General features: G+C 39.5%; 1 protein-coding gene, 1 long non-coding RNA gene and 1 other non-coding gene across 3 annotated transcripts; 1 reads left to right on the forward strand and 2 right to left on the reverse strand.

Moving 5' to 3' along the window:
• Positions 1-3115: 3115 nt before the first annotated feature.
• On the reverse strand, positions 3116-117375 carry Mib1 (MIB E3 ubiquitin protein ligase 1). Its single transcript, XM_041659691.1, has 21 exons — positions 117147-117375; positions 97054-97225; positions 95103-95232; positions 81130-81234; positions 78124-78190; positions 75913-76117; positions 73806-73989; positions 66802-66946; positions 64968-65101; positions 61564-61671; positions 54173-54370; positions 51147-51298; positions 33429-33561; positions 31852-31938; positions 30342-30503; positions 27527-27708; positions 25225-25417; positions 23398-23476; positions 19318-19431; positions 12155-12255; positions 3116-8945 (listed from the first exon to the last, which is right to left on the reverse strand). The coding sequence occupies exons 1-21, from the start codon at positions 117373-117375 to the stop codon at positions 8805-8807; spliced, it is 3021 nt and encodes a 1006-aa protein (XP_041515625.1). The 3' UTR covers positions 3116-8804.
• Positions 41738-54202, forward strand: LOC121453168. The gene is made up of 3 exons (XR_005974980.1): positions 41738-41863; positions 43479-43663; positions 54130-54202. It is a non-coding gene; the product is annotated as an uncharacterized LOC121453168 (long non-coding RNA).
• On the reverse strand, positions 70033-70162 carry LOC121453741. The gene has a single exon (XR_005975059.1). It is a non-coding gene; the product is annotated as a small nucleolar RNA SNORA70 (small nucleolar RNA).
• Positions 117376-144179: the final 26804 nt, after the last annotated feature.

Below are 144179 nucleotides of genomic sequence, written 5' to 3' on the forward strand. Positions count from 1 at the left end.
ATTCTGTGAGTTCACAGCCAGCCTGGTCTACAGAGTTCATTCCAGGACAACCAGGCTACACAGAGAAACCCTGTCTCAAAAAAAAGCAAAACAAAACAAAACAAAACAAAAATCACTTTGCCAATATTCCTAAAAAAAAAAAAAAGCTGGGAGTATTTTTATTGATAGAATTCATAGATCAAGTTGGAGGAAAAAACCTTAAGGAATACTCCTTACTTATAAACTTGGGATGGCTAAGGAAGCCTTCTTTCTGCTTCTATCTTTTGGAGAGCCAGTACATAACTGGCATAATTCCTTTATTCAGGATGAAAGGGGTTGCTCTTACTTTTGTTTTTAAAGAGTGCTTTGAGGCAATTTCCTTGATAGCTCTCCAGATCCCCAGTTCTCCCTGATGGAAGTACCTTTCAAGTAATGAAATAAAATTTAAGTGGTAATAATAAATTATATATATATATTATTATTATTCAGGGATAGTTCATACTATTTTCATTTTAAATTGGGTCTCATGTAGCTCAAGTGGGCTTGAACTCACTGCAGTTGAGGATGACTGAAGATTACCAATTCTTCTGCCTCTACTGTGAAACGCCAGGATGTACATACCATCACTGACTTTCATATTATTTATAATGTCCACTGCTTTTACTTCTGGTGCCAGCAATCCCTGCCTTTTAATTGCTTATTAGCATGGCTAATCTCTTTACTTGATCAAGGTTTGACTCTTAATTAGTTTTCCTCCAGTAAGTTCCTATTTACAGTTTTGTTTTCGTTTCCCTTCCATTCTCTGCTCACATTTGTATTTCTTTTTATTCTTTTTGATTGATTTTGTTCCTCTTCTAATTTTCTAAAGAGGGCTTGATGAGTTTAGATCTTTTCTACTATACACTCCATGCCATAACTTTCTTCCCAAGGGCTGCTTTCACGGCATCTGTGCACGTTCCTGTGTGTGGACCGATCACCCAGCCAGCCTCTAACTTAAGATCTTTGTGATTCTTCCTCCTAAGTTGTGTTAAGTCACCACACCAAGTGTCCAAAATAGCCTCTACTTCTTGAGATTTCTTTGACCTCTGGGTGTAGCTTTGTCACCAACTTAATAACTGAGCTTTTTAAAGCCAATGCTCTAGATGTCTAGCTTAATTCCATTGTGGTCTGGGAGAATATGGTAATCATTTTTTTAAGAGTAAGCGTATTTGAAGGTGCCAAATGTCATCTCCCTAACTGTCCTATGTAAACGTGAGAATTATGTATATTCTGCTGTTGGTAGTGAATTATTCTGTAGACATCAATTACATCCAGTTGACTAGTGGTATGTTTTCTGTTTTTCTTCTTCCAGTGTTGGGGACTGAACTGGTTTCATATGGACAGCAGTCAAGTGCTCTACCACTGAGGCCAGAACTGATGGCCTTCAGCTCAACCACATGGTACACCCTCCCTTAAATTTCCACCTTTTAGATGTGTCCAGATTAAGCCTGCAGTACTTCACCCACCAATGGCTCCCAGGAGTCTACTTCTGGGTGTCTCCGCAGGCTTTCCACAATGGTTTAAAAAAAAAAAAGATTTATTTATTATGTACACACGGTTCAGTTGTTCAGCCTCTTTGTATGCCTGCAGGCCAGAAGAGGGCACCAGATCTCATTACAGATGGTTGTGAGCCACCATGTGGTTGCTGGGAATTGAACTCAGGACCTCCAGAAGATCAGCCAGTGCTCTTAATCACTGAGCCATCTCCTGCCCCAATAGTTTTCTTGTGATATAGTCAGAAACTAAAGGCTCACCTTGACTGGTTGTCTTTGTTAAGCAAGGGTCAACTTCACCTTAAGAGCACTTTCTAAATTTAAACAATTCTGCTCAATATAAATACTAATTGGTGAGAGGTGAAAATAACATTTATATTGTTTTTAAATTTTTGTCTTTTAGAATGTTGTTCTGTGAACGCAGGGGTCTATCCAGAGCACACCAAAAGCATCTCCTCAGTGTGCAATACAGCAGCAGTACCATCAACCAGTCTCCTTGGCACGCCATCCACTTACTAACGGTTCTTGTTATGGATGTGGTCTTACACTTACTTCCTACATCTATCTTTAATATTATTATTGTTGGTTCTCAAGAAAATGAAAGTGTGCACATCAGTTATTAGTTTGGTTATAAACAGGGAAACTCCTAGCCAAATGCTTGCTCCACAGGAACCTCACGCTTCACTGCATCTCTTCAACTACTGCTCCTCTATGAAGCATCATCCAAAGTCAGAGAAGTGTTGTGCTATAAAATAGTGATGAATAAACTGTCAGTGATAAAAATATAAAGTAGATTTTCTAAAATGTCTTTATTCTTAAATCTATAGTTTCAATTTAATAAAAATATTACCATGCGATAGCTACTTATACAGTAATAGAAATAAACACAAAATACAATTAGAGCTTATCTAAAATAAATTCAGTTCTAAAGTTGGAACACGTGTTTTTACCAATTAAACAAAAGATTCTGTTTCTGATGAATTTTTCTTAGACATCTGGGATACATATCTTTTAAACTGGAATCGGAAAACTTCTCAACAATGTCACAAACAATTGCACCTAGCAACTTTAAAAATAACATACCCCGAAACTATTCAATGACTGGTTACTCACAAAACACTGGAAAGGGGAGACACTTCATTGCTGTAAAATACTTACCTTCTAAAAATTAATGTGTATACAAACAGACACACCTGACTTTTGAAGAGGAATGAGCTTTTAAAATATATAGAGAGACAAGCTAAGTCTTCCTGGCTGGTTTTCTTTGATCAAGCCTATTCTATTCAGGCTACTTTCCAAATACATTTAAATCCCGAAGACAGAGGTATTAAAATATTAATGCTTCTTTGATCCTTGAATAGAGGCTCCTGCCATGTGAGCCTCATAATGGGAACCTTTTAGATGTGGGTGCTTACTTCCTATACTGACTTGGAGAGAGACGTCCTTGTTTCTCACAGATATGGTAATTTTCTTTCCAAAACTAGGATTTTCTGATGTACTGAAATTTGCTTTCAAATGCCTTAAAAATAAAAATTCATTTCTATTACTATTAAAAATAGCTTCCAACAAAAGTCAGAGAAAAACATATGACACCACAGGTTTTATTAATGGTAAATGTTTGAGTTTATTTTAAAAAGCTTAGTTACTACTAAGCACTTTTTAAACAAAACTAATAAGCAAGAATAATTTTCCATACAGAAATTTTATCCATAAACAAGATTTAAATTTATTCCAACATTGAAAGCTAAGAAGAATTGAAGAAAATACAAAGCAAAACACTTCTGAGTCAACCTGCTTTCTCCTTTTTGAATATACTGTACTTGGAATGGCAGACATATACTGAAGAAGACAGAAAAACGTGCATTTAGTCTACATATCAGCATTAAGAATGACATGCAATTCATGATTTCCTTTTCACTAATGTTTTTACTTGAACCACTAAACAAAGGGTTTGGCCTGGTCCTGGTTTCCACTTGAGAGGAAGATGATCTGCTTTCCAGACTGACCCTCTTTTTGTACCAGACACCAAGTGTGTTCTTCCCTTTCCCCAACAGTTATTAAGGTGACTTTGCATACTCATAGCAAACACTATTCTTTTTTAACAGTGCCACGGCCTTGAATAATCAGTTTTTAAAAAAACAGAAGCAAAAACCAGGTATCAAGTGCAAATGTAGAACACTTCCCTTGAAGAGTCACGCACACCCAGCACACAAGCAGGGCCACTTGCCGCACACTTGGCCGTATGACAGGAACGTGCATATCGTGTGCGCATGCAGAGCGGCTGTCACGCGTGTTTAGCTCTGTGATTAGGAACATCCACATCATGACCCAGTGCATGCAGAGCGGCTGTCAGGCGTGTTTAGCTCTGTGATTAGGAACATCCACATCATGACCCAATGCATGCAGAGCCGCTGTCAGGCATGTTTAGCTCTGTGATTAGGAACATCCACATCACGACCCAGTGCACTAGAAGTTGCCTACTACAAGGTTTTGAGTGTTGCCAAGTTAGTAATTCTTTCAAGGCACTGAAGAATTATGCAGATGGAGTTTCCAAAATATATTAATAATTGCTTAAACTGTTAAAAAGCCCTGAGTCAGAACTTTCAGTAGCTTCCTGAAACTGTATACTCAAGACAAAATGGCATATTTGCTTATTTCATAAAAAAATTAGAAGACCACTTTGCTTTTGAGGAAAGAAGCCATGTTCAAGAGATAAAAGCCAAAAACTATACAGGTCAATTCAAACCCTCAGCACTATTAGCCTTCTTAGACAATTTGCACACAGCAATTCAGACTTTTTGATTCAGGCACCAAATTAATGCGACAGGTCCCTTTTCCTGTACCTATTGCTTAAGTTCTCAAAAACAGAAAATCTAACTTTAACCTCAGGTTACTTCCATTTTACCCACAAACAAGATGAGATGCCAGGGTTGGGGGGCAATATTCTGATAGAAAAGGAGGTAGAAAATGTCAAAATAGCAACTTAACTTTATTAACTATCCACTCATATTTTTATGCTGTGATTTGACCCCACTACTCGCTACTAAATCAGCCACTGAAGCTCAGTGCAAAGGAGTTCTCCTTCATTGCAGTAAAGCAACATATGCATGAAACAACATTAAACAGCTTCCTCACATTTAATGTTTAAAAACATGCAACCGTAATTATCAATACTGCGATTGTGTGTGTGTTAAAGTCAAAAGGTATTACACGATTATCAAGTAATGTAAGTAAGCATTCCTATGTGACAGTCAAACAAGTTAAATTAGGCGACATTTTGAAAGAAAAATGTATTCTGAAACATTGACAGGTAAGACTCAATGACGAGTGAGACTTAACAAGGCACAAATTACTTATGAAAATCTATTTCCTTCCCAATTAGTACAAAACCAAAGCTAACTTATTTCTCATATTTAAATGTACTTTGCCCCCTCTGACTCACAATGAAGTTATAAACACTTTCAATTAACATACATGTAGAAGTAACAATTATGGAGGGAGAGCCGCCCTTCCCTCAAATGTCAGAAACCTGGTATCTACCTAAGTTTAGATCTTGCAAACACACGTGAACGCTAGCTCTCTCTGTTCTCAGAACCCACTGCACAAAGGAAAGGGAGAAGGGAGTAGAAGGTGGGTGTGGCATTCCAGCTGTGCAGGATCAAGTTCCACATCTGTTTCCCAACTGAGTGAGCGGAAGTGACACCCTGAACTGCACATTTAGAAGCAGGCAGGATAACAAACCTATGATATGTGGTTCTTACTGCAATTTAAAAAAATTCCAAAACATGTGTCATGTGAGTCTGTTTTTATAAAAATTACTATAAACATTCCAGACACTTTAAAAGGATGTTTTTAGACATTAAAAAAGTAAGCTGTATTAAAATCTGTAATTTACAAAACAACTGTCAAGACGCATGAAATCTGACCTAATAGATGCCTTTTATGTTTTAGTTAAACACGCCCTCTCCACCACGGCTGCAGTAAGTCGCACAGGATACTCCTTTTCTTTGGGGTTACTGAATGTTTCCTATTTGCAGTACGGCACCAGCTTTGCTCCAGCCAGCTCTGTCCTATTCACAAGTTTAACTATGCCTAGTTCAAAAGTGTCCAGAATTCAAAATAAACAAAGAACATCCACCAGGCAACGTATGACTAGCCAAGATGTTCCCATGTTTAAAAATGACCCAGCAAGGTTTGAGTTTTGAATTAGACAAATCTTAAGCAGCATGCATTTCAGCATTCTAAAATAAAATGCTATTGCAGACTAAAATCAGCAAAAATATAAATTTATGAAGTTATTTCCAGTTAATTTTATGTTTCAGTAGACTTCCGCTTAATTTGCCATTATTAAATTACAAATACCTTAAGCATAATTCAGGCAACTAAACACTTGCCTAGTTTAATACTCTTATACTAATATAAAACTATCTCTCTTGAAAACCTTGCTCCCAATAAAATTATGTATGTATACAGCACAGATAAGATGTTAAACTATGTGAACAAGTGCAACTGTGCTAGCACCATCTGGAAAGCTGTATGTATTCAGAGTGAAGAAGTCAGAGCTGAAGAAAGGAGAAAATGTGGTGGGGCGAGAGGTATAGAAAAGGATTCCCAATACTGCTTCCCTTGAAACACCAGCAGGAACACTAATGGTGCCTCAGGACCCTGGTTTTGTCCACAAATGACACAAACAACTGCAGTGTGAACTCTAAGTGTGCTAAGACACTGACCTTTTATTTTTCCTATCAAGGCCCTAAAGACCAATGCTTTAAAAAAAAAAAAATGAATGCATGTCATTGTAAAAGGGAAGTCAGAGTTGCTCTGAGGCACAGGGAGAGAGGGCTGAGTAACAAGGAGAAGAGATACCAAATGGGCCAAGAACTACAAAGAGACTAAGTAAGAGGTAGCAGTTTCAGAGAATGAGGAGGAAAGTCACTGGCATGATTTAGTCCTTGTTCTTGCAAATCCAAACAAATTTACAATAATCTTAGGTGCCTGAAGACATGAATAGAAGAACATCTTCTATTCGTAAAATAAACAGCCAAGTGACAAAGAGAAATCCAAAGGTCCCAACACTAGAGACTTTATGGCTTCTCTCATAGAAGTTAGTGTGTTGTGCTCTACCATGGAGACGACAGCTAGGAGCTAGCAGGAAGGCCTACCCCCTACAAACACAGGCTTTAGCACTGCAGCTCAAGGGACAGAAGAAAAAGACTTAAATGAGATGCAGCTGTGGCCCTAGGTCCTTGGACAGGCAGGCTGTGTGCAGCAGCCACCCTTCATTATCTAATGGGCAGCCCAGGGCAAGGAAGGAAAGATCCTCACTTCTGCTATTTCCAAGTCTGCATGAAGACAATCTGTCTCTGTATGTAAACACTGTATCATCAGATGTATCTTTTTTTTTAACTTCAAATTATACTTAGAAAATGACCTCACTGGTTCCCAACTATGTAGCTAAATAGAGTCACAACAAGACATTCCTAATTTGAAACTAACAAAGTGTACTGTCCAAAATGATTAACAGTTGTTGGGCATGGTGAGGTCCCCATCCTATAATCCCACAATTGGAAGGCAGAGGCAGGAAGATCATGAGATTGAGGCCAGCCTGAGCTATACAGTAAGTTCCAGGCCAACTTGGAATACATAGTGAGAAACTATCTCAAAAACAAAAGAGAAAAACATAGCAGTTCCTCAGCTAAACACAGATATGGGACTGTTGAGTCTGCAACACAGCCAGGACACCATAAGGCCTGGCAAAGGCAGTGGCAGGTAAACCACCAGCAACAAAGTGCAACCAGGCTGGACACTCTGCTTGCCCACATTTAGTTGCTAAAGCAGAAAAACAGAAATAAGCTAGCCAGATTCAATGTAGGAAAAATCTATCCCCAAAGAACACTAAAAGAATATATATTTATACACAGTCTATAGTAGACACTACTGTAAACAGTTGGTATTTTTTTTATAATCTAGCAGTAAGGAATCTTGAAACATATATTTAAGCTAGATACAAAAATTACCTATTAAAGGGGATAAAATGCTTAATCCCCCCACCAAATCTACATGTAATCACATGCTTTTCCATAAATGCCCCTGCACCCTTTTCTAAGCATCTGATATTAAGCTATTTATTGTATCTTAGTTATTGTTGTCAGTTTAAAGAATATTCATCTACAGGTATAAAGAAAAATTGTTCTTTATAGCAAAAATTACTATCTGAGAGAGTAGAAGTAAGGCTTTTGATGACGATAGAATCCATAACTCTGTCAGAGTAACAGGCACAGAAGAAAAGATTGCTGTCTCTAACAATTCACCAGCCTGCTGAGCAGATCTCAGAGGCACAAATAGGACGGTGTGTGTGCCTTGATTAGATCAAGCCCAGGTCAGTTGTCAGGGAAAATGAAAATTACTTTTTTCATAGGCTTTTTTTCTGCAAATGGCTGGTCCAAACAATGACAAGCTAATACAAGGAGTGCAGTGGTCACGGTCAGGCAGGATGTGTGCTTGCATCGTTCTGTACAAGCCTTCACTTCTTGCTAGAATGTTGTTTTTCCTTTTCATGTATACTGCTAATTTTGAAACTGGTCATTTATTTAATCTAGTAAATTTTCCTTTTTTATTCTGTAAAATAAGGTAGTCATCATTCTCTTAGCACATACTTCCAGTTACTTACTTCTAAAGCTATCATCTGGGTAATTTCTAATTATTTTGAAATCCTTCAGTACTGCCTCAGCCACGCGGCATCTCTGCTATACTTTTATCATTTAACACGTATGACATAGTTTTACTTGCCCACTCACCTTACATAGGACTTTTGGAATAGCTGTGTCATTTCACCATGTGAAATCATGACAAACAAAATCCTGAAGGAATATTGAAACCTTCTCTCTTTTAAGGTGTAATATATGTATAAATTTAAAAAGAAATTTTATTGTTCTTCACAATAAAAACAAATGTGAAAGGAGGTCCTTCAAGGATTTTCCCTTTGAAGCCAAAAATAAAATTTTTATGAATTACCATGTATTTGATGTTCCAAATTTAAGAGGAAAACACAGATAGACAGACAGACAGACAGACACACACACACACACACACACACACACACACACAAAAATCAGCAATTTCAAACACTGTATGTTTTCGTTGTGATGGTGGTACATATACAGTCTAATTACATTCTAATACAAAATCATGAAATTTCAAATTAGCCCATTATATTAAACTTCCCATTAGCTTTAGAACCTACTAAGATCTCATGATCACATACTTCAACTAACAACACACTGTGTCTCTTAGTCAATACAAAAGAATCCTCCGTTCAATTGCCTTGCGACAAATTGGGCATTCGCTCATTCGGTCTCCACAGAGCTGGCATGTTCCGTGGCCACAGAGGAAAATCATGTTCTTCAGACGATCCAAACACACAGGGCACATTGTCTGAAATGAAATGAGACAATGGGTAAACACGGGCCATTTTCTATCTTAAGTGCAATATGACACCTCTTTTATATCATTCATTTTCTCTTCTGGTTTTAGTCAAATATAGAGTAAGTGTGTAAGTGTGTGTGTGTGTGTGTGTGTGTGTGTGTGTGTGTGTGTGTGTGAGGGGGGGGGAAACATATGCATGTTTGAGGGGGATTTGAGACTAGGTCTTGGTTGGTGAACTCACTATGTAGGCCATGCTGGTTTCAAACTCATAAGAGACCTACCTGCCTCTGCCTCCCAAATACTAGAATTAAAAGTGTACACCACCACGCCAAACTCAAAAATAGTTTATTTAAAAATCAGATGTTAAAAAATAGTTATTATAGCCAGGCAGTTTGATATAGGTGCCTATAATACCAGTACTAGGGAGGCAGAGGCAGGAGGATCTCTGTGAATTTTAGGCCAATCTGGTCAACAAAGTGAGTTCCAGGACAGGCTCAAAAGCTATAGAGAAACCCTGTCTCAAAACAAACAAAAAGTTATTTTAATGTCATCCATACAAAATAGATACTAGCTATTCTTCCAAAACTATAAAGGTAGTATATAAAACAAATAGTACAGGCTAGGAATGGCTGGATTACTAAATGAGGCTTCCAGTCTATGAGAATGTAGCTTTGATGATACTACAGACCACTAGGGGTAAAAAGTGCTGTAAATTGCTAAACATAATCCTTTCCAAACAAACTGCTACAATCATCTATCTTGCAGTTTCAAAAAAGCAAAATGGGGGGGGGGGATCACATCTTTGGATTTTTAGAAAGTAAGCCCACCCATTTAGTGGCATTAAAATAGCTTCATTCCATTCCATTTTCAAGAACTGAGTGTACCACAGATACTTGCAAGACCCACGCTCATTGCTGTACTATTCACAACAAATGAAACCAGCCTAGATGTACATCAACAGGTAGAAAACATAGTACATATACAAAATGGAATTCAGTCATAAAGAAGAATGAAATCATGATGTTGGTAGAAAAATGGAAGGAGCTGGAAATCATGTTACATGAAATAAGTCAGCCTCAGAAGCCAAATATCACCATATTTCTCATATGCAGAATCTAGATTTAAATTTCTACAAATGCATATGTATATCCATATTTATTGGAAGCAGAAAGAAATATGAGAGGGGAATGATATATATGAAGGCAGAAGCAGGGGGTAAGAGTGCAATGAACAAAGGAACACGAAAGCTTAGCCTAATGGGGAGTGGTGGTGGGGATACCCAACAAAAGGAAGGTTGACTAGTGAGGCTGTGTGTGACAGCTAAGAACAAAGAACAACATGTATTTATATAAATGTCATAATGAAACCCATTACTCTGTATGCTAACTAATTAAAGACAAACAAGGGCCAAGTAGCTGGTTCAACAAGTAAGGAAGGCACTTGCCAGGTAAGTGAGGACCAGAGTTCAGATCCCCAGAACCCATGTCAAATCCAGGTAAGGACATGGGCTCACATGTAATCCCAGCATACAGGAGGAGGAGTCAGGGACTCCTTGGAGCACGCTGGCTAGCCACCCTGACCAAACCAGTGAGGTAGGTCCACATTCAGGAAAGCACCTGCCTCAACATGGAAGGCAGAGATATCAGGGAAAACATTTGTCAACCTGGGTCCTCCATATAAATGTATATATACATGCTCATGAACTTGAACACATATGTGTACCCACATACATACAAACATGGACAGACATTATACAAACAAACATATGTAAAAGGAAGGGGGAAAAAGACAAATGAGAGGAAAAAAACCTTTAAATTCTTATTTATCTTTACTTAGTCACTATATAACAATTATAAAAACAGCTCAATGAAAAGGCTTTTCTCTCTTCAGACATGTACACAAAGGCCTAGTAAATACACGCATTCCGTTTTAAACTAGTTATCATGTGATGATGGGCCACCCTCTATTGCAGTGATTCTCAACCTGTGGTTGCAACACCTTTGGGGGTGGAACAACCTTTTCACAGGGGTTACACATTAGTTATCCTGCATAACGGATATTTACATTACAATTCATAACAGTAGTAAAATTATAGTCATGAATTGGCAATGAAGTAATTTTAATGGTTGGGGGGTCACCATCACATAAGAAACTGTAATAAAAGGGTTGTAGCATTAGGAAGGTTGAGAATCACTACTCTATTGATTAAATCTGGTAAATTCAGAAAGTAAACTTGCTATTAAAGACTGCTATTGGCTGGCAATAGGGGTGTGATTGCCAACCTCAGACCGCACTCCTGCTGTTCAAGTCTTTGAAGCAATTAAATCCCTGTGTCAAAGCAAAGGATATGATTTACTATTCTTTCTGCTGTGTTATCTGTGCAACAAGGTTTCTCTGGTTTTCAACTCGACCTCCTGAGTTTAAGTGTTAGGAGTGTACTACTACACCTGGCTCAAGACTTGCGATGTCACCTAGTATACACCTGCTCTTATCTTCTTGCTTTGATAAATATCAAGGATATAAAAGAGTACTTCGTTGATATTGTATAAAATGGAGATAACAATGTAACAATACCCAGTTTGATGTATGAAATGCTACTCTTCACTTCTCAAGTCCCTTTTATCCCTCTCCCCTCTATCCAACTCTCAATGATGAACACCAATCTGAATTTTGCACTTATTTTTCCCTTGTTTTTCGACATAAACACATACATATACACATTTTAATTTTCTACTGAAATAAACATATGGAAATGTATACAAGCCACAGAAATTCACAACTTGTAACCCTGCAAGACTCCAGAAACTTCTCCTTTTCTTCTTCCCAGCAGAGAAAAACCACACTACCCAGGTTTTAACACTTTGATTTCCACCAGATCTGCTAGGTTCATTAGACGACCGTGCTCTCCTCTATGGGGTTAGGAGCATCTCTGCCCAGCAGCAGCACAGGAGTCTGCTGGTGCACTGCCTTCTACATGACACAAGACAATCTCTCCACACTCCTCAAACTAGTTCATTATGGTTTTCAGGCTTTTCCCAGCATGTTTATTGGCACCTGTGTGTGTTTCCTGTTCTGGAAAATGTCTGACTAAACCTCATTGTTTTGTGACATCGACCTGCTATCACAAACCATGACTATTACAGAAAAGGCCAGTCACCTAGTAGACATGTGTTAAGTGGCATAGTAAGAAGCACTGGGTGGCAGGACGCAATCATTACCTGCTCCTTGATGTCCTGCAGCTGCTGCTGCAGCTTCTGTACATCTGCATTGACATTGGTGTTGTCTTTGTCCTTCTGCAGCACTGGAATAGTCCCACTTGCTAGAATTTAAGAAACACCTTCTTAGTTATTACTGTTTGACATAATGACATATTTCTATAATTTTAGTTACTAAAAAAAAAAAACTAAATTGGGCAGTGACGTTTTTATTAATCCCAGAACTTGGGAGGCAGAGGCAGGTAGATCTCTGAGTACAAGGATAGCCTGGTCTACAGAGTGAGTTTCAGGGCTACACAGAGAAACCCTATCTTGAAAACCAAAATAAAACAAAATAAAAACAAACAAACAAACAAACACACACACACACACACACACACACACAAACCCCCTCCAAAAAAAAAAAAACCCAACAGAACAAAACCCTTCAAACCCATGGAGCTAAAGACAGCTGGTGGTAGAATGCTTGCACACCATGTGCAAGGCCCTGAGTTCTGTAAATTCTATAACAGAAGGGGTGGAGGGAGCTAACATTACATATGGAGAGACAAAGACACAGTAGTGAAATTCAGATAACACTCATTTATAATCATAAGAGGAAATAGGCTTGGGTGGGTGTGGTAGTGTGAATGTAACTGGCCCTCATAATCTCATAGGGAGTGGCACTATTAGGACATGTGGCTTTTTTGGAGGAAATGGGTCACTGTGAGGGCAGGCTTTTGAGGTTTCCTATGCTCAAGCTACTGCCCAGTGTCTTGGTTAACTTCCTGTTGCCTTCTGATCAAGAATGTAACCAGCATCATGTGTACCTGAATGCTGCCATAACCCACCTAAACCTCTGAAATGTAAGCAAGCTTCCACAGTGAAATGTTTGCCTTTATACGAGTTGCCATGGTCATGGCGTCTCCTCACAGCAATAGAAATCCTAGCAGAAATAGAGGCTAGAGAGAGTACTCAGTGGCCAAGATATCACAATGACATTGCGGAGAACTACAGTTTAGTTCTCAGCACCCATATCAGATGACTCACAACCACCTGCAAATCCAACTCCAAGGAAATCAATGCCTTGGGCCTTTGTGCTTGGGTACCTGCACACACACATACTTATACATGATATGGGAGTCCCCTCTGTATACTGTGATTACCATTAATGAATAAAGAAACTGTTTTGGACCTATAGCAGGACAGAACTTAGCTAGGCAAGGAAAACTAAGCTGAATGCTGGGGAAAAAGGAAGGCGGAGTCAGAGGGCCACCATGGAGCCGCCAGAGTCAGACATGCTGAAACTTTGCCAGTAAGCCACTGCCATGTGGCAATACACAGATTAATAGAAATGGGTTAAATTAAGATGTAAGAGTTAGCCAGTAAGAAGCTAGAGCTAAGAGACCAAGCAGTGTTTTAATCAATACAATTTCTGTGTAATTATTTCGGGTCTAAGATAACTGGGCGTCCAGGGCCAAACAAGAGGCCTCCTTACTACAAACTGGCATGTCAACATTCTGGACTAAATCCATGTAAAACCTGAGAGGGCTTGGAAAGGAAATCTAGACACAAAAAATACAAAGCTTAGCCACATTTTTTTTCAGCTGGCAGCTTGCCACAGCTCCTTTAAGAGAGGTCTTACTGATTCAGTGGTAGCAGCCAAGCGGTATAAAAACACCACTGTGAGCTGAGCTGCTAGCACAAACTCTGACTCTTTTGCAAAACCGAAGATTTGGATGGGGTTTGTGAGCAGTGTGCTGTGGGCTGCTTGGTGGAACTTGGACTGGCTATGTGCCTAGAAATGGGGTTGTGGGCATGAATCTCAGAGGCAGCAAACAGCTTCACCATGCTGGACTGTGTAAAGCAAGAAGGAAGTACCATATCATAGAAAGGGCACAACTTAAGTTTTAAACTGGAAAGACAATACTGTATATACCATAGTAATGATGCAGCTTAAGTTTTAAGAAGCGCTTAGCATTTTAACAAGTGCTCCTGAACAGAAAGGAGTTGCAATATGCAGGTATGCAATAAAGGCAAATCCAGATGAGTCAAGAGTGTTGGATAAATGTACATAGGCTTGTGAGAGAGAAGAAAAAGAATACAGAGAGTTATAAAAAAAAGTAAATGGTTTTTAAAAAAATAAAACAAAGTCTTTAAAAAGTAGTCATAGATTAAAAGAAATAAAGAAAACAAACCACGTAAATATGGAAAATTCACAGACAGTCTGGATTATGTACATTATTATTATATTATTATATGATTTCTTTGAATTTTTTGACTGTGAATGAGCTAAGTACAGAGAGACATTTCATTGTATGGACTGCTAAGCTAAACCAGCATTTTTTCTGCCTGGACAGTCACCCAAAGTTCTTCTTTACCATTGGGGCATCCATCTTCAATCCACAGGCCCATAGTTTCCAGCAGACTTTTCCACAAAGCAGGAAATTTCAAAGACAGTTCCACCTATACTGGCAGTTTGTCTATCACATTTTTCTGTGTCCTGCAGAATGTTTAGCAGACTCTTTCAGGAAGCAGGATCCCTGAAGACTGTCTCAGCTTTAGGCAAATTTAGCAGTCATTTCTCTGTGGGTCCTGCATGTCCAGTTACGCAGTCCAGGCAAGAGCAGTTTCTTGCCCAAATGACTAGCAAACTCCATAAGGAGCCTCTTCAGTGCCCAGCATGTATATTATAAAGATATCTTAACTTTAGAATTTAGTTCTAAGAATAGGTTGCTTTGGAAAAGAGGTTCTTTTTTGTTTGTTTGTTTCCACAGAGGATGAGAACCTGTGGATTCATTCCAGGCTAATATGGTTTGATAGACCACAACCCCCTGAAAGGTTGCCATGAATATCCCCCAAAATTACTTCGCTCAACTGCTGACAGATGAGCCTAGCACACAAGATAAATCATGAAAGATCCGATTAACAGAACCCCCAATCAGCAGAAATAAGTATGGAGAAATCTATGCCCATATTCCCAAATATTGTCTATAAATGTTTGTTTACATTTAAAGGGGGATGTGGTATATATATATAATTTGCATTGGTATGGATCTTGGTTTATTGATACAATTTCAGGTCAATTTTGTTACACGTATATATTTCTGCTCTTGATTAAGGTATTGTAACTGTACAGTTCATTTAAAATATAATGTATAATTAAGAAATATAGATTAATAATCATCAAGCTTCTAGTCATGTTAGTTAATTTTCTAGTTGGACAGATATGTATTTCATTTGGATAGGTATTCTTCAAATCTTTCAGAGACCTTCAGAATATGGCATTTCCATGTTTAAGAACTTAAGACTTTTCATGACACATCTGCTCTTGGTAACTCCATTCTACTTCAAGAGAAAGATGGGCACTGAAGAGGCTCCTTATGGAGTTTGCTAGTCATTTGGGCAAGAAACTGCTCTTGCCTGGACTGCGTAACTGGACATGCAGGACCCACAGAGAAATGACTGCTAAATTTGCCTAAAGCTGAGACAGTCTTCAGGGATCCTGCTTCCTGAAAGAGTCTGCTAAACATTCTGCAGGACACAGAAAAATGTGATAGACAAACTGCCAGTATAGGTGGAACTGTCTTTGAAATTTCCTGCTTTGTGGAAAAGTCTGCTGGAAACTATGGGCCTGTGGATTGAAGATGGATGCCCCAATGGTAAAGAAGAACTTTGGGTGACTGTCCAGGCAGAAAAAATGTCTCTGTCAATTCTAGAGTTTTAGAAGTTGCTTACAATGTACTTCCTGTTTACTTAGGTAATATCATATCCTTCTGGAGTCTTTGATGGAGTTGAAGAATTTATACTTATAGTTATCCCTACTTATGATAAATGATAAAGTAGATATAAATATTGTAGCTATAATTCTTATTTGATACCTGTTTTGTTATATGTAATTTTACTATGTTAAAGTTAAAACCTTCATTTTTATTTAAACAGAAAAGGCGTGGTGATATGGGAGTCCCCTCTGTATACTGTGATTATCATTAATGAATAAAGAAACTGTTTTGGACCTACAGCAGGGCAGAACTTAGCTAGGCAAAGAAAACTAAGCTGAATGCTGGCAAAAAGGAAGGCAGAGTCAGAGGGCCTCCATGGAGCCGCCAGAGTCAGATATGCTGAAACTTTGCCAGTAAGCCACTGCCACGTGGCAATACACAGATTAATAGAAATGGGTTAAATTAAGATGTAAGCGTTAGCCAATAAGAAGCTAGGGCTAATAATACAGTTTCTGTGTGATTATTTCAGGTCTAAGCTAGCTGGGCATCCAGGAACCAAACAAGCAGCCCCCTTACTACATATACATAATTAAAAAAAAAAAGAAATAGAGAAAGTCTGAGATAGTAGCACATGATTGCTACTGCAACGTTGAGGAGATTCAAGGCAGGAACACTGCCATCATGTCAGTCTGGACTACATAGCAAGACCTGGTCCAAAAAGAAAAAGAAAAAAATAGGCAAGGTAGGGAGAAAGAGGTTTGCAGTGACAAGAATTTCTGCATTTTAATTCCCCTGGCAAACATGCACACTCCTTTTCTCTGCTCACGGGCCACTGGAACCATAGCAAAGTAGCTACTACGGAAGTATTAACTAATCTCTTAGATGATTTAAAAAAAAAAAAAGGATCTACTTTTCTTCCTTTTGCTCTTTTTTCTAGACAGGGCTCACTAGACAGGTTGCTCAAACTAGCCTTGAACTCACTATATAGGCAAAGCTGGTCATGAGCTCCTAATCCTCCCACCTCTACCTCCCAAGTATTTAGATAACAGGCAGCATCCACCATGCTGGATAATGATGATATTGATGACAATGATGATGAAAATGACAATGATTATTTGAATAAGGTCTTACTATGTAGTTCTGGCCTGGCCTGGAATTCACAATATAGAGTATACAGGCTTCAAATTCGGAGATCTGCCTGCCTCTGACTCCCAGGTGCCAGGATTAAAAACACGTGTCACAGCAGATGCAGAGACCTACAGCCAAATATTAGGAGGAGAAGCTCAGGGGACTCCACCAAAGAGGTGAAGGAAGAACTGTAGGATCCAGACAACAGAGGACACCAAAAGAACATGACTCACAGAATCAATGAAGCAGGGCTCAAAGGCTGAAGCAAGAATCACGGGGCCTGAATGGGTCTGAACTAGGTCCTTAGCATACATGGTATGAATGCTTAGCTTGATTTTTGTTGAACTAACAGTGGGAGTGGGGATGATGTGAATCTTTTGCCTGCTCTTGGGACCCTTTTCCTCCTGCTGGGTTATCTTGTCCAGCCTTGATATGAGGGTGTGTGCCTAGTCTTGCTGTAACTTGCTATGCCCATGCTCAGTTGTTATCCCAGGGAGAGCTGTTCTTTTCTGAAGGGAAACAGAAGAGATCTGGGAGAGAAGGGGAGGGGATTTGGAGGAGTGGAAGGAGGAAAAACTGCAGTTGAAATGCAATGTATGAGTGACTAAAATAAAAATAAACAAATAATTTTAAAAAGCATGTGCCACCACACACCCAGCTTAATTTTTGTTTATTTGTTTGTTTATTTTGAAGCACTCTTACTCTGCTGCTCAGGCTGGTCTCAAATTCATGTTAATCCGCAGGTACTTGAAGAATGGAATTACAGGCATGATCCACCCAAGTCTGACCAACCCTCCTTTCTTTATACCAAGATTCTATTGTTAACAATAAAATTCAGAAGGCTGTGATAAAAGGTCTTTGATTTTACATGCCCTTCTCTGTACATTCTTGGCCTTTTATTTCAGGTACTACTTATACCTGGGAATTTTATTCTCTATTTGTGAAAAAGGTAAGAGCTTTGGTCAGAGGTGTGTGCAGCAATGTTCATGTTCATCTGTTTACAAAACATGTTTACAAACCAAGAATCAAAGAAACCATTATCCATCACCTTTACATAAACTGCAAGGACTGTGAGTGAATCAGGTCCGCATAGGAGCCTATGTTTGAATGCTTGGTCATCAGGGAGTGGCACTACTTGAGAGGGATTAGGAGGTGTGGCCTTGTTGGAGAAAGTGTGTCACTGTGGGGGTGGACTCTGAGGTTTCAAAAACCCAAGCCAATCCCAATCTCTCTCTCTCTCTCTCTCTCTTCCTGCTGCCTGTGAATCTGGATATAGAATTCTGAATCACTTCTCCATTATCATGTATGCCTGCATGCCACCATGCTCCCCACCATGACGATAATAAACTGTTCTCTCAAACTGTAAGTCAACCCCAATTAAATGCTTTCCTTTTAAGAGTTATAATGGTTGTGGGTGTGGTGGCACATGTCTTTAATCCCGGCATTTGGGAGACAGAGGAAGGAGGATTTGTGTGAGTTTGAGGCCAGCCTGGTCTACAGAATGAGTTCCAGGACAGCCAGATCTACAAAGAAAAATCCTATCGTGAGAAAAAAAAAAGTTGTTGTGGTCATGGTGTCCCTTCATAGCAAAAGAACACTGACCTAAAGAAAAAATAAATAAATAAAACTTTAAACAGTTGTATTATGAAGCATTTGGAATAAAGTCCAGCAGGTGAGTGCCTGCTAAACATGAGCAATGACTTGAATTTATCAGCACCATGATATAAAAGGGATAAATGGAAAGTTACCTTTCACCTTTCTACTTACTATTCCATACAATACATCCCACTTAATTGATCCTGTAAGCCTGCTATGTATAGGAACCAAATGAATACATTTGTAAACTGAAAAGAAAAAATAACTTGGAATTTGGTGCCCCAATTGGTAGAGTATATGCTTAATTAAGCTGACTCCAAAAATGGGCACACAAACACGGCCACTATATTTCAGCTTTAAAACAGAAAGCAAGTATTCTTTAAGAACATAAATGTTCTTCATATTACAAAGCCTCCAAAGTTTGGTGTTGGGCTGCCCTATAAGCGTAGCAACTTGAGTATGAGCCCTAGCACCCATGGAAAGGTTAAAGGAGAGAACCAACTCCATATAATTATCCTCTGATTTCCGCACGCATATGAAGGCTTTCATGTTCCCACATGCACACACACCTTTTGAAAGTCTATATAAGCATACCACAAACTAAATAAAATGTAATTTTACATTCTTATAACAAACAAAAGCATCAAAAAGCTATACTTGCTCCTCTGTCAATCCAGCTCTTGTTTAACAGAGCAGTAACACAGTATAATTCTGTGTAAAGATGGAAGAGAAGACACTCACAGACATCATCAGAGGGGTCCTCCGAACTCTTCCCACCACAGCACATGATGAAAGGCACCCTTCGTTCAACCACTGCCCGGCACTGCACACATTTTTTCATCAGGTTGGCACAGTCTGAAATGAGTAACACATATGCTTCTTTAGCTATAACAGAAATAACACTGCCTTTTTCTGCTAATTTCTCTGTGAACCATATACTAAAGCAAATACTAAAGCAGTTATCTAAAATTCTAACTATAACAAGTTATAAACAAAAATCCTACCTCACTGTCATGTTATTAACCTAACCTGAAAAATGTTTGCTGGAAAAAAGAACCTATTATAAAAACATTTTGTAATATAACCAAATAGTGATTTTTTTTTTAAATAAATTTTTTTGTTTTGTTTTGTTGTTGTTTTTTTCAAGACAGAGTTTCTCTGTAGCTTTGGGGCTTGTCCTGGAACTAGTTCTTGTAGAGCAGGTTGGCTTCGAAATCACAGAGTGCTGGGATTAAAGGTGTGAGCCAGCATCACCCGGCAATATTTCTAAATCTTAAGGTTTAGCCAGGAATGGTGGTATACAACTATAATCCTATTTCAAAAATCCAAAACAAAACCAATAAACAAACAAAAAATATCTTAAGATTTAGAAAATGGAGAGAAATACATTCAGTTAAAATTAGAACAATGACTGCCGTATCCAGGCTGTAAATATCTGAAGGGAGACAGTTATGGTGAACACTGTCTGCACACACCGTAAACACTGCACTCAGTCCCCTAAGGAGGGCTTTGCTATTTTTCCATTGGACTGAGATTCTGGGTCCTTGATATGGTAGTTCTAGGACAGCCAGAGCTGCTACACAGAGAAATCCTGTCTCAAAAACTAAAAATAAAATAAAAGATAAAAAGACTCTGCAAGTGAAAAAGAAAGAAGGATAAAAAGAAAGAAAGAGCTAGGGAGAGGGAGAGAGAGAAGAAACCCTCTAGGCACAATGATAAACTAAACTTTATCAAAACATGCAACCATGGGCATGGACAGTCTGGGGTACATCCTCCTAATGGAAGCACACTGGGTATGGAATCATTATCAAGCCTGATAACAAGGCTTGAACATAAATGGTCTCACTCTTGATAATGCAACATGCAGTAGGCAGGGACTAATAAATCTAGTTTGGGATTTGTCTTCAGTATGAGACAGACTTTTTTTTTTAAAGGATTAATGTATCAAATACTAATCAAATAATTTATCACAATTACACAAACTTTCTGTAACTGTTTAGTAATATTTTTGTACAAAAATATCATCAGCCTCTTCAAAAAGGATATAAACCTTCCTTTGGCTGGTCAAAGTACTTTATACTCCTCAAGAGTTCTCCTTGGCATCCTGAGGTGTGGGCACTGCACTAATACTCTAGCACATACTCTTTAGGAAAGGGCTGTTCACCTCAGCCACATCCTCTTCAGGAGGTGGCTACGCACATGGTTAGAAGCTGGGCAGTGTGGTGCTCATACTCAGTTCCTGTACTTGGGAGGCAAAAGCAGGAGAACCAAAAGCTCAAGGTTAGCCTGGGCTACAAGTAATAACTGTCTCTAAACAAGATACTGTCTCCAAAACTAAGTTTAGGGCCAGGGATGTGACTGAGGCAGAGAGCTTGCTAAAGAGCCAAGAGGCCATATGTCTGATCCCTAGAATCATAAAAAACAAACAAACAAAAAAACATAGTAAACTCATATAAACTATGATTGTGCTGAAAGTTAAGTATTGGTGTATTTAAGAAGAGATTAAAATGTCTAGTACAGAGTTAAAAGTTCAATAAAAACTAGTACATTATAAAGCAAAAATGTTAATGTTTTTGGAAATACTTGGGGGAAAATAAAATATAAAGGCTCAAAAAACTGTGTAATCAATGCTAGTGGCTATAATTATCAGCCAAGGCTTACACAGTCAGTAATCTGGACTACAGTAGGTTAAGATCAACAAATCAATGCCCCCAAAGTCTGTTCTTTTAAATGAGCTTTTGATTTGTTTTTGTTGGTTTTTTGACACAGGGTTTCTCTATGTAGACAGAACTGGCTGTCCTGGAACTCACTCTGTAGACCAGATTGGTCTCCAACTTAAGAGACCTGCCTGTCCCTGCCTCCCAAATGCTCGAATTAAAGGTGTGCACCACCACTGCCCAGCTTTTAAATGAGCTTTTATTGGATCATAGTTCAGTGGTTGTTTCTGGACTATGATAACAGCATTGGACAGCTGGAAAATGAGGGGTTACTACAAAAGCCATGTGGTCTATAAAGCCAAAAACAAAAAAAGTTTGTCAACCTCTGGTCTACAAAAGTCTACTTAAGACCGAGAGACTGTCTTTCTGTGTTCTTCTGACAGGTGACGATAGCCGTTACAACAGGCCTTGGTAAATAGAAACATTTATTTGAGGTAGACTGCTAATTGAACAAACCCATGACCCTTTATTTAGTTGTCTAGTTGCCTATCAGAATGAAACAAAAATTAAAACAAAAACACCAGTATTCAAGGGTCCTATAAGATGGCAAAGGGATAACGTTACCTGTAGGTCAAGCTTGACCATCTGAGTTTGAGCTCCAAAGCCCACAGGGTGAAAGGAGAGAACTGCCTCTCTCAAGAGTCCTCTGACTTCCACACATGCACCATGTTGGACACACACACACACACATGCATACACACACAACTTACAGACATATACACAAATAAATAAATATAAAATGTAATTTAACCCAACATTTAAAAAAGGGAAGCACAGGGAATGGCACTAAGTTTAGGAGGTGTGACTTTGTTGGAGTAGGTGTGGACTTGTTAGAGGAAGTGTGTCACTGTGAAAGTGGGCTTTGTAGTCTCATACATGCTCAAGCCATGTCCATGTCCCAGTCTACTTCCTGTTGCCTGCTGATCGAGATGTAGGGCTCTCAGCTCCAGGACCATGTCTGCATGCATGCTACCATGTCCCACTATGATGATAATGGACTGAACTTCTGAAACTGTAAGCCACCCCATTAAATGTTTTCCCTTATAAAAGCTGTGGTAACAGTGTCTTTTCACAACAATAAAAATCCTAAGATAGGCATCTAAACCAATGAGATTACCATATAATCTGCATGATATTCTAGTCAGCAAAATAAAATCAAGTATTTGTTAACTAACCTACTTTATAATATACAGTAGTATTTAAACAAGGTGTTAAACTTGAGATCTTTCACTAATAAGTAAATAGACCCCCCCATAAAAAAAAAGCAAAGGAAAGAGAATTTCAAATCCTGTAACATTCAAGAAGAATATAAAAAGCCAAGGCCTTCAAAACAATGGGCCAAAGAGACTTAAAAGCAGTGTTTCTCAACCTGTGGGTCAAGACTCCTTTGGGGCCCAAATAACCATTTCACAGTGGTTGCATATCAAATACTTATATTGCAACTAGTAACAGTAGAAAAATTACAGTTATAAGTAACAATGAAATAATTTAGTGGTTGGAGTCACCACAACATAAGGAACTGTGTTAAAGGGTCTCAGCATAAGGTTGAGAACAACTGCTCTAAAGCATTAGACAAGCTTCAAAGATGTCTGTCCAAAGAACAGACGTCTTAAACTTCTTCTGACATAACAGTTCACAGAACAAAATTATAGCCCCCAACAACAGAAGCTGTAAGAGCCTGAGGAGTCCAGCAGGCACACAGGATAGGTAATGTTAAGATGAAGACAAACGAAGATGTGCCAAAGTTATATGCAAAAAATTGATGGACTAGATGTTCTAGGAGTTTTATAAATAGGTTTCCGCTGTGTGTGAAAGAGAGATCCTTTTGTGGTAATATAACTGAAATTAAAAAAAAATTCAGCCTGATAGAACACAGTTTTCAGTATTCAAATTACTCAGTATACTCTATTACTCTAAAGTATAGACCAAAATGGTACTAAATCCTTGTCCAGATTTTCTATAGGGGGTTATCCAATAAATAAACAAGCACGCGTGCACACACACACACACACACACACACACACACACACAATCAAAGACGTAATTTTTCAGTTCGCTCTTATTTTTATGACACTGGGGAGGTTCCCAATAAGCTACTACTTACTCTCACAAGCACACATGTGTCCACAAGGTTGAAAGAGAACAGCTGCTTTCTTGTCAGAGCACACCACACATTCTTCAATCTACAGCAAAAGAAAACAAAACCAGCAGAGTGAGTCCAGCAGGCACACAGGATAGGTAATGTTAAGAGAGAAAGCATGTCCGCCTAGCAGCTGACCACCCCAGTGTACTCTGGGGTGTACTCAGTGTACCCCAATGTGCTCTGCCCTCCTGGCTGCTCATTCTCACATCCTTAGGTGCCCTAGCTTAACATGCACTCTTTCTGCTGTTCCCTCCCTCCTAACACATATAAAGACTCCATTTAATCTGAGGCCAGGGATAATGAGCTAAATGTTAATTTTCCTTTTTTGTTCCAAAAACTTTAAGGAAATCTTAATAAACAAGTATTAAAACAAATGGTTATGAGAAGACTAATAACAACAAAACCTTACCCAGAGTAGTAAATTGCTAAAAGCGCAAGAGAGGTGCCTATGTTACCTCAATCTAAGGAATTCTCCATAAAAGATCCCCTTTTGGGACCTGGTCAATTCCCATGCTGCTTGAAGTCCAAAGCTTTTAGGTTATTCCTCACCCTTGTCCTAAAGTCTTCTACAACCTACTCATAATTTCCATTTGACCTCATCTACAAAATACATTTTGTCAGGTACTGCAGCAACCGTGACTGACTCCCCTTTCCCTGCAGCTCACACCACTGCCCTTAGTTTCCCATTTGTTTTCCAGCATAGCTTTTTGTTTATTTAGTATTATTGTCCAGAAATGGCCACTTCGCACCCATCACTAACCACTGTCTTCTTGCTTGCTTTAGGAAAGGTTTACTCTTCAGCCCAAGCCTCAGGGATGTACACGGAGTGCGTATACTTGGCACTAGTCTAGTGCAGTAAAATCTGGTTGGTCTCTGATATTCCTGAACTCAAAAGCTACCTCCAATACTAATAACTTACTTAATATTTGTACAAGTTTAAAATATTAGAGCAAATTATCTAACAATCTCCTACTTGAAAGACAAGTCTAAGCACAAAATTTCCCCTATGCTTACTTCCTCAGGTTCTACTCTCATGAATGGAACAACTGAATAAAGCATTTTGCTCTGAGCAGAGGACGGCCTCCAAGCCTCTAGTAGTATTAACAAAGTCACACTTTCAACATTGATTATTAGCACTTAAAATAAAAACTTTTATTTCCTAATTCAACAAAAAGTTTGTACTAATTTGAAATGTATTTATATTTCCCAAATTACTGAACAATCCAAATAATTCGTCTAAAAATATCCTTTCCTCTAAATACTGGTTTTAGAATTTTTCTTCAATGAAGCTGTTGATTCCTCTTTAACCAGTTGGGGTCACTATTTTCCTATGGTCAAAGGCTCTGCTAATAACCCAGGAAATGTACTGAGTTCGTTAGAAGTCTCGTTTTGTTAAATTTTCTACAAATTTGAAAACTACATAGTATAAAATACAAAACAGAACTCAATGTATCTAAGTTTTAGAGGGCTTTGAAAGAAAAATAGTAACTATTTTTTAAGTACTATACTTTAGATGTAAAGAAGGAAATATAAGCTAAAAAAAATCTAGAGTTAAAATCCATGGATGGTTTTGTGATAATAATGAACATGGCAAAGTATTATCAGTAAAGTTAAACTAGAAATCAACTCGGAAAATCTGAACTGGTCACTTTAACTGTATAAATCACATATTACGGTATTTAACTCATTTGTAAGAACAAAGTGAGATAACTACCACATAGTCTAATATATGTTATGGTAATCACAGAACTCAACAGCAGAGAGAGCAACACATCACAGACTCATTACCTTTGTCCTGGACTGAACCTGCTCTTTACAGATGAGGCATTTCTTGACACGTGGGGAACACAAAGAACAAGTCGCAATGTGTCCACAGGGACCAAAAAGAGTATCTCTCTTCATGTCTGAGCACACCATACATTCCTCCAAGGTTTCAGAATCATTGCTAATCATAGAAGGACTCCGAGAACCCACTTGGCCACTAATAAAACAAAGTATGTCAAATCAAGCCCATCCAAATACTCTAAAAAGTTTATTTTTTTAACAACCTAAGTGTCATTGTACACATAAAAAAAGATTGTATTAAATATCAAATGTCAACAGCATTATATAAAAACCTTTCTTCTATTTCCTTTTCTATTCATATTTGCTCATTTTCACATCTCTACTGCTCAAAATAATAGATCAAAAAGGTACTAAATGCTTGAGCTTTCTTAAACTTATAAACCTCTCTGCACATTCTTCTAGTACCAGTCGATCTTCAAATTAAATGAAGACTCAATAAGGTTGAACTTCTAATAAACAGCTAAAAACACCAGCAAAAACTAATTTAATGAGCCAGGCTGGCCTACATGGTAGGTTTAGTCAGACAGTCAGAGGACCAGACTAAGCTTCTGTCTCAAAATAAACAAAACAAAAAGCTAATATAAGTAAAATTTAATTTAGAACATTTTCTATCCCAGGAATAAAACAGAAGCCTCGATTAGCATCGTATTGTGGTGTCAACTAGGACAGCACCACCAGAATTCACAAAGGAAAACACAGACAGTGAGACACTCCGGCTGCTGTCCTGACAGTCCACTGAGTGTGTTGTTCAGAAGGATAAAATTACACTACAGAAAGGTAGACTACATAGCATAAATATGCAAAAACAGGCAGGAAAATGCATGTATGCATAACTAATACAGCTATGGAAAGTAAACATGGGTTCCAAGAACTTAGGAATGCACATAACGGTTCCACTGTCCAAAATCATGACTGCAATAATTAAAGTACCTATTTCTAAATGCATTTATACTCTGGTAATAAAATTTTAAGTTCCTTAAAGATATACTTTAAAATATATACATACATACATACATACATATATACATTAAAGTATTTATATTGGGCTCAATAGTTAGCATGGGCTCCCAGTTCAATCATTTATATTAAAAAAAAAAAGAGCTGGAAAGATGCCCCAGTAATTAAGAGAATATACCATTCTTTCAGAGAACCCAAGTTCAGTTTCCAGCATCCACATTTGGATGGTTTATAATCTCCCACAACTCCAGCTGCAGGTGGATCTGAAACCTCCTGCCTCCATAGAGACATAATTGAAAGGAATCTTTAAAATATATTCTTCAATATCCTCTCTCTCTATGTATATGTAACAGCCAGTAGTGTGCCACCAACACCTCGCCAACCACTACTTGGCTATTCTATGTACAATTTAACAGAGGCGAGAAAACACCAAAGAAGAGAGAGAGCTACCAATATAGTCAGTAATAAGAAGTATAAAGGTCAAAAATATTTTCATACCATTGTTTGTATTAAAAAACAGATGTGGCTGGGTGGTGGTGGCACACAACTTTAATCCCAGCACGTGGAAGGCAGAGATAGGTAGATCTGTGTGAGTTCCAGGACAGCCAGGGTTGTTACACAGAAAAAACCTTGTCTCGAAAAAGAAACAAACAAACAACAAAAATAAACAAAAACAGAGATATATAATTTTTGCATGACTATCTCGGTAAAGAAAATATTTACACCAGACATTTTCATTAAAACAACTGGCATACTTAACTGTCAGAAAAATAGGAATATGTGAAAGGATCATCTTCAGGAAAAATGCCACAACCCATAGGCTGGCTAGCTCACTTGTACATTCTTTTAACCCTTCATTGCTGATAACTGTTTCCAAGCTCTTGTTGCAAAGTGCTAGAATTCTTACGAACTTTCAATGAGAGTAAACTGCCCTGTGGTAAAATGTCTAAAGCATTATCATAGAAAAATACTGTAACAATCACAGCATTTAGTGAGGCTTTTCCTAGTAAGGTTTTTCCTTATAAATTCCCAGAGCACATAGGATTCCTAGGAGATTAAGCTAGTTTAGAAAAGCTTTTTAAGTTTATCATGCACAAAGTGATATACATAACGTGGGGAACGTAACATGGAATGAGACATAGGTCACAGAGGAAATGCTTTCAAGTGCAGCCCAAAGACCTAAGAACTGCAGAGATCTGGATACCTGCAAGTCCCAGGACCTCCCTTATGAGTTACACGGCACCTTATGAGTAGAACATTCGGTTACATGATGATAAAGACTACAAACCTGACTTTTTCCTTATGACATTTTGCCAGCGCTTTGCAGAGACTTGGGTCAGGACAGAGATCCAGTGGTGATTGACCCTTCTTATTTCGAATGCTGAGGTCGGCACCATTGGCTGCCAAGAAACAGGCAATAGATGCTGCACTCTTCTTTTCTGCCCCCTGGGTACCAAGTCCCATTATTAACTGAAATCAAATAAAGAGTCATGACTTTCCCTTAGGGAAATCTGCCATCAATTATCACTAACAATATGTGTGTGTTTCAGTCCTAATGTGAACTCATCTCTCCCCACCCCCATGTTCCTTGATTTTCCACATTTGAGAACTGGCTCTGCAGTGTACAAGTGGACCAAAGTGGTTAAACCCAGTTGGATACCTGCCTCCTACATGACTGATTCAGAGACAGACACAGACCCAAAGTTAGGTCGATTAAGGCTGAGAAACTCAAGTGCAGGTTCTGGTTCTGGCTGAGAAGAAACTACTTTTGTTCCTATTCAGTGTTACTCTGGAGCTGCTACCAACTAACTCTCAATGTTTCTGAATCAAGGCAAAACTTAATGAGATGAATCAGCATCTGATTGTGTTATCTGAAATTGTTAAAAATCACTATCAAGATCCACTAAGCATCCATAATGAGCCATGCACTGTTTGAAGTACTTTTTATGATCTTCTACAACAGCCTATGGAAAGAAGGCTTTTCTCCATCTTAAATGATGATCAAGAAAGAAGGCACAAAGGAGTTAGGAACATACACCCAAGCCATGCAAGACAAAAATTCACAAACATTTTGCCATCAGATTCATTTATACTTTTCAAGATGGTAATAAAATTCATTTGGAAGTATAAAGGCTTAAAATAGCCAAACAATAAAAAAAAAATTGAGGACATCCATTCACTAATTTCAGCATGAGCAAACGCTGAATCCCAAAGCTACAAGACATTTGAGCAGGCATCCCAAGGCTAAGAACATGGACCAAAAGAAGAAGACGATTTATGTAAAGGGAGGCGTCCACAGAGAGCTAGCTGATCTTGGATAAAGGCAGCAGACATTCAATTAGAAAAAGACACTGCTCAACAAATGGCACAGGGACAGCTGGACATCAACCAGTAAGTGACAAATGAACTCTGATCTCTCTAAATAAACTCTAAATAAAGGTTCACTTGAACAGTGAACTTAAAGCAAGAGCTCAAACTTAAAAGCTTCTATATAACATAAAACAACAAAAAAAATGTAAGTAACCTTCATTTGGCCAAAATTTTCTTAGGATAAATAAACCATACATAATAATATTTAAGAAAGACATTCTGCTCTGGGCTGGAGAGATGGTTCAGTGGTTAAGAGCACTGGCTGCTCTTTCAGAGGACTTGGTTCAATTCCCAGCACTCACATGGCAGCTCACACATGTTGTCTGTAACTCTAGTTCTAGGGCTTCTGATACTCTCCATACAGACATACAGGCAAGCAACTCACCCCGATGCACTTAAAACAAAAATAAATAAGTCATTAAAAAGGACATTCCATTCTTCTAAGAACATTGTCAAAAATCAGTCATGGTGCTCATATACATAATCCCAGCCACTCAAAAGTCAGGCAGGAGGATCAAGAGTTTGAGGACAACTGAGCAAGACAGTGAAACCTCATCACAAAACACCACTGCCAAAAGAAGGACAGAAACATGCTTGTGAGCACAACTCCCTTCTTGACATCCTTGGCACTGCTGACAAGGAAGACATCACCAGACATTAGACTTCCAAGCCCCTCTTGATTTAGAGAAGCATCTTGGGAAACACTAGATCAAATGGAGCCCCACCTCTTACAACTTTCTAAGAATGAAAAACAGTTTTTGGAGAACATAAAAAGGATCAAATATCCATTCTGGACCTCCTTAACTGAGGAAGACCGAGGATGCAGACATACCAGTCATTATACACAGAACTGCTGTATCTGCACTTAAAACTTTCTCTGTACTTAGAGGATATAGTGTTTCTCCAGTGCCCAGAAACATACGGTACGTAATTATACAGGGAAACTTTTGTTTGAGCTAGGGTCTCACTCACCCCTAGACTGACAGGGAACTCACTATATAGTATATGCTGGTCACAAATCCTGCCTTAGCCTCCTAAGTGGGGGATTACAATCATGGTCTAGTTCTTGACTATGCTATCATTTCTATACAAAAACAATGAATACTAAATTATGTTCATTGCTATACCAAAGCATTGTATTGCAATTATTATCTTCCACTGTCACCACCACACCCAAAGACAAAGAGGAGGCAGCAGTAGGGGCAGTGGCAACACAAATCATAGATCAGAAGAAAATATGTACGTATCACATACTGATATCTCCTTTTCATATTATAGAAATAATTTTTGAAATAATTAGAAAAAAACAAAAGACATTGGAAGTGGGAGAGGGCTTCCCTAGCATGCATGAGGCCTTGGGATCAATCCTAACACCTCAAAAAATAAAAACCAAAAGAAAAGAAAGAATTCAAAAATTATAATGAGAAAGATTTGAGCAGATAGCTCTTCAAATACATGCGGTGTTGATCAAATGAAATGCTGGTCAAAATGAACAAGCATTAAGGGACTTCAAATTCAAACCATAACAAACACCCACTCTACCCTATTTGTAAAGCTGAAGTTAGAAAGAACCAAACTTTTGATAAGATGTAGAACAAATGCACTTCGTAGTGATCAGTAGTGTTGAAGTTCTGTAAACCCAAGTACAACTCTGATAAAATGTTTTATCCAACGCAGATCAGATAAGGATTAAATGCTTTCAAAGGTAGTGAGGGAGCATTATCTTTACTCACTGTGTTTTTTGATGGCTCCCAGGCAGCATCTACTTTCCCCACATCTTGCATGTCTTGTAGCTGGCGTAGTTGAGACAAAGTATGATGCCTTAAAGCCTCATGCAAAGGGGTATCTCCATCCTTATCCTGAATGTCTAGCTTAGCACCTGCACGGACCAAAAGCTGAGAGAGGGAAAGATGCCTCATTTGGATAATGTCTACACCTATAAGAAACTATAGTAAATCTACAGTAACAGCTCGAAATTTCAAGAAACAATTAATGTAAACATTGTTTGCTAAAATCTAACCACTTAGCAAAATGAGTTACTGCCTATCTCATTATGTGACTTGTGCAGCAACCTGTAAGCTCACTTTAGACTTTCGTTATGGTGTTTCAACAATCTTCCTAATCCTTTCTACAAATACCATCAAAGAGCCCTAAACAATAGCATCCAAAGAAACTAACCTTACTCTATAGTCTTACTTGTCTTGGCAAATCATACTTTGTCTCTTTTTTTGTTCTAAAAAGTATGTAAAATATCATTCTAGAACATATTTTTCAAACTTGATAAGTATCAGGACAACCTGGAAGTCTTGCATAACCAGGAATTTACACACCATTGTTGGTTAGTTTTCTGTCAACTGGACTGAATTTGGAATCACCCAGGAGCATACCCGAGAAAGTTTCTAGAGAGATTTAACTGAGAAGGACAGACCCACAATGAATGTGGGTGATACCTTGCAATGGTCTGGAGAGAGATTTAACTGAGAAGGACAGACCCACAATGAATGTGGGTGATACCTTGCAATGGTCTGGAGTTCCACACTAAATAGAAAGGGGAGAGGGAGACACTGAACTGAGCATCAGCATTCAACTCTTCTTGCTGACTGGGGACACACCGTGACCAGCTGCTGCTTCGTTCCTATTCCTGCCATGACAGCCTGCACCATTTCAGACTGTGAGCCAAAAGAAACCCTTCCTTAAGTTGCTTTTGCCCCTATTTTGTCAAAGCAAAGAGAAAAGCTGGTAATAAAGGACCCCTCCCAGGGTCCAGTCCCGCTGGCCTGGGGCAGAGTACAAGAAAAAACTTCCCTGCACATTTCCAGGAGGCACTGTGGTAGCTACTTCAGTCTCCAAACTTTTAAGAGTCACTGCTCCATAAGACCATGTAAACAAATACTTTATTCGGGTATTTTGTTTGAAATCACCAGATTAGTAAACTAAAAATATATAGCTCAATTTCCCATTTGCAGCAGCAAGTTCCCAGACAAAGCTTTTAATTTTACTGTTAACTACACACATTAAGAGGGATGTCAATTATTCAAATTGTTACTTTAAATTTTTCTCACTAACGTTATGAGAATTCAGAAGTCTAAGAACAATATGATGAAGACTCTGAACTAGATACTAATCCCTTACCCTAAAGTCTTAAGTTCTTGAATATGTCACTTTAAGAAGTGGAACACTGTATCATTTCAGTTTTTACAAGGATCTAAACATGAGTATGGTTAACAAGAAAAAATACTTTACCCTAACAATCTGGGTGTGCTGCCGTTCTACAGCAAGGTGTAGGGCTGTTTGCTGGTTCACATTCTGGATATCCAGGTTTGCATTTCCCTAACAATGAACACATTTAAAATGGTTACTGCTAGGCAACATTAAAGAACAAGAAAACTGTTAGCTACTCCCAAGGAACAGACAGCACTGCTGACTAGTTTCCTCCTTGGAAGCTGTCCTCACACTCTTTTCACATGGACACTGACAACCGACAGACAGCTGGGGTAAAATAAGGATTTCCTTTACAGTAACTATCTCAAGCCAGCTCACGGACGAAGCACACTGTGGAGCTGAGCAGGATTCTCTTTCAATATCCACGGAGAGAGCAAGTCCTACAAACTGTAAACACCTCTGAAAAGCAATGGTGTCTCCATATAGAATTCAGAGTTATTTTAGTGACTGGTCAGTTCACTTTCTCATTCAGTGAGAAGGTGCAAAGGGAAGCAGGAAGTCCTCCAGGCTCAGAAGAGCCCACCAGCCAACTAGCTCTGAAAGCCACCAATACCCACACAAGGGAAAGGACCTAAGGACAATTAACTGATTTTGAATCCAAGGCACTTTTGGCTTAACCTCTGCCACTTTTAAACCACTTTTGTAAGCATTTCACCATTTAGCCCTTTTCTTCGGTTCCTTAATGGTGTGAAAGTATAACCTATGTCACAGGGCTTATGTTAAGATTAAGAAATACAGCACAAAAATTTGCTTAGCATAATGCCTGGCACAACAAATCAAAATTAAGAACAGAATCAAAGCTTCAAAAGATACACCTGAACTACTAGGTTTCCAATAAATAAGTAATTTGTTTGTTTTCTGTGTGACGGTGTCCCTGAAACTGGAGTCACAGACAGTTGTGAGCTGCCATGTGAGTGCTGGGAATGAACTCAGGTCCTCTAGAAGAAAAGCCAGTGCTCTAAGTGTGGAGCCATCTGCAGCCCCCTAAACTGTTAGGTCTTAAAACCAGTCTAATCACAACCCTGAAACTCTAATGTGTTATGCCATATTCTGGAAGACACACATTTCTGGTTTGTTTTTATTATATGTATTTGTGTCTGACTGGTCGTGAGGTATCACTGTTAGCTCATCCTGTTATGCCTATTTAAATGTGAAAACTGGGGAGAGTATAAGCCAGTGTTGGAGAGAGGCTGGCAAGATGCAGCCAAGTCTGTAGTCCTGAGTTTGATCTCCAAGACCTCCATAATGGAAGGACGGAATCATTTCCTGAGGACTGTCTTTTGACCTCTACACTTGCGCTACACCGCTACACCGCAAAGGGTTGGGGGTAGAAAGCCAGTGTTAGGCAGAGACGCATACCTGCAATTCCAGCACTCAGAGGCTGAGGCAGGATACTGAGTTTTAGCTAAGCCAGGGCTACACAGCAAGACTGTTATATGCAAACAAACAAAAATAATCAACGTTAAAAGGCAGAGAATACATTGCTTCGGTTTTCATCATCATGTGGGTTTTATTGCAGCCTATTAAAGTCCACTTGATAAAATGAACGAAAGAATTAGAATGCTCTATGTCTGTTAAAACATAGCTGCCTCTCCTACCTGATGCACCAACAATTCAGCCACTTCCACATGATTATTCAGAGCAGCCAGGTGCAAGGCAGTATAACCATCATCTTTCTTCTCATCCACAATCCATGGTCTTGGTAATTTTGAGAGTAAAACACGCATTGCACTGCAAAGCAAATTTACATTATCTTTACATTTACATAGTATGAATTTCATTTTCTTCAGAAAAATATTCAAAAGAAATCCTGTTATCAAATGAGGCTCTTTTTTTCTTAAAACAAAAAAAAAAATCATGTCCCTACAGACAGAAATTGTTGTTATCATTCCCAATGTTTATTTAGCTTTTTGATATCTGAGAGCTAAACAAAGAATCCTCATTTGCCAAATAGAGCACAGAACATAAATGATACAGAGGCAAATTTCCTCACAAAAATATACGAAAAACTCATGAAGGTGTCACCCTCTAAAGTGGCCCTGGAACCTCATGGGGTTCAGAACGCAAAGGTCTCTGATGGCAGTTTATGAATCCCATGGAGCAAGTTCAAAGAGTCTAAGAATAGACTTTGAAGGAGCAGGTGAGATGGTTCCTGATACAGAAGAGCTCGTGCTGAACTTAACTGCCTGAGTTCATTCCTGGGACTCATATGGAGGATGGAGAGAACCTGCTCCTATAAGCTCTGCTCTGATCTCCACATGTGCACTGTGGAGTATCCATGCGCATGTCTGAACGCATGCGTGCATGTGCACGTGCACATCCACAAAAATAGACAAAAATAACTGCTTTTATAAATTAAGCTTTGGAGGATCTATGAACCTCTGAATTAGAACTAATACTGCCAAATTTTTAAGTTTTATCAGATTTTTGTTTTAAGTTCTACTACTTTTGTAGGCAAGGCTGTTCTTGAATTTTAGTCTCCCTGCCCCAGTCTCCCAAGTGCTGGGATTACAAACATGAACCCCCCATGCCCAGCTCCACTCAGATCAATGGAAAGTTATTGGTGGCACACTACATTACAAAATATTTGGATATCATGATATCGTGCACTGTCTACCACTCTTCCTATCAGACCACATGAGAAAAAAAAAAACTTTTAAGAGGTTTATAGTTTTTCTACAAAATTTAGAAGATATAGTAGCCATGAAAAACTGTATTAAAAAGAAAATGTCATGGGGGTGTAGAAATGGCTCGGCAGTGAGGAGCACGTGTTGCTCATGCAGAGGACCCTGGTTTAGTCCCGGCACCGTATGGTGCTTCAGAGCTGTCAGGCACTCCAATTCTCCAGCCTTCTTCTGACTTCCTCAGGCACCAAGCACAAATGTGGCACATAAACATTCATGCAGGGAAACACTAATATGCACAAATAAATCTAAAACAATTTTTAAGAAGAAATAAAATGTTATTATTTGAAAGAAATGTAAGGAAGGGGCTGGAGAGAGTTCAGTTGTTAAAGACCTCGCAAAAGACCCAGCACCCATATGGCAGCTAACAAAATTCTCTCCACATCCAGAGAATCTGATGCCCTCTTTTGGCCTCCTCAGGCACTGCATGCACATGTTTCATAGACATATACCAAACCCATCTACATAAAATAACAATAAATGTATCCCCAAAAGGCAGTATAAACCAGCCATGATGCAACAGGACCATGGTTCAAGATGACTGTCAGTTACATAGTTCAGACGATACAAGACATCATCTCAAACAAACCAACCAGTTGATAAAGAAGTGGTTCAATATTACAGTGCTCTCCACACAGCACCCAATTCTGGGGTAGAGGCACATACCTGTACTACTAGCACTTAGGAAGACAACCAGAAGTTCAAGCGCATTCTGACCTACACAGCAAGTTCAAAGCCAGCCTGAGAAAAGCTAAATTTCAGTGTTAACATTACTTATTAAACCAAAGCTATGCTACACTGATAAGAATGATAGTAATGGCCGGGCAGTGGTGGCGCACGCCTTTAATCCCAGCACTTGGAAGGCAGAGGCAGGTGGATCTCTGTGAGTTTGAGGACAGCCTGGTCTACAAGAGCTAGTTACAGGACAGGTTCCAAAGTTACAGAGAGAAACCTTGTCTCGAAAAAACAAAAAAAAAAAAAAAAAAAAAAAGATAGTAATGGAGTGTTTAAGTTTTAAATCTTTACTTTCCCTAACCAAAAATGTTCTGATAATGACTTTGCCTGATAAATTAAAAACTCCCAAGGCAAGTTACAAAATATGGGGAGAATAACTAAGGCAAAATAAAAATGTCATGGAAGACAGTCATCTTCATGCAGTATAATCTATGTAGTACCGTTAGTCTGCGTATATAGTTCAATTAACAACTTTTAAAAAATGCAAATGCTAAGACAGTATTTAGAATTCACCGGGCTGCAGAGATGGCGCAGCGGTTAAGAGCACTACCTGCTCTTCCAAAGGTCCTGAGTTCAATTCCCAGCAACCACATGCTGGCTCACAGCCATCTGTAGTGAGATCTGGAGCCCTCTTCTGGTCTGCGATCTACATGCAGGTAGAACACTGTATATATAATAGATAAATCTTTAAATAAAATAGAATTCACCATCTTTGTTCCCGTCACACATTGACAAAATAAGAAACTATCTGTGCAATTAAAATTAAAAAGAAATATGGCATTATTTAAGGCAAATGCCTCATCTTAAATAGCTAGAAATTATAATACTAGGAAAATATTTTTATTTTAAAATTTATTTATTGTATGTGTATGAGTATTTGCCTGAATATATCCATGTGTACTGCATGCCTGCCTGGTGTCCACAAGGGTCAGACAGAGGGCCTCAGATTCCCTGGAACCAGAGACAGCTGTGAGCCTCCATGTTGGTGCTGTGCATCAAACCCGAGTCCTACGCAAAAGCAGTCATTACTCCTAACCATTGAGTCATCTCTCTAGTACCCTCAACAAGGTACTTTAAATGGAAATGGTAATGTTTGACTTCCTATAGAAACTGTTAAAACATAAGATCAATAAATCAATCAACAGTTAAGTTATGCATGCAGGCAATAATACAGAAAGATTTTTGGAAGATATCCATACATCTAATTGGACCTTAATGATTAAGCTATGAGAATGAAATTACAATAAAAAAAAGATGAAAATTATGTCTCTATCTAGAAAATTATAGTCTGTATGAAGAGAGGTTTAAGAACACGTTGACTGTTGCTCCTGGAGCAGTGTCTGTATGAGATCTCTGCCCTTTGAAAGGAAAAAGATCATATTTACAAAGAGGAATAAATGGCTTGTGAGTCAGGAATGGGTCACACTTCTGATGTGATACTTGGGAACCTGAAGCAAGAGGTGGTCCCATGCTTAGTCAGTGATGATCCTTTGGACGTGGTCTCACCATGTACAGAGTGGCCTCTACAGGATTCTCCTGCTTCATCCTCCTCAGAACTGGGACTACAGGCTGGGCCACCATGCCCAACACAAATCTCTCGTTTCCCCTTCTTCCCTACAGTACACTCCTTCTAGACTCTTAATTTACACTATTCTTTTTGCCATTTAGCCTGCCATAATAGTCCAAAACCTGGGAACTATTCTATATGGAAGACAAGAAAATCATTCTGATGATTTTCCTGTTTAAATCTATAACAGTTGTCCCCAGTGGCCCAACATTCTTTAGATCAGTGGTTCTCAACCTGGGAGTCAAATAAATCTTTCACAAGGGTCCCTGAGACCATCAGAACAGATATTAACGTTATGATTCATAACAGTAGCAAAATTACAGTTATGAAGTAGCAACAAGAATAATTTTGTGGTTGGGGTCCCCACAGCATGATGAACTGTACTCAAGGGTCATCCTATCTTTCCTCTGAACACTTCCACAACATGGTCACCTCAACCCTTTATAATACACAAACATGACCATTTCATAACTTTCACAAATTTAAAATTAACACTGATTTAAAGTAAGACTTCCTAGCCAGGCGGTGGTGGCACACGCCTTTTATCCCAGCACTTGGGAGGCAGAGGCAAGCAGATCTCTGTGAGTTCGAGGTCAGCCTGGTCTATAAGCGCTAGTTCCAGGACAGGCTCCAAAGCCACAGAGAAACCCTGCCTTGAAAAAACAAAATAAATAAATACTTCCTAAAAATTAAATCTTCTTAAAATAAGTCTTAAGCTCAGTATGGTGTAGTGTGCCTTTAATCCCAGCCCTTGGGAGGCAGAGGCAAAAGGAGTTCAAGGACAGCCTCAACTACAAAGTGAGTACCAGGCCAGGCCAGCCTGCGCTATATAAGACCCTGACTCTAAGACAATATATGCGCGCGCACACACACACATAGCCTATCTTAGTATGCTTTTAAAAGAATATGAAACAACACTTAATGTTTGGTAAAACCAATCATTGCAAAATCAGCACTTGGTTTACTGGTGTTAACTTGTAAAGAAATGTTTATGCTCAGGACTGTTTCAAAGGAGGAGGAAGACAAATTTGTAAAACCCAGAGGAATGGGGTGTGTGCTGTGAAACTGTGTCTCCTAGAAATGTCAGAAGCTACACTCATGAAGTCTTACCAACATGGCTACTAAACACGACCTAAACAAGGACAACAGCAACAGACATGCTAATGTAGATTTGGGAAAGCTCACCTAAGAACTATAGGGATGTTGACAGCAGGAGAAAGAACACAACAAATGGTTATCCACTATCATATGGTCAGCCCTAAATACATATACATACAAGTAACTAAGCAGGCTATATCTATGTATTTAGGAATACACATACACACACGTGCATACACACATGCACACACAAATATAACAAGGAAAGAAACGAGGTCATGATTTGGAAAGAGAACAGTGGATGGGCATACATGGAAGGGTTTGGAGGGAGGAAAGGGAAAATATAATCCTTAAAAAGTAAAACAAAAAAATATTTGCAGTCAAAACAGAAGCTGGACATGACTAAGCAGGATATAATCATCGCACTTAAAAGGCAGAAGCAATAGGATCGCAAAGTCAAAGCTCAGGGTAAAGAAAGAGCCTGTCTTTAAAAACTAATTACAATTTTTTAAAGTGCAAATTAAGTAAAACGATGTATGGATTAATTTATTGCTTGCTTATTCATTTTTGTGGTGCTAAGGATGGAGGGGCCTTACACAAGTTCTGCCACTAAGCTATAATCCTAGGCCTCTAGTTATCTATGCTTTAAAAAAAAATTAAAGTTTATTTAATGTTCTTTTTTGTCTGCTCTCAATAACAAATTATACCTGTCCTATGGCTTGAGCCACGACAGTTTTCCACTTCTTACTTTTGATGAAGTTGAGAAGCCTGTGGAGCACAAACTATGTTCTAACTCTTGACCTGGGATCAGCGTCTTCTCATGCTCCCTCTGGAGTCACGGGCTCTCGCCACTTTTCACCCACTATCCACACAATAAACACTCTTGACACCTGGATGGAAGAGTGTGTCTCGGCTCTTTCTACATTACCTTCTTGACAAGTCACCACACAACCCACACTTGAGAGAAGCGTCCACACAGGCTAATGCACATTCTACACTGGAGCTGTGGGGATTCACTTTTGCTTCTGTTAAGATCTTCTTCTTCTCTCTCTTGAGATATATTTTAGGAGTATTTTTTTAAATGATTTATTTATTTTTATTTATGGGCACTGGAGTTTTGTCTGCATGTGTTGTCTGTGTGAGGTGTTGAATCCCCTGGAACTGGAGATACAGACAGTTTGTGAGCTGCCATGTGGGGACTGGGAATTGAACCCAGGTCCTCTGGTAGAGAGCAACCAGTGCTCTTAACTGAGAAGCCACCTCTCCAAACCCCCTCTTCAGAGAGCCCAATTAGAAACTTATCAACCCCTTCAGAAAAGTAAACAAAACATCACATGACCTTGAAAAGATAAAAACTATCTTTGGGCCCAGTCAGCAAGGTAAGCTCACAGATAGTTAACAAAGGGTCCCTGGTCCTCACCTCTATACATTGAGACCAGATCAGAGCAGTCTGTCCTTTTCTTTCTATGGAATGGGTAATTTAGGAACACACTATAGAACCTGAAAGTGAGGTTGCAGGCTCTTCTATGCAGCACTTCCAGCTAAGTTCAATGAGAACCTGTGGGAGCCATGCAGTTACATTGTTCCTAGCTTAGTATGTGTCGATCAGTTATCTTTAGGAAGTCAATTAACTGCTCCTTGGATTCCCTAAGATTTGGTGACACACTCTTCTTTGTTTCTCAACTAGTTCTTTTACAACAGGTTAAAGACGTGGTGTTTTATAGATAAGACCTTATGGCCAGCTAAGCAGGCATGTGTAAAGAGTGCCAATGAAGCATTAAGTTCCAGAACAACTAATAGTGGTGCCTAGCATAATCCCTGGCACACACATTTGCTGAATGACGAACACATGAGTTCCAAGAAGCAGAGGGGACAAGCAGCTGTCTACAATGGTATGTAGTGCTCAGATGGCACTAAGTCAATTTCTAGGGCCTGCCATGCTATTTGTAATGTATTTCTTCAGCTAAAGAGGGAACTTTTGCTCAAATAAACACAGCAGGTAAACGACAGAAGCCTTGCATATTAGTATCATTTAATTTTAAAACGATATTAGAACAGCATTATATTGGGTGTTCAATAAATGTTTGCTTAGCTAATTTAAGAATCCCTAAATAAAAGGTAAAGAGGTAGTACAGAACCCGTGACAGAACTTAAGACAAGTTCATCCATCCAGACAGAAGCCTTTGGAGCCGTGTCAACTGCAGACAGAAGAGTATCTGCACATGGAAACCACAGAGCTCAAAGTTGTGCTGAAAGAATGAAAAAACACATCCAGGCAGGGTATTAGAAACACCGGATCTTTGGTGGACTGCTGAGCCCTGGAGCAGGAATTCTCTTTTCAGTGTCACAGCCCAGCACAGAACATACTACCGTGTTCACTGCTACTGAACAGCGAAGTGGGATCATTTAGGACCCTGAAAATTGAATTATTTTTAAGTCTGATGTGTATCATCTCTAATGTGAATAATTAACAGTTAGAAAAAGTAGGGTTTTCTAAAATTTGTAAAAGTCTATAGCATTCCTTTAAAATACTTTAAAATAGTACCCCCTAACCCACCTCCAGCAATTTAACACTGAAGACAAAGGAATGTCAAGAACAACTCCCTTGTCTGGGTGCTGTGAAAACAGGTAGTTCTACCTGACTGAGCTCAGAGAACACATCTGGATTAAGAACAAGATGGACTTGGTTTCTCCTGTCCACTTTTTTTTTTTTTTAGGTTTTTGAAATTTAAATTTTATCTTCATGGGTTTGATGGGTTTGATGTTTTAATACTGCTCATCTTTGGTCAAAAACAAATGTCTATATTGAAATTTACTCTGAATGTACTATTAAAATTGAGAAAAAAGTATTTCTTGTCTTTAGGACAGTACATACACCACAAAGTTATGCCAAATTCATGACCATTTTAGTCTGTGGCTGGTTATAACTAAATGCTATTTAGAAAACTGGAGTCAACTTCAGACTTAGGTATAAGACAGTTCAACTCACACTAAAAGTCATCTTTGGACCTGTACGTGTATTGTTCAAAGCACACAGGGCTCTAAGCATTTCAGGACTCCTTACACACTGCTCTTTCCTTAATGATCCGACCCCACTCACACTTCAGGCTCCAGGCAAGTACTACTTATTGTGTCTTTAAAGCACCTATAGAAATAACTGGCCCTAAACACAACTATACAAAATCCCCATAGGCTAACAGCTGTGTAATACATTATTGTAAAAGAAAAAGAAATTTTTTAACCAACAAAAAGTCAGATTATGAAACATTTTGGCAATAGAGGGATTTTTACATCCCCCAAATCTGCCTGAAGACAGTCTTGCTACTAGCCAGGGTAAATGTTGTGTGCTCCCTCCCTTTTTCGCTGTGGTGCTTCTAAGTATAGTGACAACCACATGAGGTTTTCCTAGTCTCAGCACAAGCTCAGGGAGAATCTGGGAAATGTAAGTGGAAACATGAGACACCGCTTTATTTGGCAGTTCTTTAAAAAAAAAAAAAAAAAGCAGGACAAATGACAAAGCAGTGTTTGGACCACAGGAAGAACAATCAATAGGCAGAAAGCAAGATAGAAGTTTCCTCAGTCCCCAGATCGACAATCGACAGCTGAGAGACTATTTTTTGCTATGGTTGACTAAATATGGTCAGGGAAGAGAGAGGCACAAGAGAGCCTGCTTGCCTGGGAGTGCATGTTTCAAATGCTTAGCTGCCTATAAAGCTCTAACAGCCTAGGCTGTGGTTATAAGCTGACCTCTGTGGTGACTATGTGAAGTCCTGACCTCGATTGCAGACTGACCTCTGGATATGACAAGACAGCTTCACTCCAGATCCACCATTAACCCTGGAAATTCAAACTTCCGTTTCCCCAAAAGAATCTCAAAGCAAGAAAGATGCAGGATATTTCCTGAGGCGTCAGAAGAATCCAATGTACTCTGGTGGCCACAGGAAACAGGGTGAATAGCTACTTGGGGAAGCGAGGTGTGCTGGGGGTTTTGTTTGCAGCTTTGTTTTTTGTTGTTGTTGTTGCTGTTGTTTTTAATTGATCTTTAACTTCCTCTGCAATTCCCCCTCTTGTGAATCATTTCATCTAACTTAAAAAAAAACTAGATACATTTTCTTGGCCATTGTAGCAACTTTCCCCCATTACTTCACTTTCTCTACCTATCTATGCAATAATTGATATATTACAATCCAAATCGTATGACCAACGTTGATTAAATTCTAGTGTGTGTGTATGTGTATGCACGCACACATGAATGTGTCTAGGTGTGTGTGTGTGTGTGTGTGTTGAGAAAGGGCAGGAAAGAAAAGTAGATTATCTGATTTTTATCTATTTACTTGTCTTTTAAATTTATCTTAAAAAGTAAGGTTCTGTGTTCACTTATACACCTCCTTACTTCACACAGCTCATAAAAAGCAGTGCTCAATTAGCAGATAATGTGAGGGAACAATCAAGGGATCGGCGGTGACTACGGCATGACTCTCTAGGTCATTACCTCTCTTCCTCCTGCATATGCTGCACGACACTAAACTCACAGGTAACCATGCACAAAGGCTGACTTGTAAGGATGCTTCCAACTTTCTGCATGCTTATCTAATATTGACTGATATATATCTTCATTGTTAATCTATATCTGGACATCGGCTAATTTCAAAGGTCAATTTGACAATTTAGCTTTTAAAAAGCCATTGTTCAAATAGTATGACAGATAACTTCAAAACTATACAATCCACCACTGACATTGCCTTACTAAAGATTTAAGTCGTTAACGTTTTAGATAAACAATTGTTTCAACTGTTCTCACTTTTCCGGTAAATCGGCATCAATGCCTCAAGAGTATGATAGCTTTAAAAAGCTCATCAAGAATTGTTCATCAGAAACCTATGTCTCCCCGTTTACTATTCAGGCCACAGAAACGTGTATGACAGTGCATGGCAATTCTCAGCTGCACGGCTGGCTGCTGCTCATGCCAGCACAGCTGCACTAGCATTTTCCACAAGCCACAGAAATTCTACTCCCCCACGGCTCCCAGGACTCCCTTTTCTAGATTTTTCCCAAACCTCAAATTTTCTCAAGGTCTCCTTTTGAACTAACTCAGTGATTAAAGGTCACTCACAATTTTCTTTTCTTGTGCTAAATATTCAAGGTAAAATCCAGAGTCTCACAGCCTAAAGTGCTTCTGTTTTTTAATGGAGACTTTAAAAAAGTTAAATTGTTTTGGTAATTTTCCTTTATATTAAAAGCCATTTTTGAAAAGTAATCTCGCACAAGTCAAATCCATTTGAATTTTCATTCAATGCAAACAGAAGCACAAAATTCAGGCAAGGAACTAATAACAAAAGAACAACAAATAACTTGCCAAATGATAGTGACTTTTTATCTCTTAACTGGAAAATAAATTACCATTTATGACCATTCATTCACTCACCCAATAAAATGACCCAACTTTCAAACCCTGCATCAACTGTAAAATCAATTCTAGTGTAATCTGTCCTTTCCAGTAAGTTTTAAGTAAAAGTATCTGATTTATAAAAATAATTTCAAAACTAATTATCATCTGTTTATAGGATCTTGAAGTAAATTATACAGAAGAAGAAAAAGGACCTGTGCCTGAGAGAACAACTCAGTGCTAGCATTTCTGAATACACTCAGGACTCCATAGACTCTCTGCAGCTCCTGAAAAAGAACCAAGGAGGTACCCAGTGCTTATGTACACCAAGAACAAAGAACACTAAGTGCATAATGGGATCAGGTAAATTTGTTGTAACACTAGTCTCTGATAAGCTAATCTCTGCACATGATCTATCACTGTTCCATATCAGCAACCAAGAAAGTTTCACTATCAAATGGGGAAAACGGGATGCTTCAAGTTTCCACAGCAAACAGCTCAGTAGCGCCTACTCAGAGCACATACTTCTTTATGTACCCATATGAACATACACTGCTATGGAATGTAAAGAAGTATGGATTTTGGGTAGGTAATGGCCACCAAAAGGGAGCAATTCTTTCCAGGAGGATGACCTTCATACAATGAAGTAACCTACTGCCAAGTAAATGGCCACCAAAGATACTAACATCCCCATTCCAAAAGTACCAGTCATTTGCAAGTGCAAATTAATTATACTTAAAGAAAAAATTCCATAGAAATGGATTTTAATTTCTGCTTTAATTCTACATTATAGATTGTTTGACTACTCACATGATTAAAATTTGACTACTACAGAATAGCACTGATAGCACAAAACACTGAGACACAGAGCAACCGTTTTCTGTCCTCACAATTGAACTTTAAGTATATCACATTACTCAAATCAGGACCAATAGATCTAATAAGAAAAATAAGGCAACAAAAAAAATCACATTAAAAATGTGATTTTACTCCCATTTTAATAGCTATTCTTCACCTGTGGTAAAATGTATCACCTATTAAAGTCTGAGGATTTTCTAAGGCAAATTTCAGTTTTATATCTTCTTTTCTGATACTACAGAAAACCACAATTTTAAAGGCTACTTTTAAAGAAAAATTATACTGTACAAATGAACTCTTTAGCCCTTGCCTCTCGTTTGTCAGTTCTTAACTCAGTCTCCAATGTAAATGCTATTAATATGTAAAGCATGAGAGAGAAGGATAAAAATGACAAAATGCTGACCATGACTAAGTAAAGAGGACGTATTGGTAACAAACTGTCAAATATTTTAAAGTCTGTATTATCCTTGCTTATATCAAAGGGTATTATTCTGCTCATAATGAATTATGAACAACAGTATTTTAGTTATTCCACAGGTCTGAAAGGTTATAGTAATTCTTAAAAAAAATATTTCAGCAACTAGGAATTTGTTATAATTCTTAGAAAATGCTGGCTATTCATTTATAAAGTAAAATTTAAAACTGATTCTGTTGCTTCTAAGTTTAACTAACATATCTAGGAGGGTTTTCAATCACTCTGAAATGTCACGTCCAGCACTTAGATCAGGTATTCCTTTTGAACGGAGTACATGTTAGACTCTGGGCATCTGCTGACACTGCTGTAACCCAAACATTTCAACTGTCTCCCTGGCAGGGATGACAGATGCTGACATTATCAAACCCTGTACTATTTTTTCCCATGGCCTCTCCTTGCCCTGATATGGCCAGTACATGAAACTGAACTATCCAAAAGCACACTTGAGCAACTGGATCTGCTGAATGGCTGCCATGTAACTACTAAAAATAGAACCAGGCAAGTGCTATCTTCAGCACTTAAGTTCAGGCAATTGCATATCTGTTTCACCAGTAGGAAATATAATGGAAAGAAAATTACATTAACTTCCCCAGAAGCATAATACTTAACAAGCAACAGAAGTAAAATACAATATACAACAATTTGCATATTGTCTGAGCCTGTGTCATCCTTCTCCCAAGTTAGTTTAAGAAAATAAATTAATGTGGTTGTTCACTCAGCATTCTTATTTTACAAACTATCTTTTATCAAACTTTTATCTTATGAGTATGTTTCAGAAGACATTCTCCTCAGACAGGAAATCTACAGAAGAGCCACGTTATAAAATGTACCTAAGTGCTGCTTTCAAAAATATCATGTGGTAAATTTTAATACCCAAAATTCACGGATTATAGCTAACTACCACATGTCAATGTATCACTGATCTTATAATAAGAACTAAGCAATCTATACTCAAATAACACAGAATTTAATTAAGAAAACAGATCTTCAAAGAGATTAAATTACGACCCCCAAAGTTAGTATGTCAACATAAGCAAAAACAAAGCATAATACTGAAGACATGTGTGATCTATTAAAGGACAAAGGTATTTTCTTAAGGTCACTCATATCCCTCCACTCCTGTCAGCAACCTACTTAGCCCTCAACTATCACACTAAAATAACAGTGCATGACTCTTCCTCAACTTCTAGTTTAATTACTTAAAAACCAAGCTTGCAGGCTGGATGCGATGGCACACCATTTTAATCCCAGTATTCAGGAGGCAGAAGCAGGTAGATCTTTGTTTGAGGCCAGCCTAGTCTACATAATGCATTTCAGGACAGCCAGGGCTGCACAGAGACATTCTGTATAAAATAAAATTTAAAAAAAGGAAGGAAGGAAGGAAGGAAGGAAGGAAGGAAAAGAGGAAAGAAAAGAGAAAGAAAAAAGAAAGGAAAAATGAGCCTGCTGAGAGAGAGATTGGAAACATCACTTTGAAATACAATATGATGCTTCTTTTATAGATGTTCTTGATTTTGAAAGAGAATATTATGTGCATTTAAGAATTAAATAAAGACTCACATTAATGTGCTAAAGGGAGAAAACTTCTGAGGTGCAAGAGTCAAGAGCAGCAAGCAGTAGGACATGCATGCACCTACAAGTAGGACTTTCACTTTCAGCGACTGGCATACCAGGACAGGAATTTCTAACAACTGTCATCTGTGTTTCTACAAAAGAGCATGGAACCGGTTTGGATCCTAAAGTAGCAGTGGCAATGCTTTGCTAAAGCTGGTAAAATGGAACCAAATCGCCTCTTCAATGGATTTGGTCCCCTTCAACCAGCTGTAGCTATGCATTGATTACCACAGGACAGTAGCATTTCATCTGTGAGTATGGATTACATGACAACTAATTCGCTTACTGAATCTATTAACTGTAATTAAAATTAAATAACTAGCAACTGTTAATTTTATTTGGGAGAACCATAGTGATTATAGATGTTTATTAAAAGCTTTATGGAAAAAATGTGTGATAAAAAGGATTTCAAATAAAGTTATTTAATTTGTGGTCTTTGGTATTAACTTTTCATTTTAATTAATAAATTGTTAAAACCTATAAAAGCATTGCACATTTAAAAAAAATCACATTATTAAATTTTTCCTTCTTCTGAAAACAAGAAAATGCCTACTCTACTTCCTGATGAACTTCCTTGAAAAAGAAAAAAAATCTGAGAAACTCATCAAAACTCAACTAAAAACATGACGAAAATATAATAGTGTGTTTCACATGGGTATGCATATTTTAATTATTTATATAGTTCTTAAAAAATATGTGTATTTGTATGTGTCTGTGCGGGGCATGTGCACAAGCGTGAGATGCCCACAGAGGGCAGTGGCATCAGACCCCCTAGAGTTACAGACAAGGTGTACCGAACTCACGCCCTCTAAAAGCAGTATATGCTCAGAACTGCTGAGCTCCCTCCAGTGCATGCTATGCATGCATTAAATTATAGAACACTGTCATAAAATTGAGCACTCCAGAAACTGAGTCATTATTTTCAATAGAACTAGCCTTCAATTTTGTTACTATTTACCGTTAGCCTAATGACGCAGAATGTCATCTCAAGTCGTCAACAGACTTTAATAATAAAAATCTAATTCTTCTGACCCTGAACCTGAAGCAAAGGTTTCTCAGATTTAAAACAAAGAAAATGCTAAACATTTCTGCTTATTATTTATGAAGACTTGTGCCTCACCTGGCAACTGACCGTCCTCACTAATAAACATGCCCCTGCTCTCCTGCCTGTCTTTCACAAAAACTTTTCTCACGAGTCTCTCAATGGAGAGAAAACTGCAGGAGACAAAACAGAGACCAATATCCACCCAATTTTCTCAGTGACTACAATAGACCTGCAGATGATTTAATGTTCCTTAATAAACAAAACATCTCAGCAATTGAAGAAGGTCCTGCAGTGCAGGCAAGTACCTAAGTAACATGTGAATGCATGTTCCTCCAAATAAATCTCATTTTTACTTTCAGCACAGATAGTATCAGTACTATCAGCACAAATAGTTTTGTTTATCTGGATTTACAACTGAAATTTTCCTTATTCAATGAAGATAAAATAAGAGGACAAACTCTAAGAGGAAAAATCTCTATAAGCATCCACTGCATGGCTGGAAATGTAGCTGCAGGGTATCCTGCACATACACAGCCCTGGGTTCAATCTACAGGACTACCAACACTAAACAAAAACAACAACACCAAATATCAGAAAACATGACCAGTATTTTCCTGAGTTAAAATTCTCAAACCTACAGATCAGCTTTGAAATTTACACTGTCTTGATCTGTACCTTCGAGTGCAGATCTCAAAGCAGATCTTTCGTAAACATGAGGCACTGAGACATATTTTGAAGACCAAGATAATAAAAGGTTTCCTTCAGAAAATCATATCCAATAATTATCAGTTCTACCATGTTGCTGATGCACTGCTGAAAAATTACTGTTATTAACTAAAAGCAAACCTGGGGAGTAGGATGTACTCAATTTCTACAGACACACATATAAGTGTATATGCAAACTTCGAAAACTTCCCACATTTTCAGTCATAAAAAGTGGAAATAATTACAAGCAAATACTTGTCCCAATACTAGCTTATACAATGCTGTTTTTTTTTTAAAAAAAGAAAAAACTAATGAGGGGAAAAGTACAAAAATTCTAAAAAGAAAATTCCTCAAAAAACACCCAAGAATTTTACTAACTAAAGAACTAATCCCTAATTACAATTAAATTGAAACAGAAGTCTAGCATGCAATCAATCATACTACATAATTGCAGCCAGTGCAAAATAAAAACAGGCTAAAACATTACAATGTGGACGGCAGCCACATTAACAAGAAAGACTAGAAAGCAGTCAAAGAAAGGAACAGTGTTCGCATGTCTGTTAATATTTGAGATTTTATCTAAAAAGAGGGAAAATTTTAGCATTTGGAAATAATGTGCCATATCTATTTTTCTAAGGTAAGAATAAAGGCCCAAAGTCTAGAAAGAAATGTTAACTTTAATAAAGTATCTGATATGAAAAAAATCTTAAATCATCCAACATGCTATTACAACTGATACTTTTAAATAACCATTTACTGTCTTCAAATAAAAGCTTTATATGGCAACCAAAAGTGATGACAGCCCAAAAATAAAGAAAAAGGAATAGGGCTGGAGAGATGGCTCAGTGGTTAAGAGCATTGCCTGCTCTTCCAAAGGTCCTGAGTTCAATTCCCAGCAACCACATGGTGCCTCACAACCATCTGTAAAGAGGTCTGGCGCCCTCTTCTGGCCTTCAGAATATTGTATACATAATAAATAAATAAATATTTAAAAAAAAAAAGAAAAAAGAAAAAGGAATAAAGAATTCAGCTAGCTTTGACCAAAGCCATCTTGTGATATAATTAGAGCATTTTGTTCCTTTTTAAAATATCGATCAGATATATGCAGGTATGTGCGCACAATAAACATGCAGGTCTGGGGACAACTTGCAGAAAGAAGTCAGTTCTCTCCTTCTGTAACTGCGTCCTAGGGACTGAACTCATGTCATCAGGCAACAAGCGCTTTCACCCACTGAGCACCTCTCCAGGCCTTTCCTTCTTTTCGGGATGCCATCTAATACAGATTAGCTGGCTGAAGGGGTCACTGTTACATATTTTCTGAAGAATCCTCAAGAAATATAAGAAAAATACTCCTCTGCCTAAATATGGTTAGATTATTTACTATACTAATCTCACATCTAATGAAAACAAAGCAATTCAAAGTACTTAAGATATCTATTTTCTAAAACCTCTAAACTTCTAGTCTATTAAACTTTATAATCTAACATTATAGCCTACATTCTCTCAAAATTATTTTTGTCTATTTAATCTGAAGTGCTTGCTCCATCTGAATACCTACAGTTATCTTATAAAAGTCATTCTGTAACTAATCATATATTGTCTTTTAAAATCTTGTAGTTTCTTTTCTGTTAAAACTAATTTGAGTGTGTGCTATCATACATATGGAGGACATATGCATTACTATGAACACCCATAGTCTTAAGGGAAATACACAGTTAGCAGGCCACGTATGTGAGTAACACAAGCAAATGGAAGAGAACTCTGGTGGAGAGGAGGCAGGTGCAGGGGAAAGAAGGGAAGGTGATTAAGATAACATCCTCATGAAAGAAAAATGTTTGAGAGTCTGGGGGAAGAGAGTAGACAACTGCTTTAGGAAGGAAAATGGAGTAATAATGTACTGAAGGGCAAAGCAGGCTGAAAGATTTCAATTACTAGAAGATAAATTCAGAGGGAAGGATTCTGGAGACTCAGCCTGGCACAGTCATATACACTTGCCTGTAACCTAGCACTCAGGAGACTTGAGATGGAAAAATGGCAATTCAAGGCCCACTTAAGCTATAAAATGAAGCTATCTTGAAAAAGAAAAAGAAACAGTTTGAATGCCAAGACAAGGCCTATAATTCTCACATACTTCATCTATAAATGAGGCTATTAACACCCAACTCAAACACTGTTCAAAGGCTATAGCGTGATGGCACAGTGTTCACCTCAAAGCTCCATGGTCCCGAGTTCAAGCACCAGCAGTGCAAGCAAAGAAAATCAATTAGTTTTAAAATTTGAGCTTTGAAAAGAATGAAGTGAGATGAGCACCTGATGTACTCAAGTCTATCATGAGATATCACCACTGCCATCACCTATTGGGAGACGGAGACACAGCAATTACTCTGTCTCCATAATGGAAACGTATGAAGAGTCTAAAGATCTGTAATCTGAAAAAGTCCAATATGTGATGGACAATACAGTCCTTTAACTCCCCACCCCAACCGCAGTCGTAATATAAACCCTTTTGACTTCTGTGACTGCCCTGAAGGGCACCCTAAGAAACTTTAGCAAACACATTAAGGAATTCTAAAGAATAAGAATTTAGAGGTAGATAAAATTACTGAACAAAGTGAATATTTTTTCTTAGTCAAAATACACAGGGTTTTACTCAACTATAAAGAAACTGAGGTTAAGTTAAAACTGTTCCAAAGAGTGGGCCGATGAAAACCTCATCCTCCAGCAAAGCTAAGTGCTGGCATCTGAGGGTTCTGCTAACCTTTATGAATATTAGGAGTCTCCAAAGGCAGCTGCTCTCATATATTAACCAGCAAATCCTTTTAAACTACTACGAAAACATGATTAGGGTTCCTAGATGTTACACATCTAAATAACTCAGCATTAACATCTTAAAATGCATTTAATTAAACTTTTTAAACATTAGCCAGCATCCTGATATTTTATATCTATACTCAATAGACATCTAACCATTTCATAATACTTATATTTAACATGTACCTGATGAATAAGGGTATATTTTCTACAAAACTTTATCATTTGAGATGCTGAAATTAGCTGAAACTGTCCTCATTACATCAGGAAAACACGACTGGAACAACAGGAAAGCATTTTTAAACAGCACCTAAAGCAGTGAAAGAGGACATTTTTACCTGGGATTTCCTCTCAGTGCAGCATGGTGCAGGGCATTGAACCCATTGTTGTTTGTGATGGTCACATCTGCTCCAGCTTCCAAAAGAACTGCCAGGATGTCATCCCGCTTCTTACTTATGGCATCATGGAGAGGGGTGTCACCTTCAGAATCCTTATTTTATTTTTTTAAGTTTAAAGAGATTTCCATTAGTTCCCTTTCCATTGATCACCACATCAACAGGAAGACTCACTGAACTTCTAGACAAAGAAGCAGGCTCTCTAACAAGCAAACAATTGTCAGTCAGCAACCATGCTTAGAGGTCCTGTTGGTCTGCTGTTAAGATGGAGATGGTGGTGGCAGTGATGGTTGTTTTTGAGTCAAAGACTCCACACTATAGCCCGAGCTGACCTTAAACTTGCTCTCTATAGTTGAGACTGGCTTTGAACTTCTATCTCTACTTTCTGAGTGCTGGGATTACAGGCATGTGCTAACATCCACAACTTCACGTTCTATTAAATATATAACGCAGGCAAAATTGGCAGGTCTGAAGATATGCCTCAAGTTGGGAGAACACTTGCCTACCATGCACAAAGCCCTAGGCACTTTCTCCAGCATTACACGAAGCGGCCATGACAATACACACCTGTAATCCTGGCACATGGGAGGTAAAGGCACAAAGAGCAAAATTTTGTGGACAATGTGAGTTCAAAACCAGCCTGGGCTACAAAGAGACAAACAACAAACATACAGCAGCAGTCTTAGAACCCAGAACAATGAGTTTAAAGTCAGTGGATTTCAGCCTTGACAACGCAAGTACCAATAATTTTTCAGTTTTTTATATATTAATATAATATGCAACATTGGTGAGAATCAACAAACCGAAGTCTTTTCAAAGGACAGCAAAGTGAATATGGAGTTCAAAGCAGAAACAAATCTAATCAATACCTATAATTTCTAAATCTGCTTTTTAGAAAATTTTATCTCTGTGTATGGGGTGTATGGAGCGAGCGGAAATGAGGTGTGTGCACCCATGCACACACCCACGAAGTCCAGAGAAGGACATCAGGTTTCCCCTCCACTCTCCTACTCAATTCTTTTAAGGCAGGGTCTCTGAATAACTTGCAAGTTTACTGTTTCAACTAGACTGGTCAGCCAGTGAGTTTTGGGACGCATTTGTCTCCGTCACCCCAATGCTGGGGTTTCAGCCATGATCAGCTTTTTGAGGGGGTACTAACTATCTGAACTCATGTCCTCTTGCTCATGTAAGTGCTCCCCCTCACTGAGCCATCCCTCCAGTCCCTCAATTAGACTGTTTCGCCGGGCGGTGGTGGCGTATGCCTTTAATCCCAGCACTCGGGAGGCAGAGGCAGGCGGATCTCTGTGAGTTCGAGGCCAGCCTGGTCTACAAGAGCTAGTTCCAGGACAGGCTCCAAAACCACAGAGAAACCCTGTCTCGAAAAACCAAAAAAAAAAAAAAAAATTAGACTGTTTCGAAGGTATTTAGCATTAATCAATTTACTTAGCAATAAATGCTAATTCCATATTAACTGTCTGCATAAATGAACTATTTAGAGTTTATACAATCTGTAGTTTTACAAAGTCTGCACAGCCTACTCTCTATCATATACCACAGCTTTCCATCTGTTTTTATAAATTCAATCTTACTGGAACATAGCTACACCCATGCGCTTATGTATTAGCTATGATTACTTCATTCTATAATGGCAGAGATGTATGGCCTTGAAACAAAACACGTAAAAAACCTGCAGTACCATTTGGACTTTTACAGAAAATGTTTTCCAATCACAGGCACCCACCCACATAAGGTATTCCTAATCCAAATTCAATCCAACCACCTACCTTCTAATTGGTGGCACTAAAAATGTGTAGCCTCTCACTTGAGGAGAACTCTTAACGTGCTCGGAACACCCTTCCACAGGTCCCTGGTCTGTCCTGCTTTCTGGTCCCCACAACAGCTATTCCAAAGCACAAGTCTCAATTATGCTCTGTCTTCCCCAATCCCAATTCACCTTCCCTACATGTGACTTTGCCTCACACTTCAGAAAAGCGAGTGGGTCTAATTCCTTCTCCTTCAACAGATCACCTCAGTTCTCCCTCCATCCTCCATTTCTGCCATGAACTTATAAAACCACATCCTAGCAATAGTCTCTTCAGAAAAATTACTTCCTAAAAACAAATTGCTGAGCAGCACCTGCGACTCTCTTCAAAAGCCGCTGCTCCGAATACTCCACTCTTCAGCCACATCCTAAGATCTAGGAAGTCTCTATGCTGAGAATCATCCACACCATGATTCCTCCTGTTGTGTTCTAATTATTATTCAGTTTTCAATTTAAAGAAAGTAGTTTGACATATGAACTTGCCCATACCAAGTTAAACAGAGCTGGCATATATACACTGCCCATGCATGTTTCAGCAGTGCCAGGGCATAAATTTCATTTTCATTTTTCAATTTCAGTTCAACATATTCAAACAATGCTTCAAGGAACACTTTTATTTAAAAATAATTAAGTATTTCAAGTCTATTTTGATAAAGATGATAGAGGTAAAGAAAAGCTAGGAAGGAACCTAAACACTAATATGATTACATACTATTTATTTTGTTATGAAGTTACATATTCATTCCAAATTTTAATTTTCTGTGTCTACAAAAGACAGTGTTTAATAACCATGATGAGCACATCTTGCACAAACTGTATTTCTCTGACATGTGTGGCTTATCTTCATCTAGTTGCTAAATGAGCTTAGAAAAAAAATCATTCCTTAGGTAAAATTTTTGCTTCAAAAATTAGGCCACTTTCCTTCCTACTATAAATCAAAACAATATTATTTTCCAAAACAGACCTAAACGAAGAATCTAGAATAAATTAAGCTACAATGAAAATATTTAAATAGTTATGAAGTAAGTTATTTTATATCACCTTCTATCTTGGATATTCTTCACAGTAACAAATTTACACAGAACTTTCTACATCCTTTAACAGAGTTCCATCAATGCCTGCTCTGTATATTCCTTTCAAATCTTACCTGGAGACTGGGATGACAACCAAAATCCAGCAGCGTCTTCACAACCTGAAGATGACCTTTATTGACAGCGATATGCAGAGGAGTCTGCCTACGCTTATTACGAGCATTCAGGTCAGCGCTGCCTCGGTGCAGGACTTCGATAACAGCACCCTCATCTCCAAAGGCTGCATGGTGAACAGCTCGATCTCCATCTTTATCCTGAACAACAGCATGAGAGTTCAATCAGTAGAGTTAAGAAAGAAAAGCTGAAGCTTTAAAATGCCACGAACCAGAATAACTTCAGAAAAATTGTGGAAAAATATAAATAAAACCAGTGAGACCAATAAAATAGCTCTAAATTGACATGAACAATCACAAATGATAAAACCAGATCAGTAACATTACAGCATATTTAAACTGGGCCAATACTAGAAGTACTTTATTAAAACTCTAATGTTAGGGAATCAAATTTAGGGTCTCATATGTAGGTAAAAAACATGCTTTACAGCCTGTGTACACCCAGCTCATAACAACCAACCTTTCAGACAAGAGCTCACCAAGTAGCCTCAGCTAGACTTAAGCTTCATGCCTCAGTCTCCCAGGTCCTGGTACTTTCAGTGTATACAACTGAAAACTTTGAAGTTACATGAAAACTATACTAGTATCAGCTGAGTGCTAACAAAAAGTATGTACAGCAATGTGGTCTTAATTACCTAAGCAGAGATTCGACACTAGAGGAACAAAGTGGTCTTAATTACCTACATAGAAATTTGACATATTAGTCAGAGTTACATCTAAGTGCTGAATATACCCACTTCTGTATATTTGAGAACAGAAATATTTTTCTAAATAATGCATAAAAATATAAAAACTGAAGACTGAACCAGTAAATTCCACAGTTCCAAATTCTTAAAACTCTTTGATAAGAATTAAACTGTGCTTGCCACACTGTATAACAGTCATATTTCTAAAGAGATGAGATGAACTTTTTTATATAAAGAAAAGAAACTACTTTATAAATGGAAAAATGGTTGTGCTGTACCATAAAGGCAATATATATTATGTATCACATACATTTACATATAACTAGATCATTACCTTTGCAGAGGTAGATATGCATAGAGAAGGGTACTATAAATGTTACTGTATTCATGAGAATACTACACTCCAAAATGTCAACACACTATTGATGGAGGAGGGTCATCTGTCTATTGGTTAATAAAGAAACTGCCTTGGCCCTTTAATAGGACAGAAAATTAGGTAGGTGGAGTAGACAGAACAGAATGCTGGGAAGAAGGGAAGTGAGGCAGTCGCCATGCCTCTCCTCTCTGAGATGGATGCAGGTTAAGATCCTTCCTGGTAAGCCACCACCTTGTGGTGCTACCAGATTATTAGAAATGGGTTAATCAAGATGTGGGAGTTAGCCAATAAGAGGAAGTGTTTAAAAGAATACAGTTTCTTTTTTTTTTTTCTTTTTTTTTTTTTTTTTTTTTTTTTTTTGGTTTTTCAAGTCAGGGTTTCTCTGTGGTTTTGGAGCCTGTCCTAGAACTAGTTCTTGTAGACCAGGCTGGTCTCGAACTCACAGAGATCCGCCTGCCTCTGCCTCACGAGTGCTGGGATTAAAGGCATGCGCCACCACCGCCCGGCCAAGAATACAGTTTCTGTGTAAAGCATTACTCCAAAACAATGACTCTCAATCTGCGTGTTAGTACCTAGCAGTGGGCACCCAGTATCACTTAAACTACTTTTCAATGATCACACAAGTAAACTGCTGTAATTAAATACCTCTAAAACAACTGAATAAGTACAAAGCAGGCATTCAATTCAAGATAGATTTTTGTTGTTGGGTTTTTGTTTTGTTTTGAAGTATTTGCCTGCTATCTTTCAAACCACTATCAAGGGTGATATTTATATAGGAATCTGGTTCAATAGCATTTCTGGATAAGGTAGAAAATTTCTACCTTGTGAATATTTCCAGCTGAATCAGATTAGGAGCTTTTGTCACCAGAATGAAGGAATAACAAGCACTGTAATCAAATATCCCAGAAAAACAAGCATATGTACATGTACACACATCCTGACACAGACAGACAGACAGAGAGAAATGGATAAATAACTAATTTTCCGAATCGCCAATTTAAATGGTTTTTCCTATTACAATTTTTAAAATTCTGTGTGTGTGGTAGGCAGACAGAAAGACAAAGAGACACAAAGAGGCAGAAAGAGAGTATGAGTGTTAGTTTGTGGATATGTGCTCATAAATACAGGTACCCTTAAATGCAGAAGCATTTTCAAATCCTGGGTCTAGAGTTACAGACATGTGAAACACTCAACGTGGATGCTGGAAACTGAACTCGGGTTCTGTACAAGAGGAGTATATGCTCTTAACCAGACCCATCCCTCCGACCCCACTATTATAATTTTTACCTTTACATTTAAAAAGGGAACAATCCATTAATACCAACTAAATAAAATGGGGATCATTTATGAAGATGAATTTGTTATACTTATGGTTGTTAGAAAACTATTAAGTGAAGCCAGACACAGTGTTACACACCTATAATCCTAGCACAAAGGAGGCTAAGGTAAGAGGACTACAATTTCAAGGCCAGTATGGACTATATAGTGAGGTCCAGGATAGCCTTGGGTTAAACAGTAAGTGAGACTCTGTCTTAAGATAGACAAGAAAGCAGGCTGTCAGGCAGGCAGGGAGGGAGGAAAGAGAATAAGGAAAAGACAGAAAGAAAAGAGGAAACACACACACAAAACAAAACAACAACAACAAAAACACCACAAATCAGAGCATGTTATGCAGGCCCTATCAACAGTTTATGTAAAAACAAACACTAAAAGTTTTAAACGCTGGTATATGAACAACACTATAAAGAAAAAAACATTTTAAAAAATTAAAGATTATAGAACACACATACATACAATAGGACACTACAATTACACTTGTTTCTATATTTCTCTTCTAAACTGTCTTCTTCTGAATTATTCTGAATAGGCTTCCAGCATGGCCGGTCCCTATGCTATCCACATAAGGTTCTATGGAGACTCTGTGAAGGGTCCTTAAACTAACCCTAACACCACACCCTTTCTCTCCTGTCCTCCTTTCAACGTTAAACTCTTGTTCCTATTGCAGCTGCCCTATATTGCCTAAGAAAACCACAACCCACATAGTAGCAAAAACTGCCCCACAGAGCTATATGCATCTGCTTCCTCTCTGAGTACCTTTATGTGTACATCAGAATCCACAGCCATTATTCTTGAAATGGTTTACCCATCTATTTTCTCTCCTGCTCCTCACCACAGCTCACCTTGTCTCCATCCATTCTTATACCAGACACAGAAGTTTCTGCACAGCAATGTTGCTGTCTCTCTGTGACACGGACTGATTCCCGCTGCCCTTCTGCTTGATTTTTCTTTATCAAGGTGGCTGAAGAAGACACTGTTTTAATCTACTCAGTATTTGTGACTGCTACAATTTGGAAATGATTTGTTAGTATAAAAGTGCTGGAAGCCTGGTCCCCACATTAGGAATAGTAAGAGTATTAAGAGGTGGTGAATCTTTAAACCTAAAGGGCCTTGAAAAGATGAGTACAGGTCTCACAGCAGCACGTTAGCTTCAGAGTCTCGCTCCTACAGGCCATCTTGAGTCTCTCTAAATACAATACTTCTCCACCATTGAACAAATGTCCTTGTAGTATGATTGAGCATCTTTTGGGTATATGCCCTGGTGTTGCTGGGTCCTGAGATAGCCAGAACCTGGAAACAACCTAGATGTCCCTCAACGGAGAAATGGATAGAGGTGTAGCACATTTACACATTGGAGTACTACTCAGCAGTAAAAAAAACAATGACATCATGAAATTTGTATGCAAATGGATGGAACTAGAGAAAATCATCCTGAGTAAGGTAACAGAGACCCATAAAGATAAACATAGTATGTACTCACTCGTAAGTGGATATTAGCTGTAAAGCAAAGAATATTGAGCCTAGAGAATCTAATCTGGGTAACAAGGTGAACCCTAAGAAAAACATACATAGATCCACCTGGAAAGGGGAAATAGACGGGATTGCCTGACAAGATTGGGAGCATGGCGGTGGGGAAAGTAGGAAGGGCAGAAGAGGAGGGGAGAGGAGAACTTGAGGGAATGGGATAGTCAAGAAGGAGGAAGGACAGAGATGAGAGCAAGGAAAGAGATATTTTGATTGAGGAAGCCATTATGGGGTTAGCAAGAAAACTGGCACTAGAGAAATTCCCAGGAATCCAGAAAGATGACCCCAGCTAAGACCCTAAGCAATAGAGGAGAAGGGTATCCAAATATCTTAAATATCACCAGAGAACCTTCATCCAGCAACTGAGGGAAACAGAAGCAGAGACCTGCATCGGAGCACTGGACTGATGAAGAGTGGGAGTAGAATATGAGCAAAGAGTCAAGACCATGATGGGGACACCCACAGAAACAGTCTACCTGAGCCAATGGGAGACTTCAGCATAGGTCCAAACTAGTCCCTCTGAATGAGTTGTATGGCTGGGACAGACTCTGGGTCCACTGGCAGTGGCAGCAGGATTTATCCCTACTGCTTGTACTGGTTTTTGGAACCTATTCTCTTTGGATGGATACCTTGCTCAGTCTAGATATAGTAGAGAGGGCCTTGGACTTCCCCCAAAACAATGTGCCTTACCCTCCCTGAGGAGTGGATGGGAGTGGGGTGGATGGGTGGGTAGAAGGAAGGGAGGGAGTGGGAACTGGAATTCATTTGTAAAATGAAAAAAGATAGTTTTCTTTTTCAAAAATTATTTAAAACAAACAAAACATAACTGCTCCATCACTCTCCCTTCTGTCTACTGATGGGGAACCTCCTTCAGCCAATGGCCTTTGAGAGGCTGGACCAGGTTGCGTGTGGCCTTGGGTAACAAAAAGGCTCAGGTCCATCTGTTCTCTTTCTCTCTCTGCTCACCACACCTGGATGTTGAATTTCATTCCTGTTCCCCATTACGATCTGTGATTTCTCCTTTAATAAAGAACCCCTTACTATACCCTATTCAGAGCTAGTGTGGGATTCCTTTACTCATGTTCCCCTTCAGTCTACAGTTGACATTCCAAGTCTTTCAGTTTTTAATGGTGATGGGGTTTCTAATAACAACTTCAATTACTCTGGGAACAAATATCTGAAACCATATTAATGGTGGCAATTTGAGTCCGGCTTGGTATTTAACAGAAAGATCCTTTTACAGTGATCAATCTTGAAACCACTTACCTATTCCTTTTCCACTTTTACCGATTTATTTTGCTGTTTTCATTAATGAAATAAGCAGAATTGGACAGAAGAAACAACTGGGTTTTTTTTTGTTTGTTTGTTTGTTTGTCTCGTTTTGTCTTTTGGTGTTTTTGTGTGTTGGTCTGTTTTTTGGAGACAGGGTTTCTCTGTGTTGCCCTGGAAATCCTAGAACTCCTATAGAACAGGCTGTCCTTGAACTCAAAAGATTCACCTGCCTAAAGGCCAGTGCCCTGCCACCAACACCCAGCAAATTAACATCTGTCTTAAGAAAACAAAACAAACAAACAAACCTGTATTGTCTACTTCTGCTGGTAAAGACAGAGGCTTTTATTGGTTTTAATTAAAAAAAAAAAAGTAGTTTCAGACTCTTGTTTCTATAGCTCTCTGATTTCAGAAGGGCACAAGTATTTCACTAGCTGTTACTACTTTGGATTCTGGAGTCACTAAATTTAAAATGATATATTCAGTTCAATTTCACTCCACTCCCCTAAATCCAACCAAAACAATAATAAAATAAAATTAATTGCCCTCCATTTAAAAAACACTAAAATTAACAAAATATCTCTGTGTGTGTGTGTGTGTGTGTGTGTGTGTGTGTGTGTGTATGTATGTTTTGTGAGATAAAGTCTTGCTACATAACCCTGGAGGCCCTCAGACTCAGAACAATTCTCCTGCCTCAGACTTACAAGTGATGAAATTACAGATATGTGCCACCATACCTGATAAAATAATTAACACACAACTGGATTCCTAAATTCACGATCAAGAAAAATGTTAACTTTTATACTACTGCAAATGAAAAATAAAGTTATATATTCCATTCACAATAAAACATCACAGTAAAAATAACTCATATAATTGACATCTTCTTCAACATTAATTTTAAATTTAAGCACCTGGGTTTGGAGAGATGGCTCAGTAGTTAAGAGCATGTACTACCTTGCAAATGATCAGGTTAAATTCCAGTACCTATATTTGGCAGCTCAGAACTACCCATAACTCACCTCAAAGGGATCTGATACCACCTTCTGACCTCCAAAGATACCTGTATTCACATGTACAAGCATGCATGTACGTGTACACACACACCCCTGCACCAGCAAATGTACACTGGCAGACATGTAAATAAGCACAAGCATATATGCACATCAACACACAAACATATGCATTCCTTGTCCTCCCACCAGGAAAAAAAAAATTAAACAATTAAAATTCATTCAAACTCTTTTCACAGGCAACAGAAAATTCCAACATGAAAAATGAACTATTTAGTGGTAAAATACCATAAGCTCTTTAGCTGTCCAATAAGATAATCAGAGAAAAAGAATAAAAGTAAAGAACATAAGATCTGGAGACTTCCTTTTTAAAGGATATATCAATAAGAACAAGAGGGAGAGCAAGAGAGAGAAGAGAGAAACTCTAGCAACTGAAGTATCTGAAGAAACAGCTTGGAGGGCAAAACTACTACTACATATCCTGCCTGGTCTAAATTAGAATAAATACAATCCTGATATCCATGGGGAGAGGGCGACTGTTTAGTTGGTTGGTAGGTTTGTTGCTATTGTTTTGTTTGTAATGTTACAGTTACTAAAACAAGCTAACATTCCCACTTTATATACAGAACCAATGTCCCAGCTGAAACTCCTATGACAGTATTTGTTGTCCTTTTATAATACACATAAAGTTAAGCATATACACTTGGAGGGATAAAAATGTACTGTAAACACTTCAAAATAAAATAATAAAGAGGCTGAGCAAATGACAAATTGTAAGAAAAAAGGATCTCTGAGTTCTAGGTAAGAAAGACCTTGATCCCAAGGGTATAATGCCCCTAATACAATTCTAGTGGGAATTGTGAGCAAGCTCAGCAGTGCTCCAAACATTTCTACCCTAGAAGAAGGAAATAATGTCTGAAATATTGAGGAAACATTAAAAAGACAGAGAGAGGAATAGAGAAGAAAATAGAGAGAAAGAAAGAAAAGAAAGCCTTTACCATTTCTCAATTTTTCATTCGACTCTGGACAACACTAGGCAAATATTGAATTTCAAGAATGAAATTCCATCTTATGTAGAATTATTTCTAGAAAGTTTACTGAAGCTGTTTTCAAGCTTAGTTTACATACCTCTGCTTCTACATCTACATTTTGTTTCAAAAGTAACTTCAAAATATCAACATGTCCATTTTGACTAGCAGCCTGCATAGCTGTGTGGCCAGCACACTGCCCATTCACCTAAAAGGGAAAGGGAAATAGTCAACAAACATCACAAAAATCAGAGATAGTCAATATATACCAATTTTTCCACCATGTATAGTATATGGTTCTTTGAGAATAATCTGACATTAAAATATCACAAACATAGATCATCAGTATTATTTAAAGATGCACGTGAAGGCCAGATGCATGTGAAGGCCACCGGCCCAGATCGTGATGTCTTCCTCACTGCTCACCACCTTATTTTTTACTGACTGGTTCACCTAAACCACGTGGCCAGCAAGCCCCAGGGATCTTCCTTCCTCTGCCTCTACAGTACTATGATTACAAGTATGCCACCATGTGCCAGCTTGCTGCTTGCTTATATATAGGTGCTGGGGATCAAACAGACCCACATGCTTGAACAACATGTACTTTACTGACTCAGCCATCTGCCCAGTCACCCTTTACTTTTCTATTGTGAAAAGTAAACACTTAACTTGAATAAATTAACTCCAAATAAAAGTTACGCTACAATAGCCTGAATAGAAATGTTAGCATAAACACAACATAGGACTTAACTTGTCTGCATTACTCAGAAAGCACACGACAGTCTAGAAAACTTAAAGATCAATTACATCTTTGTAAAGAAAACAATGGTAATTACTAATACATCACAAAATAAATGTATAGTGTAAGTTTACTGACATACATTTTCTGTATGAACTCAAATAACTATGCTTAAAGGAACTTTTGACAGAAGTAAAACAAAAACTTTGCTTTAAATTTTTGGTATAAAAGACATTGTTAAAAGTAACTTTAAGATTAAGTAAATTTATTAAATTCTCTAATGAAAAGACAGACAGGCTGGAGAGATGGCTCAGAGATTATGAACACTGGCTGCTCTTCCAGAAATCCTGAGTTCAATTTCCAGAAACAACATGGTGGTGCACAACCATCTATAATCGATCTGGTGCCCTTTTTTGGCCTTCAGGCAGAACACTGAATACAGACTAAAATCTCCTGAGTAAATTGGGAGCATGGGGACCTTGGGGGAGGGTTGAAGAGGGGAGGGGAAAGGAAGGAAAGGAAGCAGAGAAAAATGTAGAGCTCAATAAAAATCAATGTAAAAAAGAAAAATAAATAAAACGGAAAACTGAAAATGAAATCAAGAAAACAAAGAGCTGTTCTTTGACAAAATAAAAAATAGACAAATCTGTAACTTGACTAAAAGGGAAATACGCAAATAAAACTGGAGATGGGGAAAAAATTATAACCAACAGCATGGAGAAATCGAAGGATCACTGAGATTTTTACAGCTGTATGCCCACAAAGAATCACTGAGATCCTTTACAGCTCTTTGCCGACAAAGGATCACTGAGATCCTTTACAGCTCTTTGTCCACAAAGGATCACTGAGATCCTTTACAGCCGTATGTCTACAATGAACAAACTCATGGATATATGCATCCCTATCAACACTGAATTTTCAGAAAATAGAAAACTTGGATAGAAAGTAACATGTAAGAAGGAATCAGTAGCAACCACCCAAAGACTTGTTTTGTTCAACTGTACCTCTCAAGGAAGAACTAATGCCAGTTCTCTTCAATTATTATTCCAAACTCTGTCAAGCAAGCATTATCTTGGTATGAAAACTAAACAAGGACACACACAAAACAAAACTAGAGGCAAATATCTTTGATAAACATTGATGCAAAACCCTTTAAAAGATTATTCATCACAACTGTGTAGTTTATGCAAAAAATGCAAAAGTACTTCAACATCTGCAATCAATAAAGATGATTATACCACTCAACAAGGGACAAAGAAATAATATAAACATCTCAATGAATGCAAAAAAAGTACTTGATAAATCTAACATCTCTTCATGATGCAAAGTGAACAAACTGAATATAGCTGGAACATACTTCAATATAATGAAGAGAGCATACAGTGAGCAGCAGCTAACAGGCTAAATGAGAAAGCTCTTAGATTTGGAACAAGGCAAGGATGGCCACTTTGACCATGTATTTATTCAACCTGGCACTGGAAGTCACAGAGCAATCAAACAAGAGAAAAAAACAAAGGGCATCTATGTACCACGATTAAAATAAACCCAGAGACAGAAAATCGTGTTCAAACTGAATATTAGAAAACCAAAACAGCCAGCCACTGGCAAAATGATGACCCTGCCTCCAGGAATCTCAGAATGAGACTCAGACTGAGAGCTGTCTCCTCTCGAGTGCTGGGATTAAAGGCGTGCACCATTACCACTCTGTTTCTAGAGCAAACTAGTGTGGCTACTGGGATGAAAGGCGCGTGTCACACAGGCCTGTAAGGCTGATTAGTGCTGCTGTTTTACTCTCTGATCTTCAGGCAAGCTTTATTTTTTAAAATACAAATGAAATATCACTACACATCTGAACTGGAAGAATAGATCAAACTTTCATTGCAGGGGACATGATTTCTAAACAGAAAACCAGAAAGCCACCATTCCTGTTATCCCAGAATCTCAGAGACAAGGCAGACGACCACCCAGGGCTACAACGCAAGGTCCTTTCTAAAAGCCCAAGAGAGGGTGGAGAACAGGAAGGTAAGTACAAAGGGGAAAACAGAAGGATAGCGGGCTATCCCTGAAGAAGACCTCAAAACATTACTTGAGTTAATAAATGTCACTAACAAATGGCATATCTCAATAGCAAGCTATCCAAAATAAGAAACTTTCATCCCAGTTACAACTGGAACCCAAAAAGTAACTAAGAGTAAATCTGACCAAGAGGTCAAAGATTTCTAAACTGATGAGGAAAGAAACTGAAGAAAACACATAAATACAGAAAGATATGCAAACTTCATGTATTACAAGAATAATAAAAACATCCAAAGTCCCAAAGCGAGCAACACAATATATCCCAGTGATAATCCCTGACAGAAGCAATAAACTAAAAAACTCTAAAAGTTATATGGAAGCACACACACACACACGCCATCTTGAACAGAAAGAACAAGGCAGAGAATATTATAGTACTCTGACTTCAAGATATACTCAAAACTATAATAATTGAAACAAAAACAGATACAAAGAACATACAACCCCTGCATCAATAATCAGCTGATTTTTTGACAGTGGAAGCTGAGGGTAAGGTACATACTGGAGAAAAGAGTGTGTATGTTCAATAACCAGTACTAAAAATACTGCCCATCCACATGAAGAATAATAACAGGTTCATACTTATCAACTGAAAGAGTCAATTCTAAATGGCTTCAAAACTTCAGCCTTTATTAAATTATTAAACTACGATTTTTGCTATCCCTCAAAAGCTGTTTTGAAAGGCTCACATCCACATCTGGTCTCTTCAGCAAATCTTCCACTTTAGCCACGTCCCCATTGGCAGCAGCCTTAACCAGTTCTTCATTGAGGTCACCAGATTCTTGGGTTTCAAATAATTTCTTCAGAAGCTGTGACAGTCTTTCTGCAAAGCACAAAACAAACTGCTAGTAGAGGAACCAGATTCCTAAACACTTTTCCTGTTTTACTATTTTACTGTGTACAGACTACCCATGAAGTAATAAGCCTTGATACCAATACATTAAATTCAACCCAATAAATATTCTATAATCATGTATTTCAAGTTGTATATGCAGAAAAAGTAAGGAGTGACAGACTAAAACAATTTGATATTTAAAGTCATACTAATGATACTATAAACAAAACACTAGCATGGGGAATCTTACAATGATACAATGTCTTAATTCTATAGTTCAGATCATAAAACACTACAGACTTTACAAAACTCAAGAGTGCAACAGTTATGATTTAGAAACAATGTAACCTCTATGGTGTCTTGGAATATACATTAGGAGCAAATCAATTTGCAGCTGAAAATGAACATATAAATGTGCTGTCAAGTGCCACTTGACTGCCCTAAAGAGTAGAATTAACACAGGATACCAAGTTCCTCCCTTAATTTTTGGAGTCATTACTCAAAAGCAGAAAAATCAAAATTTGGGGTAAGAGAAAAATCAAAAGATATGCCAAGTCCAATTATTTGAGAGTAGGTATTAACTATTCTTCACCTTTTATTTTATATGTAACCAAGTTAGCTGCATCTAGCCTCAAAACAGAAATCAACACTGCTTAATTTAAGCCATCTGCACACTAGCAATTTGCAACAAGAACTCAAAAGAGAGAAAGAAAGCAGCACAGAAATAAAATCTTAAATCATTCTTTCTTTTTAGATACAGGGTCTCAACCTGCCCAGGCTAACCTCAAACTCAGATCCTCTTGCCTCCCCCATCAAATATGACTACAGGGTAGCACAACCATATCTACTAACCTACTGTTTCCTTTTGTACATTCCACTTACTATTATGGCTCTGTCTCCCTTACTAGACGGCAAGAATAGACATACAGTAACTTAGAAAATGTTGCAGAATAAAACTGACAGGCACACAAAGTTGGGCATTTGAAGGAATGTTAGGAATGAGTTTAGCCAAGAACTCAGCAAGTTCACATTTTACCAGTTCCTGAAGTTATGCCAGTATAGTAACTTATTAAATGCTAAGAAGAAAAATATAATTGATAAATAAAAACACACAGGAGGAAAAACATCTGCTAACAATAATGTTGAAAATAAAAAGTAAGCTAAGAAAGAAAAGATTTTAAGAAAGAGAAGGATTTTTGGCAGAAAATGCAAGTTCTGACTAGAGATCAAAGCTGAGCTTCAAGTGTCTCAGGTCTGCTACAGAGAAGCCTGACATGCCCCAGAAAAATTACAAATTCATCACCTTTTCCAGAGAGTATTTCAGCCAGAATGATAGTTAATCAGTGTACTAAAAAGAGAGAAAGGGGAGAGAAGGGTGGAAAGAAGGGAAAGAGGAAGGAGGTAAAGAAAGAAAAGTTTACAAAGTACGCCACACCCCAGTGAACCTACACTATGGAAGAAAGCCAGATGGACATACAAGACTATCAGTGTATGACAATTAGTTTTGCTGTTGTTTGTTTGTTTCTCAAGTCAGAGTTTCCCTAAGGAGCACTTGCTGTAGCACTAGCTCTGTAGACCAGGTGGCTTCAAACTCAGAGATCTACCTGAATGCTAGGGTTAAGGATGTGTGCCACCAGGCCTGGTCTGAGAACTGGGTATTATGTTTAAGGAAGCAAGATAAAACATACCACCAGATGCATTGCTAATGGCAGATCCTGCAGAAGCCACCTTGGAAACTGCTGCAGGATTGTATGTCCAAGAAGTTCCACAAACTTCCACCTTTAAATCACTGTCTGAATAAATCTGTTGTACTCGGCCAACTTTACCTAAAGTCTTTAAAAAAAAAAAAATTAAGAAAAAAGATTTATTATTAAATTCTATCACCATCATTTGTATTTTAAAGTGTTGATTTTATGTGTTCCTAATTTTAAAAATTTTACATAACCATATTCAAATGATTACTAGTTATAAAATTAGTTGTATCTTTTAAAAACATCTGAATAATGAATTAGAAAGCTTAGCTATTAAGAGCACCTGCTCTTGTGGGTTTCTGTTTCCAGCACCCACATGGTAGCTCACAACCAATTCTTTTTTTTTTTATTTTTTTTTATTTTTATTTATTTATTTATTGAAGATTTCTGCCTCCTCCCCGCCACCACCTCCCATTCCCCTCCCCCTCCCCCGATCAAGTCCCCCTCCCTCATCAGCTCGAAGAGCAATCAGGGTTCCTCTCACAACCAATTCTAAATCTAGTTACAAGAGATTGAATACCCTCCTCTGGTCTCTGCAGGCACCAGCATACATGTGATGCACATACATGCATGCAGGCAAAACACGCATACATATAAAATATTAATTATCCTAAGATAAAATTTTAAAGTAACAACTTCAAAAGAGGAGTGAAAAATAATATGTGCTTTACATAGAGTAAGAAGGTCAGCCAGGCACAGGTATCAGTAGCAACCTGACTGATGTTTTCAGCAGATGTTAAACCCTGTCCTAAGACCTTTACATGCACAGGCACACAACCCAGAAACAAGCACTTCCATTGGCTCCACCTGAAACTCAGAGACAAAAGCCACTCTTTTAACATTACAGAATCACAACAGCTGAAAACTAGTGAGACTAGAACAACAGCCAACTACTCCCTAACAGAAATAAAGTTAACCTTGTATACTGTTGTCTTGTTTGACTTTTCCACCTTCTTGAAACAAGTCCCACCATTTCTAGAAGACAGTCTTGTCTTTTTGCCCATTCTTTCTCTTTCACATATATAGATATGCACATAGACTATACATATTTAATAAATACTACAAAAAAATGTTTTAGTTTCTTTTTCTTCCCCCCTTTGATCTTTATTAGGGGAAGCAGTGAACAAAAGTAAATAATAGCATACTGAATTATCAGCTCATGGCCAATCATTCCTCTCTACACATTCTCCATTCCCAGATTGCATCAGCATATACATACAAAACAAACATTAACAAGAGACAACAGATCTTCTACTATTATCTACCCACCCAACACTATCAATAATTCTGTATCATAAAACATAAAATATTGATATTTAAATTCCTGTCATATAAATAACTTTAGTTTGTTTAAAATGAAGACCCAAAAGTTAATGAGCTAGAGAGAAGGCTTAGCAGTTAAGAACACATACTGTTCTTGTAGAGTATCTAGGTTTGGTTACAAGCACCCCACCCACCCACCCACACATACAAAATCTGAATAATGGACTGGAGAGATAGCTTAGCCATAAGAGTATGTGCTCTTGCTCTAGTTCCAGGAGATCTGATGCCTTCTTCTGTATGCTGGGGGCACTCACAATCACACACACACACACACACACACACACAGATCCAGACAGACAGACATGTAAAAAATAAATCTTAAGGGCTGGAGAACTAGCTCAGCAGTTAAGAGCATTTGCTCGTGTGGAGGACCAGGTTTAATTCCCAGCATCCACAGGGTACCTCACAACTATCCATAATTCCAGTGCCAGAGGATCTAATGTCTTCTTCCACCCTCTGTGGGCACCAGGCACATACATGGTGCATATATACAAATAAGCAAAACACTCATAATGCTTTTTTGTAAATAATATGAAGTAATGGGATTATTTGACCTATGAGGCTTTTATCAATCTAAATGCTGCTAATTGCTGTAACTACACAAACAGGCTTGTCTGTATGTGACGAGTGAGAACTCTTCAAGCTGGCTGTTCGTTCTGTGAGGGCAACTCTACAAGTCCCTGAAGGCATCTTTGCTATCTGTCCAAGGCCCGTCCTCATAAAACTTTCCTCTGTAGTAAGGGGTTTATCTGAAGCATAACCTGCAAAACACTGGTAACTGCTACCACGCTCTCACTCTTACAGGTTTCTCCACGACAGAAGTCAGTAATGGGGTTTTATTTTCTTCTGTTTTTATTTTGAAAATGTATTTCCCCCAAAAAAACTTAGTTCTTATTTTAAATGTATACATGCATGTCTCAGTGTATGTATGTGCACCACAAGTATGCAGTTGCCCACAGAGGCCAAAAGAGAGCACCAGATCTCCTGGAACTGGGGTCACAGACTAACCTGAGCCAGTAGTGAGCATTCTACCAACTGAGTTTAAATGTCCAGGCACAATTTTTTTTTAAAAAGAAAATATAAAGTTTGTATTGTCCTAACAGCTGTATTTAACAAATATCTTTATATAAATACAAATGTGAACACACATCTTTACTCCTTCATAAAAAAAAAACCTCATATACATGAATATGTCCATACTGTAGTATGAGGAATAATAAGTTACTCATTCATATACTCTTATTACAACCCCCACTCCCTTCTCCATCCTTCTCACACACTTTTTTTGTTTTTTAAGACGGGGTTTCTCTGTTTGTAGCCTTGGCTATCCTGGAACTCGCTCTGTAGACCAGGCTGGCCTTGAACTCACAGAGATCCACCTACCTCTGCCTCCCAAGTACTGTGAATACACACACTTTTTACAAGCAGAATGGATGTGATATTCATTAGTGAACATGACTAGTGGGGTATAGAACTCCAGCACAGTTGAAGCCCGAAGGGGGTGCAGGGCCTTACCAGTTTTCTAAAATACAAGAACTGAGGATATATTTGATTTCATAGACACCAGAAATGAACCACTTCTTAGCTACCATGTCTTCAAATTCATTAAACTTAGTGAAGCCCCATTTCTTTGAGGTATGTATGTTCTAGTGGCCAGAGAACTTAAACTTGGCTGTACATAGGTCACTAATCATATTCCTTATTCTTAGTAAAAATAAACATGATGACCTAGTCAATTTGAATCTTATGCCTTATGCCTTAGAATTTTCCAAAGGTTCCCTGGATTCCTGTCTAGAACCTAGATGGGGAAAAATACTAAGATAAAAAATATGCATACCCACCAGAAACTGACTAAGGATCCTTAGGGCAACTCATACAGTAACAAACAGGCTGAATGCACCACCACAGAGGCTGTTACTTGCAGCTGTTGCACAACAGGCTTTCAATAATCTTAAATAATAGTATTTCCATGCTAGTTAACACAGCGAAAAAGCAAACAATTTTTTAAACTTCTCCTGTTTCCTCATTTCCATCTCTGACACTTTCAGTTACGCTGTTAGAACATATAATCATTGTACATACTCTGTTCAGTTTAATTAACCAAACAAATACATATTACATGATCAGCTGGTCCAGCTCTACTCACCTAGACTGTCTCAATTCTTTAATAGATTACTCAAAATAGGCTTATGGGAATAGAGCCTTTAAATTCTTACAGACTCAGAACAATTTACAAACTTTACATCTCAGTTTGGTTAAATACTTGGTTTTCCTTAGTTATATTACATATTGATATATACAAATAGTTATATATTTCTTAGCTTTATTAATTAGCACCATTTTCTAGCATGAAACAATGAAATATTTTTCCATACAACAGAATGATCTTCTTCCCACTGTGAGAAATAATTTGACCTAATCTCTAAGAAAAACTTACAAATCCAAAGAGTTTTTCCTATGCATAAAAAGTAACTTATTCCATCAGAGTGGGTCATTTAGTCTTCAACCTGTTTTCAATTTCAAAAGCATTTAGCTGGAATTTCAAGTGTTAGCTTAGTGGTAGACAGCTGTCTGGCATTCACAAGATCTTAGTTCAAATATTAGCAATAGCAAAAAACAATTCTATTTGATTCAACCCTTTACTTATGCTGGGTTTACATACACATATATCAGATATTTTATAAGTGCCATTTTCTATAGAATGTATTTTTCTTTTTTATATTTAAATATTTTATGCTTTTGACCCTTCTATTCCTCAAGATACTATTTTGGTAATTACGTGCATTCCTTCCAACTTAATGATCACTTTATAAAAAACTTATTCATGCATGTGTATGTGGTTTGTGTCTATGTGTATTACATAAGTTCATGAAGGGACGTGAGTGTGTGCGTGTGTGTATGCACCACTGATGCCTTCCACTATAACTCTCCACTTAATTTCATTACATTTTTATTCTTTTATTGTGTAAGAACACAAGTGTGGCTGAGCATGGTGGTGCATGCCTTTAATGCCAGCACTTGGGAGGCAAAGGCAGGCGGGTCTCTGTGAGTTTGAAGTCAGCCTCATCTACAGAGTGAGTTTCAGGACAGTCAAAAATACACACACAAGTGTGGAGGTCAGAGGACAACGTGAAGGAGCAGTTCTCACCTCTCACCATGTGGGTCCTGAAGATCAAACTCATCATCAGCCTTACCTGCTGAGACACCTCTCCCTGGCTTCTACCTCACCTTCTGAGATAGAGTTGGGGTCTCCTTCCCTCCCACTCCCTCTTTTTCTCCTTCTTCTTTCCCGTCTCTCAACTCAAGGCACTCACCCCCTTGTTAGACTGGCAGGCCAGCAAGCTCCCTGGATTTGCCTCTCCCTGCTAGGTCACAGATGCTTGATGTTTTACACAGGAAAATATGGAAAATTTCCAGCCACAGGAAATATGCCTACTTGGTAGGTTCTTTGTAAGTGAGCCATCTCCTAAGTCAATCATTATGTTTTTAAATGACCCTTTTCTTCTTTTTCTTTCTTAAGTTCTAAGATCTTGTTTCTTTTATTTCATTCTTCTCTATCTTGACATCCTTATTTTAGCTTATTTTGAATTACTTGACTTTAATGTTTTTGATTTTAAGATTTATTTATTATGTATACTTGTTCTGCCTGCATGTATGCCTGCATGCCAGAAGAGGGCACCAGACCTCATTATATACGGTGGGACAATGGTCCTGTACCCTGTAAAGATTTGTCACTTGTATTGGTTTAATAAAATGCTGATTGGCCAGTAGCCAGGCAGGAAGTACAGGCAGGGCAACCAGAACAGGAGAATTCTGGGAAGAGAAAAGGCTCAGTCTGCACTCGTCACCCTGACACAGAGGAAGCAACATTAGAATGCCTCACTGATAAAAATACCAAGCCATGTGGCTAACACAGACAAGAATTATGGGTTAATGTAAGATGTAAGAGTTAGTTAATAAGAAAGCCTGAGCTAATAGGCCAACCAGTTTATAATTAAATGTAGACCTCTGTGTGTTTCTTTGGGACTGAACGGCTGCCGGAGCAGGCAGGACAGAAACAGTTAAAGATGGCTGTGAACTACTATGTGGCTTCTGGGAACTAAACGGAGGACCTCTGGAAGGCCTAAAGTATCTGACAGGCCATTTTCAGAGGCAGAAAAACTCACAAGACTGTCCTACCCTGTCTTGGTAAGCTTTGGCAGTCATTTTTTGCTTGTATGCTGGTTGTCCAGTTTGGAAACTGTGCATACTGTCAGTAGTTGAGGCAAGGAAGTTCTTTGCCCAAAAGCCAGATTTGCCAAGAAGAAAACAAGCTCCAAGTGAAGGGTCTTCAGTGCCCAACATTCTCTCGGGAATAGATCAGTGTTGCCAAGAGCAATCGTGTCTCATATCAAGAGAATTCTGAGTTATTCAGTTACAGCACTAATCTCCACACTAGCCACTGAGAATCAAATACAGCAAACAGGTCCTGCTCTCAGGTCTACCAGATATCTTATGAATTCCCTCAGCTGCAATACAGCTGATGTGGGGCAAGTAGCTACCGGTACTAGCTACTCATTCATATTTTAAGGCAATGACTATTTTATATTTCTTGTTTTGTTGTTTCTTTATTTTCTTGTTTTGTTTTGTTTACAACTGTATCCTTAAATCTAACAGGTTTATCTTAAGTCTAAATTATCTACTGAGGAGTACAGCTAGAAGGATAGACAGGATAACAGTAAAGACAAGACAGGAAGATCACAGAAGATAGGATGAGGCTACTTAGGGCAGGAACTGAGGGTAAAGAGGAAGAAATGGAAGCACTGTCCTAAGAAATGGGAGGAGGGGTTTGAACAACACACAGTAGGGTGATGGGTTTCTAAGGGGAGAGAGGAAGCACAGAGGATGGAAAGTGGAAATAACAGAGAGCCGAAAAGTCAGCTGTGCAAAGGATTGATCAGGAGGACAAAACAAGATGGAAGAAGATGGGCTACAGAACCAGGAACAGAAAGAAACAAAGTAAAATAGGAGGGGACAAAAGAAAATCTGGTGAAAGAAAAGAACAAATAAATGAAGGACAAAATAAGCTTGTTTATTATTGTTGAACAGCTGATGAAATGTGTACTGAGTGAAAAACTAAAAATTAAGCTGCATTGTTGATATCAAAACCACTCTGAGAGACATGTGTACGTACTATCCCTACATCCTGCACATCTTAGGCTACCTGTACTACCGAGACAGAAGCGCATGCAGCTCTTACATTTGGGAACTGAATATCAGGAAAACCTCTGCCTCCTAATACTACATTATACCCATTATTAACAGTGTTAGAAATACTAGCCCCTTCTGGATCTTCCTAGGCTAATGCAACTGGAATAAACTAGGCATAAGTACACCTCGCTGCCTATGTACACCTAGAATACAACTCTACTAATATGTACATATACACGCGTGTGTGCTCATGTGTGCGCACACATACACATACAGTGTGTATGTAAAGCAATCCTTTGCAATTACATTTGAGTGATATTTTTAAATGTAACTTTCAATTCCAATTGTTTCTAAAAAGTAATTTGCTTTAATCAATTAATTCTATAAGCAAAATATATCTCTTCCCAAGCTATTTTACATATCCTTACTGGAAGCATTGCTTCAGCCCATTCACCGTGTCCTCTCTGGAGAAGTTTAATTCTTTCCAGATCATAACAAACTTGCACAAGATCGCCCACTTGAAACTGTGAGGTGCCTCCTTCTGCTCCCTGTGCAGCATCCCCACTTCGGACAATGTTTGCCTTAGTGAGAACAGCAGGATTGAAGGTCCACCTACAAGAGCAGAACCAGGCTCAGAACACAAAAATTCATTCAGGACATCTTTAAACATTGAAGGGAGAAAAATCATGCACCACTTCAAAATAATAAAGCAATTCTCGGCAACTACATTCTGAATGAGTTTTATTTCTTTGTTATATCATTTTCAATGCTTACCAGTACATACGATACATAACAAACATCTCTGTGTGTACATCATTGTGCATACATAATTGGTTTCTTCACAGCTGCTTAAGGAAAAGCTTTCTCTCCTGATCACATATATTTACTTACCATTCTGTCCTAGCTACACTGCCTACCCAATGTGCCATGACAACCCTTTCACAGGCATCACATATCATATATCCTGAATATCAGACATTTACATTCCAATTCACAACAGCAGCAAAATCAGTTTTGAAGTAGCAATAAAGTAATTGTATGTTTGGGTCACTATATTAAAGAGTCACAGCATTAGAAAAGTTGAAAACCACTGACCTAGAACACTGCCAATCTCACAGATAAAGGCTCTCTAGTTTTAATTTGCCATGGGTAATAAATACTTTCCATAATTTAATACCTGTGTCAAAATAAATCTGATCTGGGGCTGTAGCTCAGTGATACTGACTGCCTGGCATGCCCAAACCCTGGTTCAATTTCCTAGGACCACACACATAATTTCTTCTGTTTTTGTTTCTTCGACAGAATCACATATAGCCTAGGCTAGCCTCAAACATACAAGAATAACTTACTCTTTTGTCTTCCTGCATCTTAATCCCGAAATCTTAGATTACAGGCCTGTGCCACATATCTGATCTATGCAGTGCTGTGGAATGAAGACAAGGCTTCATTTATGCCAGTCAAATATTCTATCAACTGAGCTATGTCTCCACCCCACAATTATGGTTTATTTTACATAAGCATTTCTCCATGCTGCTATCATCTTCCTGACACATACAAAACACACTGCACTTAAACAAACACTGAACTCCAATGCAAAAAAAGATCCTTTGTCAAATAAATTCCTAAATTATTTACATCTTGTACACTTTTCAGAATCCAAGTACTTATCTGGAATAAGAGGATCTGAAAGATTAGATTACATTTTAGAAAACAAACAAACAAACCTGTTCCTTGAACTACGCAAGAGGCCAGTTAAATGACTCAGTGGTTAAGGCAGTGTTTCTCAACCTGTGGGGTAGGGATCCCTTGGGGGTCACTATCAGACATTTACACTACAACTGACAACAGTAACAAAATTACAGTTATGAAATAACAACAAAACAATTTTATGGTGGGGTCACCACAATATGAGGAACTATATTAAAGGGTAGCAGCTTTAGAAGGTTGAGAACCACTGGGCTAAGCACCCTTACTGCTCTTGCAGAGACCAGGGTTTGATTCCCAGGACCCACATGGTGGCTCACAACCACCTTTAAGCCCATTTCAATGGATTCTCTTCTGGCCTCCAACAACTCCTGCATACCTATGGTGCAAATAACTCATGCAGGCACACAAACACATAAATAATAAATAAAACATTACAAGCATACAAGAACACTTGTTTCTAAAGCAACCCCAGAGGGAAAGAGGCTCTAAATAGTATGACTCATATACAAGACCAATGAGATGGATCAGCAAGTAAAGGTATTTTTACCACTAACCCTGACAACCTGAGTTCAAACCCCAGAACTCCTAAGATGGAAGGAGAAAGCCGACTTCTGCAAGCTTCCTCTGACTTCAATGTAAAAGTGCACATGTGCATGCAGGCAAACATACACAAACATACCTAAATACCTTACCAGCATATTCTGAATTTGTATATACTGCCTAAGGACCAACATTTTAAACCTTGAATTACAGCATGTTACTTGCTTCCTTTAAGGCTTCTGTCCCTTATGTTAACTTTGTCATCAAAATTCAGGAAATAGTACCAACCTATTGCCACTTGGATACTGCACTACAATGTCATGATCTTCATCAATGCCACAGACAGTTCCAGTTGTAGTTAAAGTCTCAAACATCCCATCAGTCCATCCTCCGTGACCATGCTGCAAAGACTGTACGATTTCCAGGTCAAGGTCTATATTTACCAGGTCACCAATCTGCAGTCCACCAGGATTCCTGTTGCCATTCTGCTCACCTGTCATCCCAAACACAAATAATGAAAGGGGAAAATGAAGGAAAAAAGAGCCACTGTAGTAAGCAGCTGCACTCATGTGTGTGTGTGTGTGTGTGTGTGTGATCACTACCTTGTTATCATGACTGATTAGAAGTCTATGTTAATTTTCTAGTTCTTCTTTATTTTGTCTAATCAAAAAAATTTGTGGTGTTTTTGTCTAAGAGTCTGTTCTTTTCATTTACTTTACCTCACTCACTTATTGACCAACAACTATTCATGGTGTTCCCTTAGAACCTTTTAATGAAAGTTTATTTTTAATTGACATGTGATAATTGTACATATTCATGGATACACTATGATACTTACATATATAAAATGTGTAACGAGCAAATCATGGTAGTAAGCATATTCATTTCCTCAAATATTTATCCTTTATGATAAAAACATTTCAAATTCTTGATTCTAGCTATTTTGGAACCATAATACTACAAGACACCAGTATGTGCCCAGTAACCCACCCTTCTTTCAAGTGTGTTATTAAAAACAGAAAGGGTCTAGATATTTTTTAAACCCCATTCAATCTCAATGTGTTTTACAAATTCAGTGTAAGAGTCTAGAGCGGAGTTTTCAAGTACAAAAAAAGTAAAAAAAAAAAAAACCATTAACTTAAACACTGCAGCAATGTGAGCCAAAGTGTGTCTGCAGCTAAGTGGTGTGCCTCTTTTCAGGCAGGCAAAAGGCACTGGGCTCAATTCTCAGGACCACAAAAAAAGGGAAAAAAATTTTAACAATATAATCACTCATAAAAATTAAATGAAGCAAAATCTACAAAAGACTACCAACCCTAAGTCAGAGTAGAGAGTCCTGGAGAATAAGAACAGTCAGGGATTTGCTTGGACATCTTGCTGACTAGCACTGCACCAGAGCCATCCACAGTACCCATAGTAACAAAACAGAGAATGTAAAGGGGAAATCCCATATTTCTTCCTCAAATGTGCTTAGTATCATTTTTAAATAAACTATACATTTTTGTCTAAAGTCAATTAAAACAAAGGTCCCAGGATAAAGATTTAAAACCATAAAACACTACACTATGGATCTAAACGTTCATGTTGAGCTTATACTTTCCTTATAGAGGCATAAAGACAGCAAGAAGGGAAGAAGAGTTCACCAAAACATGTGTATGTCCTACACCCACCTTTACAAAGAGAGAAAAGCGTGCTGGAAGAAAACGGAACTTATGACAAAGGGCAAGTCAGATGACTCAGAGAGGATGGCACTGTGCAAGGGAGGAGGGCTTCTAGGGACTGAGGGCTTCATCCCAATAATGCATTTGCAAATGAAAGCAGGTCTGGCTTTTCATACTCTTTACAAATGGATTTATGTTACTTGGAATTATATTTGCTATATTACCTTGATCATAGAGCTATTCTTTTACTAGGAAATTAGTTTTATGGTGTAGGAGTTCCTTCTGTTTGTGTGTTGCTTTCAATGGGTAATGAATAAAGAAACTGTCTTGGCCTAGTTCATAGGGCAGAACTTAGGTAGGCAGAGAGGACAGAACTAAATGCTGGGAAGAAGAAAGCAGAGTGAGGGAGAAGCCATGGATCCTCCGCCGGAGATGAATGCCAGTTAGAATCCCCAGTAAGCCACTGCACATGGTGATACACAGATTAATGGAAATGGGTTAAACTAATATGTTAGAGTTAGCCAATAAGAAGTTAGAGCTAATGGCCAAGCAGTGTTTTAATTAATAGTTTCTGTGTGGTTATTTCACTTATAAGCTAGCCAGGCGGCCAGGAGAAACAAGCCTTCCCCTACTCCCCCAATTCCCAAGACATAACAACTCCTGAGCATAAATAAACCATGGAAAAGGAATAAAGGTTTTAAAACTAAATAAAATTAAACCAAGTATTTCTCTATGTAACTTTAATGATAATTAATTTTTCTGTCAAATTTAGACATTATCCTGATCATTATAGATCTGACTCATGATTTAGCAATTTTCTTTAATCTGCTTAACTCACCTAACACAGGGCAATGATCTCTGTAGAAAGAACCTCCTTTGGCATCCTGGACACACTTCAGATCAGACTAAGGAAAGAAACCAAGAAAATAACCCATGAAAACTTGAAATACGGCACAAGGTCTAGAAGAGGCACGTTTCACTCAGCACACGGCAGAGGCAGCCCCAAGAGTCACACCTTAGACCAGAACACTGATCTGACAAGACGAGCCTGATTTACTGCCCGCTATCTAATTTTAGAGTTCAAAGTTAACATTTCAACATTAAGTATTTTCAAAAAGCACATGACAAGCAACAAACTCTAAGAAATACCCAGTATTTGATAAATGCACAACACATTGAAATTTTAAAATAATTTTACCCAAACTAAAACAAAAATCTCACTGCATCTGATCCTTTCAAGCACATTTGTTAAAGATACAAGGCAAGCACATGTAAGAAGAAAAACTACATAAAACCAAGCAGCCTGCAGAAGCAGAGAAATGGAATCAAACCCAGTTTTTGATCCTTTGCAATTAATTTCTCTATCTGGTTAATTAAGGTCTGTCCCACTTATTTTTACAAGAAAATATATTCATTCTTACTTAAGTAGTAGGATTAGAGGCACCTGTAGTTACAAGTTACAAGAAATAGGGACATTAATTTTAGGTGTTACTTACAAAAAACTTAAAGTGAGTTAAAGAAAAAACAGAAAACAAACAAAAAACAGATGCACTAAAAAATGTCCAAGAGTTGCTGATGTGTATAGTAGGTGACAGGCACATCCACACAGAATCCAGCTCTGTAACAGCCCATCTTGCAATAAAAATGAAATGTTACTCAACCCCAGACCGAGAAAAAGGCTATAATCATTTTAATGTAGTAATTCTACCTCTAAAAATCTATCCTAGGGAAATATGCCCATAATAAGCAAAAACATATTAAAGCATACTGGCTGCCACCCTGCTCACAGCCGTGGAGAGGGAAGGTAACCTTCAAAGAGACATCTCATTAAATAATGGCACTAACCTCATGAGTCATCAACCTGTATATGGTATTCATTTAACTACTTGAATGCACATACATCTTCATATGAATCAATAGTCAGTTTGAATCATTTAAAAAAAACTCACAATTCGAAAGCGTGCTGCATCTGAATCTTGAATATGCAGTGGGAAAGAAAACAAGTTGATTCTCTAGCCTATGATAATTTGGAATCATTAAAAGCATTTGCTAGCCAAGCAGTGGTAGTACACGCCTTTAATCCCACCACTCGGGAGGCAAGGGAGGATCATCTCCGTTCCAGGCCAGCCTGGTCTACAAAGCAAGTTCCAGGACAGCCAGGGTAAAACAGAAACCTTGTCTCGAAAAAACAAAGAAAAAAATAAAAAATAAAAAAATAAAGCATTTGTTTAAGTTCACATTGGCTTTCATACATAAACGAAATATATAAAGGAGACATTTGGCTATTTTTCTGCTCTCCAAATGGAAGACAAAGACAATTGAGGAAAGAAACAAAGAATTCTCTGGCCTGGGGAAACAGTTCACTGCTGGGCATTTGCCTAGCATGCACAAAACCCCAGTATCACAATTAAAATATGTTGGGGAATATTATTTTAAAGGTGTGTAATTGTTGTTTATGTTGCATTTGTCTAACTCTGTAAAACTGTGGTTCTTTGCCTGTCTAAACACCTGAAGGTTCCAATAAAGAGCTGGATGGCCAATAGTGAGGCAGAAGCAAGGATAGGCGGGGCTGGCAAGCAGAGAGTAAAATAAAAAGAACAAGAGAATAAGGAAAGGAGGACGTCAGAGGCCAGCCACCCTGCCAGCCATGAAGTAAGAGTGAAAGTAAGATTACAGAAGAGAAAGATAAAAGTCCAGAGGCAAAAGATAGATGGGATAATTTAAGAAAAGCTGAATGGAAACAAGCCAACCTAAGACTGGACATTTATAAGTAATAATAAGCTTTCGTGTGTGATTTATTTGGGAGCTGTGTGGTGGATCCCTCAAAAAGCCAAAAGAGTAAAACATTACACAACAAAACTATAATAATAATTCCTTAAATTGGAACATATTCATAACTGAAATGTTATTAAAGAAATTTGCATGTGAAAATAAACAATAAGGCTAGATATGGTGCCCACATCGTTAATCCCAGCACTTAGGAGGCTGAGTGAGACGGATCTCTCTGAGTTCAAGGCCAGTCTAGTGAGCTACACAGTGAGACCCTGTAACAAAATAAAGTTAGTATTTGAACAATGGTCCATGAAATACAGAAATATAAAGCAATCTATTGACTAAACCTAAGTTATTCTCCACTAGGTATTTCCAAATCTATTGCTTTCTTGTTTTATCTTCTTTTTATTTTTTGAGACAGTCTCATTATGTGCCCAAACTGGCCATGAACTTAAGATCCTCTTTCCTCCACTTCTGGAGTGCTGGGATTGTGCATACAAGATCACATTTAATCATCAACTCTGCATTCTAATAAAACTACAAGAGGGGTTGGGGAGATGCTCAGTGATTAAGAGCACTGACTTTTTCTTCCAGAGAATCAGAATTAATTCCCACCACTCACACAGGAGCTCACAACTATCTGTAACTCCATTTCCAGGGGGACCCAACACCCATGGTAAAACATCAATGCATTTAAATAAAAACTTTAAAAAAAAAAAAACCAACTTTCTTAAAAATAATTTATACTTTTTATCAGCTACCACAGCATAGAATACAAAACCCACCTCATGTTAATACTAGCATCCAAATCTACTCCAAAGAACAGTTCTATAGATGACTCTAATTTTTTTGTTTAGATTTCAAAAGCTAAATCCACTAGACATTCACTATGGCAAAAGCATATCTGCTATTAGGCAGTTTATACACACAGAGTCTGAGTCAGGTCTGAGGAGCTGAAACCCTCACATCACAGATGATCTTCCTGCTGCAGATGCATGGCTCAGACACAAGCAGAATCACACACAGGATGGGCACCAGTTCCCACCCAGGCCCGCCCACTATCACTACTCACCATGCCCTCAAAGCCAACTCTGTAAAGGTTCTTAGCACCATTATCCCAGAGAACGTACGCTGCACTGTGTGGGCTTGATGCACTCCAGTCTTGGATTTCCGTTACCTAACAAAATTTAGGGGGGAAAACTTTTTTTAAAAAATAGAAAGAAGAAGCCAGGCAGCAGAAACACACGCCTTTAATCCCAGCACTTGGGAGGCATAGGCAGGAGGACTTCTGTGAGTTCAAGGCTAGCCTGGTCTACCAAGCAAGTTCCAGGATAGCCAGAGCTGTGCAGAAAAACCCTGTCTCAAAAAAGCAAACAAAAGAAAAGGTTAGCTGCTTTAATTATACTGAAATCTTAAAAATCTTTTCATCTATCAACCTATATAACAAATATCAATAAAAATACCTATTTGCCAAATATGTTACTTTTAGCGTCATTAAATTATCAATAAAGTTCTACTTTTCCAGAATTATAAGTTTTATTAAGATAGAATATCCTTGAGTAGCCCATCCTCACCTCAAACTCAAAAGTCTCCTGTCTCAGCCTCCCAAGAGACAGAACTGCTGGATGTGTATAGCACCAAATCCAGCTTCTGGTTTTTCTCCTTAGCCCTGGGCTTCTCTATATGCTAGGCAAGCACTCTACCACTGAGTTTATCCCCAGCCTGGTGTTGTGACTATTGTTTGAGGGAAGGGGTGTTGAGACAAGCTGTCAGAACACAACCCAGGAAACCTCAAACTTCCTGTTTAAATTATGGGGTTATATCCCCACACCTGACCTTACCTGAGAGTTATGAAGTACATTCTAATATCACTGTAGAAATTTTTAACTAGGAGACAAAGAAATTAGGCTAGTAGGTTATCAGAAAATGAATAATGCAAATTTTAAAATCCTTTAAGAACAAAGCTTACTCTTTTTAGCCAATTATCCAATACATAATTTGAAATCTTTAAGCATGAATCTAAACAACTGAAGATAAACCCGTTTTCTAGTCAGCTACAAGATGACAAACCCAGAGTTGTTAAGAATGAGAGTGGCATTGAGCTGCTCAAGAAAACAGGCTACTCCAGCTAGAACAGTGTGCTATGGTGGGCACAGACATAATGCCACACCCACAAACAAACTGATACTTGAAACTTACCTGGGTAAACTCCAACTTGTTCTCTCTTTCCTCTCCCTGTTCTCTACCACAAACACACGTGCCCATGCATTCATGTATTGGTTGCCTACTAATCCTTAAGGCTGAGAGTCAAGTGCACAAAGTAACACACAGTAACGAAGCTGGCACTCCCACTGTCTACACCAAAGAACAGAGCTGCTCACATACAACCCAAATGACTTTGTAACACACAGTAACGAAGCTGGCACTCCCACTGTCTACACCTAAGAACAGAGAGCTGCTCACATACAACCCAAATGACTTTGTAACACACAGTAACGAAGCTGGCACTCCCACTGTCTACACCTAAGAACAGAGAGCTGCTCACATACAACCCAAATGACTTTGTAACACACAGTAACACACAGTAACGAAGCTGGCACTCCCACTGTCTACACCTAAGAACAGAGAGCTGCTCACATACAACCCAAATGACTTTGTAACACACAGTAACACACAGTAACGAAGCTGGCACTCCCATTGTCTACACCTAAGAACAGAGCTGCTCACATACAACCCAAATGACTTTGTAACACACAGTAACACACAGTAACGAAGCTGGCACTCCCACTGTCTACACCTAAGAACAGAGAGCTGCTCACATACAACCCAAATGACTTTGTAACACACAGTAACACACAGTAACGAAGCTGGCACTCCCACTGTCTACACCTAAGAACAGAGAGCTGCTCACATACAACCCAAATGACTTTGTAACACACAGTAAAACAAAGTAACGAAGCTGGCACTCCCACTGTCTACACCTAAGAACAGAGAGCTGCTCACATACAACCCAAATGACTTTGTAACACACAGTAACACACAGTAACGAAGCTGGCACTCCCACTGTCTACACCTAAGAACAGAGAGCTGCTCACATACAACCCAAATGACTTTGTAACACACAGTAACACACAGTAACGAAGCTGGCACTCCCACTGTCTACACCTAAGAACAGAGAGCTGCTCACATACAACCCAAATGACTTTGTAACACACAGTAACACACAGTAACGAAGCTGGCACTCCCACTGTCTACACCTAAGAACAGAGCTGCTCACATACAACCCAAATGACTTTGTAACACACAGTAACACACAGTAACGAAGCTGGCACTCCCACTGTCTACACCTAAGAACAGAGCTGCTCACATACAACCCAAATGACTTTGCTCCACTCTAACACTCACATACACCAGCATCTCACAAACATAAAGAATAACCCAGACTATATTACTTTTCTTTGTTTTGTTTTGTTTCAAGACAGGATTTCTCTGTATAACAAATCGAGTTTACTTGGAAATAACTCTTGTAGATCAGCCTAACCTCAATCAGGCAGGTGATCCACTTGCCTCTGTCTCCCGAGTGTTGGGATTAAAAGTATGCACCACCACCACCCAGTCGACTAGTATTCATTACTTAAAGTAAAAGTACATATTGAACTTTTTTTCTTCTTTGTACTGTAGAAATAGTTTCATTGGGTAGGTATTTGGCAGTGCTTTTGTACAAATAAAATGATTTCATTTACTTAATTAACCATTTGAGAAATGTTTCAAATTACTAATAAGGCCATATATTCTTTTAAATTTTTATAAGTATTGTAAAAACAAAATATGCATACTTTTAAGAATAAAAAAGAAATGAACTCTCTTATAATTATTCTACTACCTTTAAAAATGAATGTCATAGCAGTGATAGCAGACGCCTTTAATCCCAGCACTCAGGAGGCAGAAGCAGGCAAATCTCAGCGAGTTCGAGGCCAGCCCGGTCTACAAAACAAGATAAGGACAGCCAGGACAGTTACACAGAGAAACCCATCTTGAAAAACCGGAAAGAAAAATGCCAAGACTTTTCAAGACCCCATGTGCTCATCCACCCCTCTGCCTTCTCTCAAGAGGCAACCATCTTTCTAAATTTACTCCATCAATGCTCTACCACGCTTCAGGATTCTGCCCAATTAACACTGTACAAGTTTGTAATGTATGATGTGAACTTGCAATCTATAGCAGTAACCTTCCTTCGGATTTTGAAAATACCAGTACTTCATGTTGTAAATTTAACACTAACTTAAGAAGCTCTGATTCAGATTGGTTTATTTTTATTTATGTGTACGTGTGGGCCTGCATGAGATTATGAACTCTACATGTGTGCAGGAATGCACAGAGACCAGAAAAGAGCTTTGTATCCCTTGGACTCGAATTGCAAGCAGTTGTGAGGCCATCATGTAGGTGCTGGGAACTGAACCCAAATCCTCTACAAGAGCCTGCAATGCTCATAACCACTGAGCCATCTCTTCGTCCCTCAAAGATCTATTTTATTAATAGTTTATTTATCAGTATGAGTGAGGTCTTAGGTTCAAAATTCGCTACCACAAAAAAAAAAAGAAAAGAAAAGAAAAGAAAAGAAAGCACACATGAGGGATAAGGCAAAGTTAAAGATCTGGATTTCTTCAATAAATAAATGACGTTTTTAAAAGGCTCATAATTGGGAACACCGGGCGGCGGAAGGCGGCCGGAGGACGCCCAGCACAGCCGGCGGGGACCAATTGGGACAGGCTGGAACCAGCGGGGACCAGAGCAGCAGCAGAGGACACAGGCTGCTGGTGGCGGGAACCATCCCAGCAGCAGAAGCAGGCTGCAGGGACCATGCGGAACACCGAGAACAGATCGCCCCACTACAATTAAACCAAAGAGGTAGGCATTCGGTAGGGGAGGTCCCTGGCAGAGGAGGAGCCCGGTCCTATTCTTGAAGACCCTTCTGAGGGGTGAGAGGGATCTTGCGGGCCCGCGCCCCCCGCCGCCCCCCCCCCCCCGCCGCCCCCCCCCCCCCGCCGCCCCCCCCCCCCCCCCCCCCCCCCCCCCCCCCCCCCCGGCAGGAACCAGGAACCAGAGCAAGGGCATTTTGTAAGAGGAGCCCCTGGCCAGCAGGGAAACCTGAACCAGTTTTAACAGACCCCTTAGATAGCATCGATAGGAGGAGATGGGCAGGCGTCAAGGAAAGAATTCACCCAATAATCTGAAAATCAGCATGAAAACACCAGAACCCAATGATCTTACAACAGAAGGTCTCCAACACCCTAACACAGAAGAAGTGGAAAAAATTGACTTTTTGAAAGCAGTAGAGTCCCTTAAACAACATGTGAAAAATGCCCTTATAGAAATGGATGAGAAGTATAACCAAAAATTGGAAGAAATGAGTAAATATGTACATAATACCCTGGGAAACCAAGAAAGAACGATCAAACAGGTAATGGAAACAGTTCAAGAATTGAAAACTGAAATGGAAGCAAGGAAGAAAACACAAACTGAGGACCAGCTGGATATGGAAAATCTAGGTCAACGAGCACAGCCTACAGAAACAAGCATAATCAATAGAATACAAGAAATAGAAGAAAGAATCTCAGATTCTGAGGACACCATAGAGAAAACAAACACTCTGATCAAAGAAAACTGCAAAGCCAACAAATTCTCATCACAAAACATTCAGGAATTATGGGACACAATAAAAAGACCAAATATAAGAATAATAGGAATAGAAGAAGGAGAAGAGTCACAGCTCAAAGGCCCAGAAAATATTTTGAACAAAATTATGGAAGAAAACTTTCCCAACTTAAAGAAAGATATTCCTTTGAATATTCAAGAAGCATACAGAACACCAAACAGACTGGATCAAAGGAAAACATCCCCTCGCCATATAATAATCAAAACACAAAATATACAGGTTAAAGAAAGAATACTAAGAGCTGCAAAGGAAAAAGGCCAAGTAACTTATAAAGGTAAACCGATCAGACTTACACCTGATTTCTCTATGGAAACAATGAAAGCCAGAAGGTCCTGGATAGAAGTACTGCAGAAGCTAAGAGACCATGGATGCAAGCCCAGACTACTATACCCAGCCAAGCTTTCGGTCACTATAAATGGAGAAACCAAGACATTCCAGGATAAGAACAAATTTAAGCAATACGTAGCCACGAATCCAGCCCTACAGAAAGTAATAGAAGGAAAACCACAACCCAAGGAATCCAACATTGCCAACACTGCCTACAATAACTCAGGCATCTAGCGACCCTTCACTAGCACAACTCAAAGAAGGGAGACACACAAATTCTACTTTCAAAAACAACAAGAATATCCGGCATGAACAACCACTGGTCATTAATATCACTTAATATTAATGGTCTCAACTCACCTATAAAAAGGCACAGGCTAAGAGATTGGATACGAAAACAGGATCCAACATTCTGCTGTTTGCAAGAAACACATCTCAACCACAAAGACAGGCATCTACTCAGAGTAAAGGGTTGGGAAAAGGTCTTTCAAGCAAATGGTCCTAAGAAAAAAGCAGGTGTGGCCATATTAATTTCTAACAAAACTGACTTCAAACTAAAATCAATCAGAAGAGATCGAGATGGACACTTTATACTCATAACAGGAACAATTTGTCAGGATGATGTCTCAATCCTGAATATTTATGCCCCTAATATAAAAGCACCCATGTATGTAAAAGAAATATTACTAAAACTCAAGGCAGATATCAAACCACACACACTAGTAGTAGGAGACTTCAATACACCTCTCTCAGCAATGGACAGGTCAATCAGACAGAAACCTAATAGAGAAGTAAGAGAACTACTGGAGGTAATGAAGCAAATGGACTTAACAGACATCTATAGAACATTCCACCCAAATAGGAAAGAATATACCTTCTTCTCTGCAGCCCATGGAACCTTCTCGAAAATTGACCACATACTCGGAAACAAAGGAAACCTCCACAGATACAAAAAAATATCAGTGTCCACCTGCGTCTTATCAGATCACCACGGATTAAAGTTAGAATTCAACAACAATCCTACCTCCAGAAAGCCGACAAACTCATGGAAACTGAACAGTCAACTACTGAACCACACCTGGGTTAAGGAAGAAATCAAGAAGGAAATTAAAGTCTTCCTGGAATTCAATGAAAATAGAGAAACAACATACTCAAACCTATGGGACACTATGAAAGCAGTGCTAAGAGGAAAGTTCATAGCACTAAGTGCCCACTTAAAGAAAACAGAGAAAGCATACATCGGAGACTTAACAGCACACCTGAAAGCTTTAGAAAAAAAAGAAGCAGACACGCCCAGGAGGAGTAGAAGACTGGAAATAATCAAACTGAGGGCGGAAATCAACAAAATAGAAACGCAGAAAACAGTCCAAAGAATCAATGAAACAAAAAGTTGGTTCTTGGAGAAAATCAACAAGATCGACAAACCCCTATCCAAACTAATTAAACGACAGAGAGAGAACACGCAAATAAATAAGATCAGAAATGAAAAGGGGGACATAACCACAGACACAGAGGAAATTCAGAGACTCATTAGATCTTACTACAAAAGCCTGTATGCCGCAAAACTAGAAAATGCAAAAGAAATGGACATGTTTTTAGATAAGTGCCACATACCAAAGCTAAACCAAAACCAGGTGAACGATCTAAATAGACCTGTTAGTCGCGAAGAACTAGAAACCGTTATCAAAAATCTACCTTCCAAAAAAAGCCCAGGACCAGATGGTTTCAATGCAGAATTCTACCAGAACTTCCAAGAAGAGCTAATACCTATACTCCTTAATGTATTTCACAATATAGAAACAGAAGAGTCATTGCCAAATTCCTTTTATGAAGCTACAGTTACCCTGATACCAAAACCACACAAAGACCCAACCAAGAAAGAAAATTACAGGCCTATCTCACTCATGAATATCGACGCAAAAATTCTCAATAAAATACTGGCAAACCGAATCCAAGAACACATTAGAAAAATTATCCATTATGATCAAGTAGGCTTCATCCCAGAGATGCAGGGCTGGTTCAACATACGCAAATCTATCAATGTAATCCAGCATATAAATAAACTGAAAGAAAAAAACCATATGATCATTTCATTAGATGCTGAAAAAGCATTTGACAAAATTCAACACCCCTTTATGATAAAAGTCTTGGAGAGATTAGGGATACAAGGGTCCTACCTAAATATAATAAAAGCTATTTACAGCAAGCCGTCAGCTAACATTAAATTAAATGGAGAAAAACTCAAAGCCATCCCACTAAAATCAGGAACACGACAAGGATGTCCACTCTCTCCATACCTCTTCAATATAGTGCTTGAAGTTCTAGCAATAGCAATAAGACAACATAAAGGGATCAAGGGGATTCGTATCGGAAAAGAAGAAGTTAAGCTCTCGTTATTTGCAAGATGATATGATAGTATACATAAGCGACCCCAAAAACTCTACCAAAGAACTCCTACAGCTGATAAACACCTTTAGTAATGTGGCAGGATACAAGATCAACTCCAAAAAATCAGTGGCCTTCCTATACACTAAGGATAAGGAAACAGAGAGGGAAATTAGAGAAGCATCACCTTTCACGATAGCCACAAATAGCATAAAATATCTTGGGGTAACTCTGACCAAGGATGTGAAAGATCTATTTGACAAGAACTTTAAGTCTTTGAAGAAAGAAATTGAAGAGGACACCAGAAAATGGAAAGATCTTCCTTGCTCCTGGATTGGGAGGATCAACATAGTAAAAATGGCAATTCTACCAAAAGCAATCTATAGATTCAATGCAATCCCCATCAAGATCCCATCAAAATTCTTCACATATCTGGAGAAGACAATAATCAACTTTATATGGAAAAACAAAAAACCCAGGATAGCCAAAACAATCTTATACAACAAAGGAGCGTCTGGAGGCATTACCATCCCTGACTTCAAACTCTACTACAGAGCTACAGTATTGAAAACAGCTTGGTATTGGCATAAAAACAGAGAAGTCGACCAATGGAATCGAATAGAAGACCCTGACATTACACCTGATTTTTGATAAAGGAGCTAAAAGTATACAATGGAAAAAAGAGAGCATCTTCAACAAATTGTGCTGGCAAAACTGGATGTCAACCTGTAGAAGAATGAAAATAGATCCATATCTATCACCATGCACAAAACTCAAGTCCAAATGGATTAAAGACCTCAATATCAGTCTGAACACACTAAACCTGATAGAAGAGAAAGTGGGAAGTACTCTACAACACATGGGCACAGGAGACCACTTCTTACATACAACCCCAGCAGCACAGACATTAAGGACCTCATTGAATAAATGGGACCTCCTGAGACTGAGAAGCTTCTGTAAAGCAAAGGACACTGTCACTAAGACACAAAGGCAACCCACTAACTGGGAGAAGATCTTCACCAACCCCGCAACTGACAAAGGTCTGATCTCCAAAATATATAAAGAACTCAAGAAACTAGACTGTAAAAGGCTAACCAACCCAATTATAAAATGGGGCATTGAGCTGAACAGAGAATTCTCAACAGAAGAACTTCAAATGGCCAAAAGACACTTAAGGTCATGCTCAACTTCCTTAGCGATCAGGGAAATGCAAATCAAGACAACTTTAAGATACCATCTTACACCTGTCAGAATGGCGAAAATCAAAAACACCAATGATAGCCTTTGTTGGAGAGGTTGTGGAGAAAGGGGTACACTCATCCATTGCTGGTGGGAATGCAAACTTGTGCAACCACTTTGGAAAGCAGTGTGGCGGTTTCTCAGGAAATTTGGGATCAACTTACCCCTGGACCCCGCAATACCACTCTTGGGAATATACCCAAGAGAGGCCTTATCATACAACAAAAGTATATGCTCTACTATGTTCATAGCAGCATTGTTTGTCATAGCCAGAACCTGGAAACAACCTAGATGCCCTTCAATGGAAGAATGGATGAAGAAAGTATGGAATATATACATATTAGAGTATTATTCAGCAGTAAGAAACAAGGACTTCTTGAATTTTGCATACAAATGGATGGAAATAGAAAACACTATCCTGAGTGAGGTAAGCCAGACACAAAAAGAGGAACATGGGATGTACTCACTCATATTTGGTTTCTAGCCATAAACCAAGGACATTGAGCCTATAATTAGTGATCCTAGAGAAGCTAAATAAGGAGAACCCAAAGAAAAACATATAGGCATCCTCCTGAATATTAACCTTCAGCAAGCGATGAAAGGAGACAGAGACAGAGACCCACATTGGAGCACAGGACTGAATTCTCAAGGTCCAAATCAGGAGCAGAAGGAGAGAGAGCATGAGCAAGGAACTCAGGACCATGAGGGGTGCACCCACACACTGAGACAATGGGGATGTTCTACTGGGAACTCACCAAGACCAGCTGGCCTGGGTCTGAAAAAGCATGGGATAATTCCGGACTCTCTGAACATAACGGACAATGAGGACTACTGAGAACTCAAGAACAATGGCACTGGGTTTCTGATCCTACTGCACGTACTGGCTTTGTGGGAGCCTAGGCAGTTTGGATGCTCAACTTACTAGACCTGGATGGAGGTGGGGGGTTCCTTGGACTTCCCACAGGACAGGGAACCCTGATTGCTTTTCGGGCTGGGGGGGGGGACTTAATTAGGGGAGGGGGAGGGAAATGGGAGGCGGTGGCTGGGAAGAGACAGAAATCTTTAATAAATAAATAAATTAAAAAAAAAGATGAAGCACAAAAAAAAGAAGAAAAAAAAAATAAAAAAATAAAAGGCTCATAATTTTTTAAGTTGAGTGATGGATGCCTAGGAATCTGTTATGCTATTCTCTGTACTTTGACATACGTCAGATTTTTCTCCATCCAAACTGTTTTTAAAAGGAGGCATATGACTTAGCATACCTATATAAAATAGCAAATAACAAACCAAAACTGTGTAGTGGTAATTCACAGCTTCAGGAATTCCACTTTTATTCCTTTTTATCATTCTCCCAAAAGTGCTGGCTGGGTAGTGTTCTCTTATTATTTACCAACTTGATACAGCTGGAGTCATCTGGGAACCAGGAACCCAGTTGAGAGGTTGCCTCCATCAGATTGCCTGTAGGTAAACCTGTGGGGCTTTTCTTGATAAATGATTAAGAAGTGGGAGGGTCCAGTCCACTGTGGGAGGTGGCATCCCTGGGTGGTATAGAAAAAGCAAGCTGAGTAGGCCATACGAAGCCAGCCAATAAGCAGCGCCCCTCATGGCTTCTACTTCAGTTCCTCCCTTGAGCTCCTGTCCTTGCTTCGCTAGATGGTAGAACACAACCTGAAGGATGCAATAGCAGACCCACCCCAAGTTAGTTTTAGTCAGTATTCTTGTCACAGCAACAGAAAGCAAACTAGAACAACAGCAAAACCCAGTAAAGTCCCAATTCTGTGGCTTCAGAGTGCCTCACAGCAACAGTCTTAGTTCTGATACTCTGCCTACACATCTGTGGGAAAGAACACAAAATCATTTTCAAAATAAAAATATTAACTTTTGTCTTCTTACGAACTGTCTAAAGCTGTATTCTACCAAAAGATTCAAGTATGTACAGCATAATGGAACAGAGAACAAGGGGGAGAGAGGCATCCAGGGGAAATAGCAGGTACCAAGCACATCAAGTAATTCACCCACACTAGCCAGTGCTAGTCATCAAGATCTGCACTGCCAGGTGGTAATGGTGAACACCTTGAGTGCGAAGCCAGCCTGATCTACAGAACCAGTTCCAGGACAGCCAGGGCTACACAAAGAAACCCTGTCTTGAAATTTTTTCTTTAAATTAAAAATATCTCCACTGCTAGTGCATTCTAACCTAAGAACAGACTGCCCACTCCCTATGCCTGACCCACATCTGAAGGGTATCAAGTGTACTGCTTGTTTGGACTATGTAATGATGACATTTCCATTTGCCCCTCTGCCACCCATTCCCTGATTCCCTGATACCAGCACAAGCTAAGGTGTCTGTTTCTGTCGCCCTCTCTCTTCCCCCCGACACACAGGGGTGGGAATATTCTGCTTTATCCTATTTATAAAACGATTACATTCTATAGTGAGCTTAGAAGCGAAAACTACACAGCAATGTATCTCCTCTGACAATGTTCTCACCCAGTATCTAGCCCTACGTCCGCCACCTCATAGCACATGCTGAGCTCTATGTTCCCAGAACTCATGAACAGCCGTGCCTACTGAAAGCCCCAGAAGGACTCTCACAAATTTTAGAGATCCTGAAGAGAAACTACAGACTATTTTGTTCCCATTTTTCTGAGAGCCTTAATTTAAAATGAGCGTTCTGCCCTGCCATTACAATAGCTAGGTCCGTGACTGCTACATTTTCAAAATGTAAATATCAATTGCTCTTGTGACAATCTACATTCACAAAAAGTACTAAAGAAAAACAAGAAAATGGTAAACACAAAATATGGCTATTGGTTACTTTGCAGGAGGGCTGCAAATGGAACAGGCACTATATGAATCTCCACAGCCATTTAATACTTACTCCAAGTTCTCACTAGAGCAATAAGACAACAAAAGAAGATCAGGGGATACAAATTGGAAAGAAGTCAAACTTTTGCTATTTGCTGATGATACGACAGTATACGTAAGTGACTCCAAACATTTTTACCACGGAACTCCTACAGCTGATAAACACCTTCAGTAACATGGAAGGATACAAGATAAACTCAAAAAAAAAAAATCAGTATCCCTCTTAGATACAGATGATAAATGGGCTGAAAAAAAAATTGGAGCAACATCACCCTTCACAATAGTCACAAACAACATAAAGTACCTTGGGATAACTCTAACCAAACAAGTGAATGACCTAACAAGAACTTTAAAGTCAGTGAAGAAAGAAACTAATTAAAATATCAGAAAATGGAAAGACCTCCCATTTAACATAGTAAAAAATGGCAACTTTACCAAATGCAATCTACAGATTCAATGCAACAGCCATCAAAATCCCAACAGAATTTTTTACAGACCTTGAAAGAACATTACTCACCTTAATATGGAAAACCAAAAAGCCCAAGATAGCCAAAAAAAAAAAAATCCTGTACAATAAAGGAACTTCTGGAGGCATCACCATCCCTGACTTCAAACACTATTATAGAGTTACATTAATAAAAACAGCTTGGTATTGGCACAAAAAAAGACGGTGGGCCAATGGAATTGAATCGAAGACCCTGATATTAATCCACAGACCTATGAACACCTGATTTTTGACAAAGACACTAAAAATAAAATAGAAAAAAAAGCAAATTCAACAAATGGTGCTGGCATAACTAGATATCAACATGTAGAAGAATGCAAATAGATTCATATCTACCACCATGCACAAAACTAAGTCTAAATGGATCAAAGACCTCAACAAAAACCAATTACAATGAACCTCATAGAAGAGAAAGTGGGAAGTATACTTGAACGCACTGGCAAGGGGACCACTTCCTAAATATAACACCAGTAGCACAGACACTGAGAGAAACGACCTCCTGAAACTGAGAAGCTTCTGTAAGGCAAAAGACACAGTCAAGAAGACAAAATGGCAGCCCTCAGAATGGGAAAGATCTTCAACGCCACATCTGACAGAGGGCTGATCTCCAAATTATACAAAGAACTCAAGAAACTAAAGATCAAAATACCAAATAATCCAATTTAAAAATGGGGTACTAATCTAAACAGAGAATTCTCAACAGAAGAAACTCAAGTAGCTAAAAGACACTTAAGGAATTACTCAACATCCTTAGCCATCAGGAATGCAAATCAAAACAACTCTGTGATTCCATCTTAGCCCCGACAGAATGGCTAGGGTCAAGAACAATGGTGACAGCTTATGCTGGAGAGGATGTGGGGTAAGGAAAACACTCCTCCATTGATGGTGGGAGTGCAAACTTGTACAGTTATTTTGGAAATCAGTATGGCAAGTTAGGGTTAGGGTTAGGAACAATCTACCTCAAGATCTAGCAATACCACTCTTAGGCATATACCCAAAAGAGGCATGCAAGATCATGTGCTCAACTATGTTCACAGCAGCATTATTCGTAATAGGCAGTCCTGGAAACAACCTAGATGCCCCTCGACTAAGGAATACATAAGGAAAATGTGGTAAATTTACACAATGGAGTACTACTCTGTGGCAAAAACCATCTTGAAATATGCAGGCAAATAAATGGAGTGGGAAAAAAAACATCCTGAGTGATGTAACCCACAGCCAGATAGACAAATATGGCATGTACTCACTCATAAGTGCATATTAGGCATAAAGCAAAGGATAACCAGACTACAGTCCACAACCCCAGACACGCTAAGTAACAAAGAGGACCCTAAGAGAGACATACATGGATCTGCCTAACAAGGGGAAATGGACATGATCTCCTAAGACCTTCATCCAATGACTGAGGGAAGCAGATGCAGAGAGGCAGATGCAGAGTGCTTAGCTGTGCAACTAACCACTGGACAGAGCTCCCGAGTCCTGTTGAAGAGAGGGAGGAGCGGTAACAAGAGCAAAGGGGTCAAGTCCATGATGGGGACACCCACAGAAATAATAGACCTGAACTAGTGGGTGCTCACTGACTCTGGACAGACAACCAGGAAATCTGCATAAGACTGATCTAGGGCCCCTGATAGCAGGCGCAGTGGGGATGGTTTGGCAGTTTGTGGGGCCACTGGTATGGGGACCAGGAGTTATCCCTAATGAATGATCTGGCTTTTTGGAGTCCATTTCTTACGAAGAGAAACCCTGCTTAACCTAGACACAAGAGGAAGGGCCTTGGTCCTGCCTCAATGTAGTGATGTGACAGAATCTGTTGATCCCATAAGAGGCCTTACCTGAGGAGCAGCAGATGAGGGCTGGGGAGAGGGGTAAGTGGGAGAGTAGGAAGAGGGGAGGGAGAGGGAACTGGGATTAGTACGTAAAATACACACACACACACACACACACACACACACACAAAAACTCAACATTCTAGAATACATGGTCAATTTTTAAAAGTCCATACCTTTCCTCTACGCCCATTGCCCCCATCTTGATCTTCCCACTGCCAGTCCACTCCTCGTACCACTCTAGCACCTGCAAAGATTCCTCTGGCTGTAATCTTCTTAGATTTTCTACGAGACTCTAACAGAACCCTAAAAATAAAAGAAGTTTTGTTTTCACATTTTATAAAACTGAGAAATAGTAACTTATATGTAAAAATGTATATTAAAAAAAAGCCTTTACATGGGGAAAGTATTATTAGCTCCTTATAAAGACAACATTAAACTGCCCATTTTACAACTGAGGAATTAACACATGAAAAAAGGTTTTGCTCAGGTTCGTAAAAACATATAAAGCAATGGAATCAGAAAAAGCACCTAGCACCACCATTTCAGGCTATGTCTCTAAGTGTACTCTGTCAGGGCCTGCTGAACACAGCATCTCAGATGAGCTGCAAACCACACACTTAGCTGTGATTTAGGGCAAACAGCTAGTGGCAGCATTTTGGTCACCTCAAGAGCATGATCTCTCTACAAAGAACAATAGACCTCTGCTTCTGCCAAATGTCAAGAACAACAAGATGGGTTCAGAATGGGGGTGGGGACATCTTTAAGAATCTGTGAAAAGTGAGCAATGAATTAAACTGAATCTGAGGCCAAGTTTGACTACACTGTACTGTCTCTGTAGTACTGCACACTTAGAAGCATTTACAAACCTTGGGAAAGATTTCACTCAATTATTTGAGCCAGCTGCCCCTTACTCATCTACATCCTTTTTACTCAGATTTTAGGCTTTTGCTTTTTAAATGTAATCTTATTATTATACTCATTTTTTAAAATCTATTTATCATTCCTTAATTTCAATTTTAAGCAAAACCAAGAATTTTTTTTTCCAAAATACTCAGTGTGAGTGGCAGGACCATGATCTGAAGTGAGATGCTGTGACTCAAAACTCCTTCCCGATTGCCCCAAGTTGTGGCTCTCTCACTAGCTGCACACTTACTCAAGTACAGTATCCTATCTATACGAGAAGACTCCACTACCTAAAATTCCACGCCCACCTCATCAATCCTAAGACTTAAGACATTATCCTGTCCAAAACATCATGATTTTCATTCATGATCATCATTCCTCTTAAATTATAAACTCCTTAAGAAAACTACCTACAAATTACAAATACAGTAGCTGCCGCATAGGCTCTCTCTCTGTGTATATGCATTCACGTATGCATGTGTCTGTGTGTACAGGTGTGCATGTATACGTGAGAAGGTTAGATGCCAATGTTGGGTGTCACTCAATCACTTTTCCACCTTACTTTTTGAAAATATCTCTCACTGAACCTGGAGTTCAATGTTCAGCTAGACAGACTAGCCAGAGCTCCAAGTATCCTTCTGTCTGCCTCTCCAGCACTGGCTATAAAAATGTGTCACATGCCTAGCTTTCCATGGGTGCTGGGTATTCAAACATAGCTCCCCAAGTTTATGAAGCAAGCACTTTACCATCTGAGCCATTCTCAAGTCTTTATTCATAATAAACACCTGCTGACTCAACCAGTAGGCCATAGTGTTCATTGAATAGAATTAAAACAAAGGGTATAATAAGAAAATTATTCAATTTTTTTTGGAGGGGGCATATATTTCCCACTGTTCAGCAATGTCAAGCTCCACACTAGAGAAAAAATAGCCAAGATTATCTTATAAAAAAATCAGTAATTGGAGGTCAATCTGGACTACATACTGAGTTCAAGGTCAACCAGAGCTCTACAATGAGACCCTGTCTTTAAAAAAAGAAACAAGAGAGAAACCCACATACAATAAAATTTTACCTTCACAGAGTCACTCACAAATCGACAAGTTCAATCCAAGTCTAGCCTGCTAGTCATTTTCCCCTAAAACTAAATCTAAATTATCAAAAGCTACTTCCTAATCCTACTTTAAAGTTAATAGGAAAAAAGGAAAAACTTGTTTCCCTTACCGTTCACTTCCTGGTGTAGTGATCCTATAAAAGCGATGCCTTAAGTGGTGCTTATCTCCATGATAACAAACGGTGCACAAATCATAATTTGTACACTCTGCACATTTCCATCGAATGCCAATGATTGGTTGTTGGCGGCAAGTATCACACATAGTTCCATCATGCTTGATGCCTATGGAAACAGTCACATGCTTGGGTTACTCTCAAGTACTTATTTGCACACTACTGTGTTGGGGAAAACACAACAGCATATTACAGGTTATTTTAACAAAGGATGGGAAAAACACAACACATCTAATTTCAAGGTGACAGATCTGAATTACTTTGATCAATGTAAATCATAAACTAAACATGTTTTCTACTCTCATTTCATTAGTAAAATACAAACAAGTATTATTTGTCTAGCTCTCATCCATAAATGAAAATCTAGGCTTAACACAAATACAATCTTCTCCCAAATCTAAGCATTTCTGACTATAAAAACTCACAATCACAAGCTGGTTAAAGTACTTACTGTGCGAGGATGAAGACCAAGGTTCAGATATGCAGAACCCATATAATGCCAGGTGGGCTGCCTGCCTGTTATCTCTAGCACTCAGAGATGGGCACAGAATAAGATGGCTGGCTACACAAGCCTTTATCAGTTGAGCTCTGAATTCAGTTCAGATATTCTGCCCCAATGAGTGTACAGCAGTGTACAGTGTCAACCTCGGGTCTTCACATGCACAAACATTTGTGTGCCCACACACCTGCAAACATGCATGATACAAACATACACACACACACACACACACACACACGCACACACACGAAGGAAAAAAACCCTTTAGGACTGTTGAGCATGCTGCAACCTATTGTCCAGGTAAATAATTACTCCAAAAGAAATGGACTTTTATCTTCGTGGTCTCATAGAAACAAACCACCCATATACTTAATAAGTGCTCAGTACTAAGTGTTTTCCCTATAAACACTAAATTTTAGAAAACTATTAGCTAAGGGTGGGATGGTGATACACCCTATTATCCCGGCACTTAAGAGATAGAGGGAAGGACTCAGGAATGAATTCACTGTCATCCTTGATACCTCAGCAGCTCAGAATGCTTGCCACCAAGCCTTACCACCCGAGTTCCATATTCAAGACCCACATGGACGCAGGATGAAAACAACTCTCCCAGGCTGTCTTCTGACCTCCACACAGTCTCTAAGGCACATGTGAACCTACACATACAAACTCAGTAAAGAGCAAAATAGGAAGATTAGCAACTGGTGTTAAGAGCTGGCTCAGAGGTTAAGAACATAAACTGTGCTTCAAAGGAAGCAATCTCAGTTCCCAGTACCCACATCAAGACAGCTCAGCACCATGGGATCCAGCATCCTTTTCTGGGTTCTATAGGACACATACTCCACACATGCCAACACACAATTAAAAATCTTTAAATGGAAAACAACACTATGGCGCGTGTTCCTCCCCTTCAAGGAAGAACTTGTTACCTACTTGTAACCTCCCCCACTGCTCACATAGGAATGAAACAGACACTCAAAGACCATGACAAATTATAGAAAGCAACTTTCGGATTGGGGCAGGTCTCCTTTATTATCTTTGATGACGCTATCACTAGTGGTTCAGTAAGCTGAAACCAAAATGTTTTAAGTGGTACGTGACTTGTGACACCAGTGCCACCATTCTACAACCACATCCTAGCAACCGAACTCACTTTAAGCTATAAACTAGCTCAAACTAGCTTGTGTCCTCATATAAAAAGTTAAACACATTTCAAATTAGAGGCAGGCAGAGAAGAAGGTGGGATTTAGATGAACTAAGAATAACCATGCTAAAGATTCCCAGTAGATAACATGGAAATCTCTTACTTTGTATTTTAACTTAGGGAACTTAGCAAAATTAAAGGGGGAAAAAAGAGGTCTTTTAACTCGGAAACTTTCAGCCTCCTTTGATGAAGACGCAATGTTCTTTGGTGGTGAGGCAGTATGTTCTAAAAGTTCTATGTGCTGTGTGAGCAACACCAGAGGACAAAAATAGTAACATTATCACTAAGTTCTAAAAGAACTAGTAACTACTGCTACTAGTAGTAACTAGTAACTACTCCCTAAAAAGGAAAGAGTGTATTATTCATTTTCTATACCCAAATAACCAAACTCCAAACGAGGAGCTGAACTCAAGTACAAACCTGTGTTTGAGCCAAAGTAAAGTTGGGTGAAAGTGGAAGGAGAAAACACACACTAACAGTTAACTGGGGTGCCTACTGGACAACCCAAGACTGTACCAGCATCAAATATGCTTCGTGTTCAACCCTTCAGTCTCCTACAAATCTCTGAGAGTGGACATCAGAGTCTACTAACTCATCCAGAATTATTTTTAACAAGTGTATTCATGAGTACTTATGTGTTCATGTGTGTGCATGCTTAGAAGTCTTCCTCAGGAGTATCATCCACCTCCTTTGAGACATGTCTCTCGATGGCCTGAAACACACCAGTTAGACTAGACTGACTAACCAGCAAGCCCCAGTCTCTGGAATTACAAGCACTAATGGCTTTTGACATGGCTTCCAGATAGAATTCAGGCATTCATGCTTAAGAGGCAAGTTCTTTACAGACTGTGATGGTTTGAATGAAAATGGCCCCATAGGCTCAGGTGTCATTACATGAAAGGATTAGGACATATGGCCTTGTTGGAGTAGGTGTAGCCTTGCTGTAGGAACTGTGTCACTGGGGGTGGGCTTTGAGGTTTCAGAAGCTCAAGCCAAGCCCAGTGGCTCACACTCCAAGACCAGCTGCCTTCAAATCCAGATAAAGAACTGTCAGCTAATTCTCTAGCACCAAGTCTGCTTATATGTTGCCATGCTTCCTGCCATGACAATAAAAGACTAAACCTCTGAACCAGCAAGCCAGCCCTAACTAAATGTTTTCCTTTGTAAGAGTTGCCATGATCATGGTGTCTGTTCATGGCAATAGAAACCCTAACTAAGACACTGACTGAGGTAATTCCTTTCCTACTCTTTATTTTTTTTCCTCCTAGTGGAAGCAGGCAGGTATTCAAATATCACTCTTTCCATAATGTCAAGAGATGATAGAGTCCCAGTACTTAAAGGGCAGAGGCAGGAGGGCTGAATTCGAGCCCAGCCTAGTCTACATAGGAAGAACTTATCTCAAAAAAGAAAAGAGATGGAAGAAAGGGAGGAAAGCTATCAACCAAAGCCAATAATTCTCTAGTTAGGGCAGGGCTAAGGATATACCTCAGTAGCAGAGCATAAAGTATCTATGCAGCCAACTGCCAGCACCAAAACAAGTTAGAATAAGCAAGGGAAGGGTTTCAAAGAAATGATAGGTAAGTAAGCCTCTCAAAGAAAGGAAGACGTCGCAGAAGAGCAAGCACAAGAGGCTTCATACCTTGGCAGGACCATAAAATATAATCAAAGGCCTATAAATAATTACAATTAGACTGGGGACTGACAAGTTCAGACATGGTTTCTGACCTATATATTTATAGTGTTATATTAAATGATTAAAAACGTTTGTATGTAATTTAAGATCCTAATCCTATAATGTACTAGTTACACAAAATTGCAAAATATGCTAGGTTCAATATTGTCACGAGAAAACACTTACTTTCAAATGGAGGCCAAAGCAATACAGTGATGAACTTTAAGAGCTTTAATAGGTATTCACTACATGTACTAGGTCCTCTACACGAACAACTTAGTGATCAAAATTACATATCCTACTGGTCAAATTCTATTCTTTAAATAGTGAAAGAACTTTTAAAGTGCCCAATTCTTCAGATGATATTCAATATTTAAAATCTCCAATTCCTCACAGAGTATTTGATCATTCGTGTGTGAATTAAGCCCATTTTCTCCCCAAAGCTCTGGTATTTATCTTTCCGGTTCCTTTCGATTGTTTTCACCCCAAAGCTGCCAAGGAAAACAGCTCTCCAGGCTGGTAGATAACCCACCTACCACTTCCCACCAGCAAGTTAAGTCTGACTCTATCAATCATGAAAGTAACCATTACCATAGATCTCTAGTCTAAGTGGAATGTAAACTGAAATCTGAAACCACAAAAGCATCACTACACAACTTAAATCTATCAATGTACACATTATTACATCCTTCAGCCACTGAGTGTGCATCAAACGGCTGAACTGCAACTGTCATCTATTCCTTCCATCTGGGGTCATAAAGGAATTCAGAGCAAAAGGGCTGGCTCTTTTCTTTAATCACAGAATGATTTAGCATGGGAAAGCATGAAAATAATCCTTAAATTGGACAAAATGTTTGTAATCATCCCTTAGATTATCAAGAATGCATTATATACAGAGAGAAAGATATAGATATATAAAACTATACTATGTTTTAATCACCAAATAACCAAGGATATAAAATATTTATTTTATAACAATAATCCTGTAATTACTTCTATTGTCATTCCTACCAAAAGTTCACAAAGTAAAAACATATTTTCTCATAAATTTTATCAAGTAGATTCTTAAGTTCATCAACAAATAAGTGTTTTTAAAGGATGATAATTATCTGATACAGGACAATGAAAATGATCCTTCAGCTTTCCTAAAATAGAAATTTTTGTAGAAATGCCAAGAATCACAACATATCTTATGAATTTTTAAAAATACAGAGGCCTGTGAGATGGCTCAGTGGATAAAAGTGCTTGCCACCAGGCCTGATGACAGACATCTCTAAGTTAGATCAGTGGATCTCACATAGTGGAAAGAGCGAAACAACTCCATAAACTGTTCTTTGACCTCCGTAAATACATAATAAATAAATGTGATTTTTTTAAAAAGCAGGAAAGAAAAAAAATCACAGATTTTGATACTGAAATCACTGCATAATCTGTTTTACATATGAATCATACTAATTATATTTCTAAAGAACTGGAATTTTTTTTTAATGAGGGAATGTAACAACCTGTATTTTCAAAATATGACCACACTGATCTAGATGTCAGCCCATGTGCTCCTAGTAACAGACACTGACTCTCCACCATGAAAAGCGGGCTCCACTTCCCTCCTCAGAAAGAACACTGTCTAACATCTGATGTTGATAGGTCACGAAAGCCTACGCAGATGTCAGCGGTGGTCCCTTTCTGGTCTGAAGCTCAAGTCTGTCTGCAACGCAGCAAGCACAAGCAGCCAACACCTGGGGACAGAGCTACAGAGAAACACCCAAGAATCCCTGAGTGCACCCAGACTCCCAACTAAAGCTTCAAATGCTTTAAAGTGAAGACAGGACATTTTTGTGCTGGCTCCAAATTTCTGACCTATAGGAGCCAACATATAAATCATTTTGCATATGGCATTTGGGTTATCTGTTAGGTAACCATAATAAGTGTAACAAAAAAAATAAAAAAATGCTTTGTTGTTACAGTTTTCCTACAATACAATATACCAAAAATAACGAACTAAATGTGACTTTAAAAGAGAAAGAAAAACATCATAAAAGTAGTTTAACACCGTGGGCCTGGGAATGTAGGTAATTATCAAAAGTTTCGATTTTAAGGAGGTCTTTCTAGCATGAAACAAATATCAGAAGCTACATGTGGAGTGACGCACACATTTGTACATAAGTATTAGAGGGCTTCCCCAGCTCTTTGTACTCAGGCCCTCCTGCTGGCACAGCGAATACTTGACTCTCTGAACTATCTCCCTAGCTCCCACATTCTGTTATTTCTGTTTCTAAATTACTTAAGTTTTCATTAGAAGAATATTAGTAATTTTATAATTTGAATGGAAAAACAATTTTATTATTCCTTAAACCAGCATAGTTTAAAACTAATATTGCAAAGTTGGGGTGTGCATACACCATAACCCCAGCACATACACACACAGGTGGAGTGAGGAAGACTGCCACATGTTCTGGACCAGCCAGGGCTACAGATTCCATTGTCTCAATGATCAAAAATAAATAAAAAATTAGGAGTGAAAAAAATAAAAATACTATTCCAGGTTTATCAGCTATGTCAAAAAAGTCAGTAGATACTAATGAGAGAAAAACACAGACACAGTCTCTACTGAAGACACCTGGAAAAGGTTTTAATTCATTTGAGACTTTGATCCTGCTTTCAAAATCTTTTTAAGGCCCAAATATACTCAACTATTTGTATAAAGGCAAAAATGTAAAAGATGCTGAAAATACGGGGCTATATGTACACAAACTATATAAACCCACAAAGGAAATTTTATAGTTAAAACACAAAATGTCACCATCGTAAAAATATTTTATCAGTTTACCTAGTTCACAAATATCTACAATGAAACATTCTACTTTTAAAAATTACACAACATACCTACACAGACAAACTAGAAAGAAAATTAAACAAATATGCCATAGAACTGCCCTTTGCAGTTTCCCCAAGAATCTATACTGAGCATGTGTTAACTCCAAGAGCTGTAATAACAGGACACTTAACAACGAAACTATATGCACCAGATATGCTGGATGTCTCACTTAAAATCTTACATTAGTAAGAGGGCACATAGCTGCTACTGAGATTTTTTTAACCCTTACACTGAGTTCTGTCTGTTTATGTGGACACTGCCATTCCCCACAATTCTACCCACACCACACAACAATCTCTATCTCATTGCAGGAAAGCCAACCAAAATTGTTGTCTCATTGGTACCAGTAATAGTGAACACCCACAAAATGGCTATGTTTCTGAACAAGCCAGAGTAGACCTCCAAGTAGTCCATTATCCCAAAAGTAAAAGCACAATGACCCATTCAACACCCTTTGAACTGCTGTGCAGCTCATGAAGCAGCTAAACAAAGGGGATAAGAAAAATTCTATCCTTAGGCCCCCACTTAATAAAAAGCAGTTTGTAACTACTCCTTATCTATGTATTTTTCATCTCTAAGTTCATTTTCTACAAAATACAATGAAAACATTCATGAACTCATAAACTGTATATAGGCACACACAATGACAACCGACATTAAAAGGGGGGGAGCAACCTTCTACAATTTACAACCCATGGTTTTAAAGAATACTTCAGGAAAACCACCAATGCACACAAATGCACATCTAAATCCTTTCTTGGTTCCCACAGTTCAAGTACCAGCAAAGCCACTGAACAGCTGTGAAACAGACCAGCACTGAGAGCTAGAAAAAGAGAAAACAAGCAAGCCTCCCACTACCACCACTGGCACTGCAGGACTTACAGTGAGAATGCAACTGGCTTTAAAACAAAAGCTGGGGGTTAAAGAAAACCTAAAACAGGACAAAGGGCAACATTTCCCTGATCCCTTAGGATCCTAAGCTCCCCTAATGAATTCTCATCTAAAACTGTAAACTCTAGCAGAGTTCCCTAGCTAAACCTATCAGTGCTTTTTCTCTGTGCTGCTGCATGTTGCATTACCCTGGAGAGTTAGCTAATGCTCTTTTCCCCAAGCTTTATGAAGACACCTGCCACCATTAAATGAACTACCAGATGAAAGCTTTGACCCGTTCCACTAAAATTCAAATGACCATCTGCTGCTTTCACAGTGTCTCTCCTAAGTTCACAGAGTTTATAAAGCTAACAACATTTTGTTGGAAAATATTTAGAAAGAGTACAGCATGTTAGTAAGATCAATAATCAAAAATAAAAATAAATAAGTTCTTAAGAGAACCAGTTTAAAAAAAATTCACAAAGCACTGCTTAAGGTTAAATGTAAAAACCTATAAAGAGAAAGACAAGAGAACCGGAGTTTCCCTACAAGCAGTTATGTGTGTGAAGCAAATGCACAGTGAGACAAGAATGTATAAATCAGGAAACTTGATGTAACAGCAAATAAAAAATAAACATTTGCTGATGAACAAGAAAATAGGAGTACGTAGTAAACACACACCAGAACCTAAGAAGTGGGTCAGCCAAAGTGTTGTGAACAAGCCACCATGCGGCTACAAACAGAGAAACAGTACATAAGCACAAAGACACAAGGAAAGGAAAGAAACTCGTTTTCAATAATTACCTTCAAAGAGGGCAATGCAACAAGAGACGAATGCACAGGTACGCAAATTGGCAAAACGGCCTCTAGATGAGGTTGATGGGACGTAAATGTACTAATTATGTATTTAGATATCTTAAGTTTTATGTAATAAATTCCAAAACTTTTTAGAAATAAAAACAAATAGCCCCAGTAAATTAGCACGGTATCTAGCAATCCATGAAATTCTGTCCAAACTAAAAGATTTCTAACGTCAAGGTGGGTGTAGAGGCACACACCTGTGATTCCCAACACTCAGGAGGATCTCTTTGAGTTCAAGGCCAGCTTAGTCTACACACATAGTTCAGGGACAGCTACTTAGAAAGACTATGTCTCAAAACAACACCCACACCCACAAAGATTTCTAACATAAAAAATAATTAAAAAGTCAATAACCATTACTCAAACTGTTGGGGCATAACTGTTGCCATCATCAATCCAAAAGAGTTCTACGCTTCATGGACTCATGAAACTTTCTAATGTGACAGAAAGGGTTAGTCACCTAGAGTCTGTGGATGAAAACTCCGGAAAAGCACCTGTATCTTCAGAGACTGACTGACCAGGACTTCAGTACTGTGGAGGGACTACCCTGTGTCAGGTCCAGTGGCTAATTACATTCCTTGCCTGCCACTGGGTCAGAACTCACATCCTGTGACGTGTAGATAGAAACCTGCCGGAATCTCTTACTTAGACAGCTCGCTTCCACCAACCTAAGAATGTCAACAGCATCTTGGACCTATAGAAAAACTCCCCCATCTTGCCACCTCTCTGATGTATTCACCAATGTACTTTAAACTTGCATAATTTATGACTTTCTCTGTTTTATAAAACTAAAATTTCATGAAATTGCTTCCATGTTGGAACCTGGAATATGGAACAACCTAAATCTGTGTTCCCAGGTCACAGTCACTAAAAATGGAGATAAGTTTATTCACTGCAAAATAAACCATCTCTTATTCCCTTTAAAAGGAGAGCTGTGGTTACTGTGTATACATATCTACACTATAATTAAAATTCTTTTTTGCTTTTTTAATTGTTTTTATTGAGCTATGTATTTTTCTCCACTCCTCTCCCTTTTACCTTCTCCCATGATCCCAACATTCCCTATTTACTATTTTTCTACTTCCCACATTGATTAGAATAATTAAAATTCTGAGTATAGATGGAAGTTTCTGCTCTGTCTGGTCCCGCAGCCATTCAGTCCCAACAAAACAAACAGAGGCTTGTATTAATTATAAATTGGTTGGCCTATTAGCTAAGGCTTATTATTAACTAGCTCTTACAACTTAAATTAACCCATAACTCTTGTCTATGTTTGTAAACAGAGACTGCTCAATCGTTTCTCAGCTGCCCAGACCCTACTTCTGCACATGACAGTATTGTGGGGACATACTTAAGAACATGGGCAAAGACATAGTGGTCTAGGACAGCGGTTCTCAACCTGTGGGTTTAGACTCTTTTGGGGGTTATCAAATGACCCTTTCACAGAGGTCACCTAAGACCATCCGAAACCACAGATATTTACATTATGATTCATAACAGTTGCAAAATTATAGTTATACAGTAGCAATTAAAATAATTTTGTCACTAGCTGGGCAGTGGTGGCGCATGCCTTTAATTCCAGAGGCAGAGGCAGAGGCAGGTGGATCTCTGTGAGTTCATGGCCAGCCTGGTCTACAGAGCAAGTTCCAGAACTGGCTCCATAGCTACAAGAAAACATTGTCTTGAAAAAACAACAGAAAAAAAAGGAAAAGAATTTTATGGTGTTGCACAATATTAGTTTACACCGTGAAGATGTGTCTTTGCCAAGGTGTCTTCTAATTGATTTAATAAAGAGCTGAATGGTCAATAGCTAGGCAGGAGAGGAAACAGGGGACTTCCAGAAACAGGACTCTGGGAAGAAGAAAGGCAGAGAGTCACTGGCAAGCACAAAGCAAGCACAACAGGCAGTACACATAGATGAGGTACTGAGCCCCACAACTAAGTATAGATGTAAAAATATGTGTTAAGTTATAAGAACTAGTAAGGAACAAACCTAAGCTAAGGTCGAGCTTTCATACTTAATAAATAAGTCTCAATGTCATTATTTGTTACCCTTCTAGATATAGGTGATGTCTGACAATAAATAAAAAAAATGCTGTCCCATCATAAGAAACAAGATGGATCAATGTGAAAATGGGGGGACAGGATTTCACATGTAGCTCAAGTTATCCTGGAACTATGTAGTCCAAGACGGCCTCAAGCTTACAATTCTCCCACCTCATTAGACACAAGCCTCCACAATCAGCCCACACATAGTTTGCAGTGCTGAAATGAAGCATATTACCCACACACTTTGATACCTACACCCTAAAATAATTCTACTTTATTTTAGATTCAGATGATATTAATTAAGTTGTTTAAAATTCAAAAAACAAATCTGTCAAATCATTTTTAAGAAACGACTAATAAGGAACTGGAGAGATGGCTCAAACGTTAAGAGCACTGGCAACATGTTCTTCCAGAGGTCCTGAGTTCAATTCCCAGAAACCACATGGTGGCTCACAACCGTCTGTAATGAGATCTGGTGCCCGCTTCTGACTTGCAGGCAGAACACTGAATACAAAATAAATATAGATAAACAGTAGATAGATCAACAGATATTTAGGTAGACAGAACAGACAGACAGGAAAATAAATGAATGAACAAATGATTTTTTAAAAAAAAAAGAAAGAAATGACTAATAACTAACATAGCTCAGTCAGTAAAATGCTTAAGAACCTGAATTTGATCCCCAGAATTCACTTTAACAACAATATTAAAACAAGCAGAGTAGTGTACATTTGTAACCCTAGAGTTAGAGACACAGGGACAAGAAGATCCCAATAGAGCCTGGCTGGCCACCTTGGCCTACTTCACAAGCTCCAAGCCAGTACAAAAACCCTGTTGTTGTTTTTTTTTAAGGTACATGAAAAGCTTGTCCTCTTCGCCACACTGTGCACACAAGCATAAATACACACACACACACACACACACACACACACACACTGTGCACACAGCATAAATACATACATACACACACACACTGTGCACACAGCATAAGTACATACATACACACACACTGTGCACACAAGCATAAATACACACACACACACACACACACACACACCACACACACACTGTGCACACAAGCATAAATACACACACACACACAGTCTTTAGTTAACAGGCAAATGGGATAGAAAAAAATAGCCAACCTCCTTTAACTTCAAGTTCCACCCACATCCCATAATAATCTTTACTGTCCCTCACCACACATTAAAAATATAAATATTAAAGGAATAGTTTTGATGTGGGAGTGTCATATATCAATCTGTTGATTTCATTGGTTAAGCAATAAAGAAACTGCTTGGCCCTCATAGGTTAAAACATAGGTGGGAGGAATAAACAGAACGGAATGCTGGGAGAAAGAAGCTGAGTCAGGAAGTTGCCATGATTCTCCCACTCCAGACAGACGCAGGTTAAGATCATTCCTGGTAAGCCAGCTCGTGGGCTACACAGATTAATAGAAATGTGTTAGTCCAAGTGCGAGAGTTAGCCGAGAAAAGGCTAGATATAATGGGCCAAGCGGTGTTTAAAAGAATACAGTTTTCCGTGTAATTATTTCGGGTAAAGCTAGCCATGCAGGCGGCCGGGTGCTGGGGATGCAGCCCCGCCGCTCCTACTACTACATAGTTTTCTTCATAAAACAAAAGAACATAGCATACTATCTAACATTTGAGTAGATAAAATAATGTGACACTTTCTGCTAAAGAACTTGGGGGGGGGGGGGGGCTGGAGAGATAGATCAGAGATTAAGAACACTGGCAGCTCTTCCGGAGGTGCTGAGTTCAATTCCCAGCAACCACATGATGGCTCACAACCATCTGTAATGAGATCTGGCGCCCTCTTCTGGTGTGCGTGAAGACAGGTCACTCATATACACAAATAAATAAATTTAAAAAATAAAAAAACCAGGGTTTCAGAGGTAGGTAAGTGTGTGGTTTTAGTTTTCTTCTTGGAAGAACAAGGCTTCAAGGGTAAACTGGTGTTTTCTTCTTGCTCACACTTACCCCTTTACCACCCTCTCAGTGGATCTCACCCTCCTTCCTCTAATGACCCTCTTGCCACTCTCTCAATTGGTCCTCCTCTAACCACCTCGAAGACCCTGCACCCCCAATCAAGGCCTTACAGATAAAATCACCAATGTTCTAAAAGACAGACTCAGAGGGTCAAAGGCAGATGTGGCACCTCACCTCTGGGGCACCTCTGGTATACAACATTGATCTCACTGACAGCATGGCAGAGGCTGCCAGTATCAAATGAACCTGAATTCAAGACAACCAAGGAGAACTGCACCATAGCCTCCTCTGAGTGTCTTCCTGGTGCTGTTTGTTTCAATTTTTGTTTTTGTGTTTTTGAATGGTTTTTTTTTTTCTGGTTTTGTTTGGAAAAAGAGAAAGAAAACAAAGTTGGGTGGGGAGGAAGGTGGGAAGATTCTGGGAGGAGTTTGGGAAGGGGAGAAACGTGATATCAAAATATATCGTATGAAAAGATGTTTTCACCCAGGTGCTGGTGGTGCATTCCTCTGATCCCAGCACTTGGGAGGCAGAGGCAAGCAGATCTCTGTGAATTCAAAGCCAACCTGGTCTACAGAGTGAATTTTAGGACAGTCAGGGCTATTTCACACAGAAACTCTGTCTCGGGGGAAGGGGAGGGACAACAAACAAACAACACACAGAGAAAGAGAAAGAAAAAGAAAAAAAAGTTTTAATTTTATATGCTTCCTGAATGCAAATATCACGTGATCAAACATGTCACACTTCTGCTACCATGATGGACTGTACCTTTAAACCCTAAGTCAGAATAAGGCCTTCCTCAAGGTTCAACTCCAAGCCAGGGATTTCTGCAGGAAGGGATCCAGACCAGGATTTATAGAAACAGGGCAAAGCCGGCCACCTGAGCCAAAATAGACCTGAGACAGCAAACCGCAAGTGAGCAGAGCAAGGCACAGGAGCAGTGAGTTATCTCCAGGAACACTGAGTAACCTATGGGGTAACTAGAACTGTGACACTGACTGTACCACGAGGAACAACCATCTGAGCTTTGGATTCACTGGCACCTAGAAGATTATTCAACAGAATCTCAGACAGCCCCAAACCACATCTATTAGAGGAAAAGATGAATAGAAAAGGTAAGATCACACACTACACCACAAAGAGCAACACAACATCAGTAAAACTAAAGACCCTACAATAGCAAGACCTGAACAACCAAATATGGATGAATCAGAAGAAAATGACCTAAAAAATAACTTCAAGTGAATGTTTGAAATGCTTAAAGATGAAATGAGAAATTCCCTTAAAGAAACTGAGGAAAAGACAAATAAAAAACTGGAAGATATCAGCAAATCACTTTAAAGAAAACCAAGAAAAAGAAATCAAACATATAAAAGAAATTATTTAGAACTTGAAAGCGGAAATAGAAGCAATAAAGAAAACGCAAGCCAAAAGAATTATAGAAACAGAAATCACAAGAAAAAGATCAGGAACCACAAATGCAAGCATGAACGGCAGGATACAAGGGATGGAAGAGAGAAACACAAACACTGAAGATACAATAGAGGAAACAGACTCATCAGTTAAAGAATTAACTATTAATTAAACATTAAATCTAACAAAAGCTTAACCCAAAATATCCAGAAAATATGGGATACCATTAAAAGGCCAAATCTTAGAATAACAGGTATAGAAGAAGAAGTTCAACTCAAAGGCACAAAAAATTTATTTAACAAAATCATAGAAGAAAACTTTCCCTACCTAAAGAAAGATATGCCTATGAAGATATAAGAAGCTTACAGAACACCAAATAGACTGGATCCAAAAAAAAAGTCCTATTGCCACATAATAATCAAAACACTAAATATATAAAGAAAGAATATTAAGATCTGCAAAGGAAAAAGGCCAAGTAACATATAAAGGTAGACCTTCAGAATTACACCTGACTCCTCATTGGAGACAATGAAAACCAGAAGCTCATGGTCAAGTATTATGCAGACATTAAGAGACCACTGATGCCAGCCCAGACTACTATACCCAGCAAAACTGTCAATCACCATAGGAGGACAAACCAAGATATTCCATGACAAATCTAGATCTCACCAATACCTAACCACACACCCAGCCCTACGCAAAATACTAGAAGGAAAACTCCAACCCAAGGAAAATAGCTACACCAACAAAAACACACACAATTGATGATCTCCTAACAGCAAATCCCAAAGAAGAAAAGAATGCACAAATTAACATCACCAACGATGAAAACTAAATTAACAGGAGATAGCAATCACTGGTCATTAATATCCCTAAATGTAAATGGACTCAACTCACCCATAAAAGTCACAGGCTAACAGATTGAATATGAAAACAGAATCCATCCTTCTTCTGCATACAAGAAATGCATCTCAACCTCAAAGACAGACATTGCTTCAGAGTAAAGGGTTTGGAAAAAATATACAATCAAATGGACCTAAGAAACAAGCTGGCGTAGCTATCTTGATATCTAACAAAATAGACTTCAAACTAAAATCAGTCAAAAGAGACAAAGAAGGACATTTCATATTAGTCACAGGAAAAACCCATCAAGAGAAATTCTCAATACTGAACATCTATGCCCCAAATACAAGGGCATTTTCATATGTCAAAGAAACACTTCTAAAGCTTAAATCATACATTAAACCCCACACACTAATACTGGGAGACTTAAACACTCCCGTCTCACCACTGGACAGGTTAATCAGAAAAAAAAAAAATGAACAGAGATATAAGAGAACTAAGATGTTACGACTCAAATGGACTTAACATCTATAAAATATTCCATCCAAACAGAAAAGAATATACCTTCTTCTCAGCACCTCATGGAACCTTTTCAAAAATTGACCACATACTCGGTAACAAAACAAACCTCAACAGATACAAAAAAAATTGGAATAACCCAATGTACCTTATCAGATCACCATGGTATAAAACTAGAAGTCAACAGAAATACTAATTCCAGAAAACCCACAAACACATGGAAATTAAACAATGCTCACCTGAATCATCAGAGGGTCAAGGAAGAAATAAAGGGAGAAATTAAAGACTTCCTAAAATTCAATGAAAAAGACCACACAACATACCCAAATTTATGGGAAACAATGAAAGCAGTGTTAAGAGGCAAGTTCATAGCACTAAATGACTACATAAAGAAGCTGGAAAAAATCCCACACTAGTGAATTAACAGAACATTTGAAAACTTTAGAACAAAAAGAAGCAAACTCACCTAAGAGAACTAGATGGCAGGAAATAAAGTGAGAGTTGAAATCAACAAAGAAAACAATACAAAGAATCAAAGAGACAAAGAGCTGGTTCTTTGAGAAAATCAACAAAACAGACAAACCTTTATCCAAACTAACCAAAAGGCAGAGAGAGAATATCTACATTAACAAAATCAGAAATGAAAAGAGGGATACAACAACAGACACGGAGGAAATACAGAAATCATCAGGCCATATTTCGAAAACCTGTACTCCACAGAATTGGAAAACTTGAAAGAAATGGACAACTTTCTGAATAAGTATCACTTACCAAAATTAAATCAAGACCAGATAAGCAAATTAAATAGACCTATAACTGCTGAAGAAATAGAAACAGTCATCAAATGTCTCCCATCCAAAAAAAAAGCCTAACACCAGATGGTTTCAGCTCAGAATTCTACTAAACTTTCAAAAAAAAAACAAATACCAATACTCCTCAAATTATTCCACACAATAGAAACAGAAGGAACATTGCCAAACTCGTTTTATGAGGCTACAATTACCCTGATACACAAACCACACAAAGACATTACTAAGAAAGAGAATTACAAACCAATATCACTCATGAACACTGATGCAAAAATACTATAAAATACTGGCAAATCGAATCCATCAGAACAATCATCCACCATGATCAAGTTGGCTTCATCCCAGAGATGCAGAGATGGTCCAATATACGAAAATCTGGCAACGTAATCAACCATATAAATAAACTGAAATATAAAAACCACCATGATTTTCTCAATAGATGCTGAAAACGCTTTCAACAAAATACAACATCCTTTCATGATAAAGGTCTTGGAGAGAGCAGGGTTACAAGGAACACACCTAAACACAATCAAGGCAATATACAGTAAGCCAACAGCCAACATCAAACTAAATGGAAACTCCCAGTGATACCACTGAAATCAGGAACAAGACAAGGTTGTCCACTCTCTCCATATCTATTCAATATAGTTCTTGAGGTCCTAGCTAGAGCAATAAGACACACAAAAAAAAAAAAAGATCAAGAAGATACAAATTGGAAAAGAAGTCAAACTCTCACTGTTTGCTGATGATTTGATAGTTTACATAAATGATCCCAAAAATTCTACCAAGGAACTTCTACAACTCATAAACACTTTCAGCAATGTATCAGGATACAAGATTAACTCAAAAAAAAAAAAATCAGTAGCCCTCCTGTACACAGATGATAAAAGGGCTGGGGAAGAAATCAGAGAATCAACACCCTTCACAATAGCCAGAAATAGCATAAAATATCTCGGAGTAACCCTAACCAAACAAGTGAAAGTCTTATATGATAAAAGCTTTAAATCTTTGAAAAAATAAATTAAAGAAGACACCAGAAACTGGAAAGATCTCCCATGCTCTTGGGTAGGCAGAATTAACATAGTAAAAATGTCTATTTTAGCAAAAGCCATCTACAGATTCAATACAATGCCCAGCAAAATTCTTCAAAGACCTCGAATGAACGGCACTCAACTTCATACGGAAAAGCAAAAAACCCAGGATAACCAAAACAATCCTGAGCAATAAAAGAACTTCTGGAGGCATCACAATCCCTGACTTCAATTCTACTACAGAGCTGCAGTACTGAAAACAGCCTGGTATTGGCATAAGAACAGACAGGAGGACCAATGGAACCGAATAGAAGACCCAGATATCAATCCACACACCTACAAAACTGATTTTTGACAAAGAAGCAAAAAATACCAAATGGAAAAAAGAAAGCATATTTAACAAATGGTGCGGGCATAACTGGATATCAACATGTAGAAGAATGAAAATAGACCCATATCTATCACCATGCACAAAACTCAAATCCAAATGGATCAAAGACCTCAACATAAAGCCAGCCACACTGAACCTTAGAGAAGAGAAAGTATATACCCAAAGGATGCTCAATCGTGCCACAAGGACATGTGCTCAACTATTTTCAGAGCAGCTTTGTTTGTCATAGACAGAACCTGGAAACATCCTAAATGCCCCACGATTGAAGAATGGATATGGAAAACGCGGTACATTTACACAATGGAGTACTACACAGAAGAAAAAAATAACAAAAGCTTGAATTTTGCAGGAAAAGGGATGGAGATAGAAAACATTATTTTGAGTGAGGTAACCCAAACATAGACAATGATCACATGTACTCACTCATACGTGGTTTTTAAACATAAAGCAAAGAAAACCAGCCCATGAGTCACAATTCCAGAGAACTTAGACAACAATGCGGACACTAAGAAAGACTTACATATATCTAATCTACATAGGAAGTAGAAAGTAGAAAAAAAGATCTCCTGAGTAAACTGGGAGCATGGGTACCTTGGGGGAGGGTTAAGGTGGGGAGGGGAGAGGCAGGGAGGGGAGCAGAGAAATATGTAGACCTCAATAAATATCAAAAAAAAAAAAACAACAAAAAAAAAGAATAAGGCCTTCCTCAAAAGAATTATTTTTTAATTATATTATGTTGCTGAGATGTAGTGGCACGCACCTTTAGGAACAGTACTTCAGAGGTAAAAGGAGACAGATCTCTGAATTCAAGGCCAGCCCAGTCTACAGAATAAGTTCCAGGACAGTCAGGGTTACACAGAGAAACCCTGCCTCAAAAAAACAAAAATAAAAAGGAAAGGAAAACCATTGAATTCTTTGCCTGACAGCGATGCTTCACAACTTTAACTACACTGCTTGGACGGCAGAAGGACGATCTCTGTGAATTTAAGGCCAGGCTGGTCTACAGACAGAGTTCCAGGGCAGTCAGGGCTATACAGAGACAGTAACAAGAAGACCCCTAGGGCTAGCAGCTCAATCTGACTAACCAATCAGTGAGTTCCACATTCAGTGATCAACCCTGTCTCAAAAAGCAATGAAATGTCTAAGGAAGAGACAACGACATCTGACCTCCACACACTTGTACACCCAGACAAAATCCACCCCTTGTGCACACACAGGAAAAGTGCAAAAAACTAAATGTTGGTGGAGGCTGCTAGTTCATTTCCCAGCTGTCCAGACCTGAAATAAGCACAGAAACTCTACTAATTAAAACACTGCTTGGTCTATTAGCTTATGCATATTTCTAGCAAGCTCTTATATCTTAAATTAACCAATTTCTATTAGAGTTCAGCATCTATCTACCTACATGGCTTCTCTTCAACTCCACCTACTCTCTCCTCCTCTATCTGCTTGGAATTTCCACCTTGCCCTATTCTGCACTGCAACAGGTCCAAAGCAGCTTCTTTATTAACCAATGGTATCCATAGCATGCAGAGGGGAATCCCACATCAACTAAATATAGTTTATTATTATATTATTTAAGGGGAGAAAGAGATTTGTATTTTCAGTATATTCACATCTGTGTTTGCAACTGCAAAAATATACAACAGGTAACAATGGCTACCCTTTTGAGTTAGGCACATATGCCCTTTTCAGTGCAAAAACAAACAAACAAACAAAAACTAGCCAAAACAAAACACTATTTTCAGCTGGGTATGGTGACACATGCCTGAAATCCCAGCACTTGGGGAGGCTGAGGCAGGAGGATCGAAAATGCAGAGTCAGCCTCATCAATACACTAAGTCCAAGACAGTGGACTGCATGAGAGCATCTCTTTAAAAGTTTAACAAAGTTTATAAGGTGCTTGTTCAAGACTGAGTGGGCTCATGCTAACTCCTTTCCGCTGGTAGAGCAACTACTCATCCACTTCAGAATTTGCCTCTGCCAAACTTGCTGTTTCAGTAGTATCTTATTTAAGAATTCTGAAGCATAATACAATTTCAATTTTAACTTTCTAAATGACTACATTATCAAGAACATATCCATGCTACTTGCAGTGGGAGCACATGATTTTAGGAAGACAGAGGCAGGCAGAACTCTGAGTTTGAGACAAGCCTGGTCTACAAAGCTAGATCCAAGACAGCCATGGTTACACAGAGAAACCTTATCTCAAAAGAAAACAAAAAAACGAAAACAAAACAAGGATAGATCTAAGTGAAAATAGATTAAAATAAATCGTATTTTGTGAGAGCAACTCTTCTGTTTGTCACATAAAAAATTACAGTGTAAATTACTAACAGACCCCTATAATGGAGTAAACCATTAAGATCACTAAGTCTCAGGTTGAATACATAGAATTTCAACCTCATGTTACTAAGACAGGATTCTAATCTTAAGAAAAAGAATGGCATTAGCTGTCTTCCCTCTGGAAAATTCTCACAACACAGACACACACATACACACACACCACGAAATCAACAGCTCTATTGCTACAAACATATATAATTAAACAATTTGGGCGAAAATGCATTTTTCACAGTCCCAAATGTAATTTATCAACTGAACTCATAAGTCTTTCTCATTCTGTGTCACCGGTGGGAAGGAAAAAAGATAGTTCAACAAAGAGAAGGCACCAAGGGACGGGCCCCTGGCAACTCCACACCATATGGCAAGGCAAGCTTCCCATCAGACAGTTATCACTCGATGACTGATTGATGTCAATGCTTATCAGACAGGCTCTCGGGGCCCCTGCCCCAAAGCGAAGGAAATCTGTTGTCTGCGATGCTTTTCATCTAGGAAACTTGATGGCCCTTCCTAGGAAACTAGTTTTTGTCTACCGGGTTTGGAACCTCAAACTCCCCGTGGCCCGGCACTGCAGGGCAGGCGTCCCGCGGCTGGCCTCGCCCCTTGCTCCCACGCGCGTTGTCCCGGCCCGGTGACCCGGCTTACCGGTCGGCGCGCTGTCCAGGATGCGCAGGTCGTAGGCCCCGGAGCAGCGGTAGTTGGCGGCCGTGCCGTTGTCCCACACCACCACGACCTCCTCCGGGCTCTCGAAGCTCCGCACAGTGCCCACATGGCCCTCGCCACCGTCCTGCTTGCCCCACTTCCAGTCTGGGCCGCGCACTACGCGGGCGCCGACCCCCTCCACCATCACCCGGTTGTTGCGGGAGTTACTCATCGGGGCCCGGGCTGTGGGCGCCGCCGCCGGCGGGGGAGCCGTGAGGGTGCCGGGCCCGGGCCGCACTCTGGGCGCCGGCGGGGGCAGCAGCGAGCCCCGCGGCCAGTGAGGCCGACTCAAAGGTGGGGCGGCGAGGTCCCCGAAGAACCCTTCGCCCGGGCCGGGCCGTCGCGGCCCCCGCTCCCACTGGAGTCCCGCCCGCGACGGCTCGCAGGCGGCGGCTTGCAGGCCGAGGGCGGGCGGCCGCGGGCGGGGGCTCTGCCGCTTGCCCCGGGCTCCCCGGCCGGGCTACAGCGTCGGCCGCCAGCAAACCTCGCTCTCCCCCGGCCGGGAGCGCGGAGGGCCGGGGGAGGCTCGCCCGGGCGCGGCGGCGAGCGCGGCGGGAGGCCAGGCAAGCTGCCGGCCCTCAGCGGCCCCCGGCCGCTCGCTCAGGCCTGGGCGCCCGGGAGCCGGCTCCGCGGTGGGCAGCGGCGCTAGCGGCCGGCGAGCGGCCGGCACCCGGGCCCCGGGGCCCGCTTCCCTCAGCCCCCGCGCACGCCGCCGCGCTCCGCCCCGCCACCGAGTCCCCGCCGGGCGAGAGCGGCTCCACATCCGGGTACCGCCGCGTCCCAGGCCCGAGCGGCGCCTCGTGAGGGACTGCGCGGAGCTTCTCGGTCGGGACGAGGCAGGAGGGCTTGGGGCGATCGCGCGATCCAGGAAAGAAAGAGGAGGAAACGGATCCCTAAGCGTCCCCGGGGCGCCGAGGGAGTGCGCATGCGCGCGACCGGGACCAGGGAGGCCGAACGCCCCGCTTCCCATTGGCTGCGTGGACGAAGGCCTGGAAGTTGGGGTTGAGGGCAGTGTGGGGTGGCTGCGCGCCGGCGGCTGCTCCGCTCAGGTGAGTGCTGGTGTTCTCAGGTGCACTGGGTGTGAATTGAGGATTGCATACTGTTTGGGGCTTCCTTTTTAAAGGGAGCAAGAGTAGGGCTCATGACAGCATAGATTAAAAGTGGTGAATAGTCCCTGTACAAAGCAGAGTCCGTGACTGTGGTGTGTTTTTAAGCCTTTGGAATGTTGTGCTTGCCTTCCTGCAGAGTCCACTCTTCATACGATTGTATTTATTATGAGATAATTTAAATTGGCTTTTGGAAGGGGCTATACGGATTGAACATAGGCTCTTTCTCATACTAAGCACATACATGTTCTCCCGCTGAATTACAATTACACCCCAGCCTCTGGACTTTAGTGCCCTACCTTCGAGGATTTCGTTTGAAAGAGAATTCTCTATGTAGTCCAGTCTGGCCTGGAGACTCGCTGCCTTCACTCTCAAATTGCACCATCACGCCCAGGAAATTACAGAAAATTTTAATGGCACTTTATTTTCCAATTTCATTTCCCACACCTGTAACTCAGCATTTGGGAGACTGTAGGCAACAGATGGTAAATCGTTGGCCAGGCTAGGCTACTTACTGAGACTATATATAAAAAAACAAGCAGATAAAACCAAGAGTTTTACTTTACCTTAAATGAATATCTGCACTTTCTTAAACTGGGAAGGCATTTAAGAGGTAATGTAAGCTAGCGGTTCAGTTTGGAGGAGAGCGGCTGTTTACAACAGCATCTGATGAGGCCCAGGGTGGCCTCAAAAGTCCCTAAAGAAATGTAATATAGCCACATTGTTCTGATACTGTTGGGTCCAGGGGGGTCACGCAAAGATGAGAGCACCACCAAGTCTAATAAACCAGAAGCAAACTTTATTCCAGAAACCAGATTCCTGGAAAACCAGAAGCAAACTTAAAAATAAAAAACAAAAAACCACCGAGGGGCACAGAAGCTTATCAGCTAGCTGAGACCACAGCCAGAGATGGTCTTTGTTAGGCTGTGGCAAAAGAGTTTCTGAACCCACTTTTTATAGTAGGGGCACCAAGCATTAGGCCTGAACAAAGGAATTTTTATGATCTTGCCCCCAACCCATGGGTCAATCAATGTAGACCCTAAGGAGAGTAGTGAGGTCTAACGTCAATGGGTAACTAGGCAGCTATCATGAAATATGTTTCAGAGTAGATTACAGCGAAAGTCACTAATTGCAAGAAAACAGGTGCCTTTAGCAATTAGTCAAAAAAGGAACTGCTAATAATACCAGAGGGTTGATAAATCAGAATAATTGGTTCTTAGGCTGGGAACTTAGAAGATAGCAGAAAGCTTTTCACACTATCTCAAGGTAAAACTCAGATACAGAATGCCGTGCTTTACAACCTCCATTACCAGGGCTCATTAGTCAAACCTGTGTTTCTACCTTGTCCACAATGTCTCCTGGTACCTCCGGACGTGTATACTGGAGCCCCATGCCTCCCCTTTAAGGGTGCCAGTTTCCCATAACAGACACAGTGCCTAACCCAGAGGTCACGTATCTCTGTCTCCTAGAGGTTAACTCAGTTCATATCTGTCGTTCATCAAGGATGGCCAGGACACTACTCTCAGTTTGCAGAGAGAAGCTCTGGCCTTGTAAATAGAACAGCCAGTTGTAAAATGAAATGACCTAGGCTGATGGAGGCTTCTTAAGTGTCTGAGAAAATAGCTTACTGTGAATAATTGATCCCTGATCTGCTGAGAAAGCTGCTGACAATCTGTTCTCATTCCCCTAGACTTATAACTTTATAATTCTTTATTTCTACATTCTTATTTCTGGAATCTATATTTTATTTTCTTATTCTTGGACTCTTCAGTTAACCCATAAAATAGACATTATAAAAAAGATTTTTTAATCTTTAGAAAAGTTTTCATGATCTTTCTCAACCTAGATCACATCCTGAGATGTTTATATTGGTATTTTCCAAAATTGATGTGATTCATCATGAAACCCACTGTATCAGACACAGGTCTGTCATATGTATAACATACACAGGTATGTCGTGTATATAATGCAATTGTTTTACACATAAGTTTATCGTACATCCATTTTTTAGGAAATACTTGACGCCATCCAAAACTTACACAGGTAAGATAAATAAACCCTGCAAGCACTCTGGAGGCAGAAGCAAGTGAGAGGTTTCTTCCCCAGGTGATGCAGGGATTCGTGCCGTTGCCCCTTTGTTCCCTCAGACTGCTAACGGAGGGAGAAGAGCGAGGAGCAGAACTCCTGAGATCTTTACTCCAGATCACATGTCGCTGTCCATTCTCGAGAACTCAGGACACCTATGTGAGAGGAGGGCAAACGTTGTCTAGCTGAGTGCTGTGTGCAGCTATCACTATTCACTTCTGAAAATACAAATCACTCTTAAATAGTCCAGCAGCAGAAAATATAGCAAACTGACTTCAAAAAGTGTTAGGTGAGCTGCAGAAGTGAAGCGACATCAATGTACTAGAAAATACCATCCCTTAGTATTAGATGTTAAGTTGGGAGCATAGGTCCCAGTCCCTAACATCTATCCCAGCCCTCAGGCCTGGTCTGGACCTCAAATCCCAGCAGGCCAGGTCCTGACCCCTCCCTGGGGGTGGGGTACCAATCCCCAGGGTACTTAAGTGATCCCCCCCAAAAGAAGAACACATGGTCTCCCTTTCTTCCTCCCTGGGGTCGCGTTCCTGTAGCTTCCTGGTTTCCCCTTCGGGGCCACCCGAGAGCACAGATTCTCCCATTAAACCTGGATATTTCTTAATTCGGCTTGTTTTGATTTGGCTTGATTGGGAATTTTTGCGTCAACAGGGAGCTAATATAAAGAAATATTCCTAACACTAGAGAAGCAAAAAAAAAGAAAAGCACGGGATAGAGTTGGGATAATCTTTTTGTACACTGTGTAAAGATGTGTCTGTCTTTCCTCACCTGCCTAAGGTACCTTCTGATTGGTTTAATAAAGAGATGAACACCCAATATTTACACAGGAGAGGACAGATGGGACTTCTGGGGAGAGATAGGAACTCTGGGAAAGAATTGGAAGTGTAGGAGATTCACCAGCTAGATGTGGAGGAAGTAGGACATAGCATATGCTATGTCCTACTTACTGAGAGGTAACCAGCCACATGGCAGAACATAGATTAATATAAATGGGCTAATTTAAGTGTTAAGAGCTAGTTGGAAACAAACCTAAGCTAAGACCAAGCTTTCATAATTAATAAAAAAAAGTCTCCATGTCATTATTAGAGAGCTAGCGATATAAGGAAAGGCCCATTACAGGACAGGAACCACATGACATGTCATTGAAGCTGACTGAGTAAATTCTGCTGTTGTTGAAACTATGGCTATTTTGCAACCAATCCAGAGTCCCTTATTCACGCTAACCTGAGAAAAGGAGCCCAATACCACCTTCCACTGTCACCACCCCTAGCAGAGACAGAGCTTGTGAATACAGGACACCCTGAACCTGAAGCTGCTGGAAGTGACTTGCCTGTGTAGGTATCCAGACACTGCCAAAAACTCCCTGTATTCATTTCCTTTCTATTGCTGTAATAAAACACCATGACCAAGGTAAGGGTTTATTTGGGCTTACAGGACACCGTGACAACAGGTGACCATCATGATAACTGGAATACAACACTGACAGCTAAGGACTCACATCCTAAACTGCAAGCAGCAAGCAGAGACCACATTTGAAATGACATAAATCTTTAAATTTGCAACACCCACTTCCAGCGACACCCCTCTAACAAGGCCACACCTCCTAAGCCTCCCCAAATTGCATTACCAACTGAGGCCCAAGTATTCAGATGCCCAAGACTGAGGGCCACATTTAAGCCACCACAGCTGCAGCTTCCCTTATAAATAACAAAGGGGACCTGCTGTTTCAGGTGTTCAGCAGCCTTGTGACCCCTCTAACAAACTTAAAATTCCATTTAACACAAGTGGCATCATACATTCGTCCCAGTGACATCTTCCAAGTGTGTGGAAGCAGAGTCTGCGGTTCCTGGGCTACCAGCACTGTGCTGCTCACTCCTGTGCACACTGCTTGGTGACTGTATTAGTTCTCTAGAGGAACAGAACTGATTGAGCGTGAGTGTGTGTGTGCATGTGTGTGTGTGTGTGTGTGTTTGACTGTGTGGTCCTCAGTTAGTGGAACTGTTTGAGAAGTGTTAGGAGGTGTGATCTTGTTGGAGGAAATGTGTTACTGGGAGTGTGCTTTGAAGTTTCAAAAGCCCATGCTAGGCCCAGTCAGTCTCTCTCAGTCTTCACTTATGGATCAGATGTGAGCCCTCAGCTACTGCTCCAGTGCCATTTTGCCTGCCTACTGCCATGCTCCTCACCTCTGAAACTGTAAGCAGGCCCACAAATGCTTCCTTTTATAAGTTGCCTTAGTCATGATGTTTAAACGACAGCAATAGAACAATAGCTGAAACACCCAGTCTTAAAGGAAACGAGACTAAGCTCTCAGAAAGTGAAGAAGTAAGTAAAATTGGATACCTAGAATCACTGTACTCCACTGGAGCCAAAACTGGGTTAATCATAGCTCCCTAAGCTACCTCTGGCCCACAGGCATTAGCATACTTGCTGCTGGTCTGAAAGGATTCCTCAAAGGGACGTTTCCTTTCTTTCATGCTTTTGGTGGAGGTGGGGAAGAAAAAAAGAAACAAATCACAGGACAGATTTTCAACTACATCACAGGGTCCATCTCTTAGGGGGCTGTACAACAGTTTATATCCGACACTAGCCAAAGGCCATGACCCCTCCCAAGGTAGCTCAGGTCAGATCTGTGTTTACCAGAGTTGGAGTTTTTATGATAACATAGATCAAAATTTACTTAAGGTGTATATCTAATTAATTCCCTGTGATTAATAGCCACAACCAGATAACTCTGGGAGTTAAAACTTTCTGATTGCCACATTAGGACTGTATTTACCTTGGTTTGGATGGACAAACTGTCTCCTGGTGCTGTGGGACAATGGTCTGTATTGGCTTAATAAAACACTGAATGGCCCGTGGCTAGGCAAGAAGTATAGGCGGGCCACCAGAAGAGGAGAATTCTGGGAAGAGAAAAGGTCAGGCTGCAGTCATCATCCAGATGCAGAGGGAGCAAGATTAGAATGCCTCACTGAAAAACATACCAAGCCACATGGCTGACACAGACAAGAATTATGGGTTAATGTAGGATGTAAGAGTTAATAAGAAGCCTGAGCTAACAGGCCAACCAGTTTATGATTAACATAGACCTCTGTGTGTTTCTTTGAGAATGAAAGGCTGCTGGACCGGGCAGGACAGAAATCTCAGGCAACAAATGATGCCAACATGGACACGTGCATCCACATAAAACCTGAGACAGCTTGGAAAGTAGTTCTAGAAACAAAAGAACAGAGTTAAGCATGGCTACTTGGTAGCACATTTTCTCATGTGGGCTCTATTTGCTAGAAGCAAGTGTATCTCTTCTAAGAGAGGCTTCCTGGCTCAGGTTTAGCTGCAAAAACCTTGCAGCCCTTTTAAGGGGCTCTGCCACAAAGCACTCAAATGGTGTTCATGAAAAGGTCACAGCATGTTTCTTAGTGGTGGCAGGTCTTTAAAACTCCACCAAGTTGTGGCAGTAAGCATGGCTCCAGCCAGTACCTCCACCATGAGGCTAGACTCTCAGAAAGCTAAGGAATAGGGTGGATCCGGCCATCAAAACCACAGCTTTAATCCTAGCCATATCAGTTAGCAAATTAAAGACTTATGTGGTCAGAAAAAGAGAGATATACAGTAAATATACAGTCAGATGAAAAAAACCTCTACATGGTTTAGAGTGTGTTTAAAAATATGTGTAGAAGCCGGGCGATGGTGGCGCACGCCTTTAATCCCAGCACTCGGGAGGCAGAGGTAGGCGGATCTCTGTGAGTTCGAGACCAGCCTGGTCTACAGAGCTAGTTCCAGGACAGGCTCCAAAGCCACAGAGAAACCCTGTCTCGAAAAACCAAAAAAAAAAAAAAAAATATGTGTAGACTTGGGAGAGAAAAGAAAAAGAATAAAGTCCTAAAAAAAAAAAAGAAAGAAAGAAAGAAGGTAGAGTAGTTGGGTGTGATGGCACACAGCTTTAATCCCAGCACTTGGGAGGCAGAGGCAGGCAGATCTCTGAGTTCGAGGACAGCCTGGTCTACAGAATGAGTTCCAGGACAGAGAGAGATACACAGAGAAACCCTGTCTCAAAAAACCAAAATTTAAAAATAAAAATAAAAGAAATAGAGTTTAGAATAAAACCATGTAAAGATGGAAAATACACAGAGAATCTGGATACTGTATGTTATTGTATTGTCTTTGAATTGTTTGATGGCTGTGGAAGGAACAACAGCTATTTAAAAATATTTGATTATAAATGTTGCTGGATTAATCTAACATATGCATTTTGAAAATGCCTTGACTTTAAAATTTAAGTCAAAAGATATGTTACTTTGGAGAAGAGGTTTCGCTTTTGTTTCCACAGGATATGAGAAGCTGTGGATTCATTCTGGGTTAAAAAAAAATATATCAGGTTTGCCCAAGGAAGACCCCCTGAAAAATCTCCAATAGGAGCAGATGATCCAGGTGATCCAACATTTCAGAGGACCTCTGTTGGAGTTTCCCCTGAGTTCTACATTCAGAACAGCCTCAAGACTGCTAGGTGAGATAATCAAGTCTCTCAGAATATTCCATTCAGGACTTGACAATAATTCTAAATTTTCTTTAGGTCCCCATAAGATTATCAGCACCCTTAATCAGCAGGAAGTAGCCTGGAAAACTATGCCCATATTCCCAAAATATGGGTTATGGGTGTTTGTCTTTGTTTAGAATGTTAGTCTCAAGTCGTTATGGATAATGGTCAGGAAAAAAGCTAAACAAAGGAAATTCTCAGAGTTCTTGTTTTGAAAAAAAGAGGGGATTGCTGTGGGACAATGGTCTGTATTGGTTTAATAAAACACTGGCCAGTGGTCAGGTAGGAAGTATAGGCAAGGAGACCAGAAGAGGAGAATTCTGGGAAGAGGAAAGGTCAGTCTGCAGTCATCATCCAGACGCAGAGGAAACAGGATGAAAACGCCTCGCTGATAAACGGTACCAAGCCATGTGACTGACACAGGTGAGAATTATGGATTAATGTAGGATGTAAGAGTTAATAAGAAGCCTGAGCTACTAGGCCAACCAGTTTATGATTAATGTAGACCTCTGTATGTTTCTTTGGGACTGAAAGGCTATGGGACTGGGTGGGCCAGGAATCTCAGGCAACAGTGTAGCTTGAATTCAGAGAATACAGTGGTAAAAACTACCATCACCCCTAGTATGTCAATGAGCACTTTGAAAAATGCAAACTATGCCTTCACCAAAGTGTTTCTCCATATCCTTTTTTTCCCCCATAAACTCTTGAAAGAGATGTTGCTAAAGGGTAAAGAATTCCTCTAATGTGTGTCAGGTTATGGGACAGAGCCTCAGTACTACAAAAAAAAAAAAGTACCATAAAAGTTGTGGCTTTTCAAGCTTCTGAAAGGAAGCTAACATTTTAGTGTGAGTCCCATGTTATTTAGAAAACTCCGGTAAGTGCACCCATACTGATCAACTCTATGGAGTGTTCTATTAGGTGCTGTTCCTTTTTGTGGAGCTTTTCTAGAACTGTCCCACATGTATTCTCAATTTTCTTTTTTTTTAAATCAAAGGCTTTTTGTATTCTTTTTTTTAAAGATTTTATTTTTATTTATTTATTATGTATACAACATTCTGCCTCCATGTATGCCCGCATGTATGCCCGCATGCCAGAAGAGGGCACCAGATCTCATTACAGATGGTTGTGAGCCACCATGTGGTTGCTGGGAATTGAACTCAGGACCTCTGGAAGAGCAGCCAGTGCTCTTAACCACTGAGCCATCTCTCCAGCCCTATTCTCAATTTTCTTATAAAATTTCGTTATGCAGCTGTCATGTGTCACCTGGCAGGAATACTAAAGAGAAATGCATTGCTGATTGTAGAAATGCCATGGGATGCACCTACACAGGCCTAGATGTTGCAACCTGTGTGCATCTTGGCCATAGTGTAGCACCCTTTGTAGATTCTGTGTGTGTGTGTGTGTGTGTGTGTGTGTGTGTGTGTGTGTGTTATGACTGAAACATTGTTATGCAGCACATGGCTGGCTTTCTTTGGTTTGATTATTGTTAGTAAACTATCTTCCCCTAGGTGAGACAGGACCACTGCAGAGGAAGTGATTAAGGTATCCGGTAAGTGGAAGGTCAGTCTCCTCAGACACTGAAAAGGAGAGTGTCTTAATTATCAACCAAAGTTCAGGAACAAAAACTCGTTTTATAAAAAAAAAAAAAAAAAAAAAAAAAAAAAACCACAATATATCAACACTTTGAACAACTCTGATGTATTTCAGGGGCAATTTTTAAGTTATATACTGTATGTTTTCACTTATTTAACAGGCTTTTTCTTTTTGTTGTTTGTTGTTTTTGAGACAGGGTTTTTCTATTTAACAGCTCTGGCTGTCCTAGAACTCCCTTTGTAGACCAGGGTGGCCTTGAACACACAGAAATCTACCTGCCTCTATTTCACAAGTGCTGAGATTAAAAGCATGTGCCACCATTGCCCAGCTGTTCACAGGCCTTCTTTCTTCTCCTGGTCTTTAAAAGCAGGATCTTCTATAGCCCAGGCTGGCCACAAGTTTGTTCCATAACCAGAAATGATCTTGAATGCTTGGTCCTCCTGCCTCTGCCTCCAAAATGCTGAGATCCCAGGCATACGCCACAGGTCTCACTTATTTAGCATTCTTAAGGTAACAAGACTGTATAGGGAACAGATAATAGCTTGCCAGGAGTTACAGTTACAGAAAGGGGGTTAAGACTCCGTCCCGAACCCCTCCTATTCCCTATCACCACCACCACCACCACCACCACCACCACCACCATGCTACTCCCTGCAACCTCAGAAGAACTCTGAAACATGGGCTGTAGCTACACAGAGAGGACCAAGATGTGAGGGATCACCCACTCAGCAGGACACTCCACTCTCTAGGCTCTCCATACTGGGGGCAAAACCCCAAGCCCCTCCTCCACCTGCCTCAGCTTCTCTAGCCAGCCAGCAGGCAAGCTTCATGCAGGTAGGCAGCTCCAACACCCCCACCCCATTGATTGGATCCTGCAAGCTACAAGGTCCACTCTGCCCCCAAACCATCCTATCCTCCACAACATAAGAGGAACTCTGAAGCACAGGCTGTGACTGTACAGAGTGGACCAAGAGAGATCAAGAGAGTAGGCCAAGAGGGACCTCAGCGACTCCCTGAGACACTGACAGCAACAGTACAGAGCAGACTTAGAACGGTTCCCAAAGACACAGACAGCAACTGCGGGATTGGACCAAGAGGCAAAAATGCTGCTGACACCAACTGAAGGAAGAGATGGGTAGGTGCCAATGCAAGAGTTCATCCAACAACCTAAAAAGCAACATGGTAACACCAGAACCCAGTGGTCATACAACAGGAAGACTTGATCATTCTAACGCAAAATAAGCAGAAAAACATGATTTTAAATGTAACTTTATGAGGATAATGGAGACCTTTAAAGAGGAAATGAAAAAATCCCTTAAAGATATGGTAGAAAGGGTTGGAGAGATGGCTCAGTGGTCAAGAACATCGCTTGCTCTTCCAAAGGTCCTGAGTTTAATTCCCAGCAACCACATGGTGGCTCACAACCATCTGTAATGAGGTCTGGTGCCCTCTTCTGGCCTGCAGACATACACACAGACAGAATATTGTATATATAATAAATAAATATTTTAAAAAACCGAAATGGTGGAAAAGACAAAAATTGGAAGAAATCAATAAATATCTTAAAGAAACCCCTCCCCCCAAAAAACACGGAGGGCCACAAAGGCAGCCAGTCCCAACCAGGGAGCCACATGGCAGGTAAGAGACAGCATCACATAGGCATGCCAGGCAGAGTAAGGTTGGATATTTATTTAGTGGGTTAAGGAAAGAAAGGGAAAAGGGGAGAGGGAGGGAGAAGGGGGACAAGAGAGACAGAGGAGGGGGAGGAAAGAAGAGGAGCCACGGCAGCAGAAAAAGCACGGCTTTTCCATACAACACATGCCCGCCACCATATTGACTGAGGTCAGGTGACCTCACTGCCATCTTAACTAATGGCCAGGTCAAGTGACCAAGTCCCACCATTTTACTGAAGTATTCCCTGCCTGGTTCCCTGGTGCTGGCTCTGTTGCATGTGTGTTTTGTGCAGTGCCATGCCTTTGGTAGGGCCCACCAAAGCATCCACTTCTCCCAACTCCTGTTCACTCTGTGTGTGTGTGTGTGTGTGTGTGTGTGCACATACACATGCACACACGCACATACATGTAACTTAAATGCATGTATGTTTACTGTTGAGATAAGAGAGAAACAAAGGAGGGAGAGGAGAGGAGAGGAGCCACGGCAGCAACTACCTCTTTGGAAGAGAGATGGAAAGGAAGAGCTCACAGGTTGGAAGCAGAAGGAAGATCCACTTGCCTCAGCAGCTGGGGGAGTAGGCAGGGCAACTTGAAACTGGATATAATTCTAAATGATTCAAACTCTTTCCTTCTTTATTTTTTTTATTTTTTATTTTTATTATTTATTTATTTATTTATTTTTTGGTTTTTCGAGACAGGGTTTCTCTGTAGCTTTGGTGCCTGTCCCAGAACTAGCTCTTGTAGACCAGGCTGGCCTCGAACTCCCAGAGATCCGCCTGCCTCTGCCTCCCAAGTGCTGGGATTAAAGGCGTGTGCCACCACCGCCCGGCTCTTTCCTCCTTTATCATTTTATACATACATACAGATAGATAGATAGATAGATAGATAGATAGATAGATAGATAGATAGATTGCCATCACATATGTCTGTGTACCAAATGTGTGCCTGGTGCTCCTAGTAGCCAGAAGAGGATGCCAGATCCCCTGAGACTGGAGTTATAGACATTTGTGAGCTACTATGTGGGTGGTGAGAATTTAAAGAAGGTCCTCTGAAAGAGTAGCCAGTGCTATTAACCACTGAGCCATCTCTCTAGCTCATTTCAAATTCTTGTAATGTTAATATGTTATTTTAATAATTTATTTTTTGGTAATTTCCATTCTGTTCCTTCCTAAAATTATTTTATTTAAACAAAAGAAATCTTTTTTATTAGTTGGAATTTTTATTTTAATTTAAAATATAGAAAAATATATTTAAATTGGCTTAAATGAAAGGGCATATCCATTGAGTAATCTAACTAAAACAATTCCTTGGAAATTCTGATGAATGTGTGTTGATTTAAGAGTGCAGGCAACATCACTAGGACCCAGATCCTTGGGTCCTCCTCCTTCCTTTCCTTTGCTTCCTTTGCAGATGCTAGTGGTCTCAAGTTCCTGACTTCACCCATCCTTACCAGTAGAAGCTTTCTAAGATATGTGTTGACCTGTATCCAATACAATAATGGCAGAAGCAGGGAAATCTTCAGAAAGTTCTAGGAGTGTCTAATTGAAGCAGTCAGTCTTAGGGCTGGGAATATAACTCAGTTGGGAAATTGCTAGACTGGTGTCTTAGCTTCTCTTCCTGTTGCTGTGACAAAACTCTGACAGAAGAGACTTAAAGGAGGAAAGTTTACCGTGATTCACAGCTCACTGGTGCAGGTCATCAGAGCAAAGGAGTAAGGGCAGCAGGAGCATGAAGCAGCTAGGCATATCATATTTACAATCAAGAACCAGTGAGCAAATGAAAGACTATGCTATTCAGTTCTCTGCACTACATAGTTCACTACTCAGCCAAAAGAATTGGGGCTACTCATTATCAGTACATCTTCATCTCAATTACTGTAATCAAGATTAGTCTCCACAGGCATCCCCCAGATGACTCTAGAAGTCAACAATACTACTCTTACACCTCACATGCAGAAAGACCTGAGACCCATCCCTAGCACACAAAAACCAGGCACATAGCACACTCCTATAACCTCAGTGTTGCAGTAAATTTATTTGTATTTTTGTTCTGAGACCACCAATGGAATTAAGCCTTGATTCAAAGGGTGGAGTCCATGGTCAGCTGGCCAGAATGAACTATAGAATTTTCTGGCCAACTCAGAGGAAGATAAAGAGACTCAGAGAGAAATAAGGAGGGGCTTGGAAAGTTTGCGGGCTTTTCCATATGAGAAGGTAGAAAGAAGGGCAAGGGATCTTTTTCTCCATTGCTCTGTGGAGTTATCAGCTTATTACCTTAATATCTGACCACCAAACTTTGTTATTAAAGTAAAAGAATCTGCACTGTCTGGCATCCAGTGCATTGGCTTAGGTCCTGCCAAAGTGGCACAGTGTTGCCACCAGCTTTCCCCCATCACTCCAGACCCTCCTCTGGCCATGCTCTCTGCCCAGGTGCAATGACAGCCAGTCATTGTTTCCTTACACTCCTTGGCAGCCGTCCTCTACTGCTCTCAGTAAGTGTCTTGGTCCCCTCCAACTCTGTATCGCAGCCATGGGCTTTTCCTACCCATTTCCCTACATCCACTCTTTATGCAGTTCATGCCCCCTCTGAGCATGGCATGTGGGCACCTACAATGGCCCCCAACCCGGGCATGCAGTTAGCTCGGCTTGAGCACCTTGCCGTGCCCATTCTCCCCACCTGTACAACCAAATATCATCTCTGGTCACTCTGCCATAGCCTCCCTCCCTGCCTAAACAGCTGCACGTCATTACTACAGCTGACTTACACCCTACACACGCAGCTCTACCTATGCTGTCATCAGTAGAGCTGGTGAGACACCTGAGAATTCTTAATGGAGAAATTAGGTTTTTAAAAAAGTCTTTTCCATGTTAAGAATGAGAAACAATATTACAATACGGGGGTTAGAGAGATGTCTCAGTGTGAAGAGCACTGGCTGGTCTTCCACAGGACCCAGGTTCAATTCTCACCACCCACATGGCAGCTCACAACTGTAACTTCAGTTACAGGGGATCCAACAGCCTCACACAAACATACACGTAGCCAAGACACCAACGTATATAAATAACAAAGAATATGATAGTACAGGAAGTTAGGTCTCTTTACAGTTCTACAATGGGTGTTTTGAAAATGGAAAAATTAAGTGAAGGGATAACTAACTTGGCTGGGATTGACATATCAATCATTATCAGCTTGGTAATTCATATTTTATCCTTAAAAAAGTGGTTTGATAACTGTACTAGATATGAAAATTTGATAAGATACAAGCTTCAGAAAGACTACTGATAAGATACAAGCATTAGGATGACTTACTACTGATAAGATACAAGCCTTAGAAAGACTTACTAATAAAAACAAGTTCTCAGACATATAGGAATTTAGACAATTTACTATACCACTGTGTGATGAAATTGAAGAGGGGTGGCCCTGGGTATTAGACAAATAACCTTAGTTTATCCAGTTCCTATACAAGAACAATCACCAGATGATAGACAACATCAAATGTTATGCAAGACGTTACATGGAATGCAATAGAAATATAAGATTTGATGAGATTTAAGAAAGTGGTCATTGCATATGGTATACATTCACCCTATGTGAAGGAGTTGTTAAATTTATGGGCAAATCAGAACAGAATATCGCTCAAGACTGGAAGAATATAGAGATATTGAAAGCTGATCCTCAGTTACAATGGAGAACAGGATGAAACAAGGAAACTAGATTAAGGTCATGGAACAATTAAATAGAACTAGAGGAATGGAAATTTCCCAAGATTAGCATCTCAGTAAAGGCTAATATGCTGAGTTGCAAAGACAGTTTGAATTTGATGATCACACCTTGGCCCAATGTCATCTAACAGCTTTGAATGCTTGGGACAAGGCTGAAAAATCAGGAAACAGATTTGAGACATTTATCAAAATTATGCAAGGCCCAAAAGAAGCCTTCATTGACTTCAGCTGTAAATAGAACAGTATTAGATACAGGATTCAGATAAATATTAATTGAATCTTTAGCTTTTTAAAATGCTAATTCAAAATGCAAAAGGGTGATTAAACCTTTAAAGGCAAGATCAGAACCAATAGTTGAATGAATTAAAAATATGGTGGATATTGGACCACACACATATAATGCTGCTTTGACAAGAGATGTAATTTCTAAAAAGTTCAAAAAAAAATCCTAAAGGTCAGATGATTTAATTGTGATAAACCGGGTCATCTGAAAATGGATTGTAGGCAAGGCATTTTTAGGAGCAATGCTTTTTCTAGAAATTATCCAAACACAAGCCCCTAGCCTTCTGGACTATGCAGAAGATATGGCAAAGGCCAGCTTTGGAGTAATGAATACAGATCAAAAAGGGTCAGGCAAGGTAACCCTTTGCCATCAGGAAATGCCTTGGACCCAATATCAAATTTGGTTCAATCATACCCTGTAAAAAAAAAAAAAGCATATTGTTCTGGATGACAGAAAATCTTCAATAAACAACACAAAATTTTCAGGAGAGATCATAAAACAATTATTTTGGCAAACTTCTATACATGATCAAAGACTAAAGTTAAACATACCAAAAAATGGCACTGTAATTGAAGGATGGCTAGACATAGGCACAGATATCACAATAATTTTACCAAGATCTTACCATCCAGATAGGCCTCTTCAAGAGGTAAATATTCAGCTTCTAGGAATTGGAACTCAAGTAAAACAAAGTTCGACAAGGTTTGACTGTATAGGGCCAGAAGGAAAAGTAGAGAAATTAAAGTCATTATGTGGCTACCATAGTAATAAATTTATAGGGACATGATTTGTTACAGTAATAGAAAACGCAGATTAACATTCCTCCAATCTCAGAAATAAGCCATTAAATAAAGAATGCTTCTGAGAGAAATATTAAAAGGAATTATCAAGAATAGTCACCAATTATCCAGGTTTTACATAAGCAGGGCACAACAGCTGGTGATCTTTCAAAGGTAGTAACAGCCCTACCTTTGAAATGGTTAAATAAAAAACCTGTCTGGGTGGAACAATGGCCTTTGACATCAGAAAAATTACAAGATGGTACTGGAACAGCTAAATGCTCAACATATTGAAGAATTGATAGTCTCTGGAATTCTCCAATTTGTCATTAAAAAGAAATCTGGAAAATAAAATCATGGTAACATATCTAAGCTATTAACAAGGTGATTCAGCCAATGGGCTCTTTACAACCCAGAATTCCCTTGCCTTCTTTATTACCCCAAGTAAGGTCTATTATAATGAAAATGTATGATATTTATGCCCTGGGAATACTGAAGCATGCATGAGCGGCACGTATATGGTGATTCTGTTGAACTTACACGTAATGGGTTTTATGGTCTAAGTTGATGAGGACGACTGACCAGGTCTCTTCCTCAAGAGGGCACCAGATCTCATTACAGATGGATGTGAGCCTAAACTTCCTGCCTGGCTACTGGCCAATCAGCATTTGATTAAACCAATACAAGTGACAAATGTTTACAGGATACAAGAGATTTATCCCACAGTATTCCTCCTAGCTTCTTCTCTTTTGCTTATTTTTCCCTAGTCTGAAAACTTTCTTTCAGGAGCCTTGAAGCAATGAAAAAGAAACACACAAGCATTATCTCTCATTGATCAAAAACACATTCTTAGGGTAAATGATAAGAAGTTGAGCCATTGCCATGGAAACACAAGGTTCCAAGGCTACAAAAGTAAGACCATGACCAGACAGGGAGCACTGTGTTCAGTGACAAACTTTGAGACATACATCTATTGTCATCACACTGGCATATTGGCTAAAGCTGCTTGTTCATTCCTGGATTCCCAGACCCCCGAAATAACCACACAGAAGACTGTATTATTTGAATCACTGCTTGACCAATCACTTAAGTGTATTACTAGCTAGCTTTTACATCTAGATTAACCCATTTCCAGTATTTTATATTTTACTATGAATATGAGTGTAGTTCTCTCCAAACTGCTTCCTGCTTTTTGTTGAGCAAAGTAATTTTTTGTGGGGTGGGGGTTCATAGCGACCTTTCAGGAGGCCTTGGTCTATCAAACCACATTAGTCTGAAAGGATTCCACAGGTTCTCATCCTCTGTGGAAACAAAAGAAGAACCTCTTTTCCAAAGCAACATGTCCTTAGACCCAAATTTTGAAGTCAAGAAATCTTTAAAACATTTATGTTGGTTTAGCTTAGCAGTCCCTAAAATCAAATGTCTCTCTGCAGTCAAAAAATCCAAAGAACACACAATAATAGACACAATCCAAACTCTGTGTATATTCCATCTATATGTGGCTTGTTTTTACTCTATTACTTTTTAATTATTTTTTTGATTTTTCGAGACAGGGTTTCTCCATAGCTTTTTGGTTCCTGTCCTGGAACTAGCTCTTGTAGACCAGACTGGCCTCGAACTCCCAGAGATCCGCCGGCCTCTGCCTCCCAAGTGCTGGGATTAAAGGCATGCACCACCACCACCCGGCTACTTCTTAATGTTAATTTTATTATCTACCCTTTTAATCTATGACTGTCTGTACTCTGTCTCTTTAAAGACTTGTTTTTTATGAACTGTTTACATTTATTTATTTATTTATTAAAGATTTCTGTCTCTTCCCCACCACCGCCTCCCATTTCCCTCCCCCTCCCCCAATCAAGTCCCCCTCCCTCGTCAGCCCAAAGAGCAATCAGGGTTCCCTGCCCTGTGGGAAGTCCAAGGACCACCCACCTCCATCCAGGTCTAGTAAGGTGAGCATCCAAACTGCATAGGCTCCCACAAAGCCAGTACGTGCAGTAGGATCAAAAACCCATTGCCATTGTTCTTGAGTTCTCAGTAGTCCTCATTGTCCGCTATGTTCAGCGAGTCCAGTTTTATCCCAGGCTTTTTCAGACCCAGGCCAGCTGGCCTTGGTGAGTTCCCGATAGAACATCCCCATTGTCTCAGTGTGTGGGTGCACCCCTCACTGTCCTGAGTTCCTTGCTTGTGCTCTCTCTCCTTCTGCTCCTGATTTGGACCTTGAGATTTCTGTCCGGTGCTCCAATGTGGGTCTCTGTCTCTGTCTCTGTCTCCTTTCATCGCCTGATGAAGGTTAATATTCAGGAGGATGCCTATATGTTTTTCTTTGGGTTCTCCTTCTTATTTAGCTTCTTTAGGGTCACGAATTATAGGCTCAATGTCCTTTATTTATGGCTAGAAACCAAATATGAGTGAGTACATCCCATGTTTCTCTTTTTGGAAAACTCTCAACAGAAGAAGTTCAAATGGCCAAAAGACACTTAAGGTCTTGCTCAACTTCCTTAGCGATCAGGGAAATGCAAATCAAGACAACTTTAAGATACCATCTTACACCTGTCAGAATGGCTAAAATAAAAAACACCAATGATATAGCCTTTGCTGGAGAGGTTGTGGATTCCATTGTTGGTGGGAATGCAAACTTGTGCAACCACTTTGGAAAGCAGTGTGGCAGTTTCTCAGGAAATTCGGGATCAACCTACTCCTGGACCCAGCAATACCACTCTTGGGAATATACCCAAGAGAGGACTTATCATACAACAAAAGTATATGCTCTACTATGTTCATAGCAGCATTGTTTGTAATAGCCAGAACCTGGAAACAACCTAGATGCCCTTCAATGGAAGAATGGATGAAGAAAGTATGGACTATATACATATTAGAGTACTACTCAGCAGTAAAAAAAAAGAACTTCTTGAATTTTGTATGCAAATGGATGGAAATAGAAAACACTATCCTGAGTGAGGTAAGCCAGACCCAAAAAGAGGAACTGTTTACTTTTTTATAACTCTCCATACTCTTTCTCTTCTGTCTCCCAAGCCTACATACATTTACCTAATACTGTGATCCATTTAGAGGTCATTTTCATCTGAATCTGTCTTTATTGCATATCTGTAATCCTTTTCTGACCAGGACTGTTTTTGTTTAATGCTAAGCAGGCCTGGCTAGGGCCAACATAGCCCTGCCTGCTTGCTCTGCCAGTCCAGCATGGTAGAGGCATGTTCAATGCCTCTGCAAACCATGCATACTGCCCCAGTTCCAAGTATGCAGCGAGTCTATGTTGAGCCATTAAGCAGTTTGTAATATGCTGCTCACAGACCCCATCTAAATGCACCACAGCCAGACCTCCTAAAAGAGTCAGAGCCATTTGTGCTGGTGAACCAGGAAACTGACATTTTTAAACCACGTGGTTCTTTTTTTCTGCTACTGCTGAACCAGGAAGACCTCTCTTAAAGGAGCTGTGGCACACTGTTCAGAAACAGAGCATGAAGCTGTGTTAAACTTTGGATTTTTTGTGACTAGAATTCCTTTCCAAGCTTTCTCATGTTTTACATGGATTTAGTTAGCACATGTTGAAGCCAATCTGTTGTAGGGGCCACTTGTTTGTTCTCGGCCACTCAGCCCCAAAATAACCACACAGAAACTATTTTACTATTAATGTCAACTGTTGTAGGATTGGCATTCTCTTCTTAGGGTGCTTTGTGTTGCAACCTTGGACATCTGCACTTCTGACCTTGTACACAGCTGTAGGGTTTTAAACTTATGATCTATTTACAAAAAGCCTTTAGCCTAGTTTGAACTTTCTCTGAGGTAAAAGTGAGCTGATTGTGTGCAGTTAGTGATCAAAAGGAACAAAGCAGACTTTTAAGTGTCTACAGTCATTGATATAGTTATGAAGCATGTCCTAGTATATTTTCTATATATCAAAAGTATATAACTAAATGAAAAGTCATCTTCCTGACCACCCACCAATATGTGCCCATAATATTGTGATGTAATCATGAGATTACATATACACATCACATGGGATTACACACTACAATTCAGGTATTGGAGAGACACCAAGCTGGCTTTAGCAAATGTGACCAACAGTTTCCAGAGTCAATGGTTCTACAGGCATTGCCTGGACAGGATTAACCTCCAGCAGAGTCACTTGGTAGCTTGACATCTGAATTATCAATTGCCATATGCTGTGTATTTCCATGGCCTCTGATACTTCATAAACAGAAAGAGGTAATAACAACCCCCAGACATAGATTGCCCATGCTCTATTAACTTAAAATTTTTTAATGTTAATGAGAAAGGAACAACAACTGCGGAGACACATTGCATAGTAGAAAAAAATGAATTAAATCAGTATGTATACTTCAAAGATGTGTTAACCTCAGAATGTAAACCAAGATATGTGTTACATTTGGAAAGAAGTTTGCTTTTGTTCCACAGGGGAAGAAAAACTATGTAAACATCAAGATTGATAAAGATTAGATTCTTATAGAATTAGGACAGTTGATCAAACAGCAAGGCATTCAATCCATATTAACTCATAAGGCTAGAAAATGTCTTTCATTTCATCAGCTATAACCTGCCAAAAAGGGAAACTCCCAATGTTAGGGTTGGGGCAGGGTTTTGTTTTTGTCTTTCTAGGAGAAAAGAAACATCCAACTAAAGAATCTGAAAATCCTTGAACATAAAAGACTTCTAAAGAGAAAGGATAAAACATTCACAAATAATGTTTCAAAAGAGCAAATTTGCTTAATGGTATAGCACGTTTCCAACAGAAAAAATTATGAATCTTTCCAAATGTTTGTTTCTGGTATTCTCAATAGGCATATAAGGCAAATGGTCTTTCTGTAGTCCTAACTCAATAAAAAATTAAAACTAGCTTTGCAGTTGGGGCATGACTTTCTCCTTCTCTAAACCCAAGTAAGTTTGTTAAAGTAAAACTCAAAGTCTCTGTCTCATGTCAGAAGAGCCACCTGATAAGGGACAAAAGAAAACCAAAATTAAAGGACTATTCTATTGTCAGTAATCTCATAACTCCCTGGTTTTGTTTTATTTTGACTCTTTAAAACTTTTGCTAAGTTATAAATATTATCTCAAAATTTATAAGAGTTATATATGTATATATATATAAACTTTCTATCATGATATTAATGGTCACACAGAGTACTAATTCTACAAATAAACTTCATCTTGCTTCCTGTAGATAATTTCACACCTTCACTGTTGCTTTGCGGAACTCAACCTTACACCCAGTGACTGGATACAGCTTTGCAGGGCTTGTCTTTCGGGGGAAGATTATTTGTTATGGAGAAGTGAAATGCAGGAAAATTGCAAAAATACCGTACTGTGTAACACCACTGCAGGTTTTCCCCAGCATAACCTTGACATGTTAACCAACGCAGGACAGTATGCTGGCTTAGCAGCACAGATTGCTTATGACCCTGCTGTTTATGCTCAGATAGCTGCCATGATCATCAAAGCTTGGAAAGCTTTGCCTAATAAAGGAGCAAGGGAACAGCTTTCTAAGGTCCTTCAAGGTCCCTCAGAACCTTATCATGAGTTTATTGACCACTTGCTACAGCTGGGAAGATCCATTTTGGGGATATGGACTCAGCTATGCCTGTCATAAAGTAATTGGCCTATGAAAATGCTAACAAATACTGTCAAGAGGCTATACACCCCCAAAGAAATAGGCGTTTAAATGACTATGCCCGGTGATGCAGGGACATTGATGGCACTTATGTGATGGGACAGGTAATTGTTTCTGCCCTTAGGGAGAGTCAAGGTGAAGCTAGGTCAAGGAATTGTTTTCAATGCAGACTATCAGGACACACCAAAAGGAACGGCCCTGCAGGTAAAGCAAACATTAATCAGTCCAGGGAAAATCCAGGTGTTTGCACACAATGTCAAAAGGGGGCTCATTGGGCTAATGACTGTCACTCTAAAACTGACATTCAAGAAATCTCATCCCTATGTCAGAAAATGGAAGGAGGGGCCTGCCCCAGACCCCAAAATACAAGTTATGGGGCTGATGTGGGAGTGTCATATATCAATCTATTGATTTTATTGGTTAAGCAATAAAGAAACTGCTTGGCCCTGATAGGTTAAAACATAGATGGGAGGAGTAAACAGAACAGAATGCTGGGAGGAAGAGGAAGTGAGCTCAGAGAGATGCCATGCTCCCCTCTCCCTGGTAGATGTGATAGCTCTGCTCTCTGAGGCACACGCGATGAAGCTCTGACCCAAGATGGACACAGGCTAGAATCTTTCCGGTAAGTTCACCTAGTGGTGCTACACAGATGATTAGAAATGGGCTAAATTAATAGGTGAGAATTAGCCTAGAAGAGGCTAGATAGAAATGGGCCAAGCAGTGTTTAAAAGAATAAAGTGTCCGCTTAATTATTTTTGGGCATAAGCTAGCCAGGCGGCCGGGGTGCTAGGGACGCAGCACCACTGCTCCTATTACAACATGGGGCCATGAGCAGACCAGCTGTTCCCATCAGATTTATTCCTCAAAGAAACGCCTCACTGTCAACGACCTTATCCAAGGAGCCCAGGAAGTGCAGGACTGCACCTCTGTACTTCTGCCCGGGCAATATTGACCCCACAAATGGGTGTGTAGGCTTGGGGACTGGAGTATATGGACCTATTACAGAGGGTTCAGTAGGTATAATCTTGAGTAGAAGTAGTTTAGCACTTAAAGGAATTAAAGTTTTACCAGGAATTATAGACTGTGATTATACTGGAGAAATTAAAATCATGATTGAAGCTGGGGTAGGAGTCCTTGTCATTCCTCAAGGAGCAAGAACAGCTCGACTAGTGCTTTTGCCTGTGTTTCACTCTACTAATCCTTTCTTTAAACAAGAACGAGGGGACAAGGGGTTTGGCTCCACAGGATTCCCTGGCACTTTTTGGGTTTCTAGTTTAGAGAACAGCCCCACACTTACCTTAACAATTAATGGGAAAAGTTCCAAGGTCTTACAGATACAGGGGCTAATAGTTCTGTAATTGCTGTGTGTGGCCCGCATTACAGGGAGTAGGGATGTCCAGTTCTCCAGTGGGCAGTACCCAATATTTAGATTGGAAGGATACAGAAGGCCATAAGGGGATTTAAAACCATTTGACCTGGAACACCTTCCTCTCAATTTGTGGGAAAGAGATGTTTTGAAAGCTATGGGAGCAGTTCTGACCATTGAACTTGTGCAGTGCATGTTAACAAACCAGGGCTTTGTCCCTGGTCAGGGGTTGGGAAAAGATCTGCAGGGAGACATGCAAATTTTAGCAGACAATAAAATAATACAACAGTTACCTGGACAGCATGCAGGGTTAGGAAATTTTTTCTTAGGGGCCATTGCAGAGCAGCCAGAAAGCATTCCTAAACCTGTATGAATAGAGCAATAGGCCCTAAGTAAGGAAAATTACAGGCTGCTCATACCCTAGCCCAGGAACAGCTAGAGGCAAAACACATAGTACCATCCACTTCTCCCTGAAATACTCTTATCTTCGTTATTAAGAAAATGTCTGGTAAGTGGAGGTTGCTGTGAGATCTTAGAGAAGCAAATGATTGTATGGAAATAATGGGGGCAACTCAACCTGGGCTGCCTCAGCCTGTGGGTATTCCTGCAGGATACTATCTTTTAGTTATTGACCTGAAGGATTGGTTTTTACAATTCTTTGCATCCAAAAGATTCTGGATAATTTTAAAAAATTGCTTCGAGACCTCAATTGGGTCCGACCCAGTCTGGGCATTCCCATGGGAGTCTTAAAACCACTTTTTGACATTCTGCATGGGAATCCAGATCCAACCTCCTTCTGTAAGGCAAGGCAAGGCAATGTATTACTTTATTGAAGAAAAGCTTGTGTCTGCTCATCATATTCATTATATTGACTATAGTCAGCCTCTGCTGTTGATAATTTTTCCCTCTCAGCATAGTCCTCCTGGAGTTTTTTTTGGCAGCAAGGACTATGGGTACATGAACATGTGTCACCTGTAAAAATTGTTATCTCATATCCATAAGCTGTGCTACATGTTATGAAAGGGTATAAACTTAGTTTGCAAATCTTTGGAATGTTACCTGATAAGGTTATTACACCATATACCCAGGCAGAAATAACTCGGCTGCAAAATTTGGCTGAAGATTGGACCTTGTTTTTATGCACTAATCCATGCAGGTTTGATAATCATTATCTTTCTGATAAGTTGGTCACCTTTTTCAAAAATCATCCAGTATGCTTCCCTAAAGTTATTTCTTTGCAGCCTCTGGCAGGGGCATGGAATGTATTTACTGATGGGTCTTCCACCAGGAGAGCTGTGGTAGCCTCCCCCTCCTGATTTTGGTATTCAGCCTGTTGATGCTAAATCTGCTCAGGTGCCTGAATTGATCACTGTACAAGTGGCCCTAGAGAAATATGCTAATATTCCATTTAACCTTTTTATTGACAGTCAATAAATAAGCAAAATTCTTGCACCTTTGGAAACTGCAGCTTATATTGCCTCTATATCTCGAGTCCAGAAGCAGTTATTGGCTGTTCAAACATTGCTTTGGGCCCTATCTGTTCCCATTTGCATAGGGCATTTGCGGGTTCATACTGACCTTCCTGGTCCCTTGAGCGAGGGGAATACATTGACTGATCAGCTTACTCGCCAAATTTGTGCAGTTAGTCAAGAATCTTATGGAGCTGCAGAAAAAGGTCATAATCATTTTCATCTCAATGCTGGGTCTCTAAGATTTCATTTTAAAATGTCTCGAGAGCAGGCCACTGATATTGTTTTTAAAAATGCTCTCTATGTACAGAACTTTTAGCTGTTCCCCATTTGGGAGTTAATCCTCATGGGCTTGCTCCTAATCATTTATGGCAAATGGATGTTACCAATGTTCCTTCTTTTGGGCATATGCAGTATGTTCATGTAACCATGGATACATATTTTCATCTTATTTTTGCCTCAGCCCATACAGGAGGAAAATCATGGGATGTTAAAAGTCTCTTGTCTCCAGGCTTTCGCCTATATGGGAGTTCCAAAAACTGTAAAAACTGACAATGGGCCAGCCTACACCAGCATTGGCTTTGCAAAATTTGGCTCTGAATTCTCTATTTCTCGTAGAACAGGAATACCTTATAATCCTCAAGGACAAGCTATAGTGGATCATGCGCATTGTGCGCTCAAAGCCTGTTTGCATAAAACAAAAAAGGGAAACTATGGTCCCACCCCCAGAGACCATTTATCTTGTATTTTATACATTTAAAATCTTTTAACTGTTGATGCTCAATCTCATACTGCTGCTGATCAGTACTGGCTGCCAGTTTCTTCTGGGATGCCTCATGTCAAATGGAAGAATCTAGCAGATGGCACTTGGTATGGTCCAAACTCCATACTGGTGTGGGGAAGAGGGACTGTTTGTGTTTTCCCACAGGATGATGACAGTCCAGTGTGGGTACCTGAGTGCCTATTGTGTGCTGTGGATTTTCCTTTCCAGAAGCCTGAAGACAGGACAGAGACAAGAGAAGAGTTGCTGGGATCCAGAGGAGATGGCTCTGGTGGTCTGAGTGCCAAGGGATTGTTCCTCTACCTATCAACAAATCCCATGATAATGGTGGCCATTGCTGTGGCTGCCAGAGCAGCTAATGGCTGCTGGATTTACCATTAGTCTGTCAGTTGCTTCTGCTAGCACAATGGATACCTTATCAGGGCAAGTTGCAAATGCCTTGGCCACTCAAATTGAGCTAAATATTTACAAATGAATGGTTGCAATTGGTTTTGGTTATAGGCCACTACTAGGTTATACACTTACAGGCTTAATGTTGTTATTCATAGACCCTGGAGTGCACAATTTACAAATTGGCTCTTGAGATTATTCTAGTTAACTATACTAGGTTAACTCCCACCAGTGCTGAGACTTTACTTAAAGGCCTCCAATTTGCAGGCAAACTTATTAAGGCTTGAGCAGGCACAGCCTCCTTAGGAATGCCTATATGTGCCGGAGCATCATCTTCATGTTTTCATGGTGCCAGAGCCAAAGGCAAGCTCAGATCAATGTCGCCATGGGGTGAGTCCTCTTAGCTATTGCCCCGGAGGATCTTTCAGCACAAACTGGCTGAACTCAGTGATGGGTGACTAGTGAGCCAATGACAGGAAAGGTTTTTGGGGGGCTGCCCTAACCTAAGACAGGAAATGTGTTTTGACCTGGACACTTTCCCATGATTGGTAAGGGGTATTGCCTGATATCCAATGCCACCTAGACAGGTCTAGTCATATAATTTATATAAAAGAGGGACCTGTAGGGCCCAGGTCTACCCCTGCTCCCAGGGTTCATCTTGAGGTCAGTTTCTGGCCATCCAGCTAAACATCCTGTTTGTTTCTGTGCTCCCTCTGCCTCACCAGGTGGTTAGCTATAGGGCCATTGTTTACTCTACCTTGGGTGTGGTAATTTCCCACCTGCCTGGGGGGAATTCCATTGTGCAGCGCTAGGTATATAGGGTTTTTTCTAAGCCTGAATAAAGGCATTCGGCTGATCTCCTTTCGAATGACCCAGGTCTCTTGTGTGTTCTTTCCATCTCCAGGCCCTTGCCCAGCTCCAAATGGTACAGTGGCACGCAAACTGTACCGAGAGTAACGCAGGAGTTCCAGTAGACATTAAATGCTACACTCTGGCTGTGTGTCCCTGGAGTTTTCCTATCTTAAAATTTAAGCCCCAGTGTAATAACTTGAAAAAATTAATTTAGAAAAAAGTAGAGAAAGCAAAGATTTCCAGGAAATGGTTAAGTTGGGGGGTTTATTTAACCCTCGCAAATTGAATCAGGTCCTTACAGAATTAGCTCGAGCCAGGTGTGGTGACAGATACTTTTGATTCCTGCTCTGTGAAGGCAGAGACAGATGTTCTGAGTTCAAGACCAGTATGGATAGCAGATGCCAGGCCAGTCCGAGTGAACTAGACAGTGGGCAGGAGTGCTGGGAAATGCTGTCTCCTGGCCACAATTCAACTACTTCATTCCTGATCTTACCACAGTTGTGATGACATGAACAAGATAAAGCCAGGCATGCTCCACACCCCCTACACATCAATGGGACCCTGTAAGCTAAAGTCCCATTCTGCCCCCAAGCCCACCCATCCACGAAGACCTCAGATGCTCCCTGTGGCACAGGCTGGGACTGTACAGAGCAAAGAGTGGCTCCATAAGACACACACAGCAAC

Source organism: Microtus oregoni, unplaced genomic scaffold (genome assembly GCF_018167655.1).
Source record: "Microtus oregoni isolate MIOR12 unplaced genomic scaffold, Mior012 000011F_ref0000422, whole genome shotgun sequence".
NCBI lineage: Eukaryota > Metazoa > Chordata > Mammalia > Rodentia > Cricetidae > Microtus > Microtus oregoni.

Bases quoted from the DNA above. Each gene is read 5' to 3' on its own strand.
- Mib1 (XM_041659691.1), bottom strand. From the start codon at position 117,375: ATGAGTAACTCCCGCAACAACCGGGTGATGGTGGAGGGGGTCGGCGCC. The intron at 76,118-78,123 runs GTGAGTTAAGCA...TTGGGATGACAG, and splicing joins AGATCATTGCCCTGTGTTAG to GTGAGCAGAATGGCAACAGG. The intron at 19,432-23,397 runs GTAAGTAGTAGC...TACTCATTTCAG, and splicing joins ACACATGTGTGCTTGTGAGA to ACTGTGCCAACCTGATGAAA.